The following is a 121988-nucleotide window of genomic DNA, read 5'->3' as shown; positions in this document are numbered from 1 at the left end:
TTTGCAAGTAGAGTATTACCTAAACCTATAATACCATTCATATAATTAATTTGTACAATGACATTCTGAAAACAAAAAAAAAAAAAAACCACATCATCATTTTGTAAGTATGGTATTGAGGCCAAGTAGGGTGATCTCCTTGAAGGATGAAAAATGATCAAAGCTTGGTTAAGGTTGCAAGATGGGTATGCCTTTGGTTGTTTGGGAGTCTCAACAGAGTTAGGTAGTAATGAGAGTGATAATCATGTCCCAAGTTTGTAAGGGTGAATCTTGAGGCCTTAAGAAAAATGATCCATAAAAAAGGTTGGTTCTTATTAGGAAAGAGAATCATTGTATTTATGTCGGCTACCGAGAGAGCACTATTAGAGTTTCGCCATGTGTCTAATGAGATCTTTTAAGGACAAAGTTTCCTTTCATCCAAGGCTTATCTTTTTGGCATGTGTGTGCTACTTCCCATCGTAGGTTTATTGAGATCACGTGTCATGGATCGGGCCTAGGTTTGACCTCCACATGTAGCTATTCATTTTATCATCTTTCAAGAAGCTTCATCATAGTCGTCACGAATATTAGGCGACACTATGTTCTCATCACAGGTTCAAGGTAGTTCTTCAAACACATCACAGATTTGAGATGACTTTTATGCTCATTGCAAGCTTAGAACAACTCTTTAAGCTTATTGCATGCTTGAGGTAACTTTTTGGGCTCAACGCAAGTTTCATATGTTATAGATGTGTATATGATTTTGTTTTGACATCTTTATCATGATTATAGTGATGGGGAACTAAATGTACTTACACATTATATTTCATTAAACCATCTATCAATATATAATAAACAATCTACAAAACCATCCAATACCATAAAAGTTAACGCGAATTAATCCTACACCTGTCAATCATTAGTTTAGTTTAAGAAGTGATAAATCTTAAAAAGGTGTACTCCTAAAATCTAATGATTAAGGATTCCCATCACCCAATTCTTCTTAACATTAGAATGCATGTTCATGAACCACTATCTCACATCTGACTTCTTAAAAAATTAATAAAGTTTCATATAGTCATTGATCCAGTCCTTAATAGAATTCAACTCCTCTAGCACATAAATCATGGAGACATGATTTTTTTGGCTTTCTATTCAATCCATAATTGCACCCACCAACTTATCGAATCTCCTATGTAATGATATATTCTATTTGGCAATTGCCTTCGAAAATTCAGATGGCGTCTTCCTATATGCATTTAGCTTGGTGGTTGTAGTAGAAACCTGATCAACATTTGATATTGGATGAATCATCAATGCCAGGGATGGCTTTTGAATTTCTTCAATGGATGCGATCATTGGAGACATGCCCCTCATTCTTGGTCAAGGACTTTTGCAGTAGCTTGGTGCAATACATAAAAAATAATGCAAAACAAGGTTTTTGCATTCCAAGTATTTGTATTTGTACTCCTTCCAATATACTAAGCCTTAAAATGGAGACAAGGGTATGACTGACTATATATATATCATTGCTAAATGGCCTAAAGAAAGTTTGGAAATTAAGAATCCCCCTCCCGCCATTTTAAATTGTTTCTTCAGTGAGTGGTCAAAGATTTTATTTTTACCGAGACAATTGTTTGAGAAAGGATTGATTTAAGATGGTTTGCTAGTCTTGGAATTTTACCTTTACAAATAATTCTTTTCAGCATATGAAACAATTTTTCATGTTTTTATTCAATGTTGGATTGTGTTCTAGTGATCTAAAAGTTTTTATAATGTTGGATTAAGTTCTAGTGATCAAAATGTTGGATAGATTGTGCCATCGTCTAGGATGCTCTCTTTTGATGTAGTTGGATAGAATTTTAAGTTTGGGTTCAACTTTTGAGTCTCTAAAGGTTGTTTGTTAGCCTTGGAACTTTACTAAAGGGGCTCATGTTGTGGCTTAGAAGACTAAGGGTAGAATTGGTATTTGGAAAATGGTGCATTAGTCTAATTGGGTGGAATTGAAATCTGATACCCATTCCTCGTGGAATGACATTACCCCATTTGAGGGAATGATCATCTCTTGGGAATGTGAATTCCATTCCAACCAATTGTGGTTTCTATCTAAACCAAACTGGTGAGTGAATAAAAACATTCTAATTCAAATTCTTAGGGATTTCAATTATGATTTCTACTGTAAACCTAACTCTTCCAGAGATAAGTTAGTTTGGTGGAATATTCCACTAGGTTGGTTGGAACCTTGTGTTTGTAAAATCTCTTCATTTTAATGTCATTTTTAATTATTAAAAAAAAAAAGTTGATCATTTATTAAAAATTAGGGTAAAATACAAAAAAACCTCCTCTATAGTTTCACTTTAACAAATACCTCCCTTGAACTTTTGAGAAACTTGACAACATTAGACTAATACACCATTTTCCAAATACCAATTCTACCCTTTTATAATTTATTTTACATACAACATTACTAAAATAACCCTGTTTTAACTCAACAAAAACGTTAGAGAACGACCATTAAAGGAGGTTTTTGTTAAATTAAAACATGATTATTTAAGTAATTTTATATGTAAAATAATTTTTAAAATGGTAGAATGGGCATTTGAAAAAAAAAAAAAACGATGCATCAATCTAATGTTTTCTATCTAGGAAGGTGACGGAAGGGAGGTTTTTGTCGAGTTTCTCAAAAGTTCAGGGGAGGTATTTGTTAAAGCAAAACTATAGGGGAGGTTTTTATGATTGTCAGAAAACTTCAGAGGAGGTTTATGTATTTTACCCTATGCACCGTAAAATCTTCAAACCATATCTAAAATTGAAAATTTTTACCCATTTGTCCAAGTATTGGTTAGCCACATGCTTAAACAAGAAACCTTCAAGACTAGGACTATCTAGACTTTATGACTTGAGTAGTCTTGAGTTGTGAGGCCCAATCTAGGCCATGCTTTGACCAAACTTATGGTTGGGCTGGCATGTAAATTTAGGCCCAACCAGTAGTGTTAGGATCCAATTTTGAGCCCACTGAAAAGAGAGAGAGAGAGAGAGAGAGAGAGAGAGAGAGAGAGAGAGGGAGAGAGAGAGAGAGATTTATAAAAGTAATTTTATGAAAGTGTTAGGATCCAATTTTGGCTTCAATCAAAATTGAAGCCAGCATAAAATCACTTTTATGAAAGTACTTTTATGATAACACTTTTATAAAAAACACTTACAAAAGCACTTTTATAAAAGTAATTTTATGAAAAGCATTTTTACAAGAGCACTTTATAAAAATACTTTTACAAAAGCATTTTTACAAAGTACTTTTATGAAGCACTTTTACATAAGTAGTTTTATAAAAGCACCTTTACAAAACCACTTTTACAAAAGTACTTTTACACGAAAGCACTTTTGTGAAATCACTTCTACAGAAGTACTCTTATAAAAGTACTTTTATGAAAGTACTTTTATGAAAGCACTTTTATAAAAGCACCTTTATGAAACAACTTTTACGAAAGCACATTTACAAAAGTAATTTTATGAAAGCACTTTTATAAAAACACTTCTGCGAAAGTACTTTTATAAAAGTATTTTTACGAAAGCATTTTTACAAAAGCACTTTTATGGAAGTACTTTTATAAAAGCACTTTTATAAAAGTACTTTTATAAAAGCACTTTTACAAATCACTTCTACAACAGTACTTTTATAAAAGTATATGGAAGTACTTTTCTAAAAGTGCTTTAACAAAAGCACTTTTACGAAGTACTTTCAATAAAGTGCTTTTGTAAAAGCACTTTTATGAAAAACATTTTTTTCAAAAGTGTTTTTTCATTGCCAAAAGTGATTTTATATAATTTTTTTATATTTAATTTGGTTTGAATTGGATCCAATCCAATCCATTTACATTTTAATGGATTGGATTGGATCTGGTTTGTATTGGATTTGGACCGGTTTGGGTCCAATCCATTTGTAAGTGAACTCACATTGGACTGGATCGGGTTGGGCCAGATCTAGTCCAATTAACACCTCTACTTTCTGAGGATGATAAATACATCATTAAAGTAACTAGTAATTTTAATTACAATCCATTATTAATTAAAAGAGAGATAAATACATCCAACTAAACACTCCATGAAATTTCATATACAATTTATTTAACTCATTCAAAACAATCAACAAAATATCAAATTTGTCCTCAAAATTCAAATCTGAAAACATTACTACAAAGGGACAGAATTTGTCCAACTAAAATTCCTGAAATTTTTAGGGGTTATTGGTACTTTTTAAAGTAACTAGTAATTAAGCACATGTGTTGCATGTGAGAAAATTTTTTTCATATTAGTTACTTGAATTTTAGATATATCATAATTAAGATAGAAATTGAAAATTAACAAAATTAACAATATGATTAAAATTAAACTTAAATATTTGTTATTCAATTATGACATCATGGGTTTCTTAGAAAAGTCAGATCATTGATCCACCATTTAGATAAGAAAATAGCATTGCTTTGTTTTAAATTAGGGAAAATTGTAGTCAAAGCCAGTTGTACATTTAAAATCAAGCTACAAGTTGGTCCATAAACCAACATAACTTTGACAACTAGCTCTGCATTTCAAATTATAAAAACCCTCACCATGTCACCAGAGGCTTATGTGGTTGTTGCCAACATGGGACTCTTAATCCATGTTGGACACAACAAAAATCTTATACTGAAATTTCCCTTTAATGTTGGGTGATTGGAAAAAAAAAAAAAAAAAAAGGTTTTTAGTCTCTCTCTCTCTCTCTCTCTCTCTCTCTCTCTCTCTCTCTCCTTCACACCATCTCACTCATAGTCATCTTTATCTACTCAATGACTATGTGATTTGAAAATAAATAAAAATGGTTTTTGATTTCTGTGTTTACATTTTTTATATCAATTTCTCTCATTCTCCCTCAATCTCTTTCATTCTCTTTCTTAGTCAATCTCTCGTTCTCCCTTAATTTCTATCATTCTCCTTCATTTTTTTTTTGCTCCCTCTCTCATTTGTTTTAATTTCTTACACACTTTTATGGTATTAATCAGATTGTATAAAAGAATATGAAATCAATTTAGTATGGTTCAAAAACTATTACACCAATTTGATAAAATTCACAAGAAACTCTTAGATATGAAATTTATGCTAACTGAGAACGATAGAGATTGGAGAATGATAGGCAAAATGGAGGGGTGCATTTGGACTTTTATGTGATAGGCAAATACTAGACCTGGCAAAAAGTTGGCCCAACCTGTGAACCCAACCCAACCTAACCCAAAAAAACAGGTTAAGGTCTCATATTTAACTACCTAAATTTGAGAATGACCCGACCTGACCCATCCCAGAAAAAACTGGGTTGGATTGGGTCATGGGTCAACTGGCTAACCCGATTGTTAGGTCTAATTGGGACTATTTATGTATTGTTAGAAATTTTCCCTCTTTGATCGTTATTATTTAGTGTTTACTCTTTATTGTTTACAGTTTGAATTGTTAAATGTTCAAGTTTTTATTTTATTTTTGGAATTTTAAGGTTAATTCCTTTAATTTTAGCATTTTTCTTGTATTTTTTCTTTATTTTTTAAAATTTCAGTTATTTTTTTGGGTGACTTGAATTGACTCCTGGATAAACCCTAACCTAAACATTTAGGATTAGGGTCTAGCATTTGATGACCCAACCCAATTGCTAGGTCTAGCGAATACCACTTATTAAAAGGAAAATTCTACAAAACAATTGTAAGGCCAGCTATGGTTTATGGAGAATGCTGTGTAGTCAAGAAACATATATCTAGATATATCTATCAACACTTTGTATGGTAATACAAACAGCTAAAACATTTGGTATGGTATATGGGCACCTTTTTTGGTGAACTAGGGCAGACAGACTTTCCCCTGAAAAACATTAATGGGTGTGATGCATCCAACTTGACTGCAACGCATTCATTGCATCACCTCTAGGTCAGAACACCACATTCATCTTAAAAGCACAAGTCAAAATCCACTTATGCAAAACACATAGAAGGCCTACGCATTCAATATGTAGAAACAAAAAGTAGTACATTGCATCAAACTACTGACCACCTGCACCTACAAAGAAAAAGGTATACAGACACAGGTTGTACCCCTATTAGCAGAAATTAAGAATTACCTTGTTATTGAAGGCTTACCTGTTTTTGAACCTGGTGTAGAAGATCTCTCTCTGTCTGAATTTGAATGTCCCCTCCACCCGCCTTCAGTGCTGTTTGCTGAAGAAGCACCCCAACCACTTCCCACAGAGGTCCCTCCAGAGGAACCCCCAGTAGCAGGGCTCTTCATTGGGACCATGGCAGCAACTGATCTTATAGATGGGGCCATGTCATGCTGCAGATCATCAATATGTCTTTGAAAATATGCCACAAGCCGGTCAATATCCTCAAATATTCGCTTCCGAAATTTGAATCCCTTGGGATACAGACCGATATACTCATGGTGAGGATTTGTGCTCTGTATATAAGACAAAATAAAAGTCCCAGGATGTTCATGAGAAATGCCAAAACAGCATACTATCCTCATTGGGTGCTCTGATTTCTCAACTCGCAACAGGTCATCAATTTCCGCCTTAGTACCCTTCCTGAATTTGCGGTAACTTAACATAGCCTTCAAGTGTGTTACTAAAGGGTCAACATATCGATCCATAACCTACAGTTATGTACACAGAGTTGGAAGATGTCAAACCAAAACTGTGAGAAATTTCTAATAATTGAAATGATGCACTCAAATAGTCATGTCTACCAGAAAATTAACAACCAAAAGCTATCATATAGAAAATGGTTATAGATAAAAAAATGCAACAAGCTTAAATTTCTATTTTAAGAATATAATTCCTCAATCAAGTAGTAGCCAACATCTTATATATGGTAACTGATATGCAACAGCCAACGGCATAAGAGCCCAATATAGGATGGATAATCAACAGAAGAAATGGAATACAAAGGACTACATAAAACACACATGCAAATTTGGTTGCAGGTCAGATTGTTTAACCAAGGCTGAAAAAAACCAAAAATCTTTCATGTGTCAAATTAATTTGAGGCCCACACATTCCTCTCAATTGACTCGTATCTGAGATTAACAGGACCAAATTGAGCCCAAAAAATCTTGCTACATGATCGGTATAAAGCTCTTTTGTTTGGCAAGTTTATTATTAAAAAGTTTTAACCTGCAAAAGCTAACATTGCATGTGAAACTGAACTAAAAGGGTAGACTATAGGAAACGAAGCTTTAATTTTTCCCAAAGATCTGACCGTTCAACAGTTATCCTTTGTCTTAAGGTGTGATTAAGGGTCAAGTTTGTAAAAGTTATTGATAAAAAGCAAACATATTTTAGAATAAAAGGGGGTATTGACTTATCCAGAGTTAGAAAGTTGTAAACAATGCCAAAACAGAAGCCTCATCCTCCAATTGACATCCTAGTTTTTCCCGAACAAAAAGAAACAAAAAAAAACATTTATAGATGTTAGTGTAAAAGCAAGGTTGTTGTCTTTGAGTCATAATAGAAAGCAACTGCTGTACACAGCACCATAGTGCTGCTCCCGAGTTGTCTAATCTATAAAAACAGTGATGCTCCTAATCTCTCTCTTATGGAAATAAAAATAGTAAACCCTAGCATTACTATGGAAATAAAAATATAAAAACAGTTATATTGTTCAGTTTGTTCCAGATATTTTTCAACAAAGATATAACTATACTATGCTAATTTTGAATTATACTATCAATTGATACTTTTGAAAAACTTCACAGATCCATAATTGCATTGGATGCCAGGTAACAATGGAAGAACAATGAGAAATTGAAGACCAAGTCAATCCCAATAGAATTAACTCTGTGGAACTAGCATGGTTAGATACATCACAAAGGCTTTCTAGAATATATACCTCATATATATCATCCTTCAACTTTGAGCAAGAGTAATTCACGGCTCCAAGAATGATCAGAGTGATGAGTTGGAGCAAACTGCAAAATAGTGATCAGAGTGACCAGGGTGGGTGACCTGGGGAGGTCGTTCCAATGCTTAAGTCAGTGTTATAATGTGGTTGTGAGTTAGAATTTGAGTGCTAGAGAGCTTGGATGCAAGTAATTGTGCACGTACCTAGACCATGGAAGGATTGATGCCTTTATATGGTTGATCTATCGCGGGTTTCTCGAAACAGTCCTGCGATCTATGACCTAAATGGACAAGGTCCCTTTCCGCTTCAACTGGGGAGTAACGTATCAATCAATGAACCTTATTGTCGTCGCCTGATCAGGGCGGGGAGAAGATAAGCCTTGTCGTGATGCGGTATGATCCCGTAATATGCGAAGTCTACAAGGAAGCTACTGGAATTGATTACATGTCACTTTGATTCCTGGGCCCCAAACTCGATTAGGCGCCGAGGTGGCTAAACGTCAAAGCTCCACATACTACTAAATAGGCTCCCCTTGATGAGTTGTCATCCTACAGGTAGATTGCGTCTACGTGATATTTATTTACTAGGTTGTGCCAAATTACCCATCATCAATTCCCCCCCCCCTCCTCGTGGCAAGGGTTTTGACCCGGCACGAGGAGTTCATGACGAGCTTAGGTGGATTTGGCACGAATTCTAGGTGATGTCGAGGGGGAGTCGTTGGTCGGACCTATTTAACTGTTCGGCTCAACCAGAAAGTGACCCAGATCACATGCCCGGTACGTGTGGACATTAAGCCGGTTATAGACTCCGCAGGCGTCAAAGCATGCGCTAAATCGATTTTCAACATCGAGAAGTGTGCAACCAATTTTCCTAGGAGTCGTCAGATCGTGTTGATCTTGACCGTTGATTCCCAGATATACTGGTTATAAAATAGGGGTCAAAGGGCCCATTTTCTTCATCACAAATGCGCAAGTCCACAATTTTTGAAGTTGTGCTCGAGTATTCCAGTTCGGTGTCGGCTATTTCTGTCTCCATGATCGTCTATTTTTCTTCGGTCTTCCTTTTGGTGAGTCCACCTTTCTCTACTCTTTTGATTCTGTTGTCCTTCCCTTTAATATGTGATAAGCATATATTTGTATACCTCTAACTTGATGATTTTGGGTAATAATATTTTTGGAATTAGCATGATATTGCACTAATTATGATGAAATTGCCTTGCAAAATGATTTGGAGCTTAATTGTGCAATTTTAAGGAGGAGTTAAATTTAATTAATCAAGATAATCATAAAGGAAGGACCATGCAACAATGATGCTCCAGGATGTAGCCATGAAGGAAAGAATCCACTGAAATCGGATTTGATTTGTATGCACAAAAATCGGGGAATTTCCTATTTTGATATAGTTTCCGTATTTTGGGCATAACTCTATATCTACAACTCGGATTGAGGTGATTCAAATGGCTAATTAAAGCTAAGAGATAGGGCTACAACTCTTGTGTTTATTACTCAACCTAATTCCACCGTGAACCAAATTAAAGTCGAGCTACAAGTTTTAGATCTGGCAGTTGATAGTGCAAAAGAGATGAAAATTCAATTGAGATAAAGACTAGGAGACCTAATTTGTGTTGAATTAGGAGTCTGCATTGAGAAGAAATTGAGGGGAAACTGTACTATAAAAAGGACCATAGGCTCAAAGCAAAGGGGCACATCCTTAGAGAGAATTCAATAGAGAAGAGAAGATGAAGCAATCTCAGCACATCAGAAGAAAAGAGGAAGCAATTTCAGCACGTCAGAGAAGGAAAGGAATAATCTAAATTCAAGAGGGGGAAATGCTTAGCTGCTGCACTTGTCTTCTACCTTCAAAGGCTAAAGTTTTCTTGTTATTCTATTCATTCTTAGATGTGTTCTTGTTGTGTTTCCCCTTTAATTTCCTTTAGTATGTTGAATTGAATGATGTCTAGCTAAATTCTCTTAGATATGGTCCAGATGGATTTTGATCTTACGATTATATAGTTATTTGTTTAATTCAATTCAAGACCTTTATTATTTGCATGAAGAATTTTTATTGCTATGCTCAATGTTTTAAAAGAATTGGCCAATCTTTTAATGATTTGATGATTCATGCATGACTGACCAAAGGATTGTTATGAATTAGATCCTAGGCAATAAAAATCGCATGATAGACTATGATATCGAAAGATGATTAGCTCATGTGTGGAAATCAAGGAAGCTTAGTGAGTCAAATCCCATTCTACGATTAGAGGTTTTCCAAAGAAAATTTTCCTTTTGACAAGCACTTAGAAATTTGATGGTAGAATTGGATTAAAAAATGATTGATATGACTTGAGAAAGCTTATTAATTAATTTAGGAAAATCCACTATCACATGCAAATAAGTTTAATATACCTTAGGGTAATTTCGGTATTGAGTTGGATTAAATAGGTAACTATGTAACATTGATTCAATGAGATCTAAACCCTAGTTGCATTCATCCATCAATTCAGTTTTTATTAAGTTCTTGGATTTGCATTAATTCTTTTAGTTTTTATTCATTCAATTGATTTACGAGTTCAACTTAGGTTAGTTTAAAATTGATTTGGTATTGTGATCTAGTCTTTGCGAGATCGACACTTTTCTCATCATTATACGCACATTTGACTAAGGTACACTTGCCTGAATTAATTGTGCATAAATCACACAACAATATGTCTTCTAGCCTTAGCTTAGAAAGTCTTCTAGATGGGAGTGGCGAGTCCATTAGGGCCGAGGTGGGCACCTTGGCTAAGATCGTGGAGCCTCATCCTGCTGAGGTGGTCACTTTAGGATAGGATGTGGGCCTTAGTCTACCCGAGGCAGACTCACCTCGATAGGAGCAAGAAGCTTCTGGCAAATCAGCTTCAACCTCACACCGAGGTCGGCTGCCAGACAACTTCGGCCTGTCGACAGTGACGGCAGACAGGCTCCTAGCCTTAGTATCTCGGTATAGACTCCCTAACGACTTTGTGTATGGCATCCCCTTAGGCAACTTTTCTTGGGATCATGATCACAACGAGATTGTGGTCTTCAAGGAGCAGCTCGTAACCGGTCTGCGTCTTCCACTTCATCCTCTTATAATCAAAATTATTAAATTCTTTAACATCACCATAGATCAGCTACACCCGAACTCCATCCGTAATATTGTAGGGAGCATTTTTCTTTTCCATGATTACAATTGTCCCATTGACCTTGACATCTTTCTCTTCGATCCTGGGTACAAACTATTGCATTAGCTCCATAACAAGGTCTTGGCCTAGAAGAGGCGCTACTTCATGGTCTGCAACTTCGATGGATGGCCTTTTCCAATTCACTAGAGGGCAGCCATCCAAGACCCAACGTTAGACTGGACCTGAAGACAAGGGAGGAGGTCCGATCTTGGGCGAAGCTCAACTTGAAGTTCAAAAACTTCATGATCGAGGAGAAACTCGTGCAAGCCAGCCTAAGTCCTCCTAGTAGTTTGCTACTTACTGTACTTTTTCCAATCATTTTACTTTGGTATAGTATCTGACTTAGCTCATTTTTTATCACAGTTGCCATGGATGACATCCCCATCGATGAACTCTTCGGAAGCATGAAAAAAGGAAAGAAGAAGAAGATAGCCTCCAAGAAGGCTCGCGTAGAAGCTGAAGCTACCACCACTGAGGTCGCTGAGCCCAAACACCCACCTGTCACCGAGCAGCCTCCCATAATCGATCTGGTTTAGGAAGACCTGATCAAGGCCACCCCACCCCGCATACCCGAGGAGACTACATCTTTGGAGCCTGTTCCAACGATCGCCACCTCTATAGGCAGCGATGCTCCAGTCCAGAGTATTTTGACTCCAAATTTTGGCCTTCTTAAGAGCAAGGACATGGTGTTTACTAAGGAGGTTGCTCGTTTGGCTGACTTGTCAGTTGCTCAGCTCGGAGCCCAAGCGGCCACATATTGTATGGTGGTAAGTTCTTTAACTTATCTTTCAAGTTGCCTTGTACTTAGAATTTTTGTATACTGATGCTTGTTTTCTTCTCTTGGCAGGTGAACTCCTCTATCCACGCCTTGGCCTACCAGTCCGAGGTGAACCTAAAGCGGGCTCTCAAAATTGAGGAGCCTTCCCATAATGCCCACACTGAACTTAACTTAGCTTACAGTGAAATCAACCAACTAAAGAACGATACGCTAGCTAAGAAGGAGCTGCTAACTCTGCTGATGACAGAGAAGAAGGAGCTCGAAGAGAATGAAGCGGTATTAAAGAGGGAGATCGAGAACCTTAAGGCCCACGTGAACATATTGAAATCCTGCTTCAGGCGATGAAGGAGGCCAAGGTGAAGGCAGTTGAAGAGTACAAGTCTTCGGTGGAGCTTCTGGAAAGGTTGGTCGAGGCTAGGACAGTGGGCTACTGCAAGGGGTTCAAGCTCAGTAGGTGGTTGACTCGGCTTGAATTTCCCTACCTCGACCTCAGCACCATCACCACGTCGAAGATCACCAAGGAAGTGGCAGTTGAAGCCGCCAAGGATCCGGACTCTGAGGCGTAGAGCGATGACGACCTTCTTGATGACGAGGGAGAGGAGATTGGTGCCGTCGATGACCATATGGAGATAGATCCTTCTGCTGAAGTCTTCGTTAAGGATGTAGAGCCTCAAACATACTGATGCCTCTTTTCTTGGACCCCCCTTTTTGTGAGGATAGTCTTTTTAATGCATTATATAGTTGTCTTAGGACTTGAACAGTATGTAAACTTTCATCTATGCCCGGGATATAAAAGTATAGTCATACATCACCATCAATATCAAATACCCCGTGCATTTCGCACGGGTCATTCCACTAGTTTACATAAAATATGGGAATAATAAAGAGGCAACAATGTGATAGCCCAACCATTTGAAACAATGAAGAAAAAAAAGAATAGAGGCAAAAATGCATAGGCTAAAGTAGGTAATGTCAACAATTTCTTAGACCAACAAAAAAGAAAAAATAAAAAGGGAAGAATATATATGTAGGAAAATGTGATAATGCAATTAACTTGAACCTTAGCCTTATTGCTTACTCGGAACATCTTTCTCAACCAGATATGAAGAGAAGAACGCAAAAAAAATAAAATAAATAAATAAAGAGAATAACATATTTCTTAACTGAGTATTTGGACCTATTTTTAATGATCAATGCAAGATTGAAACTTACTCATATCAATGTAAAGGCATAGGAAAAAATACAAAAAAAACAACAAAATGAGACTAATGTGGAGGCAAAAAGAAGTAATACAGCATTCAAAGAAAAAAAAAAATGAAGGCAAGCAAAGAGGAAACACACTCAAGACCTTCAAGGAAAAATACATAAGGTGACCATGGAAAAATGAACTTATCTTCTTCCATACTCATCCTAGCAAAATAAATAAATAAATACTATTTTTTAAATAATGAAGGTAAAAGAGAAGTAAACAAACAACAATAAGAAGGTTCCTTCTTCGAAACCAGCAATGGTACAGTTCTCTTATCGACCTCTGGCATCTGAATGCGGTGCATGTAAGTTCCAACAAATGATGTTTGTTTCAATAGGGTTCATTTTTTCATTTGATTTGCAAATTGGTTTTGTGCATTGTCATGCAACGTATGAATTCAAAACCTCGTCATGTAAAATCCACGTCTTGTCACTATTTTTAGCAATAAAATGTGGAATTTATGTTTTCTCATTTCGCACCTTCTCAAGTTAAGATGGGTGGGTTTTTTGCTACATTTTTTTCGAAAAAAAGGCAACCAAACAGACTGTAATATTGCATCATTTTCAAAGAAAATAGCACTCGTATCTTTCTTTTGATGTTTCCCCCACTGCAAGCATTTTTGTCAATTCACGGGTGGGGTATGTGTGTTGTAGGTGGAGCTATTTATATTTTTGAATTGTTGTAGGTCTGCAGTTTAAATCAGAATCTGAGGTGGAGTGTAGTATAAAAATCCCTTCTTTTATTGCTTGGCTATGTGGTGCCCAATGACACCTGGATGTCCTAAAATAACACACACGCATTTGTCCCAATTTTCAAAAGAAAATGAATACAAAAAATGTTTTCTGATAAATAGTAATAGGACTAAACAATCCTTAAAACAAATAAATGATAGTAAAGATATAAACACAAACAAGACAAAATAATAAAAATAATACCAAAAACAATTAATCTTAGCAACTTTGGATGGGGGCGTGCATTGTTCGGTTAAAATAAAAATTTTCAATTTTGGTTGCAATTTCTATATTATTTATATATTGAAAATACATTTAATATGTGTAATATATATTATATTGTATTGTATTTATATTAAAATATGCAATTTATTATCTTATTATATTGTATAATATATATTTTGGTTTAGCCGATTTGGTTTCTAATCAAATAAACCATTTGGTCACCCTAACTCTATAGATACAAGTAAAATAAACAGAGTAAGGAAAAGTATAAGAAAACATGTGAGATTTGAAAGCCTTTTCTCTAAAAAAGCCAACACATCTTACCAAAAAAAAACACAAAACTAAAAGGAGGAAAACTTATGTTGTTGGGGTTAAAAGTACATTAAATCACAATAATACCATGTTTAATGTTAAGATGTTTTGATCAAAGGATTTGACTAATAAAAAATCGATATCGAACCAACTCAAATCAGGTTGGCTTTTCAATCCAATTGAGGCAGCTCAATTTGGTTTCATCACCAATTGACATCCATTATAATGGTTTAGTGTAACCCAATGGTGGTATTCTTGTTATCTCTCAAACTCCCAATGCCTTCACAACTCCATTCTGACCACAGTGATTACAATTCAGGTTGCCCAATTTAAAAGTATCATTAGGGTTTTTAACATAATAATAAAATGCTTATTGATTTATAAAACCTACTTAAAGTAGTTGAGGTTTTGAAGTTTCATATTTGTGCAAGTAATATTATTACATAATCGTTTTTATCTCTAACTATTATTCAAAATTTCAAAATATGGCACTATGACAACTAAAGCAACAAATTAAACCTAAGTCTTCCAGAGATATGTTAGTTTGGTGGAATATTCCAGTAGGTTGGTTGGAATTTTGTGTTTGTAAAATCTTTTCATCTTAATGTCATTTTAAATTATTAAAAAAAAGTTGATCATTTATTAAAAATTAGGGTAAAATACATAAACCTCCTTTGAAGTTTCTAACAATCATAAAACCCTCCTCTATAGTTTCACTTTAATAAATACCTCCCTTGAACTTTTAAGAAACTTGACAAAAACCTCCCTTTTGTTACCTTCCCAAAAAAAAAAAACATTAGACTAATGCACCATTTTCCAAATACCAATTCTATCCTTTTTATAAATTATTTTACATACAACATTATTAAAATAACCCTATTTTAACTCGACAAAAATGTTAGAGGACGACCATTATAGGAGGTTTTTGTTAAATTAAAACATGATTATTTAAGTAATTTTGTATGTAATATAATTTATAAAATGGTAGAATGGGCATTTGAAAAAAAAAACGATGCATCAATCTAATGTTTTTTATCTAGGAAGGTGACGGAAGGGAGGTTTTTGTCGAGTTTCTCAAAAGTTCAGGGGAGGTATTTGTTAAAGCAAAACAATAGGGGAGGTTTTTATGATTGTTAGAAAACTTCAGAGGAGGTTTATGTATTTTACCCTATGCATTGTAAAATCTTCAAACCATATTTTGAATTGAAATTTTTTACCCATTTGTCTAAGTATTGGTTAACCACATGCTTAAACAAGAAACCTTCAAGACTAGGACTATCTAGACTTTATGACTTGAGTAGTCTTGAGTTGAGTCCCAATCTAGGCCATGCTTTGACCAAACTTATAGTTGGGCTGGCATGTAAATTTAGGCCCAACCAATAGTGTTAGGATCCAATTTTGAGCCCACTGAAGAGAGAGAGAGAGAGAGAGAGAGAGAGAGATTTAACATAAGCAAGTACTCCACAAAGATGACTAATAAGAAAAGAGTTATAGAATAATCAATTTCAACCGTGTGAGATCCAATAACAAGTTTAATAATAACCCCCGGTCTAACCCGTGATCCCACCTGGTTCACTTGATTGATAGCAACAAATCAATGACATTTTTACGAGCACTTTATAAAAATACTTTTACAAAAGCATTTTTACAAAGTACTTTTATGAAGCACTTTTACATAAGTAGTTTTATAAAAGCACCTTTACAAAACCACTTTTACACGAAAACATTTTTGTGAAATCACTTTTACAGAAGTACTCTTAAAAAAATACTTTTATGAAAGCACTTTTATAAAAGCTCTTTTACGAAAGCACCTTTATGAAACAACTTTTACGAAAGCACATTTATAAAAGTACTTTTATGAAAGCACTTTTATAAAAACACTTCTGCAAAAGTACTTTTATAAAAGTATTTTTACAAAAGCATTCTTACAAAGCACTTTTACGAAAGTACTTTTATAAAAGCACTTTTACAAATCACTTCTACAACAGTACTTTTCTAAAAGTACTTTAACAAAAGCACTTTTACGAAGTACTTTCAATAAAGTGCTTTTGTAAAAGCACTTTTATGAAAAACATTTTTTCAAATGTGTTTTTTCATTGCCAAAAGTGATTTTATATAATTTTTTATATTTAATTTGGTTTAAATTGGATCCAATCCAATCCATTTACATTTTAATGGATTGGATTGGATTTGGTTTGTATTGGATTTGGACCAGTTTGGGTCCAATCCATTTGTAAGTGAACTCACATTGGACTGGATCGGGTTGGACCAACTCCGGTCCAATTAACACCTCTACTTTTTGAGGATGATCAAATAATGATGATTTTGTTCAATATTAATTAAACGAGCGAAATACATCTAGGTAAATATTCCACAAAATTTTAGTTACAATTCATTATTAATTAAAAGAGAGATAAATACATCCAAATAAATACTCCATGAAATTTCAAATACAATTTATTTAACTCATTCAAAACAATCAACAAAATATGAAATTTGTCCTCAAAATTCAAATATGGAAACATTAATACAAAGGGACAAAATTTGTCCAACTAAAATTCTTGAAATTTTTAGGGGTTATTGGTACTTTTTAAAGTAACTAGTAATTAAGCACATGTGTTGCACGTGAGAAATTTTTTTTCATATTAGTTACTTGAATTTTAGATATATCATAATTAAGATAGAAATTAAAAATTAGCAAAAGTAGCAATATGATTAAAATTAAACTTAAATATTTGTTATTCAATTATGACATCATGGGTTTCTTAGAAAAGTTGGATAATTGACCCACCATTTAGATAAGAAAATAGCATTGCTTTGTTTTAAATTAGGGAAAATTATAGTCAAAGCCGGTTGTACTTTTAAAATCAGGCTACAAGTTGGTCCATAAACCTACATAACTTTGACAACCAGCTCTACATTTTCAAATTATAAAAACCCTCACCATGTCACCAGAGGCTTATGTGGCTGTTGTCAACATGGGACTCTTAATCCATGTTGGACACAACAAAAAGCTTATATTGAAATTGCCATTTAATGTTGGGTGATTGGAAAAAAAAAGGTTTTTAGTCTCTCTCTCTCTCTCCCCCTCATACCACCTCACTCACAGTCATCTTTATCTACTCAATGACCATGTGATTTGAAAATAAATATAAATGGTTTTTGATTTCTTTGTTTATATTTTTTATATCAATTTCTCTCATTCTCTGTCTCTACCTATCATTCTCCCTCAATCTCTTTCATTCTCTTTCTTAGTCAATCTCTCCATATCTCTTAATTTCTATCATTCTCCTTCATTTTCTTTCTTGTTTCCTCTCTCATTTGTTTTAATTTCTTACACACTTTTATGGTATTAATCAGATCGTATAAAAGAATATGAGACCAACTTAGTATGGTTCAAAATTTATTACACCAATTTGATAAAAATTCACAATAAACTCTTGGATATGAAATTTATGTCAACTGTAGAATGATAGAGATTGAGAGAGAAAGAGATATTGATTGAGAGGGTGGGTGGGGAAGAAGAATGATAAAGATTGAGGGAGAACAATAGAGAGAGAGAGAGAGAGAGAGGTTTGATTTTGCTATAGACCAAATATGAGAGAGTGGGAGAGACAGAGAGAGCAAGAGGTCGAGAGATGACTGTGAGAGTGAGAGAAAAGGGAGGGAGATCAAGAGACAAAAGGATTGGGAGAGAAACTGAAAACCTGTTTTCGGTATAGGTTTTTTTTTATGTGTCCAACATGAACTAAAAGTCCCATGTTGGAAACAACATAAGTCTTTGATGACATGGCAGAGGTTTTTATAATTTGAAATGTTGAGCGAGTTGTCAGAGTTATGTTGGTTTATGAACCATCTAATTTTAAATGTACAACCGATTTTGACTATAATTTTCCCTTTAAATTATATATTTCATTTATATTATATAAAATATTTTTTTTACTTTTCACATTTAATTTTTGTTTGTCTATGGTACCGTTTAACTAAAACCACTAATCCATCATCTAAGAATGAAAAAAAAAATGTTTGATTTCTAGGTTGACATTAAATTTTGTATTACATTTCCATAATTGATAAAATTATATATTATGTATAAAACTTACTTTTTTTAATATAATGAATGCACAATATTACAGATGTACCCAATATTTTATTTTTTATAAATATATAACATTAATATGTGCCCAATATTTTCAAAATATTTATTTTTATACTATTAAAATTAATATCGTTGGTTTAATTACAAGAATTTAGTGATGAGAAAAATATATCTTAAATATAGGATTTAATGAGAGAGAATAGGAAAGTATTTTTATTTCCAATTGGTTTTAAATTTTAAATCTATTTCTATTGTTAATAAAAACATTTCTTATTTATCATAGTTATTGTTGTTTAGTCATGGCAACATGGAATAACCCATTTAACCTAAAATGAGTTAATTTCTTACCACCACCTAGATGAAAACACTATTTTTGCTAGGTAGATTTTAAAAGTATAAAAGTATAAGCTTTTATGTTATTAGAGTTATTAATTTATTAAGTATGGATTAAAAGTAGAACTTAATGACGAGAAGAAACAAAAATGACTTAAATATATGATTCAATGAACATGAATGCAGGTCTTCCAAAAATAAAAATAAACATGAATGCAAGTGAATAACTTAAATGTTGGATTTAATGAGAGATAATTGAATGAATTGAATATCTTTAAATTTCCTTTTTCCAACTCATTTAATATTAAGAACCAATTATCCTATTTGTTCTCATATTTTATCAATAAATTTAAATATAGAAGGGTAAATTTTGTCATTGGAAAATTCTAGGAATTTAAAGTATATATATATGGAGAGAGAGATATAAATTAGTTGTCAGGTGGCCGAATAGTTAATCCACGTCTGCAAGTTTCATGTGGATAAAGCTAAACACTCTAATAAGATAAGCTCCACGTGGCATATTTTCAGGCCCCAAAGCCTACATTACTTAAGTCACATTTGCTAAGATATGATACAATGTTTTAGGATCACCGGTTTCCAGTGGTACTATCAACAACCAGTCAAACAGTGAGTGGGATCAAAGTGGTTTACTTGGTAGAAAGCCTACAATGTCATTTGACCCGATCCGACCCGAATTCTATGCTACAAGACCCTGATTAGTTTATTCGAACCCGATGTAGCAAGGGTTTAAATGAAGATTCGGATTTGTCGGTGCGTACGAAGCCAACAAATTCTCACTCAAGCAATAGTTAATACTTTAATAATGCTTTAATGAGCCAGGGGTGCGCAGTTTAATAAACGTGTGCACAGAGCACAGTACCTTCCTTCCTCCTCACTCACATAAATCGCTTTCTCGTTTTTATTTAATTTATTTTATTTAAAAAACAAATAGAATTAATAAAAGGTAAAACGGATAAAGAATGCGAAATGGCTTCTCACTTGATAGCGGTATTTTAGATCTGAAAACCAGTTACGGTTCAGTCAGTCTTACTCCAGTGCTTCATTCTTTCTCCTTTTAATTCCCCATTAATCATAAAATTAATCAAATTCATTAATTTAATTTAATCAAAAACCTCACAAACAAAGCTCACAGTCTCTCTCTCTCTCTCTCTTGTCTGTTTTTCTCTGGCTCGTTGGTTCTGTGTTGAACAGATGGCAATGGAGGTACCTGATTCAAATTTAGGGGAGCGAAAGGGAAATGGAGATTAAAAGGGACACAGAGGAGTACATATGGGGAAAGTGGAAGAAGAGCAAGCGCTGCATTCGACAGTTGTCGAGGGAATTCCGGAGGAAAATGTGGGGAGTCGTTGCGAGATCAAGAAATACGTTGGATTAAGATGTGTTATCGTGGTGCTGTTCGGTATTGCAGTGTTGTTATCGGGGGTGTTTTGGTTGCCGCCGTTTTTCCGGTACGGGAAACATGGGGATCTGGATCTGGACGCGCAAATTAGAGGTGAAGTTTGAATCTACTCCTCTGGTCTAGTGGGTTGCGCGTTTTGGGTTGGTTTGGGACTCGTGTGGCTAGCGGCATTGTTTGGAACCTGCGGATCTTCTGTTGGTTTTGTGGGGTTTTGTTGGTTTGATTGATTTTAGGGCCTGTGGATGTTAATGGTTTATATGTTGTGTTGCTTGCTAGAATTTTGGTTTAAATGTTTATGAAAGGGAAATTAGGGTTGCTGGGATAGTTATTGTTGGTGGATAGCTGGATTTTGTTTGGCTGTTGTTTGTGCATTTCTAATTTTAGGTGGTTTTGACTGTATATTTGAGGGGTATTGACCTGCATTTTGAGAATGTTTGATAGATCCTATTTTTGGAATGCTTTGTTTGAAATTTGGAATGGTACTTGGTTTAGGCTCAGATTTTTAGTTTTATTTGGGTTATACAATGTATCTGATAGAATGCATATTGTTGGATAGGTCGGGGTAGAATCTTTTAGTAGCATCATTTGGGGGTTACGCATTGTTTATCATATATATTTTTTATCTTAATTTTTCATAAATGTTGCTCTAAGCATATTAAAGGGATGACCTAAAAAAAGCACATTTGAGGGGGATTTGAGGCTGGGCGCGTGGGCTGGATTCTTGAATTTTCCATCTCGGTTACATTCTTATAGATATTATACTTCAACTCTTTGTTTCCATCTTCATGTCTGCGAAATACTTACCTTGCGGTCCTAAATAATCTTTGGTTGCATTGACTAAACTACCTGGTCCACTATTAGTGTCCTTTGTTTTGATCGAATAAAGTAACTTTAAAAGTGTACGTTGTTGGACGTGATATTTGGAAACTGAAGCTTGCTAACCTTGTGGCTTGAACAATATTAAGACTAAGGAACTATTTTATTTTGGCCCAGCATTTAGGTCAAAGGATGATTTTATATTTTAATTTTATTTTCACTTTTACCGGAATGGGTCTTTATTTCAAGATGCACTTTTGCTTTAAATATGTGTGAATTCTATAGTTGTCATCCTTAAGAAATATCTTGTATTCTTCAATACGTTTCTCTTGCATCCCATATGATGAGGTAAATGATGTAATCATGGTAAAGAAAGCTTAGGATTGTTTTCTGATGAGACAAGGAATTTTCTGGATTGACAAATTAAAAGTTCTCCAGGTGAATTAAGAATTTAATGTCGTAGTGATACATGGGTTTTCTTTTAGCATAATAGTAGATCTTCTTATCTATTGTTCAATATGTTGTTAAGTAGCCAACAGAAAAAAGAAGAGGAAAGTGCTTAATTTGCGATTCCTTATTACTTTGATTCACAAGTTTGGATCTTCTTCATCTTCATTGTAGATCACATTGATTAATATACCTTTTCACTGCAAAGTATTTTTACAATTGATTAAAAGAACACTCCTTTCCACTGCAGAAACGTTTCCATTTCTTTGTTTTGGTCTTTTTTTTTTTCATCAGAAACGATAACTTTCATTAGAGATAAATTAAAACTGAAATACAGAATTCAACCCTTATTAGAAAAGGTTGATCCAATAAACATCAAACATTATAGCACTGCCCAGTAAAGTCTCTCCCTTACAGTCCCTTGTTTTGTTAGGGCATCCGCAAAACCATTTGCTGATCTCCTTACCCACTTGAAACAAACACCCACCTCCCTTGTGAATCAAAACCATTTGTTTTGGTCAACTTTCCGGTATAATATTCGCCCGTGGTAATCTGGTGTCTAGGATTAGAGTTGGATTTTGGGAAGATTCATGGTGGGGAGATTCTAATCTCCAATGTGGTTAATGGTGTAATCAAATATAACTTTAATGGATGCTCTGTAGGTAACCCTTAATCATCTCTGATGGGAGGACTCTTTAGAAACCATGCAGGCAGCATACTTTTGAGTTTTTTCAGGCCCATTAAGTGAGGGAATTCTCTTAGAGCTTGTACTTTTGAGTTCATGGGAACCCCTCAATCTTGTTACACAAGAAGGCAAAAGATACTATGGCAATGTACATATGTAGCGATGTTGTGGGACTTATTGGAGGAAAGGAATTCAAGAATCTTTGAAGAAAAATAAACTGGGGTTTGCCTTTTTGTTGAACTCACTACTGTAAGAATTTCTCATTGGGCCCTACTGTGATGAATTTAAAGGGGTAAGTATGAACAGTATGCTGAGGGAATGGAAAATAATAGCTAGACAGTAGACACCAAAGCACAAAACAGCAAAGGAATGACGAAGGGAAGGCATCGGGAAGAGGGAGTCTGAAGCTCAATTTTAATGAAATTTACTGTTATTGATAAAAATCATAACTATTTATCAAAAAAAAGTTCTCTTAGAGCTGGGAGAGTTGGGACTTGGGAGTAGTATTATTGTGGACACATAGGGCCGCAAGCAGTGTGGCTGAATCTTTGGCTAGCTAAGTATACAGGGAAAATATCTATTGGGGGGGTTATATGTATGCAATGATTTAGAGTCCTTAGATATTTAGATTAGAGAAATAATAACTCCATGTTTGGTCCTTATTGTTTGTGTAAAAATAAGGAGTATAACAACCTTGGGGGTTTCTCAAGGTTGCACTAAAAAATTGCATTAATCACCTTTTTAGGAGTAACATTAGAGTTAAAGAAGTTATTTTTCTTTCCAGAGGGTCTATTGTGAAAGATGATATTATATGCCAAAAGGGTTGTAGCCCTATTTAGAATCTCAGAAGTAAGGAGATCCTAAGAAAACTGGAATGTCATGCTTTTAATTTTAGAATGATCCCTGGCTTTGTTTCCATTCTTGTTAAGATGGGAGATGATTCTGTTGATATTCCTTCTGACATCCATTGACAGTCCGAAATATGTAAATGGTATGCTCTAACAAATCAAACTCAAAAAATCTGTACACTTAAATGTTTTACTAAACTTGGCAAGGAATAAATATCGAGAACTAGTTTCAAAAACTAGATATAAAATCATGATATAATCATATTAATTGTGATTCTATACCCATATTCATGCAGTTGCATCTCTGTTTCCCATGCCTCGCATGTCCATGTCTGCATTGGTATCTGCATCTAGAGTCTATATGTCACAATTTAGGTGCCATGACTTTCAGATGCATAAGATCTATATCTTAAGGTGCTTTCAGAAAGGATATTTTTGTTTGGTAACAATATGCTTGGGGATTACTTATTGGACGAACTCATCCCCAGTTCCCTACAAAACACAAATGAGAAAGTACAAGAAACAACTTAGAGCTAACCTATATTTTATATGCATAATTTCACTTTTGTTACGATTCTATCCTATGACATGGAGCCCCACAAACCAGATTTATTATTCAAATTCATGCCTTTGTGAAGGAGTCTCTGCAAGGCTATCGGCAGATCTTGGGATCTAATTAAATGAGCAATTTATATTGGTTGCTAAAACTTTCACTTCTCTAATCATGTGTCATTTGCAACTTGCAGATGACACAATCTTGTTCTGCGAGGGAGGAAACAGAAGGTGGGTCAGGAACCTCAAGTTAGCAGTACAACTTTTTGAACAGATCTCAAATCTAAAAGTGAATTTTGATAAAGTTGTATTGTGGGTATTAATTTGGATGAAAAGGAGCTGTCAAAGTGTGCAAACATTTTGGGATATGAGGCATCTCAATGGCCATTGAAATTCTTGTGTTTACCTTTGGGGGATAATCCAAAGAGGAGTGTTTTTGGGGATCCTATCATAGAAAGGTTTGCTAAAAGACTTGCGGGCTTGCCTTGTAAGAAAGGTTATTTGTCATTAGGAGGAAGGATTACTTTAAGATCCACTTGAGCTAATCTGCTTGTTTATTACATGTTTGTATTTAAGATGCCAGAGAGATTGGGAAGAAACTTGAAAAAGTTGATGAGTTATTTTTTGTGGGAACCAACGGAGGAGAAAAAGGACCATAGGGTTAGATGGGAAGTGGTTACTGGTTAGTAGGAGTTTGGTGGTCTAGGCGTAGGTAATTTACAAAAAGGAATGTGGCATTATTGGGGAAGTGGCTCTAAAGACTACCTATGGGTAAAGATAAACTTTGGGCTAAGGTAGTGTTAAGCATTTATGGGCTTGCGGTGGATGGATGGGATGATGGTGTACGACTAGGGCTACAAGAGATTCCCCTTGGAATGATCCATGCTATTTTGCCTTCTTTCCTACCTTTTGTTAGGTATAATCTGTGTTTTGGAAACCTTAAAAAATTCTAGGAACATGTTTTGGTGGGGAACCTCCCTTTAAAAGACAAATTTCCCTCCTTGTTTGCCCTTTCAAGGTACAAAGATGAGCCTGTCTCTACTTTCCTTGTTCCATCTAGTTCAAGAAATGGTTTTGATTGGGACTTGGGTTTGAGAAGGCCTGTAAGGGATTCAGAACTAAATTGAGTTTTGGCTTTGCTTCATATCTTTGAAGGGATTTTCTTGGACCCCTCCAAAACTAACACCGGATTTGGACCCTGTTCTCCACTGGTACCTCTTCCTGTGCATCATTCTTTAAGGCTTTAATTCAACCCTTTGATTGTCTGGGGCATCCTTTCCTTGTAAGTGAGGTATGGAGTAAACCTATCCCTCCAAGGTTTGGAGGTTTTTGTTGGGAAGTCTTCCTAGAAAGAATCAATACTTGTGATCTCCTCCAAAGAAAAAAGACCTAATTGGTGCTTTTCCCCACATCGGTGTGTTCTGTACAAGGCTAATGGAGAAAATTGCTTTCACTTATTAATCTGATGTCCCTTTGTAACTTATATTTGGGAATGGTTTTTCTCGTTGTTTGGGTGTAGGTGCCCTCCCCAACCTAATTTGCAAAGCTTATTTGCCTCTAATTTCTTTAGTCGGCCAAAGTAATGTGGAAATACTTAAGAGCTGCTTTGATCTGGACCATATGGGAAGAAAGGAATTCAGGAATTTTTTCAGATAAGGAATGAAGTAGTGAGGCAATCATAGAAACCATCATGATTAGAGTGGTTCAATGGGTGAAATATTTGGATCTCTTTGTTGAATTCTCAACAGGTAACTTTATGAGAAACTGGAAGGAAGTGGCTGGTTCAGATTGTCATACATCTACTACAAGCCCTTATGGTCTCCGCTAGCTAATGGCTACATTAAGGATAACTTTGATGGGAGTAGTGCAGGTATCCAAGGCCCTTCCGGAATTGGAGGTGTTTTTAGAAATGGAGGCAGAATTATTGGTTTATTCTCAGGCCCAATTGGTGTAGGGGACTCTTTAAGGGCTGAGAATATGGTTGTTATGGAGGGAGTGCAAAAGGAAAAGGATATGAGGTGATTATAGAAGGTGATTGAAAGCTGGTAGTGGAATGGCTGCAATAAGAAGAAGCTGGACTCTGGAATTACAATAGTGAAAGAAAGAAATTCAAGTGGCTGACATGAGATATGGATGTTAGACTTAATTGGGTTAAAAGAACTGCTAATGCCTTTGCTGATTTTCTAGCAAAACAAAGGGCGAGAAGAAGTCAACTGTTTTGGGCTCAATTGTAATCTCTTAAGTTTTTGAGGAAAGTTAAGAAAGCTTATCTCTCCTCTTTTTTGTATTCATTGTACTTGATAAAAAAAAAAAGAAAATTGATTTAAAATGAGAAAAAACCTATAGATTTAATCCGAAAAAGCAAAGAACAAATAAAGCCATATATTTCTTATGGATAATTTTCTTATCCTTTGATACTGTGTTTGGTTGCAAAGGAAATGGAAGAAAAGAAATTATCAAAAAAAAAAAAAAAACAAAAACGAATGGAAGAAAAGAAAATATAATTAATTTTGTATAGATTTGTTGATGAGGTAACCAAAATGGAAAAGAAAGCCAAGAGAAAATAGAATGTTCAAATTTCTTTCTGATCTGCTATCCATAAAAGGTAAATGAAACTAAGGAAAACAAAGGAAACATGCGAGATAGAAAATGGGGTCCATTCTCTCTCTCTCTCTCTCTCTGTCTCTGTGTATATATATATATATATATATCCATCTGTGTGTGTTACCTTTGTTTTTCTTGTATCAGAAATAGAACAAAATCCTTAGGCTTTGAGGAGAAACACAGAAAAAAAGAAGAAAATGATAAAAAATTAGGACTTATTTTTTCTTTTTTCCCACTCTCTCTCTTAAGTATTTTATTAATAAAAGAATTATAGGGTAATTGGAATATTGTGTTTGAGTTATTGATGACCCCGTCAGTCGTCTCAACATTAATAAATTTAAAACATTGTTTCTTTTCATGGATATGATGATTCATCATGTTTTTTATGGAATTCATTGTTATTTAGTAAACACTTATGCTATTCAATTTATATGCTTGTTGGTTGGTCTACAAAACTAGGAAACGAATCTAGAGTCTAGGGTTTTTTTTTTTTAGGTCAAAACAACTATGTAGTACCTTGTTATAAAATGAAAGTGATGGCTATTTTGAGTAAAATGTTGAAATGTAATGACCATGAGGGACATTGGGAGTAATTGTGGTTCATTGTGATCATTATTGACTAGCTTTAGTGGTTTTCCTCCTTTTGCATTTTCCTCTTGATTGGTTGAATATCCATTGTGTTTTTTTGTGTAGCTAAAAGCTAAGATGCGATTGGAACTCTTGCATTTGCTTTATGAAATACTTCATATGTAAGTCAGTTATCTATTAAGAGAAAAAAAAAGCTTTATATGTAACTATCTTATTTTTATTGGAAGAAAGTTAGCTGTTGTTGTGTTTAATTCTACATTCTTGACACCTTTTGATTCAGAGATAAAATTATTAGGGATCAAATATGTTTATGCTTTCATATTTGCAATCAACATTTTGTAATTTCTAAATCCAATCATACTTTGACTGACAAGGTTTGGTTTTCCAGACCATGATGTAGTTGCATCGTTTAAGTTGGAAAAACCGGTGTCTCTGCTAAATGCTAATATTCTGGAGCTTGAGCATAACATTATCGACGAAATAGGTGTTGCCGACTCTAAGGTAGACAAGTTCCTACTTTCTTCCTTCGTAGTCCAGTTTCCATGTTTCCTACTCTGATCTAACATGTTGACCAAAACCAGGTGGTTGTTATATCTTTAAAATCTTTGGCTGGGTCAAACTCAACAGATGTGGTATTTGCAGTGGTGCCCTACTTGGAAAATTTGAATATATCTTCACCTGCTCTCAGTTTACTCAGATCTGTTTTTGAAGAATTGGTCATTGATCAAACGCCTCTCCATTTGAATTCATCATTGTTTGGTGATCCATTTTCCTTTGAGGTGCTAAAATTTCAAGGAGGAATTACAGTTACCCCACAGCAGAATGCGTTTCTATTGCAGAGAGTTCAGATATTTTTCAATTTCACATTAAACTTCTCTATTGATCAAATACAGGAATATTTCATTGAGTTAAAGGAACAGCTGAAGTCAGGGTTGCATCTTACTTCACATGAGGTTTGCCATTTTATCAATTTCATGTGATTCTATTTGTGCTTATGTTTGCCTCCCTCTCTCCCTGGTAGTTGAACGAGGGTGGGGGGAGAGTATTTCTGTTTTAATCCATGTTTTTTCTGTTTACCAAAAGCAATCTCCCTTATAGCTAGAAAAATATGATCTCCCATTCTTGTTCAGTGAATTCTGGCCACAGTTATAGAAGCAGCAAAAGAAAAATGCAGATGCCAAACTAAGAGAAGCCTAGTGAAGACTTTTAGTTGAACAGTTAACAGTGGACCATGAAGACCCAAATAGAGGTTTATTTTATTCTCTAATTAACTGGATTTCAGTGCAAAGGCCTGATCATACAGTCGTCAAAAAAAAAAAAGCAATCATGCCTTGAATCTCTATAGCTGGCTGTTTCTGATTTAGTGGTGTTGATTCAAAGTAGAGATTTAATGTGAACTGATGGGCCCCTTTCTTTTTAATACCTTCTTCACCTGGTGTAACTTTTTGACAGCCCTACCTGCTGCAAATTATACATATTTCCTTGGACAGTGGACTGGGAGGATCACATTTTGGGTTCAGCCCATACAGCAGCTCTTCCTAAGCCCACTTCTGATCATTACCACTTTTTGGTTTCTCAGTTAGTTGGTGATAGACCTCCCTTTTGTTTTGAGAATATGTGGTTGTCTTATCTCAGATTTGTGGATAATTGTAGGTTTTGGTGTCAACAACTGGTTGTTGAAGGAAAATGTTTAGATTATGGTTAAGATGGAGGAAAGGATGTTAGGAAGATGGGAAAGATGGACGAAATGATGAAGCCTTCAAGCAGGCAATGTCAAGTTGAATCAAGGAAAGTCCCACCAACAAGATGAAGCCTGCGGTGGTTGAAGCTTGGGCTGTCCAGGTGGAAGACTAGTAGGAAGGGAGATGGATGCATAGAAGGTTGAAGCTTGGGCAATCATGGAATGGGGAACAAAAAAGGTTATGGGTGCGCTTCTTCTGTTCATGTTTCACAGTAAGGAGTAAGGACATGGCGGACTGGGCTCTGGTTTCAGAGAAAATCTAAATCTAGACAGTTTGATCTTTGGTTGGGGAGATGGTATCTGGCAGAAAGGACAATCAGCGGTGGAAAAAGAAGTGCAGTTTGGATTGGAGTGGTTGGCATTCCTCTGCACACATGGAGTGTGCTTTCCTTCCAAGAGATTACCAAGTGCTGTGATAGATTTCTTGCATTTGATAACAGGAATCAGACTTGGGATAAGTTGGACTTGGGAAAGATCTTGGTGGAAGTGGAGGATGTATCCTGCATTTCAAGAACAATGAGGCTTCAGTTTGCAGGGGAATGGTACAGCCTCAGGGTTCTTCTGGAAGGGGAGGATAGGACAGCTTTATACTCCTGCAAGGTCGAAGCTTTGGCGCAGGAAGTGGAGGTCAATAGGGAGGCTGGGATTGCTAAGGAGTCCAAGAGTTCAACATTTGAGGAAGTTCGGTGAACAGTTATGGAGATATCGAAGTTGAAGGAGAGCAAGTAGAGCTGGGCAAAAAGGAAAATTCGAAGGGGTGGGGGCAAAAATGTCCAAATGAAGACATGTGGGGGAGGTTAGGCGCTGAGTGGAGAAGCACAAGAGTCAGTCATTGCATTAGATAGCACAACAGTAAATATGACTTAAGCATTACAACTGAGCCCCAAAACACAGTTCCCTGTTAACCCCTTGCTTTGCTAGTTGATCTGCAATATTGTTAACCAACCTTGGGACCCACTGAAATTCCACCTGCATATTACTTAACAATGTTCTGACATTTTTTATCTCATTCTGAGAACACCATGGGGCTTTTTCGGACTGTTACAGGCAACTGATGATTACTTTTGAATCTCCTTCTACCATCAATTTATTGACTCCTATTTTAACAGTTCTTTGTATCCCAAATGCCATAGCATTTCACTCTGCTGTTACCCCTGGGCTGAGAGGGCAGGAATATAATCCCAAAATTGCTCCACTACCATCTCTTATCACCTCTCCTATTCTAGAGGGCCCTGGATTACCCAAATTGCTTTCATCAAAATTTAGTTTAAGGAAGCCATTCACCGGTGGATCCCACATATTTATCAGTTTCCTCTTTGAATGAGATGAAGCTGCTATTATCTTCCAGTTTTCTGGTTACATCATCATGACTAAAGTCTGAAAACAGACTTAAGGTCTTAACCCAGTGTGCAACCCTTATCATAACCCCCTCTATCACAGCTTACTTCTTTTCTTTTCCTCAAAAATTCTCAGGTTTCTTTCCTCCCAAATGGGGAACAGGTTGTTGGTGGTTCAGACTAATGAAAAGGTTTCAATTGCTCAAGGAGGAGCTAAAATGATGGAATAAGGAGGTATTTGGGGAGGTGGTTTCTAGGGCAACTAGCTTTTGTGAGGACCTTTGGTGGGGGATTCTTTGAGCTCAAAATTCCAAAACTTTTACTCTTCTCTCTACAAAACGAATTTGTTTCCCTTGTGTTTCAGTTTTTGAGTCTAGTTTTAGCTTGTGGTTTTTTTTTTTTTTTGATCAATAACGTTTTAGCTTGTGGTCTTGATTGTAGGAGAATCAAAATTGTTCCCATATAATGCCTCATTCAATTTACATACCATCCCTACATATTCCCCTTGAGCAACAAACCTAGGTTGTTTCTCCATACATGCTGTTGTACATATTGCATCAAATCTTGTGTTCCATGGGAGAACTAAACATATCGAAATTGATTGTCGTTTTATCTATGTGAAGGTTCAGAGTGGAGATGCGGATACCCCATTTGTGAGAATTGAAGGACAATTAGTAGACTTCTGTACAAAGGCATTATATCAACCTTAGATTGACCATTTGTAGGCCAATTGGCCCCCAGAGGGGCTGCATTGCGTATCTTCTAGCGAGGGATCAGGTCGTTGTAGTTCTCTATAAGTTGGTAATCTGAAAGAAAATCTTAGGGAGGGAGAGAGAGAAATGGATAAAGAGACTTCAAAGTTAGTGGCAGGAGCTATATATATTGAAGCCGGATACTAGTAAAAGCCTTTTATACACTTAACTAAGAACACAGAAAACCTATGACTTTGTTCTTGACGGAAGCTACACCATTATATTTATTGTAAAAAATCCAACTGTTCCTTTCCTTCCTAAGAGCCCATAGTGTAGCAACTGGAAAAATCCTCCAAAGCAGTTTGCCCCTTGTATTCAAACCCTTGTAAAAGCTGAAGGATTGAAACAAGCGGACAAGAACAAACACCAAAGCAAGACCGAACCATTTCCTAAGCTGATGAGAATTACTGCAGTGGATGAAGATATGATTAGATGATTCGGAGACCTCATTGCAAAAAGGGCACAAAATAGCAGGAAGATGTGTCCCCCTTCTGAGCAGTCAATCTGAAATTAGGCATTTATCAAGAAGACAGATGCTTCACTCAGTTCTCATTGCTAATGAGCTTATTGACTCAAGAAGAAGAGAGGGAGTTCCCGGATTGGTTTGTAAATTAGATATTGAAAAAGCTTATGACCATTGTCAACTGGAGATGTCTTGATTTTGTGTTGCAACTGATCAACTTTGGGCAGAAATTGAGGAATAAAGTCTGCATAACCTCTCCTAAGTTCTCAGTCTTGATAAATGGACAATCTGTGGGATTTTTTGACAGTTCAAGGGGTTTTAGACAGGGTGACCCCCTCTCACCCTTGTTATTTGTTTGTGTCATGGAAATCCTTTCCCTTTCTTGCAAGAAGGAGCAGATTCTGGTTGTTGGGAAGGCTTTGCAATTTCTCCTGAGAGGGGAAAGGTCAATACTCTCCAATTTGTAGATGATACATTATGCTTTCTTGATGCCTCTCCTGTTCAGTTGGAACTTGTACTTGGAATCTTAACATGGTTTGAGGTGGTTTCTAGGCTTGAAGTTAATTTGAACAAAAGTCAGATTATTCCTGTAGGTCAAGTTTCAAATTTAGAAGACTGCTGAGGTGATGGCTTGTCAGATAGGGTTTCTCCTTATGAAGTATTTGGGACTGCCCCTGGGGGAAAAATGGTCTTCTTCTTTGGTCTGGGATCCAGTCATTGAAAGAATGGAGAAAAAATTGGTTTCCTGGAAGGCAAAATACCTTTCTTTTGGGGGCAGGGTAACTCTGTTAAAAAGTACCCTTTCTAATCTCCCCACTTTTTTCCTTTCTCTATTCCCTATCCCAAATAAAACAGCAAAAGGTTTGGAGCAGTTGCAGAGAAATTTTTTTTGGAGGGGTTGGGAAGATGAAAAGAAAATACACCTGGTCAAGTGGGACCAAGTGTGCCTCCCTAAGGAAGAAGGTGGGCTGGGAATAAGGAAGCTGAAGAGCTTTAATTCAGCCCTTCTCAGTAAGTGGATTTGGAGATTTTCTTCTGAAAGGAATGCTTGGTGGAGAACCCTTTTAGCTGCAAAATATGGGGTGGAGTGGGGTAATTGGAGATCTAGGGATCCCCCTACAAACTGGGGCAGCTCCCTTTGGAAAGGCATCATGAAAAATCTCCGTCTTTTTGGAAGGTATTTCATTCAAGGCAGGCAAAGGGGATACAATTAAATTCTGGAAGAACCCTTGGTGCTTGGAGGGCCCACTGGCTGATGCTTTTCCTCTTCTATTCCAGTGTGCTAACCAAGACTCTTCAGTGGCTGAGAGCTATAGCTTTTCTGGAGATTCTATTACTTGGACCCTCTTTTGGGAGGAATTTATTTGACTGGGAGCTGGAAGAGATTATGGAGCTGTTGGAGACTCTACAGAATCAGAAGATAGACTTAACTTTGGAAGTCAAATGGTGCTGGAAATGGAATTCTGATGGTTGCTTTTCTGCCAAGACATTAGCTTCCAAGATGTGTAGCTCAGGTTCTACAGATTTCCCTGCCATTTAGATTTGGAATCCAATAAGCCCCGCTAAATCCAACTTTCTGGTGTGGACAATGGCCCTAGACAAATGTCTCACCAGATCTAATCTTGAGAGGAGTGGCATCCAAATTTTGGACTCCTCTTGTGGACCGTGCAGTTCCCTCTTAGAAGGTTGTTGTAGGACTGAGAAGAAAACTTACCATAGGTCTCCCAAGACCAGATTCTTTCATCATCAAACTGAGGGTTGGGCTTGAAACCATGAATGTGACTTAGTAGCTCAGTTAGTGGACCAATTTCCCAATCATTGAGATTTCTTCTGAAAGTAGGGCCCCAAATTATCTCACCATTCACTGATTCAAAGCAGTCTTCAACCACATCTTTATCCTGCACGACAACAAAGGGAGAGAGGGAAACCTCTCATTCAAAGCAAGGTCCCCACACCATTTGTCAAGCTAGAACTTGATGTGATTACCCTTGCCAACCTTGCATCTAATCCCCTTCAAGAACTCAGGAAGATTAGAGACAATATTACTCCATGCGGCACATCCCCTTGAGAGCAGACCAGGATCTAAGTCCCATCCCAGATTTGTGAGCCCATCAACGATGATTCTTCTCCAGAGGCTGCTTCTCTCATTGCTGAATCCCCAACACCATTTGCGAAGAAGGGCCTTATTCTTATTGACAGTTAAATTTTAATATTTATATTTTCTTATTTGTTAAGTGGAAAGGTCTCTATAATCTTTCATGCCACATCAACCAAGGGTGGTCAGTTGTCACCAACTAATATATTCTTATAATTTGCTCTGAATTACTGCTTGGTGACCTGGATTGGCCATTTGGACTGGGTTGACTTGGCTTTGGCTCGAGATGGATTAAACTGGATCTCTGGTGATTCGAATATCTATGCTCTTACACTCCAATTGAGGGGGAGTGTTGAGAGTAGTCTCTTGTTCTTATTTATATGATGTTCATTCTATGATTTGAAGAAATCTATGTAAAGAGGCATGGCTGGATGGTATATTAAATATTTCTCCTCAATCAGTAGAGTAGTTCTCCTTCCCTCTTCTCGTCTTTCTTCTTTATCTCTTGTTTTCTGTTTCTTTTCTTGGATTTCCCAAGTCTTGGGTACTCAAGATTAGAGATTGAAGGGGATTTTCAGACAGTAGTGAGCTAGTTAAGAAATGGGGGAAAATGGCCCTTGGGCTCATTGGTACTGAGAGGCTAGACCTCTAGCTGTAGGAGGGAATACTTTGCTTCATTTGGTTAAGAATGCATAACTAACGTTTTTGCTAGAGGTGGTTTGGATAGAAGTTAGTTGTATTTTGGAACTGTATTACCTGATTCACATCTTATTAGGTGCATGGGGAAGCTGTAGCGCAACAACCTTGGAGTATATTCTTTGTGATGGTTTCTTTTCATACCTTCATCTTTCTCCTTTGTAATCATTAATAAATTCTATTAGCCTGCTTCTGAGTATGGCATTTCTGTTAACAATGTGAACCTCTAACCTGTTGAGCTAATGGGATTTTATTTCTTTCAGAATTTAGATTTGCATATCATTGTTTGTTAAGTTTGTTAATTATTTTAGTAGGTGGTCCTCACTTCATTTAGGAGCAGACTTCATACTGTGTATGCCTCAGGCTTTAGGAACTATTTTCTCTTAAGTCATACTTACTTTTAAAACACTGGATTTACTTATTATCAGTGGGTCAACTGGTTCAACTGCTAACTAGACTGGCATGTTCCCTTTTCTGGTTTGACCTCCAGGCTATTTCTTAAACTGTGCATTGGAGACCCTTTTCTACTTATTAATTTACATTTGATTATTGCTACGCTTATAATTTGACTTATTACACTTCATAAAATGCAGAATTTGTATGTGAGTTTGACAAACATGAATGGCTCAACAGTTAAGCCCCCAACTATTGTCAAGGCATCTGTCTTGCCAGCAATTGGGAAACTTCCACTGCCAAGGTTGAAGCAGCTGGCACAAACCATCACAGGTTCTCCTGCAAGAAATCTTGGCCTCAATAACACTGTATTTGGTAGGGTCAAGCAGGTTCGTCTTTCCTCTGTTTTGGAGCACTCCCTCAATGGTAGTGGTGGCAGCAACAGTGTGGCTTCATCACCCAGTCCTGCTCCTCTGCCTCATATCCACCATCACCACCATCATCATCACCATCACCATTATCCTCAGAATCACCACCAAAATGTCCATCTGGCTCCTGCACCTGCACGTGTACCTGCAACTGATAATAATCACTGGGCAAAGCCCCCATCTGGTTGCCAAAATAGGTCTATCATAAAGGCCAAAAGGCAGCCGCATTTGGCTCCAACTAATGCACCACTGGTTCCTCCACACCATTCTGCTTCATCACCAGTTTTTCATGTAGATCCACCTGCACCAGCCCTGCATCAGCTTCCAGGATCTGCTCCTTTACCAGCTGTGGTTTTTGCTCATGTTCATCCTCCGAGCAAGAGCATAGTAGATGTGGAACCACCTGATATAATGCCATCTATTTCACTATTGCCACCTTCATGTAAGTCTTTTTCATGATCCCAACTTGTTGCCTTTTTTACATTTGAACTGGTAATATTGGCTGTGTTTGCTAGTTTGATCTTTCTAGTAGTGCCATTTATTTGGTTCCTGTATGCCACTTTGTGCACCTTCCACTTATATTTTATGCTTCGAGGTTGAGGTCTTTTTTGGTAGAAGTGCTTTGAGGTGCAGACTGTGTTTTTCATTTTCTTTCTTTTGATATCTTTCTTCTATTTATATGCGGTTTGTAATCAACTGTTTAAAAAACTTGCTGCATAACAATTGTTTAACATGTTTTCTTTTGGTCTAATTACTTGACCACAGAAACTAGTGAGGATGGTGCTTAGTTGTCTTGCAACAAATTTTAGGGTGCTAAAACATTTTTTACTTGATTTTTAATGTCAATTGTCATGTCACGGTTTGGCTTGACCAAAGACACTAGTGAGCCGTATAACAGGCATCAATTTTGTTTGCAGCTTCTATTGCTTTAAAATGGTTGTATACTCGTATTCTCATCCCGTCAACACTATATGAAGATTAAATACCTGTTTTTTTTCCTTTTTTTTTGTTTTTTCCCTAATGAATAAATCCCAAGACCTGCAATCGTTACTTACAGTGCTCTATTTTTTTTGTTTTTTCAGCTACTACAGCTCTTCCTCCAGTTCAATCAGCAATTGCACTGGTTCTATCATTGGTGATGCATTTTCTATGACAGAGAATTAAGTTTTTCTTTTCTAGATAAAATCGTCTCCAGTTTCAGAGGAGAAAAGGCTCGTCGATTTTGATTGAGCAGTTCAAGTGAAAAACAAACTGGAGCTCCTCAAGTGGGAGCAGTGCGAAAAGTATTCCTCACATTTGAGTGGATATATTTTGTTTTTTGCATGTAAATATTGATTATAATTCAGTGGGAGGATGTGTTTTCAGGTCAAAGCCACAGAGATGGCAGGCCCTTGGTAACATGTCTCGATTCTGTGCTGTGTATGACTTCAGAAATGTAAGGAAAAAAGAATGATCTTTTGCCAGGTCAAATAGGTCATACTATTGTATTTCATTTTCCTGATGAAACCATGTACCTGAGCCATCTGCTTCTTCACACTGCCCTATTAAATAGTTGAAGATTGTTATATGCCACGTTGGTTATTCTGGTTCCGATCTCTTTCTTTCCTATCCTGTTTGTCAGAAAACTTCAAATTCTAGTTGTTGGCCTTCAGGTAATGGCATATGCATAAGACTGATAAACATGCTGAAGAGAACACCCATTTAGAAAGGAGAGTAAGAGGCAGCCAATTGATATATGATTTATCTGGACCATAAGATTATACATCTCCAATGTGAATTGTTTTTGTTGTTTCCAGTTTCAAATACAAGTATACAAAACCAAACTAGCTGGTTTGAAAACATATTGGTTCTGAAAAAAAACATGTAACATATTTTCTTGGTTGTGTATTCTTCAACATTTTCTTGAATTTCTGATTAAAGTGCACTTTTATTTTTTCATCTAAGCATCAATTTTTACACTACAAAATTTGTTTTTTGTTCTAGAAACCACTATTTTGACATGTCTTTAAAATAAAACCTTTTTTTTTTTGTCTATTGAAAAAAGGTATTTGTGTTTTTTTCTGTAGCAATTTCAAAGAAAAAAAAATGAAAACAAAAGCCTTCATGTTGTAAAATTTCCCTCGGGCTTAGATGCTCAGTTTGGAAAGAGTACAAATACGTACAAAATATTTTGTACTCTAGATATTTGATTTGTATTCTTGCCAAACTAAGCCTTGTAAACTGTTTATAATGCTTCATGTTTTCTCTCGCTTCTAGATGAAAAGAGGGTTTACTGGCTACTTCAAGGACAATTCAAAGCCAAATAAATTGAAACTACTTATGGTGAGGCACCGAACAAATTGGTAAATTCTCCGGCTAGATATAGTGAAGACCTGGGATCGAATCCCGCCACTTAGGATTGGTAAATTGATATTTTTTGATACACAATTTGTGTCTCGAGAGTTTCCAACTTTCCATACCATGTCTTATCCACATCCTTTCGTTTTTGTTTTTACTTTTTGATTTAATAGATTGACAAAAAATGTCATATTAGCTATTAATAATCAAAATATTTGAAAACACGTAGCTCTATTTAATTAGAGTTTCGTTGACCCTGAAAATCGACATGTATTTACACACCAATATATTGCAATATTTTAAATCCTCGTACAGGAAGAAAACTTGTGAAACTGTTACATTTGCTATTCAACACCAATAACCTGGTTGCACAAACTATAGGGTTTCAACTTCCGAGTTAAATCTTTGTAGTAGATTATAGATAAGGATGGCCCCGATTGGCTACAAGACCTTTGGGTGGGGAATGTGCCGTCTGACAAGGAGGTTCTTATAATCAAAATACAAGGAGATTAAAGCATTTACTAAAAAACACCAAAGGTTCAAGGAGTTTTCCCTACTGGGTCATCAGCATGACAACCTGATGATTCTTTTTTCTTTTACATTTTGGTGATATGCCTGAATCCCCCTTTGGGGCCATTTGAATATCACACCACAACCCAGCTAAGTACCAACTAAGCCACCCCTCAGTTTAGCCTCATGTTGACAAATGTATTCCTTTTAATGGAGACATTGAAATTGTGATCATGCCCTTATAATGAATATACCCAATAAACACAGTTTACTATTCAAGCGGAGGAGGTTTAAATTTGTGAACAACCCTATTCAGTTCTAAGTCAAAGAAGAAGAAGAAGAAGAAGAAGAAGGGTTTGGCCAGTTGAGGAAAATCAACCCTCACTAGTCGATCCACTTGTATGTATATCAAATAAACTTAGTTACAAGAAAGACAATTTTGTCCCTTATAAGTGATGGGACACAGCTTAAATATAAATAAAACAGACTTTTCACTCTCAAATAGATAATCCTAAAAGACCAAAATACTCGTCCAGTGAACTCTAACAAAATTCACCCCAAGGTTCAAAAGTATCAACATGACTTTTACTAAATACGGAGGGTGAACACAGTACATATTTCTTTTGACTCTTGATATTATAATTTTCAATTTTTTGGAGTTATTAATTACATGATTATAAGTATTTAAAGTCATTGATTTAACTCTTAATATGCAATTTATAGGTGACCTAACAATCTATATATACATATAATAGAAAGAGGAAAGAGGGTAGGTGAGGGTCCTCTCACCACATAGTTCACACATACTTACTCCTCTCCTTTCTCACACATTTGCATGTTTATATTTATTTTCGATCATTAAAAACCTCATGGGTCTTTATTGTCTCTCATAAAATCCATATTTACTTCTAATCTCTTTCTCTCTCTCTCTCTCTCACACACCCCCCCTTAATAGTCAATATTTTTAACATCTTCCCTCTCCATTAAATCATTATTTTTCTTTAAGATATCTCTTAACCCCTTTTGGTGCTCTCTCTGTCTCAGACACACCTCAATAGTCAATGTTTTTAACATCTCCCCTCCCTATTAAATCCTTATTTTCCTCTTAAATATCTCTTAATCCCTTCTCTCTCTCTCTCTCTCTCTCTCTCTAATAAAGTAGGGTGTAAATTAGATGGATTGGGTTAGGTTAAGGGTCAACCTAAATTAATGTCTAAAAATCTAGATTTGGTTGCCAGTACATGGGGCAAACCAATCTAAACAAAATCATTGACCATTTCCTTGGATTTTTAGGTTTTTTCACTCTATTTATAACAATTTATTTTAAAGTAGGTTTGTTTAATGGATTATTTTGGTTCAATAATAAGATGTAGTAAGAAAAAAGTTAATGTGAGTTTTTGGTTATTTTCATCAGCTCAATTTTGAAATTGTTTTTTTTTTTTACTTGGTTATTAATCTCATGCTAAGTACATTTTTTTTTTTTGCTTTATAGGAATACATAATGGGAGGTAACCCATTGCCCCAACCTAGGTCTCTATTACAATTAACTAGACAAGGTATCAACTAAGCCACCATCACTCAGTTTATGTGCTTCTCATAATATATAAGCTATATAAAAAGGGAAGTTTAAAGCTCAATAACTAAAAAAGGAAAAGAATTTTTTTCTATTATTCTATACATAAAAAAAAATAGAAATACGTATCATATAATTGTTGTTATATTTTGAACCTTGGTTCAACCCCAACTTAGCCTCTGTTGTTCACACGATGAAGTGAACAATGAAACCCACTTAAATAGAGTAAATTACCTTTTGGGGGTAATTTGGAAAATCTTCATCTCAATAAAGCTTTTTTATGGGTAAAAATGGGATTTTAAGAAAGCCAAAGCATTATGTCAGCGTTTTTTGTTAGGACAATTAGGTTGTGTTTGGTTTGAAAGAAAAAGGTAGGAAAAGGACCTTTCTAACACATCCTTTGTGGTTTACATTAGAAATTTGAAATATAAAGGGAGGTTTTTTCAAAAATCAAAGTGTAGGGAGTTTATGTAAACTTCCAAAGTAAATAAAGAACGTGAGAACACCATTTAAGTGTATGATAAGTGTCCCATCACTTGTCCATTCTCATATGTCATTATATAAAGCCATATAAATAATGTTGATTTTTTCTTGAGAATACTTGAGAAATTCTAGATACCTCTATCTCTCTCTGCATCACAACTAGGGGTTCAAATTCAGTTGATAAATTGAAAACCAAACCAAATCGAACCAAATAAGTTAATTTGGTTCGGTTAATTTGGGTATCAGTTGGCTTTTATTTAAAAAAAAAAAAATTGGTTTTTGATTTTGATTTGATTTGACTGAGATTTTCAGTAGAATAGAATCGAAAACCAAATTAATGGTTGTATTTAATTAAGTATATTAAATATATAATATTATATTCAATACTTTATACTCATTAATTAATAATTATTATCTTTTCTAATGAACAATAGTCAATTCACAATTCTTCATTGTGCTTTACCCTTTAATTAATAATAGTTAATTAAATAGCCTAAAGACTCTAAACAACTATAGTGTTAAAATCCAGACTAATGATTAATTATTTATTAATCATTTATAAAGAATAAGTGCAATTACTTTAATAATTAGTTATTCAACTATTCTTTAAATGACTGTATTGTATTAATTAAGAGCTAATTGTTCATTAATTATTAAACCAAATAAAACTGAATTCCATCAATTAATTAGGTCTTCGGACTAAAGAACCGAAATGACCGATTATACATCCCTAATCACAACATCACAACCCCAATTTTGTTTTATCATTCACTTTGCTGTGGAGCCGATATTTACAATCTCAATTGCTTAGATCTGGACGGCCAAAAAATGCCCATGAGATTTTAGACCAAACTCACTTGGACTGCCTCCTTCAAAAAAATTAAATTCCCGGCCCCATAGAGATGCCAAAGCTTTGTTTTAGACTCCCATTCATTCAATTAAAGAGATCACGAGCATTTAAATCAAGTACAGTCACATTCAACTAAAGAGATCACGAGCATTCAAATCAAGTACAGTCACATTTGCGGGTAAAGGGGTTTGGAATTGGAATGGCCCAACTGTTTCGTTGGGTGGAATAAGAATTTAATTCTCATTCCCGGTGAAAAAACATCCACCCCATTTTGACCTCACCTTGGGAATGGGGATTTCATTTTCTAGCAAGAAAGAAAAACAACTTAAAAACCCTTCAAATCCTATTTCCCTTTACTTGATGCCAACCCTTCTTGTGAGTCATGGATATTTTATTGAATCCGATTTTGATTGCCATCTAAACTAAACCAAACAGACAGCGAAATATGAGATTCCATTCCAATTCTATATACAAGCCAAGGAGACCCTTATATTTCTGTAATGTATTGTTGGGCCCTAAACTTGTCTCATGAAGCATATACCCAAGATCAACTTGGATCTATGCACAGTTAGACCTATTAATGGGTCAAGTTGGATTGGGTTCGGGCCCGACTTTGTATATGTATCAATAGAATACACTCAGGCCTAGCTCGGACTGACCATCGGGTCTAAGTTTTCAAGCCTGACTCTCATATAAAGCTCGAAGCCCGGGGTAAAATTTTTTTTTTTTTATTCAATAAAAAAATATTTTATTTACATTAAAACCTTCAAAATAATAAAAAATAATAAGCATCTCACTATTACTTGGAAAAAAAGAGAAGAATAAAGAAAAAATATTATATATATTATTAAATAATATATTTTTATTATTTAATATATAGTATCTCCAGTCTAAAAAAAATTGGGCCCGGTGCTTTAGGCCCAAGTCTGAACCCGCAAGCCTAAAATTATAACCAAACCTAACTTAATAATGGACCGGATTGGAACAACCCATTGAACTACCCGACGCATTAACAAGTCTATGCATAATTGGATTGGATGGTAGAATATAATTCTACGGTAACTCCACTATGTTCGGTTTAATAAAAAAATAAGAGAAATAGAAAGTTGAAGGAAAAGTTCTTCAAGAATTTCACAAAAATCATTGCAACTTTCCATCAAATTTCTATTTCTTTTTTATAGAAACACAACCGAAAAACTTGAAAGAAAAGGTGTAAAGGCCACTTGATACATTCTAAGCAAGCTTATAAAAGTTGCTTTTGACGACGTTATATTCGTGACGCTTAGGAAAAATGTCACTTGAAGTTATGTATTTGTGACGTTAATGTCATGAAACAATCGCCACCATGAGTGCTTTTAGTGACATTTATCTATAAACGTCATGAAAATGGAGCCTCCCGCCACCACTGGCCCTTGCCACTGAATCGCGCGAAGCGCTTTCAGATAAACGTCACTGATAAAGCTTTTTACCACATTTTGGCGTCGTTTGGAAACGTAACCAACAAGGCAACAAGTTTTTTTATTGTAATAAAATTAGGCTACGTTTGTTTGGGGTGAAATTACATTTTTATCGACGTATATTACATTTTAATTTTAATTTACATCGATAATCTCTCTCTCTTCTTCTTCCTCTTCTCTTTCCTCCTTTTCTCTCCTTGTTCTTCTTCCTCCCGATTTCACTCTCGTCTGTTCGTACCTACCATCGGTCTTCAACTTTCCCCTTCTCCGATCAGTCTTCAACCTGGGTGCTCTGCTCAGCCTTCATGCCGCAAGCTTCTTTACCGGCGTAAGAACCGGTGTTGCAGAGCACAGAGGAATCAACGACGGAGGACGAGATAATCACAGCCGTGACGAAGACGCCGATTATCAAAAGAAACCCATGAGAAATCACCATTATCGTCGTCATGAATCAGAGATCAAGTTCTTTTTCTTCCCTTCTTTCCTGTAACGCCTCCATTGATTCACGCACAGTTCACTGGACATAAATTGACATATTAGAAAGGATTATCCTAGTCTATAAATAGGTAGCTTTGTACATTTACTTTTACGGAGACGTGGGCATGAAAATTTCGAGCCCTGAGCCATTTGAGCGTGGTTTCCAGGAATGGCCGATGAAACCACGCTGTGTCATTTACAGAGAATCATTGATAGTTACATCTGAAGGACAAATAGCTAGCCTACCCTCGTCCCATTGCCTAATCTTCTCTCTCGAGCTGTGCCATTCTTTTCGTTCCTTGAGAGTTTCATGAGGTTGCCGCTTGGTGAATCTCTCTCCTCTTTCCGAAGGCCGGAGACAGAGTTATAAAGGTTGCCTGACCACAAAAATCTTCTTGCAGAATTCTATGGGTGGTAGCTGACGGGAGCTCACTGTAAAAGTAAATCCAATCTCTTGGTTGACTGCGGCCTAAGCTAGACTGCTGGCTAGATAGCCGTAGGCCATAGCCTGCCGCCCCGTTGCTTCCCCCAGTGCAAGTTTAACGGCTACGAGACATCCTGCAAATTAAATTGCAATGCTGCAGGGGTCTGAGACCCTGCTTCCAGGTTCCAATATAATCTTTAGCGACTCGCACAACTGATTGAAGCTTGTTCGGTCATCGGTGACGAAGAGGCTCAACCGGATGCAAGACTGGAAGTTGAGCCTGGTAAAGGGCGGAATCACCTTGAACTTGGAGGGGACCAATGCACCAGCTTCATTCATCTTGTGGTTGTCATGAGCCATCCGTTGAGTATCGATCTTAGCGAATTCATCTAAAGAGTCATACTACGAGGGTGTTCGCTCCAGTGGTTTTTTGTTTTTCCTTGCATTGGAGAGAGATGTTCGCTCCAGTGAACTGTGCATAAATCAATGGAGGAGTTACAGGAGAGATGCAGGGAGGCAGTGACAATATGCAGTGACAAGATGCAGGAGTAGGGGGTAAGCAGTGAAAGTGTAAAACGTTTAAATTACTTCCAAACATGACGACTGTAAATGGGGCCAACAACCGGTTCCCATTTTACACTCTCATCAAACCGGTTCTTGTTTTACATTCAGTGTAAATTTGTTTTTATACCTCAAACAAACACAGCCTCAGCAATTTATTATCGTGTCAATTGACTTTTTACATTCCTACAAATTAGTTTTAACATTGTTAAACTATGTTATATTTTATTCCTAATTATCAATTAATTAGGTAGGTAGGGATGCCACCAAAATTCTTTTTTTATTGTGAAAATTTTAGCAAATTCATTACTGTTGCTAATTAACTTTTACATTTCTTTATAATTTTATATTTTATTAATAATTATAAATTAACTTTTATATAAGTATATATATATAACATATATATGTTATTTATTTATTTATAAATGTATTATTTATATTGCATTTATGTAGATATTTTATATTATTTATTTTTTATAAAATACATGTATATATATGATCAAAATATTTGAATAGATACTTGTGTTTTTTTGTGTTTCTTTATTTAAATTGTTATATTCTATTTGACTTTTAATAATTTATTTATTTTTTTAAATCAGATCGGATTGGATCATTTTCAAATATTCAATGATCTCATCGGATTCAAATTCAAATCTATGTATATTTATCTTTTGGCCTACCTCATAAAAAAATTGCTGGCATACCCCGTTCTTCCTATGTAAAAGCATGAGTCTTACTAAAAAAAGTTATGTAAGCATGATAAATCATTAGGCTTATGTGTCATGCATCTAAAAGGTCTTTGTAGGCAAGCTTGTATTACTATTACTATTATTATTATTATTATTATTATTATTATTATTAAACTTTAAAACTTTTACCAATTTGCTATGAAATGGATTAGTTATAAATTTAATATATAGCTAATTTGAAAATAATTATATTTGAAAAAATATTTGAATTAATGAATATTTTAAATGATTAAATATTTATATTGGCTTGGAAAATTCCTTCAAGAACTTTCCCTGGACTTTCTATTTCTCCTTTTTACAACCAAACCAAACATAGTGTTAAATTAAAGAAGAGTCCTATATCAAGCCTTTCAAGGTGGTGCGTGACATTTAGGCTGTTTTTGGTTTGAAAGAAAAGGTAGGGAAAGGTAGGGAGACATGTCCCTTCCCTTCCCTACCTTTTCTTTCAAACCAAACACAGCATTAGGTTATTTATAAGTATTTTATTTCTTGGTCAAGAAAAAATATTTTCATATTAAGTTTAAAACTAATACATGAGAAGTGAGAGCCACAGAGATTATAAAATGTTTATCTTACCTTTTTCTAGAGCTGTCAATGGATCAGGTTTGGTTCAGGATATGGTGGATCCTGAATCTTTTATTAATCAGTTTTATGAAATAGACCCACAATTAAACCAATTATTAATCGAGATAATTGGTTCTGGCCCAAATAATATGCTTGACATTCATAACTATTTGGATAATAACAACTTGGAACTTGATATTTGATAATATGACCTTAAAAAATGATGGTAAATAGTATTATATGTTGTTATTTATTAAAGCAAGTTTTTAATCGAAATTATCTTCTATGAAATTGGTTGTTACTGGGTTGGGTCTTAATTGGTTCAGAGAGAAGTAAAACCAATCCCAAACCAATTATTAATCAGGACACAAACCACAAAACCAATTAATTGATGGACCTGACCTGTTGGCATCTCTACCTCTTTCAGGGTTTTGGCAATGAGTTTAAGTGTGAAAGAAGAAAAATGCAAATCTCAACCCAGATGAAGAAGAAGACAAAAATGTAATACAGATTTTACTTGAGAAAGAAAACAAGTGGCTGAAATAAAATAAATGATGAAAAGTAAGGATATATAATTGATATTGATGATGCCAAGAAGAAAGACATTCTTAATTTAGAATTGATCAATGATTCATGAATTTAGAGATTCCCCCCATCAAGCGGGTGCATATAATTGACCAGGTGATCATTCATTCTTGTAGTTCAAGTCAGTGGCTAGCTTAATTTAGAGAAGATTCCAGATTAATCCATTAGGCCATCTTTCTCTAATAGATATTAAGGATTGTTCTACTGCAGAATGCATTTTTTTTCTCTGCACATGCTATATTGAATGACCAGATAGATGGGATTTGATTTGTTTGTTGTGTAGATCATTTATTTCTTTCTTTATTTTTCGGGAGAAGCTTTTTTTATAACTCATTTTGATGTTAATTTAGGGTCCACTTGATAATGGTTCAAGTAAATGGCCTCTTTCTTTGTTTTAATGGATAAAATTATGAATAAAAACATATTAGAATATATTGTTATCAACCCAATTTCAGCTTCAGCCATAAAAAAACTTGGGCTACATTCCGCATTCCTTATTTTAAGGATTTATCTTCTTTTTGTAGTTAAAATGTTCCCATTAACAATGGTTTTTTAACAGCAAAAATGAGACAAATCCTTAAAATAAGGAATGCCAAATGCAGCCTTAACGTAGTTTCCTTGGCTCAGTTGGAAAAGAGTACAAATACAAATGTATAGAGTTCAAAACCTTATATATTATATTTATAAACTTGTATTTGTATTGTACTTATGAATTTATATTCTTCCATAACCTTGTATCTACACTGTATACTCTTTCCAAACTTAGCCGTATAGATTTTAAACACTAGGAAGTTATTCATAACCAAGGGGGTATATATTCGACAATACGACTGATTTATGTTTTTGAAAACAAAAATAATTGCCACATTAGCAAAAATGAAGGGGGTGTTTGTTTTTACTGATGTGCAGGTTTTTTTTTTTTTCAAAAATAAAACCAACCATGTTGTCGAGCACACCCTAAGGCTGTGTTTAGTTTGAAGGAAAAAGTAGGGAAAGGAAGGGAATGGTAGGAAAACCTTTACAAACCTTGTATAAATTTCCCTACCTTTTCCTTCAAACCAAACATAGCCTAAATGGTTGGACTTGGAATATGTGAAGCAGAGTTGTTAATGGGTTGGGTCTGGTTACAGATAGGGTGAACTAAATCAATTCTACAAATAGACCCAAAATTGAACCAATTAATCAGGATAATCAGGTTTGACCCAATTAGACCAAATTGTACTTAACACCTATCTATAATTACATATGAAAATATCAACTTTGAACTTCATTTTCTGATAACATGACAAAAGACCAAAAAAAAAAGTAAACTATTTATATGTTGATAAAACAAGTATTTTTTATGATGTTTTGTTCTTTTACTCATAAAATATAACAAAAAAAAAAAAAGGAAACCTTGTATATATATTATTACTTACATAATTGTTTTTTTATCAGTTCGGTTCATGTACACGATTCTCCTCTAAAACGAATCTATATGCATGGACAAAAAGGTAGGCATCAACAATAACAGCTATCATCAGTTCTGTCTCCATCCTAAGAAATCAAAATCAATATTCTTCTTTTGCACTCTCTTTATTGTTTGTCTGTTTTCTTAGAGGCTCGAATAAAGCATTATTCTGGAAATTTTAACTTTTTCCTTGTATATAGTCTTAATAAATAAAAAATTATTAAAGTAAAAAACAGAAATTACAAGAAAGATGACTAGTACTCACCCGAGAGAAGAGAGGTGACTGTGTGGATGATGACACTCGGGATCTGCTACTCATGAATTGTTCCCACATCCTTACCCACAAACCACCACCACCATGTATTGGGAATATCTCCATAATAATGGCAAGGGAAATATTCTCAATACGCAGCTGTAATGTCTCATGGGTAGAGATGTGGGAACAGCTTGTGGATAGCATATCCGAGCCTGGATGATGAGCCTGCCCTGGACTGATCTCTTAGTGATGCAGGATGAGCCTCAAACCATGGTCTTAGGAGGGATTTATTATGTTCAAACATAGAGGTGCCCCGTAAGTCTATGTAAACAACAATTTGGTGGATTCAAAATCGATACATATTGTATGATACACTTATATGTTACAAAATTTTGAACCTTGCTCAAGTCAAGTCGTTCAGCTAAAAGTAAAGTTGGTTATTTGGGAGAATACAATTTTAATGCAACCTTGGCCACTTTGGCTGGTTCAAGCTGTTTTGCTGGATGCATGAATCCCTCTAAAAAAATTTCTTATGCTAAGGGGTTGCTCCTATATATTCATTGAAAGAGCATTTCCTCCTTTATAAAGGGAGAGAAATACTCAAACTCCTTCATCTCAGCTTAGTTATCTTAAACTACACTCTGTAATATGGATGATGTGGCTTTGTTATTCACCATCAAAAGGAGCATTTTTCTTCTTCCCTTTTAAAAAGGAGAGAAAGTGAACTCACACCCCTTCGTCTAAAGGTGTAAAGTGGGTCGTGCCGCCCTCCCCAGTGAAAATTTTGGGGGTCGGCCCAGCACGGCCTAGGCCCGGGGCCATAGGGCAGGCCTTGGGCTTGGGTCGAATCTAGTTAGACTGATTTTTTTTGTTTTTTTGAAAATTTTGATTTCTTTTCTAAGTGTAAAACTAAAATATTTAACTTTCCTTTGAGCTTTGGCCTTTGAGAACTATTTGAAAAATTAAGAAATGAGAAATCTAACACATAAATGAAAAAAAAAAACTTAACCAAATAAGAATCAAGAATGATGGAATAAAAAATTGGAAGAAAAATAAGAATTTTATCTCATTTAAATTTGAATGATATAAATTACAAAGCATACAATGGTTAGATACTTCATACTTGGATGAATGAAATATGAAAATGGAATAACTTAATAAAATATAAAAATACAGTGTAGTTATAAATTAAAAATAGAAAATTACATTAATAGCAAATAAATGAAATAAAATTAAAACAAAATGTATAATAATTGAAAAAAATAAAAAAAAATCTATAAAACTAGTAAACTATTGTTCATGAATCATGACTTTCGTCATCTGCTTTAGGTGAAATATTCGATGTATATAGTAGTATCACGCCCTCGTTTTGTCTGGTAAAGTTGGAATCTATCTTCTGCATGACTACATCTAGCCAATCCTTAAAGCATATGCACATATCTATAGTTTCATCATTCATGCATCTTCTCTTGTCGTCTAACACCCTAGAACAGTGGTACCTATACTAAAACAAGACTCCCGTGGAACTGTAGACATTAGAGGGGATAGTAGATCATGTGCCATGTTAGTAAGAACTGGATAAATTTTTGAATGTTCACTCCACCAAGTTAAAATATCAAAATTATTTATTTCCTCACCTATACTAGAAAAATTTTCTTGTAAATAAATTGAGTTCAGTAAAAGAACTTATTGTAGAAGTAGCAGATTTCTTCCTTCTACTTACTAAATAAAAAAGTTTTTCTTTTTTACTTATTAAATAAAATTTGCTTGTAGAAGTAGAAGATCTGAAGATGTTGTACATTTCAAATAATAAATTATTAATTTATTCTTTTTTATTTCCAATTTCAATATTCACATTTTCACAATATCTTTCGAGTAAAATATCAAAACCATTTTTCCTAATCTTAGGATCTAAAATTGTAGCTAAGCAATAAAGGGAAGAAATGTTCTTCCAAAATTTTTAAAATTTATTTTCCACTATTTCAACAATTCATTTAAATTGTGGGTTATTTTTTCTTCCTTCTCGTGTGAGGAAGTGTCTGCTCAAATGGCCAGTACCACCCTTGCAACAATAGCTAAAGTCTTTTCTACATTTTTGGCAAACTTCTCTTTTCCCCTTCCCCTCAACATCCTCTATTTTAAATATTTTCTAAATTGGGCTACTAAACTTGGGGAATTGGTTTTGGGAAGAATCGGCCTTTTTTTTAGTTCTAAAAAATAAAATTAATTTAATTAGACTTACCCCGATTATTGATTCAAAATCCTAACTTAATTTCAACGGTTAAAGCCTTTTAATTAATGTCCAAGCCTCCCAAATTGCTAACTTGAGATGCTTGAGCTAGTTGAATAAGGCATCAAACCTTTTTTCTTGTTGAAACTTCAATAAAATTAAGACTTGAGAATTGTAGAATCAAACAATCAGCCAATCAAACTATCAGAGTTCACTCAGATTGCAAAGAATGTATAAGAGAGAAAGAGGTTAAGAGAATTGTTGAATGTTGAATTAGTGCGGTGAGAAGAACGGTGGAGGATAGAGCTATTTATAGGAATTGAAAATAATCCAATTGCCCAAAATACCCTAAAATTTAACTATTTTTTAGTTGTTGAGAGGGGTATTTTGGTCATTGTAAAGTTATTTATAACTTTACCCAAAAAGCCCCCAAACTAGTTGTTATATAGCTAATGGGAGGCATTTGTGTCATTTTTCTCCCCTCCATAAGCAAAATACATAAATACCCCTTATATAGCTGTTAGGGGAGTATTTATGTAAAAAAAAAGCTCCAAAAAACTGAAACTAGCCGTTGGGGGGAGGGGGCCACAGGCTAGATGGCTAGTTTTCGGATGGGCCGAGCACTGCCCGCTACGGACCTTGCAGGTCGTGTCATGTCGACTTTTGACGGATCGTGCCACGGGCGGTATGGCACACACAATCATGCCATGCCGTGCCAGTTTGTGGACTACAAACCCTTGACCCAGCACGCCACTAACTATCGTGTCAGGCCTGACATGACTCGTGGGCTATCATGCCATACTGAGTGGAGATGATCCAAATTTGTAACGGGCCACAGGCGACACAGCCCGATTTACACCTCTCAACCATATGGCGAAATGATGTAGATAATATATGCTTTCCATTAAATAAAGTATCTTGACCTCACATTTAATGCCCCTGATCTCTCTCCCTCTATTTCATTTTTGGATTGAATTTTATGCGGCGAATGCATATGTTTAGTATTTTTCAACCCCCCACCCACCACACCACACCCCCTCCAGCTTCAAATCAAGAATATATCCCATACGTATATGTTAAATTTATTTGGAGATGCTTAGCACGGAGAAGCCACAAAAAGAAGCTTTTGTAGAAAGCCATGTTTTTCTGTTTAAGGCTACATTTCAGAAATAAGTTCTTATTATAAATGCTTATCTAATAGTGCATATTAGTGTTTGGGAGGTGTATTTTCAAAATGTTTATTTTTAAAATAAGTAGTGTTTGGTTTGATGCTTATCCCATAAGTGTTTATTTAGCAAAAATGACAATTATATCCCTCACTTAACATAGCCATATATTAGAATTACGAACAATCACCCTGGTTGATCGTCGTTGTTGCAAGTGCACAGGTGAATGGGAAAGAAACTCGATGAAATGATAAGGTTTCTTTTGTTTTTGAAGATAAGGGCAATACTTGGAAATTTTTCAAAACATTGGGGGCAATTTTGTCCAACAAAATGAAATAAACAATTGAAAATAGCTTGATAATTCTAGTTTCATTTTAAGCACTTATTTCACATGTAAGTGTTTATTATGGGCTATTGAAGGCTTTTTTTAATTCAAATAATATTTAAATAATTTATAACCCAAATAAGTGGGTTGGCTAGTCTGCTACTAATCATCAAAATTAAGAAAAAAAAAGGTGCCCTGTATGGATTCCCTATCTTTTAGGGTGAGGGACAGGTGTCCTTCACCTAGGGGGAGGGGTAGTTGCATCCTATTTAAGCTCCTTAAGGGAAATTTAGAGGCTCTTTCCTCATTTTGAGAGAAATTGTGTCTCAAGAGATTCTTAAGAAAAACCAAGAAAGGGAAAAAAAAAAAAGAGTTCTCAAGGGAAGACATGGAGGGAAAAGAAATTTCACTAATACAAGTGGAAAAGGAAAGCGCTCTTACTGATTACTTCCTATATATGCCTTGTATCCTTTTTCTATCTTTTATTTTTTACTTTTAAGAATGAGAATAGATGGAAATAAACCATGTAAGATCATGTGATTTTACTTCGTTGATTATGGTCCCTCTGTCAAGACAAGTTAGGGATTAAACCATCTACAATTTAATTCCTAATAGCTGATGATGACTCCTTTCAAATGAAAATGAAGGATAAAGGGATAAAAATTGTCTACAATCAAATATTCAACTTGATTGACTATGATTCCCTTATTGTATATGAAATCCAAAGGATTAAGATTGTCTAAAATAAGAATTTCATTGATTGACTACAACTTATTGTGAAAGAAGTTAGAATTAATAAAATATTCTTTGTATCAAAAATAAAAGAAAGAGATAAATGTATTGTTGTAGAGTTTCTCGATTGTATTTTCTCTTTTTTTTTTCTTCATTGTAAAGTTAATGTAAAAGAAATGCAAATGAAAAGTTCTTTTTTTTTTAAGTATTCTATTGTTGTTTTCTTTTGTTCTATGCATTCACTTCTCTAAGTTAGAATTAAAAGGTGTTTTCTACATTTTTGTGAAGATGTAATTAAGGGGAACAATCTATATGATTCCCCGAATGGGCCTTACCTAAAATAGTAAAAACTCGATCACTTGAATGAATGAATTATGTTGCATGAAAATTTATTAAAAGTTTTACACCAACATGGGCTTATTTATAAAACACATATAAGTGATTATTCTAGGCTTTTTATGTGATCCAGCACTTAAAAATAAGTACTTATGAACTTCTCACAGATAGGAGCTAAGACAATTATTTTGGGCTATCTAGGGTTTTCACCAAACATGGGTTATAAGCTGTCTCGGGAGGCCCACTTTGCAAAGCTAGAAGCTGTTGCATGAATATTGGAAGCCCTCCCATAGTAAAAGCCAACTTATTTGGGTAAATTGGCTAAGCACCAACTTGTGTTAAAGTTTGTTGGGTCATTGTCTCTTTTTAGCGCTAACTTCATTGGAAAGAATACGTGAGAATTAGGAAGTTTGGATGGACTCTCTCATTAGAGCAATACTAGAAGAGACCTATGCTATGCATATAAGGGTGCAAGTTGAACCGGATTAGGTTAGGTTTAGGTCAACCCAAGTCCAACATGAGTTGTTAAACCCTTAACCCTAACTCTAAAACTTTAGATTGGATTTGTGTTGGTCTTATTTCTCTACTTCCTTTTACAAAATAAATTTATTTCTTAGATTATAAGGGTTCATGTCAATTCAATATTAGCATTAATATGTGTAAAAAAAATATAATTGTCATGTTTTAGAAAAATATTGCCTTTTAAACATATTTATATAATTTTTATACATGCAAATATGAAGTTAACTTGGGTTTGAGTTCGATAAATCCTCAACCCTAACCCAACCTAAAGTTAAGTCAGGTTGTAGTTTTCAACCCTAACCCTAACCCAAACTTCAAGTCAACCCAATCCAACCCTAATTTATTGGGCTGGGGTAGGACGAAAGGTTGCAGCCTTAGATATATGGGCTAGTTTTAAAAAAGATGGCATGTTACATTCACTTAAATTAATTGACTTTGTGGGTAAACTTAAATAGTAGGGCTGTTCATAAGAATGCCCAACCCGACCAAACCGACAAACCCGGATCGACCCAACCCAAGTCGGCTGGGTTTTCATTAGTATTGGTCGGTTTCGGGTTGGGCAAATATATAAATCGATATATCAGGTCGGTTTCGGTTTTCTTGTATGAAAACCAAAACCAATCCGACCCGAACTAGTCTTCTATTAGTTCGGTAGTTCCTAGTTTGAGTAGTTTACTACTTAACTATAACTAGTCTTCTACTAGAACTAGAAGGCCCATTAGGCAATTACAATTAGAATTCAATTAGGTGTCTTTTTGTACAGGAGCAAAACTGAAACTGATCCAAACTGACTCAAACTGGCCTGATCGGTTTGGCCTATCAACGGATCGGTTTTAGTTTCCACCTCAGGTAATCCGACCAGGTCAGATCGATTGGGAAAACCCCAATAAACTGACCCAACTCGACCCGTGAACACCCTTATTTAATAACCCCATATTTAATTTTTATTTTTAAAATTCAAAAACAATAAAATAAATTCTAGAAGGATTAGGAAGTATATAGTATTAGAGTTTTGATGTGGACAACTCCATTTTAAAAAAACATAGTATAGATTATTTAGTTTGGAAGGCAAATATATCACATCATAGGGTGGGGGTTGTTCCGATAAGCTGTTTTAGGGTAAATTACTTATACATCCCTTGGAAAGAAACTGTCGAACAGTTCGGCTTGTTAGAGACTCTCGATCAGCTTGGGAGATACTCTCGAACAGTCGAGCAATGGAGACAGAGGCTAAGAGGGACACGAACATATGTGATTTTCTCTCTCCTCTTCGCCTTTTGATTCGGTGTGGTGCGACTGCACCATATGCTTGGTTGAACCTAGCTTAAATAGCGCCTTCATCTCACTTTTTATTCTTTTGTCTCCCCTGTCCCAAGCTATACAACTTATGGGAGAAGGTCAGACACCACGATCTAATGATAAAATATATGGAGTACAAATGCAAATAGATGCAAATACATATAAAATATAAGGTTTTGCACTCTATATATTTGTATTTGTACTCTTTCAAAATGGAGACATTATTTTTGGGGCTTAAAAGCACTGCCAATACAGTGATTAGCAACGAAGGCCACAAAAGGTGTCTCATGCAAAGATGGAGATGGAAAAACAATCTCATTCACATCTTCTTGGAAGTTTCTATCAATTGTGTTTTATTTTGAAAATTTGAAGAATTGTAGAAGACAGATTTGACATTTCATTTTTTTGTTAATACTCAACGACAATGTGAATTATTAAAAATAGTAGGGATAGTTTAAGACAATAGTTAAATGGTAAGGGCAGAGTTAGTCAACTAACTAAACCATAAGAGTAATTTAAGAAATTTGCCCATATTTTAATTATCACATATATAAAATATATATTGCATTTTATATAATAAAGGAATATGACCTAAGACAGAATCGCATGGCCATGTCGACCTTCTTTATGAATCATGCGATTGTATTAAAAACTCTATCTTCTATGGTGTTCAGAAAATAAGGATTTTGCTAATTCTAAAACTATGGTTTGGTGGAACGAGCTGTTGTTGATTATTTTTAGTTTAAGTCCTATATAGTTCAATATTTGATTGCAATCAAAGTGTCATCAGCTTGGGAACCGTTTAGGCAACTGGGTTCATTTCATTCTTAACCCATTCCTTGACAAAAACCGTTAACTTGGTCAGTGACATGTTGATCAACGGTTGGAACGGGCCATCCATTTGAATTGGATGGTCAAACTACTCATTTAGAAATCGGTGTGCAAAGTGGTTTCGGTTCCGAATAGGGTTTTAAAGGGAAATTGTTAAAAACTCACCTTGAGTTTTCAGCATTTATCTTAAACTCACCACAACTTTTCAAAATGTCTAAAACTCACCATGTCACTAACTTGACGTTAAAGAGACTAACGATTGTTAATATATTACCATTTTAACCTTCATAGAAAAATATTAAATATCTACATATGTTTTAGTACTTAGATATGAAAAAAAGGAAAAGTTCATAAAAAAAAATTCAAATATAAAAACACAGAAATTATAAAAATATAAAAATTATAGAAATTGCACAGAAAATAGAAAAAAATATTTTTAAATTATAGAAACTATAGAAGTTGAAAAACAAAATCAGAAAATAAAAATTGTAGAAAATACAAAAAATTATAGAAAAACACAGAAATTGAAAATAAATAACACAAAATACAGGAAATTTTATAGATGGTAGAAAATAGAAAAATGTAAAAAACAGAAATTATAACAAAACAACTAAAATGTAAAGAAAAGAAAATTAAAAAGATGAAGGTCAAAATGGTATTATATTTTATATTTTTCTATGAAGATTAAAATGGTAATATATTAATAACCATTAGTCTCTTTAACGTCAAGTTAGTGGTATAGTGAATTTTAGACATTTTAAAAAGTTATGGTAAGTTTAAGAAAAATGCTGAAAACTCATGACAATTTCCCGTTTTTAAAACATTGGTTCAAATAGACAAATACAAACGTATCAAATATGGGTCTACGCATTCTACGAATATTCGGTTCCAATCGATACGTTAAGGCTAAAAAGCTTGCGCCAGATCAAACTAGCATGAGAAAAGGTCGAATCCGGAACAAAATCGTGCGGTTGATCCGACAACTATTGACCGAATGAGCTTGGTGAGCCCATTCCATTCTCACAAGCTGCTGCCTTGGATTAGAAAATTGAACGCTCGGTTCGGGTCTGGATTTTAAATGTCCCGAATCGACCATACCCGGTTTTCAGGTGGCAAAACGGAGAGAACCCTAGTAGAGATAGAAAGAGCACGGTTGATGTATTTTCTGTCTTTTCTGCTTTTCTTTCCGATAAGATTGGATGTTGATGCTTACTTGATTCCAATCGGACAACGACAAGGGCATTGTTTATATGTGGTCCCCACATTGAGTCAGGATTTGCCGACGAACTCAAGAAAGAAATCGGTCCCAGACCCAAGTGACTCGTGATATTGCTGCTCAATATCTCCGGAAAACGACACTGAAGATCTTCTTCTCGAATGTGATCACCATTTCTCTGATCGATAAAACCTGTGTTTTTCTCTTCCACTCAATCCCAATTAGAATGTATACCGTTCGTCGGCCCAGACTCTAGCGACCTGCCTTCCCGTTTTTTGGATGGTTTGTTTCTTTTAGAACGAATCTCCATTTCTGCAGAAGCTAAAATATCTTTCAGTTCAATAAATGCGATAAATTCAGTCTATTCCAGCTGGGTTTGTGGAATTTGCCTCTGGGTCTCCTTCATTTTTAGAGGAAGTGGATATTCTTACCTGTTGCTGGTAAAAGTTCGGTCCGTTCAGTCCGGGTATACTGTTAAACGGCCAAGTGTTTTTGATTATAAACTGTGTTAATAAATCCAATCGGTTAGTTTGATATAATGTTCCCGTTGAATCTGGACATTTTATTGAGAATTTTGACTGAACACAGACGTTTAATTTCAGCTGGACACTGATTCATTTCGATTTGTTTTGATTTTCTAGACACTGCTTGAAATTTTGATATATTTGAGTTGGATTTTGCTAGGTTTGATTGAGTTCATCGGTTCTGGTTGATATCCGGAAGACATGGTGACTCTGGGGTTGGCTTCTGGGAAGAAATCCTTTAAAACGGTGAATTTGGTCTTCAGATTACCGTATTATACTCAGTGGGGGCAGAGCCTTCTCGTCTGCGGTTCAGAACCTGTGCTTGGTTTGTGGAATGTGAAGAAGGGTATCCTTTTAAGCCCTTTTCATCAAGGTGAGGAACTTATTTGGTCCGGAAGAATCGCGGTTCCATGTGGGTTCCAGTGTGAATACAGTTATTATTTGGTGGACGATAATAGAAACATTCTGAGATGGGAGGCTGGAAACAAACGCAAATTTGTACTGCCCGAAGGGATTCAGGATGGTTCGATGGTGGAGCTTCATGACCTATGGCAGGTCCTGCTCTTGTTCGTGGTCTTTTTTGATCCTTTTTCTGTTCTTTCCTTATTCCTCTGTTACACTACATAGAATATTCTGTAAAGTGGGAAAGTTATGTGGTCATATTTGGAGACTCATGCTTGCTTCTGCCCTCTTAGCTGGAGAAGGGATCCACTAAGCAAAGCTAATAAGACTTTATTTCAAAGTAGTCAAACATGCAATGAAATTTGCTAATCAGCTATGTCTAGGCTGAGAATTAAATCTTTTCAATCACCATGTTGATGGACAAGGTGCAACTTGGTGGACAAGTAGGCTAGTTCTATAGGATGAAGTGTGGATGGACATTCAAAACCTAAAGCATGTAAAATCAAAAAGAGGGCCATTATCCTTTGTTGGTCCCAGCTATTTGGGGTCTTGATAGAGGTTGACTGGATACAGACCTAACCTTTGACATCTTTTTGCATAAAATGACTGCTCTCAAGCTGCATTCTCACAGTTGTAGACTGTAGAGGTAATATAGAGAAAAATACTCATGGATTTTGCTAGTTCAAAATTAATGAATTTATGTTCTAACTAGTTCTTTTAAGTAGAAGTTTTAAACTTTTAATCAATAAGTTGAATGATATACTTGGTATCTTCAGTTGCAGGGAGATTTTTCTGTATGTTACATTGTATGAGCACAATAACTAGGATTTCTAGTTACAGGGAAGCTCTGGTTTTGTGTTCATTTTGTTAGAGGCAGTACATGCTTTCTGCAGTCAACCAGGTTGTTGAAGAGACAAATAAATCCCAATTGGTGTTGGAATATGGCAGGAAGGATGGATCTTGAGGAGCCTGCATAGCATAAATGTTCATTATGTACTATAATGGACCGCCATCTTTTGAAAATGTTATTTTTGGCAGTATATCTAGTGCAGTTTTAACATGTAAAAACTAAAAAATGAGTGGATTTTTGGGATTAACCATCCTTGCCCTTGAGGCATGCTTCTAATGGGTATGAAGCTCTGTGATGGCTTAATTGTAGATACAAGTCTTTCCTCATTTACTGCCCATCAAGAGGGAAAATGACATAAATACATAATATTGCTTTCAGAGGCCAACCATAGGTTGCTTTTAATAAAGGAGCTAAGTTTGGTTGTAGGTATGCATTGTAGCTGCTGCCAAAAGTGGGTATCATGAAAAATAGTTTCCTGCAACTGGCCAAGTCCTAGGTCTAGGCATTTCTGAAGGTACTTGTCTCTGCTAAAGACACATGGTATGTTTGGAATTATACCCTAGTGTCATGCTTTTATGTTATTATTCTATGGGTGTAAACCTTTGATTGATTTCCAAATTTTGACATAGGGGATACTTTCACAGCACTTTAATATGATGTCATGTATGCATGTGGTACCTGTTAAAGGAAAACATTGCTTATTTCTCATAGGCTTGCTTAACAAGTTGTAACCTCTGGATTTTGTTGCTTGACTTGTTCCATAGATGCCTTCTCTTGGTTGTTCTTATTCAAAGATGCTTATTTGATTGTAATTTTCATATGTTCACGATTTAACATGATATATTTCCTCACAATATGTGAAATTAGAATATTCAATCACTTTTTCTGTTTTACTTCAACCTGTTCTTGATTTCATAATGATAACCTTTCTGCTTATCATTAACTCCTGTTTCATTCCCTTGCTTCAAAAGGTAGAACCAACTCTGGTATTTGCTCTTTAAATTTTTATATTATTTAACTGAAGGTATGTAACAGCTTCACCTTAATGATTTTTCTGTCCATATTTTGTGGGTTCAGACAGGTGCAGACACTCTCTTTTTTAGAAGTGCCTTCAAAAAAGTCATCTTTAAGGAAAGCTGGTGTTTGGATTCAGAAAAACCTTTAGGAGCCTTTCAGACTAACCAGGAAGGTATCTGCTGCAGTTTAAGATTTTTGCTTGTACCTTAATGAGTGCCTTTTATTTCTTTTGTTTGAGATGTGGGGTTCCATTGTTCCTTACAGTGGATAATATCATAATATTTTCATTGTAACTGTGATTTTTGTAACAGATTCTGTCATGGTTCATTTTAAAATTAGCTGCCCAAGGATAGAAAAAGATGCATCAGTAAGTTTCTCTTGACTTGTCAATTTTATCTTTGCGTACTAAAATTTTTTTGAACATGCATCAGATAGTAAAATTCCCAGGTATTTACATTTCAGTACTTTCTGTGGCATGTATTAGCAGGTATATGTGATTGGTAGCTCAACCAAATTAGGAATGTGGAAAGTTGAAGATGGACTTAAACTTAACTATGCTGGTGAATCATTTTGGCAAGCAGATTGTGTGATGAAAAAAGATGAGTTCCCAATAAAATATCCTTCTTTCGATCTTTTATCACATGATGTGAATAGTTTTCTGAATATTTCCTTTGTTCTATTTCTCTCTATGTTCAATCCACAACCAAGGGCAACTCCTTTCCTTGACATTATTTCCACATACAGGTACTGTCAGAGTGGTAAGACAGGAAATGTCTCAGTGGAAGTTGGTTCAAACCGGGAGCTCTCTGTTGACTCAACATTACAAAGTCCACCAAGATATATTTGCCTATCTGATGGCATCTTTCGAGTAAATTAAAGAGTGTGAACCAGATTCTATCTATGTTACATGGGCACTGGTATTATGTCAGAATCTGGCACTGATATGGTGTGTTGACCTTGGCAAACCCAAAAAGTAGAGGATTTGGGGACTCTCATCTTTTGTACTTTAGTCTTAAGTTACATTTTTTAATGATATTTTTTATATCTTATTTGAACTATGAGATAGTTGAAAAAAAGATCAAATGAAAATGCATAAATCAGTTGAAATATGATATACTACGTTATTAAGTATTAAAATTTTACCATTCATGTCCAAATTTTATAGATGCAACAAAGAGAAGGATCCTATGAATGTGGTGTCAATTTCAGTGTCCACACATGTCACCAAAATTACAGTGCCCATTCTGAAGTGTCCATGTAATATAGAATTTTATAAGTAGCAATTGTTCTCTTTTGCAGGCATCAACAAGCAATCCTAATCTATTAGTTTTTATTATTTATTATTATTTTTTATTTTTTTTCAGGACATGCCATGGAGGGGTGCTGGTGTTGCAATTCCCATGTTCTCAGTCAGATCAGAAGATGGCCTTGGAGTTGGGGAGTTCCTTGACCTAAAGTTACTTGTAGACTGGGCAGTTGGTTCTGGATTCCATCTGGTTCAACTTTTACCGGTTAATGATACTTCTGTGCATATGATGTGGTGGGATTCATACCCCTACAGGTATAAAAGCCATGCCACCTTCAAAGTCCTATAACATGAAAGTTTATGTCAGTAAAATAACTGAAGTACATAATTCAGTGTTTTCCTTTCAAATGTACATCTCTGCATGATGTAGTCACATTCAAGGTTCAAAATATCGATAGCTTTTTCTTATTTTTTAGTTTTTTTTTCAATCTGGTTCAGAGGGACTGGTTTAAGGTCTGTCCACCCCCTGAACCGATCGAAATCCCGAAACACCCCCTGGAGGGGTGTATCGGGAAGCCTTCGATATAATACATATCGGGCCGTATCGCCTGATACGTATTGAAATTTCGAACCTTGGTCACATTCATATCCCTGAAGGTAGAACAAAATGTGGCCTGAAGTCTTATAATATGAAAATAAAAAAAATCACTTGAATCATTTGTGTTCGGCTTGAATGCTACTCTAGTAATTAGAAAAAATGATAAGTCCATAGATATAGTCATGCCGAAACACCATAAAAAAATTTCATTTTGCTAATAGTTTGTATGGTTATAGTAGAAGTTCAGGACTGTTATCAGTCTTGAACCCTAATGGATTTCAGGTTCGAAAATAAGAAGAAAGGTAAAGAGAAAAGAGGAGGAAGAGGGAGGAGAAGCAGTAGAACACAAGAGTTGAAAAGGAGGAGCAGAAGCTTAATGTTCTGCCGCCGCCACTTTAATTAATATTTATAGGTTATGCTCATTACATGGAAAGGACAAATCTGCCCTTAGTGTTTACATAACAAATGGAGCAAAAATAAGACTGAAATAAATAACAACTGAAACAACTAAATGACCAATAGCTAACCCTAGGAAGACTAGAACACCTTCTACCCTATGAACACAGTGGGACCGTAGGTGTGGGGCCCACATCAATGTTCTCTACACTCCCCCTCAAGTTGGAAATAAATGTTCATCATTCCCAACTTGGATAGATCCGCCTCTAGCTTCTTCCGTGGTACAGCTTTGGTGAGGATATCTGCCAGCTGCATGTTGGAGGTGATATATGGGAGACACACTTATTGTGATGAGACCCTCTCTCCTACAAAGTGTCGATCAACTTCAATATGTTTAGTTCTGTCATGCTGCACCGGGTTGTGTGCTATATTAATAGCCGCTTGATTATCACAATACAACATCAGGGGCTTCTCATACTCAATACCCAACTCCTCAAGTAGTGATCTCAGCCAAAGAATTTCAGCCACTTCGTTAGCCATTGACCTGTACTCAGCTTCAACACTAGATCGGGAGACAACACTCTGTTTCTTACTCCTCCAAGAGACTAGGTTACCTCCCACAAGAGCACAATATCCAGAGGTAGACTTTCTATCATCAACACTCCCAGCCCAATCGACATCCGTATAGACTTCCACCTTCATGTGGTCATTGTTCTTGAACAGTATACCTGTACCCGGGCATCTCTTCAAGTATGCTAGTATTATTTTTGCTGCTAGAAGGTGCGTGGTTCCAGGAGAATGCATGTACTGATTGACAACACTAACTGCATAGCTGATATCTGGTCGAGTGAGGCATAGATATAGGAGCTTTCCCACTAACTGCAGGAACATAACTTTGTCTTCAAGCAGCTCCCCACTCTCTGCACTAATCCTGTGGTTTTGTTCAATGGGTGTATCTGTAGGTTTGACACCCAGCTTTCCAATTTCAGCCAATAGATCTAGAACATATTTCCTCTGAGAGACAAAGATCCCTTGTTTAGATCTAGCAACCTCAATACCCAAAAAATACCGTAGTGTACCCAGATCTTTCACCTCAAACTCTTGATGAAAGAGCTGTATAAGGGACTCAATCTCATGGCTGTCATTTCCTATCACCACAATATCATCAACATATACTGCAAGTAGTGTCAGTGAGGACTCCACCCTCTTGATGAACAGTGTATGATCTGACTGGGCCTGTACATAACCGAACTTCCCAAGGGCTAGTCTGAATCTATCGAACCAAGCTCTAGGTGACTGCTTCAAACCATACAATGCCTTATTGAGCCGACAGACCTTCTTACCTGCCTCTGTATCATAGAATCCAGGAGGCAACTGCATGTAAACCTCTTCCTGCAAGTCCCCATTCAGGAAGGCATTTTTAACATCCATTTGGTACAAAGGTCAAGTGTAGCTTGCTGCAAGAGATAATAGAACCCGAATGGTGGTCATCTTGGCTACCAGGGCAAATGTCTCCAAGTAATCTATACCATAAGTCTGAGTGAACCCTTTTGCAACTAGCCGAGCTTTGTACCTCTCAATGGAACCATCCACATTGTGCTTCACAGTAAATACCCATCTGCATCCAATTGGTTTCTTTCCTTTGGGCAAGTCAACTAGCTCCCAGGTATTATTTTTCAATAGGGCATCCATTTCAACTTGCATTGCACCTCTCCACTCCAGGACCGATAGGGCTTCTTGCACTGTTCTTGAAATAGGGACATTAGCAACGGAAGTGAGATAGGACCTGTAGGAGGGAGATAGGCGATCATAGGACAAAAATTGGGAGATGCAGTGGGTTGTAGATGTGGTGCAATGCCGTTTTCCTTTACGGATGGCAATGGGAAGGTCAAGGTCATCTGTAGGCAGTGAGGTAGCAATAATGGAAGGAGTCTTTGTGAGCCCTGGGACTGTAATATCTGGACTTGGAGCCGCAAAAGAGGTTGGAGTTGGCCGGGACTGCTAATGACCGGGATCAACCTGCCTGCATCGCCTGTGATAGACTCTCAACTCCCGATCCCCCTGACCACTTTCGCTACTGTAGCCCTCATCACCCACTGGAATAGGCAAGGGAACAACTCCAAAAGTATTAACCCTGCCCTCACTGCACTCCCCCTGAAGAAAAGGACCCAAATTTCCACGCTCACTACTCTCCCCCTAAGGAGAGACCCGAGAATAGTAGGGGATCTCCTTAAAGAAAGTGACATCCATGAATACAAACCTCTTCCTTGAGGCAGGATCATAGCAGTAATAACCCTTTTGATTTTGTGCATAACTAAGAAAGATGCATTTGGAGGCCTTGGGTTCAAACTTGGAGTGATGGGGACCGAGAAGCTAAACAAAACAGGTACAACCAAATGTTTTGAGGGGAACAGTGAACAACTCCTCATCTGGGTATAGAAGGGAAAAAGGAGATGACATATCAAGAACCCGGGAAGGAACTCGATTAATAAGATATACCGCCGTGAGGATAGCATCACCCCAGAAGCGAATAGGGACATTGGAGGTAAACATAATGCTTCTAGCCACCTCCAAGATGTGCCTATTCTTCCTTTCTGCAACCCCATTCTGCTAAGGTGTATGAGGGCAAGTGCTCTGGTGAATAATCCCATGAGTAAGAAGGTAAGATGCCAACGGCTTAGCAAAGTATTCTTTTGCATTATCAGATCTAAGAACTTTGATCTTGGCATCAAACAGGGTGGGAACCTCATCTCGTGAATGCATAAGATAAACCCAAGAAAACCGGGTATGGTCATCAACAAATAACAGAAAATATCTGTACCCACCCATGGAAGGAATGTGATGTGGCCCCCAAACATCTGTATGCACAAGATCAAAAGGACGATTGCTCCTTTTATTGCTCAACGAATAAGAGTGTCTACAATGTTTAGCAAACTCACAACTTTCACATTGCAACTGGAACAACTCAACAGGCTTAAACAAATTAGGAAACAGACTCCTTAAGGACCGAAAAGACAAATGACCCAATCGGTTATGCCAAAGCATAACCGAACTCACACTCTGGGAAACAAGTGACTTCTTATCCCTTGGCTCTTTTCGACGAGAACTCTCCCCGAGCAGATTGATCCCATTCGTCTCACGACCAGTCCCAATCACCTTCTTCGTCTTCAGGTCTTGAAAAACACACCGGTCAGGGAAGAAGGTTACTGAGCAGTTCATGTGTTTGGTAATACTACTGACTGAAAGAAGGTTAGTATCAAACTTAGGGACATGTAAGACAGAAGACAAGGAAGATGGTATCCGATAGCTTGGTGTCACCCTTGCCAGAAATGGGGACAAGAGAGCCATCAGCAATAGATACTTTATCCCTACCAGAAGATAAATGATAAGTGGTAAACAATGAAGGCAAGTTAGTCATATGGTCGGATGCACCTGAATCTATTACCCAACAGGGTTTAGTGGTACCTGGAGCTGAGGCATGGCAGGCTGAGGCTTGAGTACCTGAATTTGCGGAAGCAAATGTGGCGGGGGCTAATGGTGATTGCGGTTGCTGAGCTGAGTTCCCAACTTCCCCTTCCAACTGTATAAGAGTAGCCTGAATTGCGGCTAAGGTCTCTAAGAATGTGCCTCTTGTGCCAGACGGGGATGCTGAATTAGTATGCATTGCCACATGAACGTTACCCTTCTTGCTTCTTAATTTTGCCGGGACCAAATAAGGATGTAGCTTCCAACATGTTTCTTTTGTGTGTTTGGGTTTCTTACAATGCCCACATACCACATAATTGCTGTTCCCAATACTGCCTTTTGCTTGATTCTTAAACTCCATTTCGGTCAAGAACCAAAAGTCTCAAAATTAGGGTTACTATAGTCAAAACCAGCACTTGGACTATGAACCACAATCACAAAATCAGTATAGAACCAATTTGTACTCACAGTAGATGTACATGAAACAGGTATAAAACTGATCTGAAATCAGTAACCACACACAACAGCAACAGTCCGAACTGTTTTCACCCACTTAGAAGAGTTCGAAACCCCAAAAGAAAACTGAAAAATAGTTTGAAGAACAATCTGATATGTTGAAGCCGAATTGGGGTTTTAATCAGTCCTAAAAGCAAATTCTCAGCCGTACACTCCAGACAGTACCGTACGGATAAGGATTGTAGTAGGGTTAATATGAAACCCTAAAACTGATCAATGTTGAGGAGAGAACTATTAGGGTTTTCCGTAGTATTAGATCACAAGGTTCAGTCCAGTACTAGGGTTTGCCACAGGATTAAGACAAAACCCTAGAGAATAGAAAGATAAACCCTAGAGTGGTTCGGCCGCCCTTGCTAGATAGGTCCAACCTATCTTCTCTGATAGTACTTATCTTAGAAAATAAAAAACTTACAATAGGATGTTGTTAGCTGCCTTCCAAGGTTACTCGAACCCTATCTTTCTCTGATTCTTCCTGATCACCAACTCGCTGCAATTGTGGCAATTCTTCAAACAACTGCTAATCCTCTGGAGATCTTCAAGAATCAGTCAACGAACTCTACTTTCTCAGCTTCCAGCCTTAGATGGTTCTCATGTGGTTGGCTGGACTGGACTCACATGAGAAACCCTAGCTCTGATACCAAGTAGAAGTTCAGGACTGTTATCAGTCTTGAACCCTAATGGATTTCAGGTTCAAAAATAAGAAGAAAGGTAAAGAGAAAAGAGGAGGAAGAGGGAGGAGAAGCAGTAGAACACAAGAGTTGAAAAGGAGGAGCAAAAGCTTAATGTTCTGCCGCCGCCACTTTAATTAATATTTATAGGTTATGCTCATTACATGGAAAGGACAGATCTGCCCTTAGTCTTTACATAATAAATAGAGCAAAATTAAGACTGAAATAAATAACAACTGAAACAACTAAATGACCAATAGCTAACCCTAGGAAGACTAGAACACCTTCTACCCTACGAACACAGTGGGACCGTAGGTGTGGGGCCCACATCAGTGTTCTCTACAGTTTTTATTTATCAAAAAAAAGTTTGTATGGTTATGATTTATGCCCATTTTATCAAGAAGTATATATTCATATATTTATTTTTTATTTAAACATTTCCCTCAAAATTTCTATCAATATTATTATATTAATATGCTAACATATATATTGACATGACACATGACTGGATTTTGTTTTTAATTTCTTTGGTTGTTGTGTTGCTTTTTATGAAGTTTTGTGTTGGAGAATGCCAAGGATCCATCTAACTATTTTGGAATAATATTCTTGAGAGGAATGGGATGTGCAATGGTCCATTTCTTATTATCATCCATGTATTGAGGCTGAGGAGCTAGCTTGTTAAGATCATGTAACCAGCCATTTAAACGAGTGCTTAAAAATAACATTTCCTCCTCTAATTTTTTCTGTTTATTTCATCACCATTTCTTGAACAATAGAGATATTTTCACCAATGAAATGACCCTCACCAAAAGCTCCTTGCTCAGTTGAAATGGTATGGGGAAGAAGACTAGGCTTAAGATGCTTGGTAAGAATTTTTGCAAAAACTTTGTAGAAAAAGCTGCAAAGGCTTATAAGCTGAAACTCCGTAAAATTTTTTAGGATTTGCCACTATTAGAATGCTCGAGTCAGGGGTATTTTGGTCATTTTGGTGTATCTTATTGAAAGTGAAATGTCTATTGTATCTGAGTTTAAGTTGTGTCCCATCTTCTATGAGGGACAAAATTGTCTTTCTTGTAACTCAAGTTTTTTCATGAATAAAAGTCAAGTGGGTTGGCTAGGAGAGTGACTTTTGAACATCCTCTCTTCTAGTCTGGCCGAACACTCTTCTCCTCTCCTTCTTCTTCTTTGTCTTTTCTTTCTTCTTCTCTACTTTGACTGAGAAACAACTAGGGTTTATTCACAGCTACTTAAGGAATTAGAAGAATAAAGGTGGAAGTGTAATACCGTGGGAGAGATTTGGTGATGCATATCTCTCTAATAGCATTGCACACATCTTCACCAATTATGCTCCAATAAAAAGTAAATATAAAGTCATCAAAACCATCTAAGCCTGGTTTCATGTTTATGTTTGGAGAAGGTCATTACACAATGTTGGTCCCAGCTATCTGGGGTCTTGGGAGAGGTGGACTGGATACAAACCTAACCTTTGGCCTTTTTTTTTTTTTTGTATGAAGCAGCTGCTTTCAGACTTAAGCTTGCATTATCACAATTGTCAGCTTGAGATTTTTACCATTACACCATATAAGTCAGTATTTTTTATCTACATAAATAATAGTTATCATCTTACATGCATTTTGATGCCGGTGAAAATTTAAACTACAGCATTATATAACTTTCTCTCCCCCCTTTCTTTGTCTTGGTCTTGCAGCTCTCTCTCTGTATTCGCACTTCATCCACTATATCTCCGAGTCCAAGCACTTTCAGAAAATATACCAGAAGATATTAAGGTGCTCTTGTTTTATCATATGAAGGACAATAACCATGCCCTTTTTTGTTATTATTGCGTAATTCTTATTTAAATTTAATGTGAACAAAGATATACACTTTTTTGTCTATCTTGATAAACTACTTTTAAATTTTCCCCTGCAGCGAGAGATTTTAAAGGCAAAAGAACAACTGGATGGAAAGGTAATGCCTTCTTGCCCAGGTTGTCATGAGAAGAGCTCAGTTGTTTATGGATTCTAATTTTACACCATATATTTAAGACTTGTTCCAAGTATATGGGAGTGGCTATATTAATCTTGTTTCACTGTTTTGTTCGGTTAATTTACACCATATGTGATAATGATTATCAGATTGAAATTATTTTGTTTTCTTCCAAAACTATGTCTCAATCATTTTATAAAAAAATGTAGTAATCTTTGGAACTTCATCACATCTTTTTATAAGATAAATACATGTGCATTTTGAGTAGTGGTCAATAAAACTGATAGCCGAGCAATTATAATCCACAGAAACAATAGGGGAGGGACCCCACACATGAAGGTGGACTATATCTAATGAAGCAGTGATTTTATTCATTAAATTTGGATAAACAGTTCTACAATGTTTGGATAACTGATGGCTTCACAAGCAAGACTATCAATGGAAATTCCCTTAAATAACTCTAAAAGCAAAGCTTTAGCAAAAGAAATGACAGGTGACCTAGTCTAGCTTGCCAAAGATACACCTTTAGTTTGACTCTTTCTTTTTACTACAACTACCACTAGATGGATGAAGAGCTATCTTCTTTTTTGTTTGATAAATGAAGAATTTATTAATATCAAAAGATTCAAACAATAGAAGCAGCCATTGGAGAGACGTGGGATGCAACCTCTCCCAATAATGTGATTAAAACATGACTGATTACTGATAATATAATTTACAACTAAGCCCAATACAATTGATCTTTATTCACCCCTTCTTGGTTAAAGAATCAGCCAGTGCATTAGCCGATCTCCCCACCTTTTGTATTCTCAAATTCATATTCCTTGTTAACCACATAAATTTTTTAAACTCATTTCTTGGTACCAGAGCATCCCTTTTCTTTTTTCTTATTCTTCAGCAACTCTATACACATCTTGATTAGCTATGTACATTGAAGGATAGAGTGCTGACCATTGTTCTACTGTTATCGCCTAGTTGGAAGGTGGTTTTGGAGACCTTTTGTCGCTATTGACATTGGAAGAAAGTCTCTTGTAGTTTTGTATTCCTTACTCAAACCCTAAACTGACTAGAGTAAAGAGGAGATAGTCAAGATGAGGATCAAAGAGGCTGATTGAGCTTGGTGCTTGGCATTTATCAGGTTTCTTTTCAACCCTATTTGAGATCGATTCAGGTAGGAGAGGTTTCTAGGAAGCCTGTTTGGAGCAGCTGCTTTTTCTCTCTTTCTCTTGGGATTGCAAGGTTGTGAAAACCTCTAGAATTGGTGTTCCCCTTGCTTGTCGTATTTTGTGTTCAGGTTGTTTTTATTTGCTTCCAAATTATTGTGTATTGAAGTTTTGTATTGATGGAACAATCTGGACTCTGGATTAAAGATCAAGAAAAACACAGAATTTGGACTTGGTTCAGCAGGGTCTGTAGACACCCTACGAGGTGCTATGACCCCAGTAAAGCTAGATGGAACCAACTATTTGGCTTGGTGACAATCTATGAATATCCGTACAGTTGGGGAAAGTTGGGATATCTCACTAGAGATGTAAATCCCACCTATAATAATCTGAAATAAAGTAGAAGAGAAGAAGAAGATGGAAGAAAAGGAAGAAAGGAAGAGAAACAATTGAATACCCTTAGTAGGGTGGCCAGCACTAAAAACAATAATAAAAGAAATAAAACAGGCCCATAACTGAGGCCCTCTAATCACAAATATAAAGCATAACCAGAAAATAGTAAACAATAATAAACTATGGCTCATTTGGCCATCATTTCTACACTCCCCTCAAGTTGAGCATAGATATCAATCATGCCCAACTTGCTTACATAGTGCTGTAACTTTGCCTTAGGGACACCCTTGATCAAAACATTTGCTTACTATTGCAGGGAAGACAAACTTCTCCAGAAGCCACTCTTTTTCTTATAAGATGCTGGTTTACTTCAATGTGTTTTGCCCTATCATGTTGATTGTGAACTATGTTAATTGCAGCTTGGTTATCACAATACAACATTAAGGGCTTATCATATGCTATACTCATCTCCTCTAGAAGTGACTTGAGCCATAACAACTTTGAAACTTTATGGGTCGTGAACTTATACTTTGCCTCGGCTGAAGATCTAGCTACTACAAACTACTTCTTACTTCTCCAAAAGACAGTGTTCCCTACTTACCAGAGCACAGTAATGCATATCTTTTATCATCAATACTGTTAGCCCAATTCGTATATATTATAAGCCTCTAGCTTCATGTGTACATGCCTAGAGAAGATAATACCCTTTCCCAGAGTTCCCTTCAAGTAACATAAAACCCGTTATGTAGCAACCATATGTGTGTCTTTGGGGGCATGCATAAACTGACTAATCACACAAATAACATATGAAATATCTAGCTGTGTCATACAAAGATGTAGTAACTTTTCCAAAAGTCTTTGGAACATTCCCCTGCCCACCAAGATCTCACTATCATTAGCTGAGAGCTTATGGTTGGCATCAATAGGAGTAGAGATAGGTTTGGCACCAAGTTTTCTAGTATCAGTAAGAAGATCTAACACATAGTATTGTTGGGAGATGAAGATACCATCTTTAGACCTTACAACTTCAATTCCCAAGAAATATCTCAACTCCCCCAAATCCTTAATTTCAAATTCTGAATTAAGGAAGTTCTTGAGTGCCTGAACTTCCTTTGTATCATTGCCTGTAACCATCAATATCATCAATTAAGGAAGTTGATTGTCACTTCGTGAGAGAAAAAATGACAAGAGGTGATTTTTTTACTCTTTATCTAAAATCAATAGACCAACTGGCTGACATGTTCACTAAAATCTTAAGCCATACCAAGATGTATTACATTTGTAACAAGCTGGAAGCCTGGAACCCTTTGGGGGAGTGTTAAAGTTTATTATGTAAGGGTAGAATAGTCTTTATCTTCTTCAATATCTTGCACCTTACTCTTTCTTGCAAGTGTCACTTAAATAGGGGCATAATTACAATATCCTCTTTAGTTAAGAAGGAAAATAGAAGTTAGGTCAACAACTAGTGAGAAATGATTTGAATCTCTTACCTGAAAGCCCTTTTCTCTTCTCTTTTCATTTCTATTACTCTTCCCTTTAGTAGCCTCTAATGTTGTAGTTGTCAACCTTGATTTTCTCTAGTTTTCAAAGTTAACTTTTCTTTCAGGTTTCTAAAATCTATTTTCCATACGATGGAGCTTGTAGCCAGTGTTTTCATTTCACTATGCTTTTTTTTTGTTGGTAATTGTAACTTTATTAATATGGAAGTCCACTGTGCATTCATGGTTCAAAGTATCGATATGCCTCTGTATATTGGCAAAGGCATATTGGTACTTAGATACACGTGGAAATACTTTTTTGTTTTAGTTTCTTTTTCAAAATTTGGTTTTTGAGAAGATACTTAAGCATATTTTTTATTAAAAAAGAGTGGAGTCCTGAAACACCTGTAAACAGGTGTATCGGACTCCTAAAGATACAATAAGATATGCCCGACGAGGTGTATCGTATCGAAATTTTGAACCTCGCATCCAATTGAATAGCAACATGAGGAGCATTGGTACTTGGTAATGTGGTAGTTCTCTCATAGGCGTTGCACTTATTTCTCTTTTCCTTTTATTAACAATTAAGCTAGTTTCAGGAAGTGTTTGAAGGATTAATGGTCAAGTTTCCTAATTTCTATTTAAATTTTAGAAAAGAAAAGAATATGGAAAGGAGTAGGCCTTACTTGGCATTAAAAAGGTATATTTCTATATTTATCATAGTAAGATATGTGAATCCTCTAACTTTATTTCCATATTATTTCTGTTGTGTTTTTTCCTAATATTTAGGGGATTTGGGGCAATCTAATTCCCCAAGGAGGCTTTTCGTACCCAAAGTTCAAGGTGCAAATTAAAAAAAAAAAGAGCAAAAGAAAAAAAATCAGAAAATGCATGCAAAAAGCCTATTGGAAAGATATAATATAATTCCCAAAGGAGGCTTTTGGAAAACTCAAGGTCATAAAGGAGGAACTAGCCAGGAAAATAGAGGAATTGGACCAAAAGGAAGCCTGTAAAGAGTGCGGGCCGGAGGATAAATTAGAAAGGTGGAACTTAAAAGTGCAACTAGAGGAGATCTTGAGGAAGGAAGAAATTTCTTGGAGACAAAAATCAAGGTGTAAATGACTTTTGGAGGGGGACGGAAACACCAAAATTTTCAACTCACTAGAAAATGGGAGAAGAAGAAAAAAAATCATCTCTAGCATTGAGGTGGAGGGAAGAGTAATAAATTCAAAGGAGGAAATTAAAAGGTGCTTTGTGGATCATTTCAAGTCAATCCTTGCCTCCTTAGTTGAAAGCAATTTGGAATTGCTAGAATTACATTGGGATAGAGTGCCGGAATCCAAAGCTGCACTCTTAGAAATAGTTTTTAGTGTAGAGGAGGTCCATGAAGCAATTTTCTCGATGGATAGATCTAAAGCTCCGGGGCCATATGGTTTCTTAATGGCTTTCTATCAAGATTGTTGGAAAATCTTAAAAGATGATTTAATGGATGTCTTTGTTGTGTTCCATCAAAAAGGGGAAATATATCTAGGAGCAAATGCAACTTTTCTTGCTCTAGTGCCTAAAAAGAAAGAGGCCAAAACCCCTAAGGACTACATACATATAAGTCTTGTGGGTAGTATGTATAAGATCATTGCAAAAGTTATGGCTGGCTGGCTGAAGGTTGTCTTGTCCTTTGTCATTTCTCAGAACCAAGGAGCTCTTGTGGAAGGGAGACAAATATTGGATCAAATCTTAGTGGCAAATGAATGTATGGTAGCAAAGAAAAAACAAAGTGGCAAAGGCTTGATTTGTAAATTGGACCTAGAGAAAGCCTACGATATGGTGGATTGGTCTTTATTGTTGAATCTCATGGAAAAGATGGGTCTAGGTGAAAAGTGGAGACTGGATAAAAGGATGTGTTAGATCGGCACATTTTTCTATTCTTTTAAATGGGGTAGCAAAGAACTTCTTCTCGACGAAAAGAGGAGAGACAAGGTGACCCCTTATCGCCCTTCTTGTTTACCTTTGTTGCTGAGGTTTTGAGTAGATGAATCATCAAGGCTGACCAAGAAAATCGGTTTAAAGGTTGGAGAATTGGTAGATCAGAGGTAGTGGTGTCTCACTTGCAATTTGCTGATGATACTATCATTTTCTGTGAGAGTTGTGATGAACCTAGTTTGAGGAATCTAAAAATTTTGGTGGATAAGTTTTAGTAGGCCTCAAAACTAAAAATGAATTGGGGAAAAACTTGTGTAGTTGGAATAAACTTAGAAGAGGGTGACATCCAAGCCATGGCAAATTTACTAGGCCGTGAAGTGAAAAGCTGGCCTCTAGGATACCTAGGTATGCCCTTGGGGGGGGGGAATCTGAAAGCTGAAAGCTTCTGGAAACCAGTTCTGGAGAGATTCACTAAGAAATTGGCAAGGTAGAAGAGAAGCTATATTTCCTTGGGGGGAAGAATAACCTTGATAGAATCCACCCTAGCAAATCTGCCCACTTATTTCCTCTCCACCTTTAGGATCCCGATAAGAATAGCTAGGAAGTTAGAAAGATAATGAGGGATTTTTTGTGGGAACCCGGTGATGAAAAGAGGGATCACTTAGTGAAGTGGGAACAAGTCTGCAAACCTAAGGAGTAAGGTTGCCTAGGTATAGGGAACATTTTAAAGAAGAATATGACCCTCCTAGGGAAATGGCTATGGAGAATTCCCTTGTGAAGAAGGATGTGGCACAAGCTCATTAAAAACATTCATGGTGAAGCAGAAAACGGCTGGGATGCAAAACTAGCTTCCAACACAGCTCCAAACTCCCCCTGAAAAGCAATCTTTGAGGTACTACCAACCTTTCTTAATCTACTTTGGTGTTGGGTGTGGCAATAAAGTGTTATTTTAGGAAGACCTATGGGTAGGGGATTTGCCCTTTAGTGTTAAATTCCCTGACCTCTACTCCTTGTCAAACCTCAAAAATGAACCTGTTGCTAGGGTTGGTGTGCTTTCAAACTTGGGTCTGTCTTGGGACTTTGGCTTCAAAAGGGATCTGAGGGATAATTAATGTGCTTCCTTATTGCTCTTGATCTCAAACCTTAGAGAAGGTCCACTTATACCAAAATACAGTTGTTAGTAGAATCTGGTCCCCAACCTTTGATGGCTTATTCTCTTGTGCCTCTTTCTTTAGTCTGCTCAATCATTCTGAAATTTTGGGGTAAACTTCCCAGAGAAGTCTGGTGCAAACTGATCCGTTCTAAAGTACAAGCCTTTTGTTGGGAAGTGTTCCTAGGGAAGGTAAACACTTGTGATGTGCTATGGAAAAGAAGGGTAAACAAATGCCTCTCTCCTCATTTGCGTGTCCTTTGTAAGGCTTCTGGTGAAACCCTACCCCATTTACTCTTATCCTTCTCTTTTGTTTCTTGTATTTGGGAAATTGTTTGTTCTCTCTTTGGATGCAGATGGGCTCCCCCACAGGATGTAGTAAGTCTCTTCAGCCCCTCTTTCCTGAGGCAACAGAAGAAAAGAAGAAAGTGTTTCTGGAAGGCAGCACGAGCTGCTGTGGTATGGACTATATGGGAGGAAAGAAACCAAAGAATTTTCTTTGAAAAAAGCAAATCAAAGAAGGAAGTCATTGAAGCCATAAAAATCAGAACTGCACATTGGGTGATGACCATGAAACTATTCAAAAACTTCTCCATGAATGACATTCCAAGGAACTGGACTGAAGTGGCACAAACAGATGTGCCCAAAGAAATTGTGAGAGTGGAGTGGAAGCCACCTGCACTAAATAAACTAAAACTAAACTTTGATGAGAGTTCCTTTGGCAACCCGTGAAGGGCAGGTATAGGGAGTGTGCTTAGAAATCATCAAGGAGAAGTTGTGGCGCTTTTCTCAGGACCAATAGATATTGGTGACTGAATTTAGGGTGATACTCTGGCTCTCCTACAAGGATTAAAGCTGGCTGAGCAGATTGGAGCAACAGATTTAGAAATTGAAGGAGACTCACTACTGGTCATTTTTTGGGCTAAACAAATCACATCAGCACCTTGGAAGCTCAAATTTATCTATAGGGAAACTGACATACTTGCAAAGAGGTTCAACTCTCAGTTTGGCTGGGTTTAAAGGACTGCAAATGGTTTGGCGGATACCCTAGCAAAACAGGGGGCAAATAGATTACCTTGTTCTGGGCAGAACTATAATTGTTTGTATGTGTTTGTATGTGTTTGCAGCTTGGGTCAGTGCAGTGCTGAAACCTAACTCTTGTAATTCAATATTTCTCTGATCTTAATAAAAGTCTTATTTGTTGATAAAAAAGCCTATTGGCTCAAAGTAAAATACATGAAAATAACATATAGAATATATTCAATGTGAAAATGTAAAAATAAACGCGAACATAACATATAAAACACATTCAAGCACTCAACAATTCAAGCATATGAAGCTTTCAATCTGTTTATTTTTTTTCCAGTTGCATTACTTCAGGTAGCTAATGTGATGTTAAATATCTTGCATTCCTAATTCTATGAGATTAGTCCTTTGCCTCTGTAAAGGCCCCGTGAGGCAGCCAAAACAAGTCCATGTGAGGGTCCTAAGTTTGGGCCCATGTATAAAGAGACGTTATATGATCCTAATAATTTGGAATCTGCACTTTTATTGGCTATTTTCTTGATTCGAATAATTTGGTAATTGGGTTGGTTTTCTAAATGCCCATAATTACCATGTTTGGTAAAAGCTGTTATACTCTGTGAATCCATGATATACTACATGCTTTCAGTATTTTATAGTTTGAGTTTTACAGGATGTTGATTACGAGACCACTATGTCCACTAAGCTCTCAATTTCCAAAAGAATTTTCTACCTAGAGAAAGATTCTATACTTAATTCCAGTTCCTTTCAGAAATTTTTCTCTGAGAACGAGGTATTTCTATGGTTATTTCATTATCAGATTCTTTTGTTTGTAACCCATTTGTTCAGTTTAGACCTCTCGATTATTTTTAGCTTCTGTTTCATAAGATTGGATTCTACAAATTTATTCAGTTCATTTTCATTATGATTCAACTATAGCTTTTTTAGTCATGTCCTCTTTGCAACAGGATTGGTTAAAACCCTATGCAGCATTTTGTTTCTTGCGTGACTTTTTTGAAACATCAGACTTCAGCCAATGGGGCCGCTTCTCCCATTATTCAAAAGAGAAGGTTGATCCTGTTTCTCCTTTTAAATGAGTTCTGAATTGCATACTGTTGGATTTTTTTTTTCAGGATGCTAGAAATCCTTGTCTAGTAATTCTGGTATTGTTTAATGACTCTATGGATCCTCTCTCTGTAAGCTTGAAAACTCTAATGGCATTTTTCTTGTGGTTTCAGCTTGAGAAGATTGTTTCAAAGGATAGTGTGCACTATGACATCATTTGCTTCCATTATTATATTCAGTTCCATTTACATCTACAAGTAAGACAATCTTAATCCTTTATGTATGTTTATCATCGGTTGCCATGCTTGAAATCCAGAATTTGTGTTTTAATGCTTAAATTTATGAATGCAGTTGTCAGAAGCTGCAGCATATGCAAGAGAGAAAAGAGTGATCTTGAAAGGAGATCTTCCCATTGGTGTGGACAGGAACAGCGTTGATACCTGGGTGTACCCAAATTTGTTTCGCATGAACACATCTACTGGAGCACCTCCAGACTATTTTGATAAAAATGGACAGAATTGGGGTTTTCCCACTTATAATTGGGAGGAAATGTCAAAAGACAATTATGGTTGGTGGCGTGCTCGTTTATCACAGGTATCTTGTGTATTTTGTTCCCATTTATCCTGTTTACAGTGTGGATTTGATTGAAATTTCTGCTACCCAATCAGAATTATTTTTTCATCAATTGATACTTATCTTTTGTAACCACAGATGGCAAAGTATTTCACAGCATACAGAATAGATCATATTTTGGGTTTCTTTAGAATCTGGGAGCTTCCTGAGCATGCTATCACTGGTTTAGTTGGAAAATTTCGACCTTCTATCCCTCTAAGTCAGGTATATTGATGCTTTCTTGGTTCAAAAACATGAATTAATTAATAGGCTAGGTAAAAATATGTGATAGGTTCAATACAGTTTGACAGAAATGGATATCTCAGAGTTCAACTATTTTTGTTTTCTTCTGAATAATTTATGGTCATAGTGTTGGCTCCTTTGTAGGAAGAACTCGAGAGGGAGGGTATATGGGACTTTGATCGTCTAAGCCGTCCATATATTCAGCAAGAAATCTTGCAGGTTCATTCATGTCAGATAATTCTTTATTTGTTGTCATTGTCTCATCTCCTATTCTTTCACCCCCTAAATTTTGTGATTTGCAATACATTATTATTATTATTATTATTATTTTCTTTTGGTGTTTCAGGATAAATTTGGATCTTCTTGGTCTGCCATTGCTTTAACCTTTCTGAATGAATACCAGAAGAACTGCTATGAGGTGAAACTTGTAGTTCCTAAAGATTTTTCTTCAATTTTTATAGTGTTCAGTGTATTTATCTTTAAATACTTAAGAAAATTCCTCTTAAGGGTTTGTAAGGAGAAGTTCGAGTAAGTTCTTAAACTCATTTTAAGTTAAAGCAAGTTAAATCTTTGGAAAAACTTCAAAGTTGTTTGGAGTTAAGACTCTAGTTGGTTCCTCTTTTTTTGTAGTCTAAGCTTTTTGTTGTCAATTCTGCACTTCCAAACAGATTATTGATAAATGTAAATTTATTGAATAAGTATGAGAGGTGTAAATACAAAGCATCAAGTCTCTATTAGGAATTTGTATCCTGGTCTGTCTGGTCTGTCAATCAGTTCCCTTGTGTAAAAATAAACCTCAATTTGACATGATCATGTAAGATCTTACTCCTTAATACTTCCTTTATCACAAGGTTGACAGCTATTAAATTGGCTGATCTAGGAATATAAGGGAACAAGGGATTCACTCTGGATTAAAGAAGAGGATGCCTTGAATGACCAGGCTAGAGCAATGTCAAGGAGATAGATATATGCATGCAAAATTATGCCTTTCTGGCACCTGGTTCACAAAGCAATAAGTAGCCATTCTTAAGGATATATCCATAGATGTTCAGAAGAGTGGATGAAGTGGAGACCGGTTGAATAAAACTCAATTTATGTGTTGTGTATCAACTGCAAGTCACATTTTCATGTCCATATTACCTATAAAGTGGCTCTATTTTGTTTTGTTACCACCAATCTGAAGGTCAAAAGGAAAGGAACTTCGTTTTGGAGCAAAGATAATTACTGTATAATGTATATGACATGGGTAAGGAGAATAAGTTGGTGAGGCAGATGCATAAATGAGGGAGCATTAAATGAAGCTGTGGATGACATTGAGGCTCATAGGGTCTTAGCTTGAGTTTGACTCCTTTGACTAAATGACCCTGACCATGATTCGTAAACGCAATTTGTTTTAAGTTTTGCTTGCTTAGATACTATATATACATGATTTATATATAATGTATTAGATAAAATATAGATAGTTATAAGTTGTAGTTATTTTTCTGTTTTTTAAATGTATATTAGTTATGAGGCTCAAAACATGGGCTCTGAATTTGATCTTCAATGGTCCTACTATCAAAACTTGGCTTAGCTTTCCTGTAGTTAACTAAATATCTTGATCTTTTAGGTCTATTGATGCAGACAACAAAATCAAAATTGGATTTTCCTGTTTCCAAATCTTGGAAACAGCCTCTTTGTGCAAGGGTAAGGCTACGTACATCTGTCCCTCCCCAGACCCTGCATTGGTAGGAGCCTCTTGTACTAGGCTGCCCTTTTTTTTGTAAATTTTAGACAGTAGGGGTATTATGGTCATTTACATCTAGTATGTGAAGCCTAGCCTCGTAGTTTAATTTGTCTAATTATTGTTTAATTGTGTCTAAAGTTTCATAGATATTGGTTAAATAGTTTAGGAGTGATGAAGAAGAGATGCTAACCTCTATTTGTGAAGAAGGGTTGGCATGTGGCAGGCCCTCTTTTGAAGCATCGACCAATATGGGGGAAGCCCCATTAATTGCTCCTCTGTCAAGTTCAAAAGCGGGAACTTGAAAAGCCAAGGGGGAATGGTTGATTTGGATTTTGAAAAGGCAAGGATACTTAAAGGGATTTTTAGAAGCAAAAAGTGGTCAAGTGACGAATAACTTGAGCCCTTACTCTTGTTGTGGGCTGGTTAGGTTTGGTTCAGGCTTGAGGTGTAAAGTTAGTGGGCCTAGAGCATGGCCCCTTGTGAGGAGTGTTAGACAGTGTATACTCTTAGCTCCAATTAGAATGATGTACATAAACATTTATATGTATATGAATAAAGTACATTGTTGTTTCATGTTGATATTGGTACTTTTCTGTGTATTACCCCTTAAACTGGACACTTAAGAGACTTGTGTTTAGAATGTTCTCAGCTATTGGATAGATTTGGGGAGTTTATCCTGACAAGACTGACATTGGTATGCTGCCAAGGGGTTGGAGTAGCTTGTCTTAGTTAGGGTTAGAATAACCACTGGGTGTTTATTATAAGCATTGAACTCAGACCAATTTCCCGTTATGCTCTGGACCTTGGAGATAGATGGGCAAAATTGGAAAGTTACACATAACCCTAGACTTGATTATGGTACTACACTAGGTGTTGGACTAGACTGTCTTTGATATGCCAACCAATGAGATCCATTAAGGGTCAAATACCTGAGTGTGTTGATGCAGTCTAAGAATTCACCTAAGTGGGTGATCATAGTGATAAGATTGGCCCCTTTGTCGAACAAAGTTAGGGGTGGCAACGAGCCGAGTTTTTCATGAGCTATTTGAGCTTGGCTCGATTTCAACCGAGCTTCGAGCCACGCTCGAGCCCAATTCACTGGCTCGATTATGAAATGAGCCAAGATCGAGCCTACTAGAGCTCGGCTCGTGAGTCTCGTGAGCCGACTTGAATATATATAATAAAATTATAGAAAATAATATATATGTAATAAAAATATTATAGTTCTTAATTTTTTAAATATCAAAGAAAAAAAATTTTATAAGACATTTTTTCTTAACCGAGCTCGAGCCTTGTAGAATAGTCTTGAGTCGAGCTCGAGCCTCGTACTATTCAGCTCGGCTCGGCTCGAATTCACCCCTAGACAAAGTGAATATCAGGGTTTACACTCTCTCTGATGGAAACCTAAACTGCTGACAGTGGATTTCACTTGTGTTTGAAATTTGGTTTTGCAAAAGTATTTATATGTTATATATACTACTATTTTATGAAAAAGTTTTGTAAAAGGTTTTAATCGTGGGATCCATCTTAGTAGAGAGTGTGGCACTACACCTTACATCCAGGGGAGAGGTCATTCCCTGTCGGGCAGTGTTTGATCATTATGAGCTGAGAGGTTGATGTAAGAAACCATTACAGGGCTGATTATCTGATGGGCTTTGTCTTACATGAGTCCATTATCCTTGGGTCTTCATAGGGTGGATGAATCCATAGATCATTTAGGTGTAAATGTTGGGCCCAAACTGGACCAATGTTGATTGTGTTAGGGGTTCATTGCCCTGAGCAATGAATTCGGCATAGCCTATTTCAGAGGTTGGGCCGAACCCATGTGGGCTTATGTGAAATCATTGTGGGGTCCCATGCCATACAATATTAGGCCTAAAGTGACCATGCAACATCTTGGGTTGTGAGCCTTTGAAGTAAATGGGCCTAAGGCCCATGAAGAATAAGATTTGTCACATGACAACTTAAGTTGTCAAGTTGTCATGTGCTCTGGGTCGAATCTGGATTTGAAAATGGGTATGGAGCACCCATCCTCTTAAGAGGATAAGGCTTATCTCTTAATAGAGTCCAGATCCAAATTAGATTTGGATAATCTCCTAATTTGATTAGGAAAGTGTTCCATAAGGAGATAAAATAAGAAGAGGGCGAACTAGACTAGAACACCACTCTCTCTTGTTCTCTCTTTTTCTCTCTTGTTCTTTTTTGTCTTCCAAGAAACCCTATGATGACTTAGGCTTTCAAGAAATGATTTAGATCAGTTTTCTTCCTTGTTTTTGCTAGAAAAACTCAGAAAAATTTCAAGTTCACTCACCTCATTCGATTCAAGAAAGTTGGATCATAGCTTTGCTGAAAACAATGTCGTTGAACTGGATTCACCTATACATTGCGCCATCTTCAGTGGAGGCTGATTTTTAGGACTGATTTGTGCGTGAACTTCTACTTTGGGATCTGCGTTTGTGGTATCTGTATCAGGTATAATTCTCTCATCTTGATTTGGTTTCAAATCTGGTCTGGTTCAGTGTAAGATCGACTCAGAAAATTCAGTTTTCAAATTCACAGGAAAATTGGTTCCCGCAAGGGTTAGAAAAATTTTTGAAATTTCGCCCAGCCATCTAGTATGGTTCGGCCATCCATATGTTGGATTCTAAACCCTTCCAACAAGGAGAAGCTTCATATCAGGAAAGGTAAATCGATGTTGTAGCTGAGTTTCAGTAATCTAGTTAGGCACAAACAATTGATCCCTAAAGAGGAGCTTCAAAAGCAATCACACAAAAAATGGGAAAGTTGATGGTATTTGGGAATGGGTGGTAACGAAGTTCCCTCAAGAAAATAGGTCGATTATTTTGAATCTTGGACCTCCTCAAGAGGACAAAGTGATGGAAAGTTTGTCTTTTCTACTGGTTCGGAGTGTTTTGGTGTTAACTTTGGCAAGAAAAAAATCTGGAGATTGTAACAGCTTTGGGAGGGGTGGAGCAAGAGCATATTCAGGTTGATTGCAGTGGAGAGGTAATGTCTTCTTTTCCCCTATCTATGGGTGAGGTAGAGACAGTGATGGAAGATCAAGTTAGTTTGGAGCTTAGTGAGGTTTCTCTTTCAGATGTTTCATTTGATGCCAGTGTTGAGGTCAAATACCTTTGAGAGGGATAATGCAAGTGATCGAGTTGGTAAGAGTTCTGAGGGGAAAGAGGTAATTTTCTTAGAAGTAATAGTGGGGAAATTGGGAAAAGATCTTGGTAGGAAGAAGTAGGGAATAGGAAATCCTCAGTGAAGTCTAAAAAGACAAGGAGCACCAACAACGGGCATCTAATTCACATTTACCAAAGTTTTCTCTAGGTTGAAAGATGGGCTCATAAATGCAGGTTTAAGTAGCAAATTCAAGAGAGTGTACAGAAGGGAAAAATTGAAAGACAACTTGCTTGCTTAGAGATACTATTGTTTTGAATCTTCCAACCCTTTTTCCAGTTTGTGGTGACAAAAGAGATAAGTTGGCAGATATTATTGAAGAAACTTTGGCAAAAGAAGGGGCATTGTTGGGAGGAAGAGGATGATTTAGAAGAAGTTGAAGAGGAAGAACTAGTGGGAACTGGAGTCCAAATTGGCAAGAAGTTGGGTTTATTGGTTCTAGGAGGGGAAGACTACACTAGAAGATTGTTTTGGGAATTAGAACTAGAGTTCCTGATGAATGCTGAAAGTCCTATCTCAGATTGGTGATAGCTTGAGATTTTTGTTTAGGGATATGTTTCATTGGTTGAGCACTATTGTTTTTGGATTGGTGAGGGATGCAGGCTTTGGAAGCAAGTTGTGGGTTAGTGTCTAAGGGTTAAAAGTTAAAAGTTGTTTGGGATGCAAAAGTCGCCCCTCCCCCCGCCCCCCATGTTTCTTCAGCTTCTCCTTGGAAAGCAATTTATGAAATTTACCCGCATTCCTTAATTCCATTCGATTTGATGTGGGCCAGGGTAATACAATTCGTTTCTGGGAAGACCTTTGGGTGGGAGATAGTCCACTTAAGGACCTTTTTCCTGACCTCTACACTTTGTCAAATTTCAAAGGGGAAACAGTAAGAAAATTGGGAAATCCTAGTCCAAATGGGGTTAATTGGAATCTGGTTTTCAGAAGGGGCCTCAGGGAAAATGAATGTGACTCTTTAATTCAATTGCTGGACCTAATAGGACAAGTTCATTTGGACCCATCCTTGGAAGATTCCAGAATATGGAAAGGCTCCTCAGGTGGCCTCTTCTCTTGTTTGTCCTTCTTTAGTGTTCTTGCTTCACCTTAGTATCCCAGTGGGGGATTTCCCTACGAAGGAAATCTGGAGTAAGCCTATTCCCCCAAAAATTCAAGCTTTCTGTTGGGAAATCTTCCATGGCAAGGTTAATACTTGTGATATGCTGTAGAGAAGAAGGCCTTTTGTATGCCTTTCTCCTCACATGTGCTCCCTTTGTATGGTAAGTGGTGAGACCTTGGCACACCTATTATTGTCTTGCTCCTTTGTGCATAACATTTGAGAATTTTTTCATACTCTCTTTGGTTGCAGGTGGGTTTCCCCTTAAGATGTGGTAGGGCTCTTCAACCGGGATTTTTTGAGTCAACCAAAGAAAATAGAGAAGGTTATGTGGAAAACTACAAAGGAAGCTATCCGTTGGGTGATTTGGGAAGAAAGGAACAACTGAATATTCTTGGACAGGAGTAGAACAATGAAGGAGGTAATCAACACCATTAGAGTTAAAGTAGCTCACTGGGTAAGATCTATGCATATCTTTCAAGATTTCTCAGTCATAGACATTATAATATCTTGGACAGAAGTAGCACAATCCTCAAGGGTGAAAGAGAAAGTAATGATGGAATTGAAACCTCCAGATGGTAACAGTTTTAAACTTAATTTTGATGGAAGCTCATTTGGGAATCCGGGACTATCAAGTATTGGGGGAGTAATCAGAAATTCTGAAAGGAGAATATTAGCTTTGTTCTCTGGACTGATTGGCATGGGCAACTCTCTAAAAGCTGAGTTAATGGCATTGCTACAAGGACTGAAGATAGCTAAGCAACTTGAGATGAGGCATATTGAGGTTGAAGGGGACTCCAAGGTGATCATTTCTTGGGCTAAAAACAATAGAAGTATTCCATGGAGACCTTCAAACAAGTGATAAGGGAAGTGGAAAAGGTTGCAAGGGAGGTAGTGGCTGAATTCAAATGGGTTAGGAGTGCAAATGGGCTAGCTGATTATCTTGCTAAACAAGGGGCTTTAAGGCAACAATTGTTTTGGGCTGCAATGTGAAGTGGGGCAGAAATTTACAATAGTTTGGGAGATTTAATCCCACACACAAAGCTGTAAAACCTTATTTTAACCTAATTTCAAATAAAATTCACTTTTTGCTGATAAAAAAAAGTTAAAAAGTTCTCTCTTTTCGGCTTTGGGAGCTTGTGCTTCTCTTGGGTACTTTTTTTTTTCTTAGTGGGTGATAGCTTATTGCCTCTGTTGTACCTTTTTCTTTTTCTTAATAAAATTTCTTTTTTATTTATTACCAAAAAATTTTTATGATAGTAGAAATTCTGTCATTTCAGTTTTTCCTAGTTCTAGTAGGATTGGCCACCCCAATGGTGTCTATGTAAACGCATATGCATGTGCATGTGTAAAGTGAAAAAAAAAAGTGATGTATAGTGAGTATTTCCCATTACAACTTATGCTATGTATAGTGAGTATTTCCCATTAGAACCATCAAAATCCATAAGTTATTTATCAAAGGATGTCCGTTTAAAGTGGGGAACCGTATAAGATGGAGTTTGTGCAGCAAACAACTAGGAGAAGATTTTTGAAAGCTGAAGCAAAGGACCTGATTTTTAACAGGGTTAAAGTGAAAGGAAAACTTACTCTGAAGATCAGAGAGATGAGAAGGCTTGAAAGCAACACAGGTATATTGAATGGTTCAAACTCTTCATAGAAGGTGCACTTCAAAACAACAGAGGTAGATTGGAAAAGCTTGAAAGAAGCGACAGAGAGAAGGAACGACAAGGGTAATTTCTTATCTGTGTTTGAGTTTCTTGGAGAAAGGACGAAACAACTGGTGTATTTGCCTGAAGGGAGGAATGGTTCAAGCTGGTTGGAGATCAAAGATATTTTGCAGGAGATTTTGAATCAGACAAAGGGAGGAAAAGATCTAAAAAAGATGGATGAGGAGATGGAGGGATTAGTTAAGGAGAAGGATTTGGGGCAACTCTTCTGGTGAATGGTTTGAGCGTCGGTAAAATCTACCACAGAAACGGGAAGGAAGATTAGAGAAAGAAACTAGTGGCAATAGTGAAGAAGAAACCAGAGGACTGGCAAGAGATAACAGCAAATTTAATTAAAACTTTGAAACTGAAGAGCTCAGTTTTAATCATGCCGTTTGAGATTGAAAAGCTGTGATTGACTTGTTGGAGCTTGAGTTGGAAGTTAATGTAATAAACTTTCAGTTAGAAAATGGAGCTTTTTTTTATTAGTAAAACTTTGATTATATTAATTGAATGAGAAAAAGAAAGTGCATTTTTGATTTAATGATTATGATATCATCCCCACAATCAACACTATGTTACAAAGATGCCCAGATCAACTTCTCCCTTGCTACCCCTTGTTTAGCAAGGAAGTTTGGCTAACCCATTTGAATTCAGCACCCAGATCTCGTGCAATCCTTTCTACTTCCCTATAAACATTCTTGAGGATCCAATGAATATTTCTATTATATCTTGCCCAAGAAATGATTACTTTTGAGTCCCCTTCCACCTCTAGTTGTTGAAGCCCAATTGCTTAGCTATCCTACAGTTATGAGATGGTCTAATGTCTCAAATTCGAAGGATTTCAAGGTGCTGGATGGAGTTACGGTTCAAATTGCTGAGCTGCCATTCCACCTGTGGAGGAGAGAGGTCTTTGAGTCTATTGCTTCTATATGCAAAGCTCAACGTGCAGGTGTTTTCCTTTAGACCTCTGGTTAGCAGCCATAAGTTTGAATGGAGTAAACATGGAGAAATACCAAGGAAGGTTGAAATCTATGTTGATAATTGTTTTCTATTCAGCTTGGCTCTTGACCTCCAATTGAAGCTACCTTGTGGAGGGATTCTAGAAGGACTGAGGAAGATAAGATGGAGGAAGAATACTTATGTTGAAGCCAAGGATTAGCTGATTTCAAATTGGCTGAAATTTACATAGAAAAGGTATAGTATAGAAGAATTAAGAAGAAATACTTACAGGGGAAACACTTGGGCGTGCAAGAAAAGACAAAGAAGTAGGTTGGTGCAGAACCTATGCCTAAGCTCTGGCAGGTGGAGTTATTACAAGGCCAGCTGTTCAGCAGCCATGTGATGGATTGAAAATCTTAAACAATCCTGGGCCTAATGCTAAGCTGAATGGGTCAGAACTGGGTATGCTAGATGGACGTGGGACAGAAGATCCACTGGTCTTGAAGGCATTATCGAATGGGCCTGCCAATGGGCCCAAATCTGTAGAAACTAAGGCCGGCACAATTTGAAATAGGGTGGACTGATTGAAGTTGAGAGAACACATGACCATTTAAGTGAACATGTGAATAGGGGTAGGGTGAGAGAGATGACTATTTCTCAGGTCTATCATCTTCCCAAATGAAACCATATTCGAAATTGGCCTGGTCAAAGGAACTTGCAGTGGAGAAAATTGTCTAGAAACCAAGGTTAGTCTCTTGTTCCACAACTCCAGATCATACAAATCCTAAATATGACTGAAAGGAAAGCAGATGTTTATGATTCAGATTTGGTAAACTGTGAGGAATAAAAGAAGAAGCTTATTATGCAGAGTCTAGCATTAGTAGTGTAGAGAGCAATTTGAAGAAGAGCTTCCTAGCGGTAGAAGAATTTGGAGCACATTTATTGTTTGGAGATGAGTCACCGATCCAAACTGAGAAATCTTTGGAACCTCGGAAAGCTTGGGATTGGAAGGTGAGCCCCAGGGCAAGGTGAACACTTTGACTAAAGGAAGAGGAGAACCTATACTGATTTTAGAACAAGGCCAAGGTGTCTGTAGTATGAGTAGATCTTCTCCCCTCTCTGATAGCAAAGCTACAGATAACCCCATTCCACTAAATAGTGCAATGCAGGTTGATTTGGAGGAGAATGTTCCCAGTCGACACCCTCTCCTTTGCAACCTAGGAGTTTCTAGAGATTAGTCAGGTCCTATTGCTTTTAATTTGGTATGTCTGAAGGGATGAGAGATCCATCACATGGACGCCCAAAGATTGCAGAATAAGGGGCGAATTTCAAAAAAATTTCTTCTCCCTTCAACTGGGAATCACATTCCCTATTTAGAAAATCATATTTTCAAGGATAAATCTTGAACCTTAAACTGAACCAGATCTGAACCAAAAGGAATGGGAGAGAATAATACATGATACGGAGAAGTAATATCTCCCAACGAAGGTGTTCACGCCCAAGGAAGGATCCAAAGACTGCTCCCACTGAAGATGGCGCAGTGCAGGATGGAGCAGAATCAACAGTGTTCTTCCCCAAGAACTCTGTCCTTCGCAAGAAACAGTAGAATGGAACGTGAGCACAGCTTCCTTTTCAATCCTTTCTCAAAGAACTGATGTCAAGATCCAATCTTGACTTCTCCCACAGCTGGAGATCGAACTGGCAAACAGGGCGACAAGAGCAGGGAGGCGGCAAGAGAGTATTCGCAGGCTGCAGAATTCTCTCTTCTTCATTTCAGCACTAAAGAGGATCTGATGTATTTCTTGTTGGTCTCTCTCAAGGCTGCCGCCCCCTCCTTCTTTTTGTTAACTTAAAAGATCAGCTCCTAATCCCATTAGGAGGTGCTTATCCAAATCATATTTGGATCAGCCTTCTCTTCTAGTGATAAGGATAAACCCTTATCTTATCTGCATATTAGATTAGCTTTATCCTAATTCCATTAGGAGGTTTCTAGATCTGAATCACATTCAGATCTGGACTCTCTGAGTGGATAGGATTAAGACCCTATCCTATCTGCTAATCCATCTCAGAATTCACCCCTTTAATTAACTAAATAAATATCCCAGTTCGAAATGGGCTTTGGGCCCATTAAGCTTATGTGCTCACTCAACCTTCCTAACTGCTGCCCAGTTGGGCTTCCTTGTATGGCGTGGGACCCAAGCATTGATCTACACATCAGCCACATGGGTTCGGCCCAGCCTTTGTTACAAGGCCTGGTTGAATACACTGTTAAAGACAGTGCACCCCCTGAAACCCATCAAATGGGCTCTATGGGCCCAACACTTACCCTAAGTGGTTCCTGGGCCAAGCCACCTTGTAACACCCAGGGACTGTGGGCAGATGCAAGATTAGCCCATCAGGTATTATCCTCAATGGTCTTACACTTAACCTCTCATCCCTTAATGATCATACACTGCTCGACAAGAGAGGACCTCTCACTCAGCTGCAAGGAACAATGTTGCACTCTCCAATTATATGGATCCCGGGAATTAAAACCTTTTGCAAACATTTTAGAAACCATAATATATATACTTTTATATCTCATATAAAATATACTTTGCAAAACAAATCTCAACGGTTGAAATCGGCTGCCGGCAGTCTTGGTTTCCAACAGTGAGAGCGCATCCCCGATCATTACCTTTGTCCGACAAAGGGGCTGATCCTGTCACTATGACCACCCACTCAGATGAATTCTCGGATTGTCCCAACATACCCAGGTTTTGACCCCTGCTAAGGATCTCACTGATTGGTACATCAAAGACACCCCGATCCGACACCTAGTGCAGTATCATAATCGAGTCTAGGGGTCGGGTGTAACTTTCCAGTTTTGCCCATCAATCTCCAAGGTCCAGGGCAATACTGGAAATCTGGTCCAGTTCAAAGATTCAATTAATCCCACACTGTATGTGCTTGGGGTCTCACCCCGGTAGCTGAGACAAGCCACCTCAACTGATTTGATGGCACCACAGTGTCAGCCTTGTCAGGATAGGTCTCCCTAGACCGACCCACTGGCTGTGAACATTCTAAACTAACACGAGTCTCAATAAGTGTCCAGTTTAAGGGTATTACACAGAAACATACCAAGGGAACATGAATCAAATATGCACTTTTATTCATTTACAATAAACACATAAAGTACATCAATTTTGATTGAAGTTAAGGGCATACAAAACTGTCTAACAATGTCAAGTCCCTGTTCTTTCTAAATTTATTTGCACTAACAATTACCCTTCCCCAGTTTCTGTTTTCCAACTTGTAGGTGCTAACATCTCTCATCCAGAAGCTGTCATTCCAAATGAATCAGTAGAAGTAATAGAAGTTTTGGGAGACGTGGAGGTCTTGAAAGGATCTGAGAAGGAAGGGGAAAGGATTTGGGGTTTAATAATACAAACCTTTAAACTTCTAGTAGAGGTGGAATTAGGAAATAACCTTAATAAGGATGAGGAGGGTGATACTTCAATTCCTACAAAACAAGAAAGGAAGGAGGTGGAAAGGGAAATTGCTGGTCCAAAAAATCAACAAGGAAGAATAGGAGGAAGAGCTAGAAAAAAAGAGACATTTTGGGAGGGGGGAATTAAGAAAAGGATTGAAGCCGAAACACCTAAAATGAGGAAGAAGAAATTAAGTGAGGTGGAGAGAATGAGGTGAAAAGTGGATTATGATAAAGGATGCTTTGGAGGAAGGAAGATGCGACAGTGAGGGGTATTTTTTTTTTATCAGTAATAGAAAGATTTATTAAATAATATAAGAGTAAACAGTTACAACAACAAGAGTAGCCTCGGTTACCCCTGTACAAAGCTTGTAATCCCTTTAACTGAGCCCAGAAACAGTTTTCCCTATGGACCCAGGTCCCCCTGTTTTTCTAGTTGATCTGCTAAGCTGTTAGCCCAATCTTAGGATCCACTAACCCCTTGTGAGAGGCTGCAGCTCATGCCTCTGTTTGGGATAATTAGATTGTATTCTCTTGTTGTTGATATTTGATTAATAAAATTTTACAATTAATTATTAAAAAAAATCATGATTCATAAGTTCTATAGGATGAAAACCTACCTTGGAATGAATTTTGATTTTACCAGAATTTATGGGAGATACTAAATAGGTTGGGTTTTTGGTCCACCTTAGAGTTGGGAAATGGAAGTTTTGGTTGTTAAGATGTTTGTATTACTTTTTCCTTTCTTGTGTATCGGGTGATGCCTCATCACCTTGAGCTCTCATAATATATATCTTTTATTTTAATCCAAAATTTTCTTTTTATTTACCATAAAAAAATAACCTTGTGCCAAACATTGAATTGGAGAAAGAGGGGGCACTCTCTCTGGAAGCTTCATAACTCCATGAACTAAAAGTGCCCATTATAGAATTCCAAAAGAATTGTTTTTTCCCTAAGTGCCACTTGAAAACCACCTTCTAGGGTTTTAACAACTTGGAACAACTAGAACTATGATTTTTCCTTGATTTTTGGACAAAATCTCTGAGAACAATCCTAGGCACCAGAAACAACACAAACATATCTCCCAAAATTCTTTGAGAGTCAAGCGATCAATGTAAAACAATTAGCTTATCTAAGCCCACATACATTTTGCTGACCCCAGATTTTCATGCCCTAGCAATGTAAAACAATAGCAAAATTCCCCTTCTTTACTATTTATATAAATCTCCAAAAATAAAATTTACAACAATACACCTGGCCTCCAATGATAAAACATAGCAATGAATGAGAACAGAAAATAGCATAAAAACACTAGAAGGATTACTAGTTCTCTCTGATCAATACATTCTATCATTGATGTTAGACAGTGTATGCCCTTAGCTCCAATCAGAATGATGTACATTATGACATTTAAAGTAAATGTATAAAGTACATATTTGATTCATGTTATTATGGTGTGTTTCTGTGTAATACCCTTAAACTGGACACTTATGAGTCTCGTGTTAGTTTAGAATCTTCACAGCCGTTGGATAGATTTGGGGAGATTTATCTTGCCAAGGCTGACACTGATGTGTTGCCAAGTTGGTTGGGGTGACTTGTCTCAGCTGCCAGGGTGAGACCTGAGGTATATGCAGTGTGGATTTTCTTGAAACCCTAAACCGGACCAGAATTCCAGTATTGCCCTAGACCTGGGAGATAGATGGGCAAAATTGGAATGTTACACCTGACCCCTAGACTCGATTATGATACTGCACTAGGTGTCAAATTGGGTTATCTTTGATATGCCAATCAGTGAGATCCTTAGAGGGGGTCAAAACCCGGAAATGTTGGGACAGTCCAGAAATTCATTTGAGTGGGTGATCATAGTGATAGGATCAGCCCCTTTGTCAGACAAAGTGAATGATCGGGGATGCACTCTCTCTGATGAAAACCAAAACTGCCGGCAGTCGATTTCAACCGTTGAAATTTGTTTTGCAAAAGATATTTATATAGAGATATACATATATATTATGGTTTCAAAATGTTTGCAAAAGATTTTAATTACCAGGATCCATGTGAGTAGATAGTGCAACACTGTACCTTGCAACCAAGGGAGATGTCCTCTCTTGTCGGGCAGTGATTGATCATTATGGGCTGAGAAGTTAAGTGTAAGACCATTGAGGGTAATACCTGATGGGCTAATCTTGCATCTGCCCACAGTCCTTGGGTTTTTATAAGGTGGCTTGACCCAAGGACCATTTAATGTAAATGTTGGGCCCATTAAGAGCTCATGGTGATGAACTCATGGGTTCACTATTTCCTACAGTGAATTCGGCTAAGTCTTGTAACAGATGCTGGATTGAACCCATGTGGCTGATGTGTAGATCAATGTTTGAGTCCCACGCCATACAAGGATATCCAACTGGGCAGCAGTTAGGAGGTAAGTGAGCAGATAGACTTAATGGGCCTAATTCCCAAATCGAACTAGCTTAATAAGATTAATTAAAGGGGGCGGTTCTGGGATTTAGATCAGCAGATAGGATAAGGGATTGTCCCTATCCACTCAGAGAGTCCATATCCAAATAAAGATTTGGATCAAGAAACTCCTAATTAGATTAGGAGGGCTGATATTTATTTACAGATAAGATAAGGGATTATCCTTATCTCTTAAAGAGAGTCCAGATCCAAATACAAGATTTGGATTACGAAATTCTTAATCGGATTAGGAGAACCTCTCTTTAAGGATATAAATAGGAGAGCAGGGCGAGCCCTTAGAATATATCAGAAATCATCTGACTGACTACTGATTTCCAGAGAGAGACAACACGGTTTGACTACACTGTCTTCTTCTCTCCTGCTCTTGCTGCCATACCAGTTCGATCTCCACCTGTGGGAGCGATCAAGAAGGGTTCTTGATATTACCTTTTGGCAGAAAAGGCAATCTGAAGTCTTGCTCACTTGCCCTCCATTAGATTCTTGTTGAAGAATCAGGTTCTTGCTGAAGAGCCATCCTGTTGATTCTGCTTCATCCTACATCGTGTCATTTTCGGTGGAAGTAGTCTTTGGATTCTTCCTTGGGCATGAACACCTTCATTGGAAGTTATTACTACTTCGTATCAGGTATATCCCTCCACTTCTTTTTGGTTTTAGATTTGGTCTGGTTTGGGTTCAAGATTGATCATTGAAAATGCAGTTTTCTAAAATAGGGAATGTGATTCCCACATGGGAGTGAGAAATCTTTGAAATTTCGCCCAACCTTCCTGCAAGGTTCGGCCGTCCATATGATGGATCTCTCATCCCTTCAATCCAAGCCCACATACAGTCTGCTGACCCCAGATTTTCATGCCCTAGCAATGTAAAACAATAGCAAAATTCCCTTTCTTTACTATTTATATAAATCTCCAAAAATAAAATTTACAACAATTCACCTGGCCTCCAATGATAAAACATATCAATGAATGAGAATAGAAAATAGCATAAAAACACTAGAAGGATTACTAGTTTCTCTCTGATCAATACATTCTATCATTGATTTTAGTTGATCTTGAGTATATATTAGATCGCACATATAAAAATTCCCTTATCTTCTACTGTGACTTCAAATGTAAAGGTAATTTGCAAGATTTCTAAGCAAGCAAAAGTATGATATGCCAATGAAATCCTCCATGTTGCCAATAGTGATTCTATTTTTTCTTCAGTATCATTTGCCAACTTGTATGCTTTTAATTTAGACCTAGTGGTAGGTAGGTATTAAATCTTACATTATTTTAGTATTTCCTGTTAAAGATTTTGCAAACGATTTTTTGTTGAAGTTTAAACAGTTGGTAATATTTTGGAATTTTATTATAGTTCAAGGAGGATTGCAACACAGAAAAGAAAATTGCTTCCAAACTTAAATCATGTGCTGAAAGAGCCATATGGTTGGAGAATGAAGATAAAATACAGCGTGGACTCTTTGATCTTCTGCAGGTAGGATGTAATGCCAAGAAGCATTTTTTTCTTTGTTGTAATTAATTCCCTTCCTGATGGCATTTTTAGTTAACCTTGTTTGTTCTGGTTATCTCTTGAAAGTATTGTCCAGAAGACAGGATCTTACATGTTATTATATATTGAAAGAGAACAAAATTTTTCAATGTTTCATTGCAGAATATTGTTCTTATCAGAGATCCAGAAGATGCACGGAAATTTTATCCTCGTTTTAATCTTGAGGATACATCAAGTTTCAAAAATTTAGATGATCACAGGTATTCAAAAGATAGTAGATTTTGTTCCTATTCAGAGTACTGGTGACTGCATTTTGACTTCATATTTAACATTTTCATTATTTATATTGAGATGAGGCACATGCCCCATGATCTCCTACCTATATGATGTTTCTCACTGGCTGTTACTTTTTGCAGTAAAAATGTACTGAAAAGATTATATCATGATTACTATTTCCGTCGACAAGAAACTCTTTGGCGCCAAAATTCACTGAAAACTCTGCCTGTCCTACTAAACTCATCAGACATGTTGGCCTGTGGAGAAGATCTAGGGTTAATTCCTTCCTGTGTTCATCCTGTATGTTGGTCAAGTCTTTCTTTTTTTTTTCCCTTTATTTTCCATTATTATCAGTTTATGCTCGTATGAACTTCCAAAAAGTTTGTGAATTATGATTTGGGGAATTTTTCAGGTTATGCAAGAGTTAGGGCTGATAGGTCTACGCATCCAACGAATGCCAAGTGAACCGGATCTGGTGTTCGGCATTCCTTCTCAGTACAGCTATATGACAGTATGCCTTAATGAGATTTCTCCTGTTTATTGTGCATTTACTTTTTTTCTTTTTCTCTGTCTCTTTAGTAGAGTTTCATACTTCAATGGTCACTGTAAATAATGGTGGATGACAGTTCAACTATACTTTGCATCAACAAAATAGGTTATGGTTTAAAGCTGTTTGTCTTCATTTTCTTAGACTGAAAGCACCATTTTTTAGGATGAGTAGTTTCATCCTAGATGTATGTATATTCTTGACTTATTGGAGATTGCAACACACACACAGTTTGGCCTAATATTAGTAAAATATAGAATTACTGACAATATTTCTCCAATATAGCAAAGGTTACTAATATTTTTCCTAAATTCTTTTTTAAAATTTGAAATGTCTGAAATTTTGCGATGTTTTATTGATACCTATATTTCCAAAGGGTACCTGTCACCCTGGAATGAAAATTTCCTTGGATCCTTATGTTTTTAGTTTGTCGTTTGGTCACTCCTGAACAAGAGTCAACAACTCTGTTGTAAGACTTGTTATTTACCATTGGGCTGGGCTGTTTCTTGTACTGTTTTATTATGCTTCTTATTGGTCTGGATGGGCCTGGGCTTTATGTTTTAAATCTTTTATGTTCTGCCCACCTAATGAAGGGAATTTTTGTACTTTTATATCTTTTTAAACACTTTTAAATACAATTATGGCTTGATAGAAGATAAGCTGTTGCACCATTCTCTGAACTCTTCTCTTCTTGTTTTCTTCTTCCTCTTGCTCAAAACCTTTTTGGTATCAGAGAAAAAGAAGGTGCTCTAAGGTTCAGCTGAAGCTCTTTTCTCCCCCTTGCACTTTTTTCCCTCTTCTCAAATCTCAACCTCTTCTACCACTGACTGGTTGAAACCCTATTCTGGCTGTTGTCTACTAGAGAGGATTTTCTCTTCTTTCTAGGGTTCTGCTTTGGGTAAGAGGCCAAGGAGACCCTTTGCAATGTAGGTTATGCCCTACTAGGGTAAGGCAAAAAGGAGCAGACCAGCAGTCTACAGACTGCTAGAGAGACCTGAGTTTTCCCAGGTCTAGCTGTTGACAGAGAAGAAAGAACCCATAAATCTTCTGGACAATGGAGAAAAGTGACCAGAACCCCAGGCTATAGTCATTATCATAGGTATTAAGCCCAATTCAAGTGAAGCCTGTCCTTGCCCATGATCACCTCATTGTTTTAGAGAAATTTTATGTTTATTTATTATGGTATATGTTACATACTTATTTGCTTATTTATTCAATTATTACGTGAACTATATTGCACATGCAAAGCACATGCCACTCAGCTAGCGAGGAAAAAAAACACCAATTCGTAGGGATTACAGTCCCCACTATCTTTTATATTCAAGTATAATGAAATTACATGTATACCCTTAATAGGATGCATCAATTAAGAAATCAAAAATAAAGAAGCCCATGGGCTGAAAAATGACATAATAAAAGCCCATACTTATTTTTTGGACATGTTTCTTGATTTCCCAACAATTTGCACCATAAAACATAGCTGTCCATACAACTGTTTTATAGAATTTTCCCTTTAATCTATGTGGTATTTTCCTATCACATAAAACTCTGGTTGCAACCTTCCATTTTGCCCATCCTACCCTAATTTTATGCGTGGCATCCTCCTCAATCACTCCCTTATTATGAATTATTGAACTAAGGTACTAAAAAAGGTCACATTGAGTTATCTCTTGGTCTTAAATACTTAGTGCACTCTGATTTGCACTCCTATTATTATTAAATTTACATATCATATATTCTGTTTTAGTCCTACTTATTTTAGAACCTCTTGTTTGTAAGGTACTTGTCCATAAGCTTAATTCACATTTAATCCTTTATTAATTTCATCAATTAAAACAATGTCATAGATGTAAGTCAAACCAATAAAATTAGCAACATATTTTAGATTAAAGCAAAAGAAAGTAGGGAAGAAAGAAGACGACAAGAAGAAGGAAGATTGGAGAAGAAAGGAGAAAGAAAAGAGGAGTTCGATAATCTACTCTTTTCCCCCACTAATCTTTTAATAAACTTACTTAAGTTACATAATTTACAAGATGGCCCTTAAGTAGGCGTCCACATCAGCACTATACTTAGAAAGCATAAACAAGAGCTAAAGGCCCATAAAGAAAAGGCCCAATGAGAAAAAATAACAAGAAAGAACTTATAAAAAAGACACTAATGGGCTAGCGCCCATTCGGCCCAGTCTCTCTACACTCCCCCTCAAGCTGAGCATAGATATCCATCATGCTCAGATTGCTTATATAGTAAACCAGCTTTCCGTTAGGAACATCTTTTGTCAAAACATCAGCCAACTGCTCTTCAGAAGCAACAAATGGTAGACAGACTTCTCCTGAGGCAATTTTTTCGTATAAAATGCCTGTCAACTTCAATGTGCTTAGTTTTGTCATGTTGAATAGGATTATGTGCAATTTTGATAGCAGCCTGGTTGTCACAATATAACATCATTGGCTTCTCACAGTCTATACCCAATTCATCTAATAGTGCCACAAAAATTTAGAAACTTCATGTGCATTCCCTGTACTCTGCTCCAGTTGAGGATCTTGCCACTATAGACTGCTTTTTACTCCTCCATGGTACACTGTTCCCTGTTACCATATCACAGTAACCTGAAGTAGACCTCCTATCATCAATACATTTGGCCTAGTCAACATCAGTGTATCCTTCCAGCTTCATGTGTCCATGCTTAGAAAACAAGATACCTTTCCTTGGAGTCCCTTTTAGATAGCACAGAACTCTCTCAATAGCTGCTAAATGTGTATCTCTAGGAGAATGCATAAACTGGATGATTACACTAATTGCATAAGAAATATTTGGCCGAGTCATGCAAAGGTATAATAACTTCCCGACCAGTCTCTAGAACATTCCTTTATCAGGCAACAGTTCACCTTCAGTAGCTGACAACTTATGATTTAGGTCTATAGGAGTAGAAGCAAGTCAAGCACCCAGTTTGCCAGTCTCTACAAGGATATCAAGAACATACTTATATTGAGAAATGAAGATACCATCCTTAGATCTGGCAACTTCAATTCCCAAGAAATATCTAAGTTCTCCCAAGTCTTTAATTTCAAACTCGGTGTTAATAAAACTTTTGAGATGAACAACTTCTTGAGTATCATTACCAGTAACCACAATATCATCAACATAGACAATCAGAAGGGTAACTAAGGAATCTCTCCTCTTAACAAACAAAGTATGATTTGACCGAGTCTGTGTGTACCCAAAACCAACAAGAGCAGCCCGAAATCTACCAAACTAGGCTCTAGGAGATTGCTTAAGGCCATAAAGAGACTTCTTCAGTTTATAGACATTTCCTTGCATCTCCTTCCCATACACCCTTGGAGGCAAAGACATATAGACCTCTTCATGTAGGTCTACATTCAAAAAAGCATTCTTTACATCAAACTGATGAAGATGCCAATCAAAAGAAGTAGCTAAATATAGCAAAACTCAAACTGAAGTCATCTTGGCTACTGGGGCAAAAGTTTCCAAGTAGTCAATACCATACATCCGAGTATATCCTTTAGCAACCAAACGAGCCTTATATCTCTCAATAGTACCATCAGAATGATACTTAATAGTGAACACCCACTTATAGCCAACCGGTTCCTTTCCCTCAGGAAAATCCACAATTTTCCAGGTATTGTTCTTATGCGAAGCATCTCATTCAGTCATCATAGCATCCCTCCATTTTGGTTTGGACAAGGCATTTGGGACAGATCTGGGAGTCACATGTGTGGAAATAAAGGCAATGAAGGAATAGTAGGAAGGGGAAAGAAGGTTATAGGACAAGTGTTTGGAAATGCAATGAGTTGTACATTTTTGTTTGGATAATAGGATGGGAAGGAAAAGTAGGGGCCGAGCAGGAGGAGGAGGGGGAGCAAGAATAGACGGCTCAACTGGAGGAGAAGCTATAGAAGATTCAATGGGGATTGGAAGCGGGATAGATGGTGACAATGAAAACAACTCCTCTGAATGCTTCCCCTCAAGAGAAGTACCAAAGAAAGGAACAGACTCTGCAAATGTGATATCTCTAGAAATAAAGCGAGTGCTAGAAACCGGATCAAAACAACAGTACCCCTTCTGTGTGGAGGCATATCCCAAAAAGACACTTGTGTGCTTTAGGCTCAAACTTTAATGTCTTTGATGACTGTGAACATGAACATAGCAAGTGCATCCAAACACCCTGAAAGGAAGAGAGAAGAGATCCTCATTTGGGAAAAGCAAGCTAAAGGGAGTTTTAAACCCCAGAACCTGAGAAGGCATTCGGTTTATCAAGTATGTAGCTGTAAGGACAGCATCACCCCAAAACTTAACAGGAACATGGGAAGCAAAAAGAAGGCTCCTCGCAACTTTAACCACATGTCTATTCTTCCTTTTCGCTACTCCATTTTGTTGAGGAGTGTAGGAGCAGGAACTCAGATGAATAACTCCAAAGGTATCAAAGTAGGAGGAAAGACTCTTCTCAAAATATTCCTTTGCATTATCAGATCGGAATATTTTGATATGAGTGTTAAACTGGGTAAATATAAGCTCATGAAGTTTTTGTACAATATTTGATACTTTATCTCGGGATTTCATAAGGTAAATCCAGGTGTAACGAGAGAAATCATCAATGAAAAGAATGAAATATTTGTAACCCCCCATAGCAAGTAAATGATATGGCCCCCACACATCAAAGTGCACAATATGGAAAGGAGAATCAAATCTTTTATTACTCATTGAAAAAGATTGTCTACAATGTTTTGCAAGTTCACATGAATCACAATGAAGACTTGATAAGGATATTCCCTTAAACATTTCTGGAAACAAATGATTCAAAGTTGAAAAAGATAATTGACCAAATCTGAAATGACATATCTTGACTCTATTAACTAACTCTGATAAAAAAGACTCCAAAGATACTCCACTAGGTAATCCTGGACTTTGATCAGAGACATCTAGCAAGTATATCTCATTCGCCTCATGGCCATTCCCAATCGTCCTCTGAGACTTTAGGTCCTGAAAAACAATAAGTAGGAAAGAATGTTATGCTGCAATTCATTGATTTTGTTAAACTACTAACAGATAAAAGGTTAGTGCTAAGTTTGGGAACATGAAGGACAAAGGATAATACAAGTGAGCAAGAGGCTTTAATATTCCCCTTGCCAAAGATGGGAGAAAGAGACCCATCGGCAAGAGAAATTTTCTCTCTACCCAAGAGGAACTGGTATGAACAAAAAAGGTTGGGTATGCTAGTCATATAGTCTAATGCACCAAAATCTATGATCCAAGGAATTCTACAATTACCTGAGGCTGTAGCATGGTTTGTAGAAGCACGAATACCTGAATGGGCAAAAGTGGGTGTAGAGGGGGTGCTTGAGGAGGAAGATGCAACTGTAGACTCCAAGTGGTTTATCAATTTCCCATCTCTCTCAAATTCTACCTTCACTGCTGCCAGCTGCTCCACAACAGATTTTTCTTCACATTCAGATACTGTAGCAACATTTGCATTCTTGGGATTTCCAGACTGACCACCCTTCTTAAAGTTGTTGTTGTTCTAAAACCTCTCAGGAAGATCTGGATGAAGCTTCCAACAAGAATCCTTAGTATGTTGGGGATTCTTGCAGTATTCACATATCACCTCCTTTTTTTCACTTAGCCCCTTTGGTTTTATTCCAGCATGTGCAGAATGTTCTGGAGGAGGTGGGGTTTGTAGCTGTACCTGTCGCCTACTCTCTTCACTGCTCACCATAGAGTATGCTTGAGCAAGTGACACTTCATCCTTGGCCAGGATATTCTGCTTTGTTATATCAAATTCAGGATTGAATCCTATAAGGAATTCAAACACCTTGTTTCTTTCCACAAATTTCTTGAAAGTTTCTACATCTTTGGTGCTTTCCCATATAAAGACCAGCCAGCAGTAATAGGATTGAACAGCACCTTCTAAGCCCCATGTACATGGCTGATCATAAGCGTTCATGGGTTTTAATTGATGGGAATAACTAAAACTTGGCTTTGGTACCCGATAGACTGATTTCAGCAGAATTAATCTGACAAAAGTAAAAGGAGGAGAGAGCAGCAGCAAGGAAGAAGAAGAAGGAGAGAGTGGAGAGTAACACACCAGATTGTAGGGATTATAAGTGTCCCCAATATATTTTATATTTAAGTATAATATGAGATGAAATTATATCCATACCCTTAATAGGGAAGCAACAATTAGGAAATAGAAATAAAGACAAATAACATAATAAAAGCCCACTAACAAACATAGGAATGGGAAACATAAAAAGGCCCAATAAATAAAACAGTATAGCCAACCTGCCAACATAGTGTAGATGGACAGAAATGTCCTTTCCCCAACTCTAATTTGTATATGTATATATCTAGCAAAAATAAAAGAGATTTCTTCTGCATATCTTTGGAAATGTCCTCACCCAACCAAGTTAAACAGCTTGTCTTCCATGGGGTATGGAGAACCTTCTAGTAGTAAGCTCACGAAAAAATTCAACTCCAATATGACATCCGACTACTAGAGTACCCTAATTACCAAAGTGATTTACTTCCAGAGTTGAATCACATTTTTGGCTTCCAAGCTTTCTTACACCATAATGGATTAATGACATCATCTTGTTCTTTGTCATTATTGTACTGCTGCTATGGCTCTTTGTTATTAGACTTCTTTAATCGGAGCAGGAGTTTTCTATTATAGGTTTCTTTATTACCAGGATCTTCTATATGAAGAAAGCTACTTTGGTCTTTGTTATTGATAAAATAATTTTTTTATTACCAGGGTTTATTTTACTAAGTCCTTTCACTGTTGAAACTTGGATTGATTGGGGCAGGTCCCAAAAAAAATTTTAAGAAAGTTTATAAGAGAAAAGGCATAAAGACAAAGGTTTTCATTGTCAGATTGCGTAGGTATGGGAGAGTCTTCTGCTTCTATCAAATCGAATGTGCATTTGGATAATTTCCATCAGAAAAGGAGGAAGAATGTGGGTGGCATTGAAGATGAGTTGAGAATGGTTGATTGGATCTCAGAAGAAAAGGTAGAGAAGGAAGGACGTTTGGCTATTGAAAAAGTAGAAATCATGATTGTAGATTTAGTTGAATTTCTTGTGAAAGGAAAGGGGAGGAAGATAAAGATTTCAGTAGTAGAGAAGAAAAGAGAGGGAGAAAAGAGTAGGAAGTCAACCAGGATTCTTGAATTAACCCTAGCCGCCAACCCCTCATTATATTTATACTTAACTTAAAGGATGAGATATTGCAAGGATGCCCTTAGTAGGGTGACTACTAATGTGGCTGAACAGTCACAACTTAAAAACATAAACTAATGGGCCTAAAACCCAACAACTTCCTAACTAAATAGCTTAAAATAAGAATAAAAAACAATTAGGCCCAACTCAACACTCCCCCTCAAGTTGGGAGTAAATGTCACACATTCTCAACTTGCGTAGATCATGCTCCAACTTGTTCTTTGCAACACCTTTTGTGAGAACATCCGCGAGCTGCAGATTAGAAGCAATGTATGGAAGACAAACTTCTCCAGAAGTTACTCTTTCTCTGATAAAATGTCTATCCACTTCAATGTGCTTAGTTCAGTCATGTTGGACTAGGTTATGGGCAATGTTAATTGCTGCCTGGTTATCACAGTATAACATCATAGGTTCTTCTGCCTGTACACCAATTTCTTCTAATAGGGAATGGATCCAGAGAAGTTCTGAAACTCCATGTGCCATGGCCCTGTATTAAGCTTTAGAACTTGATCTTGCCACCACTGTTTGTTTCTTACTCTTCCACAAGACAAGGTTATCCCCAACAAGGGTACACACTCCTAAAGTTGATCTCCTGTCATCAAGGCATCCTGCCCAATCTGCATTTGTATAAGCCTCTAGTTTCAACTATCCATGATCAAACAATATGCCTCTGCCCGGGTGTCCTTTCAGATAAGCAAGAATCTTGTCAATTGCCTCCCAATGCTGGACTCGTGGAGCATGCATGTATTGACTTACCACACTTATTGCATAGGAAATGTTTGGTCTTGTCATACACAAGTATAGCATCCAACCCACAAGTCTATGATATCTCCCAATGTCCTTTACTGGTTCACCTTTTGATGCATTGATTCTATGGTTCTGATCAATAGGGGTACAGATTGCCTTCGTTCCAAGCTTCCCTGTCTCTTGAAGAAGATCCAAGACATACTTCCTTTGAGAGATAAAAATTCCATGTTTTGATCTTGCAACTTCAATGCGTAGGAAGTATCTTAGTTCTCCAAGATCCTTAATTTCAAATTCTTTATGTAGATTCATTTTCAGACAATCAATCTCACTTAGGTCATTCCCCGTGACAACAATATCATCCACATAAACAATTAGGACTGACACCAAAGATCTCCTTCGCTTCACAAACAAGGTATGACCGGATTGAGTCTGAGTGTATCCAAAAACAATCAAGGCCTTTTGAATCTGTCAAACCATGCTCTAGGAGATTGTTTCAAGACATAAATTGACTTCTTGAGCCTGCATACCTTTCCCTTTTCAGTATCACTATAAAAGCCAGTAGGGAGATTTATATACACTTCATCTTGCAGATCCCCATTTAGGAAAGCATTCTTCACATCAAGTTGAAACAAGGGCCAAGAGTATGAGGCAACAAGAGAAGCAAGAGAAAGAAGTATCTGAACAGAGGTAATCTTTGCAACTGGTGCAAAGGTCTCTAAGTAATCAATATCATAGGTTTGTGTGTACCCTTTTGCAACAAGTATTGCCTTGTACCTTTCTATACTTCCATTTGCCTTATATTTTACTGTGTAAACCCATATGCATCCAACTGTCTCTTTGCCTTTTGGTAGATCCACAATGTCCCATGTCTGATTCTTAATCAAAGCCCCTACATAGCTGTCTTCCACTCAGGTTTTGAGAGAGCCTCACTAACACCCTTGGGTATAGACACTGAGTCAAGGGAGGAAAGAAAAACACGGTAGGAAGGAGAAAGTCCACTGTAGGATAAGTACTGTGAAATACAATGGGAACTAAAACAGTAGCGGGACCAAGAGGAATACCTGAATCCATGTAAGCCGAATCTGGAGTCTCCAAGGAATTGACGGGAAGTGATGTGAATTTTGCTGCAGTGGAATCAACTTATTTGTGAAGTCTCGGTCGTAAGTAATGCTAAGAAGTAGTACGCAAAGGAGGGGGTAAGGTAGGTGACACAAGATGGTCAAGCACATGATTAGACACAGGGACCGGAACTGGGAGAGGAATAGATTGCTGACTCACTTCACCAAAACACTCCCCCTGAGAAGGATTCTTTGAAAAGAAGCATGTGGATTCAAAAAAAGTGACATCCATGGTAACATACCGGCTCCTAGAGACTGGATCATAGCAGAAGTACCCTTTCTGATTTTCTGCATATCCAAGGAAGACACTTCTTTGCCTTGGGATCAAGCTTCGAGCAGTGATGACCAAGGATATGTGCAAAGCAGACACACCCAAACACCCTGGGAGGAATATAAAACATCTCCCCCTCAGGAAAAAGGAGACTGAATGGGGTGTTGAATCCAAGTATACGAGAGGGCACCCTTTTAATCAGATATACTGTTGTGAGAACTGCATCACCCCAAAACCGAACTGCAACTATAGATGTGCTCATCATGCTTCTTGCAATCTCAACAACGTGTCTGTTCTTCCTTTTTGCAACACCATTCTGTTGTGGATTGTAGGGACAATTGCTCTGATGGACAACACCATATTCTAACAGATATGAGGCAATGTGTTTTTTAAAATATTCCCTAGCATTGTCTGATTTAAACACCTTTGTTCTTGCTCCAAACTGTGTTAACACCATTTGATGAAATTGCCTCACGAAGGATGATACTTCATCGCGGGATCTCATCAGGTAAATCCAAGAGTATTGTGAGAAATCATCCACAAATAAGAGAAAATATCAATAGCCTCCCATAGAAGGAACATGGTAAGGTCCCCACACATCGGAATGAATAACATCAAAAGTAGAAAAACACCTTTTATTATTAGGTTTAAATGAATGTCTACAATGCTTTCCAAGTTGACAACCTTTACACTCCAAACTTGAAAAACTAACAGACTCAAAAAGTTTTGGAAACAAAAGGCTCAAAGAAGAAAAAGGTAAATGGCACAAACGGTTGTGCCAAAGCATAATTTGACTCGTAGACCCTGACTCACTATCCCTGCTGACATGATGACTCTGATGAGGAAGAAGAACATCCAGGAGGTAGATGCCATTCACTTCACGACCACTCCCAATCGTCCTCTTTGAATCCAGATCCTGCAAAATACAATGACCAGGAGAAAAAATTACTGAGCAGTTCAGGTTCTTAATCAAACTACTAACAGATAACAAATTAGTGCTCAATCTAGGAACATGAAGGACTGAGGTTAGAGAAATAGAATCACTAATCTTGATGGATCTCTTCCCAGCAATAGGAACATGGGATCCATCATGTGCTCTGAGGTTCTAGAATCTATAATCCAAGGAGGTCCCTCCTTACCTGAAATAGAAACGTAATTTGCAGTGACGCGTGAACTACCTGTGTGAGCAAAGGCAGTAGAGTGGACTCCACCAGTGCCACCTGTACCTTGTTGTCTGCTTGCTGCTGAATTGGAACTGGCTGTATCCCGCTGGTTCAAAAGTTGCCCATATCTCTCAAGTTCGGCCCTTACTGCAGTAGCTGCAACAGACTCCAGAGCAGCTATAGTTTGAGGGGCCGGAATGTCACCAATAACTGCCATGTATGCATTTCCCTTCTTATTTTTCATTCTAATCGGCACAAGATGTGGGGGAAGCTTCCAATAAGTATCTCTTGTGTGTGTAGGCTTCTTACAGTAGTCATAGATCAAATCTCTTTTATCTTCCTTCTTGATTTCACTGCCACCCCGATCTCCACTTTGTTTAGGTTTCACAGTACTCACCATGGCAGACTAATCAGAAACAGGACTTTTCATCATCACATCTCTCCTGCTCTCCTCCCCTGATAGGCTGACACAGTGGCATTTGCCTGGGAGAGGGTAACACTGTCCCTGGAAAGAAGATGCTGTCTTGGAATATCATACTTAGGATTAAGGCCAGCAAGAAATTCAAACACCCTATACTTCTCTAGATGTTTCTGATAGGTAGTTGCATCCTTAGTGGTTTCCCAAGCAAATGCCTCTAAATGGTAAATCTCCTGCTACAAGGTTTTAAGGGCTGAAAAATAGGCTGCAATAGGTCTATCTCCCTGCCTTGTAAAAATAATATGATTTCTCAACTGATAAGCCCTAGCAACATTCTTCCTCTGTGAATAGGTTTCTGCAACCCCATCCCATATTTCCTTAGTTGTATTTGCCCATAAAAAAATTTTACTTATATGGGGCAACATGGAATTACACAACCAAGTCATCACCATATAATTCTCCTGTACCCACCGGGAGTTGCTAGTTACGGGTTTCACTTCCTCACCATTGATATACCCTAATTTCCCACGAGCACCAATGGCCATCTTTGCAGATTGTGACCATTCTAAGTAATTTGCACCATCCAACCTAACTGTAGTAATGGTCCTAGTCCCGAAAAGGTCTCCAACACCTCCTCTCACTAGTCCCATTTCATTCCCGGGCTTATTTTCAACTCCGTGACCTCCATGCTTCTCAAAAAATGTAAAGAAATTAACTAAAATATGTAACAAGATCAAATGAAACACTTCTGGAACCAACAACACCTTTTTGGTGTCCTAGACTGTCTTCACACAAAAGATTCATTTTCTGTGGGACGGGAGAAGAGAGAGAAGAGGCAGCCGCTCTCTCTAGAAGCCTCCAAATCAGGCAGGACTTGAACTACCCCTTACAGAAAATTCAAAGGAACCCTAAAAAATTATGGCGCCACTTCTTAGGTCAAAATTGAAGAGTCCAAAAGAAACAAGACTATTTCCCTTTCTCCAGTTTTTTCTTGATTTTGATTAGAAACCCTAGACCAGCTACAAGGGACACAGATCCACCAAAAAATCCAAAAATTGGGCTTACCTGAGAACTTCAATCAGCCTCTTAAATCACCATGCAGTCGGCCGATCTAGGGCTGCATGAGGAAACAACTCAAGGAACCTTCAGCCTGCTCTGATACCAAGTAGAAATCACTGATTGTAGATTTAGTTGAATTCAACCAGGATTCTTGAATTAACCCTAGCTGCCAACCCCTCATTATATTTATTCTTAACTTAAAGGATGAGATATTACAAGATGCCCTTAGTAGGGCGGCTACTAATGTGGCTGAACAATCACAACTTAAAAACATAAACTAATGGGCCTAAAGCCCGACAACTTCCTAAGTAAATAGCTTAAAATAAGAATAAAAACAACTAGGCCCAACTCAACAGAAAAAAATGTTGAGATTGACAAAAATATTGGTTTTATTTTTGTGTGGTGAGGCTTCCACTAGAAGGGCCTTCAAGGAGTTAGAGAGGAGGGGAGAGAGTTTGAAAATAGTTATAGTGGGGGAAGGTGGAGAGGTGTGGAATGAAGCTGATGTTGGACAGGAGAAAATGCTTGAGCGGGAGGAATAGAGGTGGCTCGTGCAGTTTGTTATCTTTGTTTTGTCCTGTTGATAGTTGGTGATTGAGGGAGGTCTTCGTTAGTTTGTTTTGTCAGATTTCTTTCCTTTTGTTGTTTTTGAGGTGTATTCCTTCTCCCTTGTCGGTGATAGCTTGTCACTTTGTCTTTTATATTCTCTTTTTCTTTTAATAAATTTCTTTTTATTATAAAAAAATTATTTTACTAACTTATCTACTTGTTTTTTATTGTGGAAAGCCTGATTGCAATATTCTGTAATTGTAGAAATTACTTCATCGGGAGATAATAAAGTTTGGATTGTGTCCTTGATCTTATTAGGTTTGTGCTCCATCATGTCACGATTGCTCCACAATGCGTGCTTGGTGGGAAGAAGATGAGGAAAGAAGATATCAATTTTTTAGGACAGTGGTGGGATCTAGTGATGTGCCACCCGATCAATGTGTTCCAGATATTGCATATTTCATCTTACAGCAGCATGTTGAAGCTCCATCAATGTGGGCAATTTTCCCCCTCCAGGTAGAGTGACAAATGTCAAGATTAGGCTTTTGATTACATTTTACCAGAATAACATTAATGAACAAGCCTATGTAGCTTGTGGTGGACCAAACTATACCTTATGTGCATATAAACCATGGATTTTGTTACATGAGCAGGACTTATTAACATTGAAAGAAGAGTATACAACACGACCTGCAAGGGAGGAGACAATAAATGACCCCACCAATCCAAAGCATTACTGGAGATATCGTATGTACAAGACTTGGTTTGGCTGATGTTAGCATTTCTCTACATACATGGGCATGTAAAAATTTTGTAACTATTTCCTAAAGTTTTCTATGTGCAATCCCTTAGTAGGATGTCTAAGCTATTTTTTCACAGAATCTTTTAGAAGTTTGGTTCACCTTTGGGCTATTTACTATAAAAAATCTGGATTATATATCAAATAAAAGCACATATAAACCTCTACAAAATTTAATGGTGGCTGCCCCTCCACCGGGGATATTTAGGGTAAAAAAAAGAACTCTACATGATAATCCATAACCATATTTCATAAAAAACGTGGGCGACTCAATATCTATAACAAGCCAAAATTCAAATCTATACTCTATAGAAGACTTCAAATCCATAGAAGATATAAATTATCAAGCATATTCAACAGCTTAGTAATTTCAGCAGTTCAAATAGAGCAGATTACAAAGGTGTAGAGCCATGGTGTGTACATGTGCAAGAAAAGGGAAGAGAGGTTAATGCACTAAAACCAGCAACAAGGAAGAATAAAAGGTCTTTTGAAAATCGTTACTGATAAAAAAAGGTCTTTTTGAAAGTTATTAGGCCATTACAAAATGTATAAAATATGTAAACAGTATAAAAGTGGCTAAAGAATAAAAGTATAAAAGGCGCATTGGGTTGCCTTGCACCTAAGCCCAGGCATGTGCCTAGGTGCACCAAGCAAGGACCCTTTGAAATTTTCATCAGCACAAATATAAAAATGCACCAAGGCATGTTTTTTTTTGTTTTAAATAGTTGACCATCTTCATTTGTAATTGTTGAGTTGGTCCGAGTTGTTTTTTATTTAGTTAGGAAGTTGTTGGGCTTTAGGTCCATTAGTTTATGTTTTTTTAAGTTGTGACTGTTCAGCTATATTAGTAGCCGTCCTACTAAGGGCATCCTCGTAACATCTCATCCTTTAAGTATAAATATAATGAGAGGTAGGCGGTTATGGTTAATTTTACAATCCTGGTTGACTTCCTACTCTTTTCTTCTTCTCCTTTCTTCTCTACTGCTGAAATCTTCATCTTCCCCCTCTTTCCTTTCACAAGAAACTCGACTAATTCTGCAATTAGTGATTTCTACTGTAATTTATGGCCAAACGGAAATTTATTAGCATGTTTTCCAGAGACGAGAACAGAAATTAAGTTTGTCTGGGTGTAGATAAATCAGATTGAATTTTTTATTTAAAAAATGTGTGGTTCTAAATCATTAAACTAGAAGTGAAATAATCTGTTATCACCTCAGAAACAATGGAAATAGTTAATTAACTAAAGCTGTAAAATTAACAAAATTTCCTAATGATAATTTAGTTTTCAGTCCATCTAAAAGGCATGCATATGAGTTGTGAATAATGTATTTATCATTAAGACCTGATTTATCATAATGTGGATTTTAACATCATTATTATGAATAATTCCAAGGTCAAAAGCAATAGCTACTAAAAAGGTCAAGTCCCAAGCTACTAGTAAATAATAGGCCTTGACACTCACAAACTCATCATATGTTCAAATATAATATGATCAAATTCAATACAAAGATTAATCTCAACACAGCCTTAGTCTAATACTGTAAAGGCTAATGGTTAGTATCACTCATTTACTAGGATTTTGCTGCTTTTATCATCTCTAAAGGCAGTCAAGCCTTGTCTGAGGGAAATTGATGATGAATATTAGGATTCTAGGGTCTAAATCCAGATTCTTATAATTATTCATATTCTACTGAACTACAGGGGTGAAGTGTGATACTCAGAACTTGGAAGTTGTAATGGAGTATTTATGTTTGAAATGAACAAGAATTCAAGGAAGAAAGAAAACTTATATTATACAAGCTATCAGTTAATGCATGGTTTTGGGGTTTGTGTTTGTCTTGTTTATACTTTATCCAACCCTTTACATGTCAAAAGATATTGTTGCCTGGATTCCTGTTTTGAATTTAGACCAAGAGATTCATTTCTCTTTTTGTGTTTACTTATTTAGGTATTCACGTGACATTGGAACACTTGCTGGAAGATAAGGATATTAAACTTACCATTAGGAATCTTGTGCATGGTAGCAGGAGATCGTGCCCTCCTCTGGAGGGAGATGACATTCAAGGGAAGAACAATGAAGCAGCTGTTAATCTAAAGAAATAGCAGCTTGCCTATAGTTATATGGAATTCAAGGAAGAAGACTTCAGAGTGTTGTGTCATAAATCATAAATGCTTCTCAATTAGATTCAGGATATGATAAAGAAAGAAAAATATGCTTTCAAATTCAGTATCTTGAGATAAAAGATATAATCTGTCACCTCTAGGGAGAGATGTTTATATTAGTGGTTTAAACTTTAAATGTATCACAGACTCATCCTTACAGATTCAATCTAAGGATTGAAATAATTTCTTTTTATTTTGTAAAAGTATGTTTGTTGATACTAATTTGTCTTCAGATGCCAACAGGATCATTGGAGGCAAGGCTCTTTGCTTGTGGTCCATTTGGAAGGATTAGAATGCATTGGAAATAGCAGAAACTAAAAGAAAGGACCTAACCATCTCCCCAGATGTTAGATGTAATTATTTTACCTAAGAGTTACAAGATTAAGAACGATCCCGATGGGCAAGTAAATGAATGGATGATGAGTCAATAGATCAGATCTCACTGATTTAACTGTTTCGATGTGATCAAATATGATCCATGGCGCTTGGTTTTCTTTTTCACCCCTGCTTTGTAGATTGAGGAATTACTATTATATATCTATTAATCTATACTATAGTTAATCTTTCACAGCAATGCTTTTCATACTTCTTCAGTAAATGGTTACTCTGTTTTGCAGGGGCCATATTTGTCCATTTTTATTAATTATGATGTTATCAGATGAGTAACTTGATGTGTTTTTGTTAGCCTGTCCCCTAAAGTCGTCATAACTCTAAACTTTGTGGGTTTTTTAAAGTCATTAGCAATTGATTCAGTTTCCTTTTTGTTATCAGAAAACCAGGTCTAATCACTCCTTACAGAATATGGTTATCTTGAAACACCAATCCGTTCATCAAAAGAGTCTCTTTCTAGTACACCTTAAACTCAAAGATGCTCTTTACGGATCCAAATTTTTTTCTTCTTCAAAAAGTTTGAATGTGTGCCATTGAACTGTAAAACTTTTTTTTATCAAAATATGCCCCTATTTGTTAATTTTCCCCCATTTTATTAGGAGGGAAAAATCTCAAGGCTCAGTTTGGAAAGAGTACAAATGCAAATATATATACAGCATAAATACATACCAAATAATACAAAATATAAGGTTTTGCACTCTACATATTTGCATTTGTACTCCTTCCAAACTCAGCCTAAGGAGTTTTGGATAGTGTATTTATTTTGTATTATAACTAAAGTCAATATCAAATTGTATCGCTTGACATTTCTGATTGTTTTTGTGAACCTTATTTGGTAATCTTTCGCATTGTATTAATTGGCTTAGGTAGCATTGAAGGAAGTTGTCTGTCTTTCATGATAGATCTCTGGTAGTTATGTTTTCATTTTGGCTGAAAATTATTCAATTTTGTTAATTTAAAATGTACTTTTATAACAAATAAAATGTCATTCTTCAAAAAGTTACATTTGTCCAATCTCAACATCATCATGATCTGTTGAGTGTCATATCCATGCTCAAATTAAGGGCACTCGAATCCTTTCTTACTACTTCCACCCAAATCCTTTTCAATTTCCCCTTATGGTGTGTTTGGTTTGAAGGAAAAGGTAGGGAAAGGTAGAAACATAGCCTTAATTCTTCTAGCCCCTTGAACTTATAATAGATCACTTCTAATGAATATGGATGTTCTAGATGGTCTTCAAAAAATATGACCAAACCACCTAGGTTTACTTTCTTCATTTTATCACCTACCGGAAGCTACTGTTAGATTCTTTTGTATGACTTCATTTCTGACTCATCCTTTCTAGTCTTTCCATTCATCCATCTAAGCATTTGAATTTCTATCATGCTCATATATGGAAATGTTTTTTTTTTTTTTAACTATGTAACACTATTCCACATGACATATTGACCTAATAACTATTTTGTAAAATTTCCCTTTCCTTCTAGCAAAAGTGGTATTTGCTTATCACATAAGACTCTGGGTGCACCTCTTCCTTTTGCTCATGCATCTTGCTCTAATTCTATGAGCTACATTCTCCTCAATCTCCCATTTGTTATGAATTGTTGAGCCAAGGTAATAGAAGAGGTAGCACTGAATTATAATTGTAGGTGTATCTTGGTTTGCACTCCTATTATTATTAGCTTTACATTACACATATTATGTTGTAGATGCACTTATTCCATAACCTCTTGTCTGTAATGTATTTGTCCATAAACCTAAGTTCACATTTAATCCTTTGTTAGTTTTATCAATTAATATCATGCCATTGGCAAACATCAAACAAATATGAATCAAGTACTAACCCTTGTTTAAGATCCATGGTAATAGCAAGATCTAATGTCTCCCATAGATGTTATAATGTTGGTTTTTGCACTTTCATACACATCCCTAGCTCATTTTTTCTCGGTCTGTCACTTAAACCTCCAAGGTACCCCAAACACCTGATTAGACCCTTCTGATCCCTGTGAAACACCCAAAAATCCAAAAAACCCAAATTTCACCCTGAGAGCCCTCAGATCCACTGTTAATCCCGCTTGATACATATCTGATGGCCCCTAATTGACTCTCACTTACACCTCAACCATTAGATCAAATCCCACTATTAGACTCTAGACATACTAGAACAATGAATTTTCAACCCCAATTTCCCCTCAATCATACCAAGATTTTATTTTAAAGCTCCAGATTGATTGGATTCCAAATCCGCCTTATTTGGGCCTAGTTGGCCCAATTTAACCTTACCAATCACATCAAATTACTCAAAAACCCTACCTTATGAAATTTCACCCAAAATTACCTTTGTTTTTCCCTTCACCAAACATAGATCCCATTCTGAGATGTTAGATTAGTCGAATCAAGCCCTTTCCAGATCTGCCTGAATTAGGCCTAATTGGGCCAATTTGACTTCACTAATCAACCCAAAATCCTTGAAACCCCATCGTGCCAAATTTTAGCCAAAAGCACCTATATTTACCCTTCTTTCTAAAAAGATTCCATTTTGGTCAATCTTGTTAACCCATGAACACAAAACCCCTTTATAGTCAGACCCATCTCAACTCAACCCAAAAATCCTCGCCATTGAACTAGAAACTTGGCTTGACGAAACCTAGATTGTCCAATTTTCCCAAAATTACAAAAACACACCTCCCACCAAATTACCCTCAACCTAATTCCCAAATTACCTTCACCAAAATTACTAAAATGCCCCCATTCCCCAAATTACCCAAATACCTCTCTAAACATGCCCCAAATACTCTTTGCTATATTACCCAAATTACCCCGATCTAATTCTCGAGAAATTACCAAAATACCCTTGACCATAATTACCTAAACCACCCCTTTGACTAATTCCCAAGTTACCCTTGACCTGATTCCCAAAAATGCCCTTCCTACCAAAATTCCCCTAAATTCCCAAAATACCCTCAACCAAAATTACCTAAACTACCCCTTTTGACCAATTCCCAAATTACCTCTGACCTAATTCTCAAGAAATTACCAAAGTGCCCTTAACCAAAATTACCCCCATTGACTAAAATTACCAAAGTACCCCTCCAAAACCCCCAAATTCTCCTTGACCATAATTACCCAAATTACCCCTTTAATCTTATCTCCAAAATACCCTCTAACTTAATACCCCTCCTACCAAATTTACAAAAATACCCTCCTTCCAAAATCACCAAAATTACCTGAACTACCCTTTTGACCAAAATTACCAAATTACGCCTTTTCCGAATTCCCAAAATACACCCTCACACCAAATTACCGATTTATCCTAAAAAAATTATGAAATTACCCTTTCAACCCCAAACCCCCTTTAAACCCTAACTTATCTTGGTTTTCAAGTGGTACAGAAGAAGAGTTTGATTTGGATTTCTTAATATTTTGTGTTGTCACATTTAGGACGTGGGTTTTGGTTAAATAATCTGTTCTTGGGAAAGCCATCCCATCCTGGATTTCGGCATAAGTTTGTTTTAGATATCATTAAAAAGTAAACTTCGGTGGCCTTTTGTGCAGTTTGATTTGAACATGTGAGCATTGAATAGGACTAGCCTGGCTGAGCTTGACAATCTTCCCCTGATGTGGTAGCACTAGCCTGCTTATTGTTGGATTCCCTTGACTCTGTTAATTGCCCAGATTTTCTTGTATCATGTAAATAAGTATTGTAGGATTTGAGTCCTTCAAAACTTTTTAGTGCTGCCCTTCATGTTAGGTTGCTTAAATTTTGGTCTACGGCTTAAGGGTTGCTTCCCAATATTGAAGTTTCAGCATTCAAGGTGAATGGTAAGATGATGTAGATTCGGCCCTGCCACCCATGCCTGAATTTTCTCTTCCTTTGTCCAAATATGTGATAGCGCAGACAAGGACCCAGATCATGCTCTGAATCTGTTGATTGAACTGAATGCAAGAATATCTTTTGTGTGTCCTTTTCCTTGGGAAGATTTGACAGGTGTTTTCTTTGGAACTACATGTTTATTTTTAAGCCTTGGCCTTGCCTTTAAAAAACCAATAAATAAAATAAAATAAAACAGAGAAAGGATGAGACTGGTTTGCTACATGATTTCTAGATTCCAGCCTTGTCTTATCTTTTCCCCTGTTAGTGTAAATGCAGTCATGGATGGAGTGTCTTTTAAGAGCTAGAATTGTATTGGATTTATTTCCTGAAATTGTTGAATGATAATTTCCCACCTGCATCTCAAGAGGAGGGTGACCAAAGGTTGCTCTCAAGGATCTTAAACCTTTGCGTAAACAATGGGTAGATTCGATTGCAATTGGGTAAATGGCTGGAATCAATTTTGACTTGACCATTGATCTGAAAGTATGGCCTTTATCAGGTTTGAAACTTCTCACAAGCATCTTTTAGTGGCTAGAATAGAGGATGCAGAACCACACCCTTGGCATGATTTGGGTTTCTATAGGCTATGATCCATGGCGCTATCAGCCAAAGGAATAATTCTTATCTGTATCTTACAGATGTAAATAAACCGGCTTACTTGGGGAATGAATTGGTTCTTTTAGGTCTGATGTACGGGGTTTCATTTAGACCTAGACGGTTGTATTGCTGCACAGCATTACTAGTGTGTCATTTCTGGGTTACTTACATAAGACCCTGGAGCATGGATCTCGTGTTGGGTAATGAATTCATATTCTGAATCCACAGGTTTGGAATAGTCTTATATTGATTCCGACCTCCCATCTGGTTTCAGGTTATATCATCTATGGGTATGGGTTATCCTTGATTGAGACTAGAAATTTGGTTTGCCACATCAGTAGATGAATAATGCTATATGCAGAATTGTTACGTATGCCTTTTTTGTGGTAGATCTTGCCTGTATATATCTTGTTCATACATGTATGCTTTTAGTGTTTAACTTTTGTTTTCTCTTTCTAATTTTTCGGTTTTTTTTTTTTTCTTTTAATCTCCCCACTCCCTTTGTTGAAGATGTTGGAATAAACTGTAACCTTTAAGCGTCCACCGCTCTCCGGACTAAACACCTATTCAAAATAATTGTTTTTAACTCGTGTCTAGATTCAAGTGTTTGTTTTAGCAGCATCACCGGTTGTCTTGGGTGGGTCTTAGAACACCACTTAGGAGTTCTAAGTCAAAAGCAAGCGGAAATTTCAACAGGTGTCTGTAGGTCTCGGTTGGACTTCCCATTTTGCAGCTGAACCTGTATTCGAAGGCATTTACTGTCAAGGGATGCAACTAGTTAATAAGAAAGAGTACCCGAGGGTAGTCGGTGTAAAACATATTTTTGGTCAAGCCCATCTTTGCTTAGGCATAGATAGATAAGTGTTTTAACAGTCTAGTTCACGTTGCCTTAGGAAGGGTGAAAGCTTGAAGCTGGGAATTTAATCCAGTACAGGATTCGTACCATAAGGAGGCCAGGACTGACCGTCGTGTAACGTAGCAGGGGCAAGGGATAGCTCCTAGGGTGCCTTAGAAGATAAAAGAGTTATATTTCTTTCTCAGCACAGTGTAGGCCAGACCTTGAAGCATAGTGGTTAGTCCATGTATTTCTGTGGGATTCAACCCACTTGGGGATAAGCGAATCACTTAAGAGCATGTCTTCGTGAGTTTAACAAGTTAGTGATGGTTGATGCAGGTTTGGGGATCTTTGAGGGGGGTAGATTTGTCAATTTGTTGGAGTCTCATAAATAAACAAATGAAAGAATGTAATAATGAAGAAAAGTAGTAGTTAACGAGGGTCCTTGTTTAAGAATAAGTAGGCTCTTGTTGAAGTTAGAGGGAAAAAGCTTAAAATTTCTGTTTTGATTAGTACATGCATTATATCTAGATTGGCTTTTATATTTCTTAGTTGATTTGAGATGAGATTGTCACTATCATGTATGTATTGAAGCTTGTCGTGTTATAGCTTATTTCGTTTTTATCTTCTATTGAAGCATGAGCATTTGCATATTTCATACCATCTCTAGGTATCTAGGAACCCCATTGTCCTATTAGGAGAGAGTCCGGTACACTTGGGCCATCGGGACTAGGAACCTGGTGAGACGGGTGGAAAGCTCTCAGCCAGTCACCAACCTGAGAAACCCCTATGGGTGAAGGTTTGAAGACTGGTGGCCGTTAACCATGATTTAGATATCACACCCCGAACCTATGTGCATCAGTCGTGTGATACCTTTGCATTTTTAATCTTAGAGGGCCCTATCAAGAAAAAATAAAAAAATGTATATAAAAATATAAATCCAAAAAATATATAAAAAATAATAAAAATATAAAAATCCAAAATTCAAAAAGAAGAAAGAATACAAAATACAAAAAAAGAGAATACAAAAATTAAAAAAAACCCGAGAGAAAAGAGAAAAGTCAAAAAAAGAGAAAACTACAAAAATTTAAAAAAAATGAGAAAAAACCAAGAAAGAAAAAGATAAAAAATCCAATGTAAAAAAAAACAAAATACAAAAAGAGGAAATTCAAAAATAATCAAAAAGGGAAAATCCAAAATACAAAGACGAAGAGAAAAAACAAAATACCAAAACAAAAAGAAAATCAAATAAAAAAGAGTAAATTCCAAAATCAATAAAAAAGTACAAAAACAAGGGTAAATGCAAAAATGGCAATACATAAAGTAACAAATGGGAAAACACAAAATCAAAAAGAAAGAAAAGGAAGAAAAATCCAAAATAAAGAAAAAAAGAGAAACCAAAATTCAAAAAAAAAGATAGATGAAAATCCCTGTAAAAAAAAGAAAAAACCAAAAAAAAAGGAAAAGAAAAAATAAATCCAAAATACAAAAAAAGTAGAAAAAATCAAATAAAAAAGAGAAAACTTCAAGATCAATAAAAAAAGAGAGAAAATCCAAAATCAATAAAAAAGAAAACGGAAAGAAAATACAAAATACAAAAAAAACACCAAAAATGGAAGGTTTGAGATAAAAATGGATGAAAATTCCAAAGGATTAGAAAATTCAAAAAGAAAAAAAAGAAGCAAAGAAAAAAGAAAAAGGAGAAGGAAAGGAAAATCCAAACCAAAAATTAAAAAAAAAAAAGAAAAAAATCAAAGGGAGGTAAAAAAAGGAGAGAGAATAAAAAATCCAAGATACAAAAGGAAAAAAAAGAGAAAAGAAAAGAAAAATAATACAAAAAAATGATGATAAAGAGAAAATTACCAATTAAGTTTGGATGGCTAGGAAAGAACATCATTGGGAATCCTACGTTCATGACTCGGCTTATAATCACCAGATCAGTTACGCGAGCAATGGCGCAAGAGTCACATCAGAATGAAAGCGTTATTCCCCCTTCTTCCACGGGTTCATTTGCCTTGTCGGACTCAAGGATACCGGCCTTAGTTCCATACACTAGTCAACACCGATTCCTCCCCCTTCCACCAATCCAAGTGCCGAACCGCCAATGTCAAGAACCTCCCAACATATCACCCACATTCCCACCCTTTACATCTACCTCATTCCATGCATCTGACATACCTAATGTTACTTTTACATCTCCTCCTTTCATGTTCATTGCATCATCACACCAACCCCCACCCAAACCAACTTTCAACTTTGCGAAACACCCCTACTGCTAGTCTCCACCTCAACCAACCTCCACCTTTGTTGGACAATCCTACTGCCAACCCCCGCGTCAACCAACCTTCAGCTTCCCCAAACGGGCCTATTCCCAACCCTCTCCAACTTTTTTGGAGAGGATGATCCCAAATTTATTGCACCACCTCCCCTGTTCCAGGCCCCCCTCAAGGATGATGTGAAAAGACTGAAGGAAGAAATGAGGCAAGTGAAAGCGATGCACCATTTAGGGATCACAGATTTTAAAGAGTTGTGTTTTTACCCCGATGCTAAGCTACTGGGGAAGTTCAAGATGTCGGATTTTGAAAAATATGATGGGAAGAGCTGCCCTCAAACTCACTTGAAAATCTTCTATGGGGATATGCTCCAATACGGGTCCGATGAGAAGTTATTGATCCAGATGTTCCAAAAGATTTTGACTGGCAGCACGAGAACATGGTTCGCTAATCTGGAGGAAGGCAAGAAGAAATCATGGAAGAATGTCTCGGGAGCATTCCTTGACCATTTTTTCTTACAATATAGAATTGGTACCTAACCGAGCCGATCTGAAACTGATGAGTCAGAAGTCAGGGGAATCATTTTTAGACTATGCTTATCATTAGCGTGAGGTGGCAGCCAAGCTCTGCCATCCCCTACCTAAAGAGGAAATGGTTAGGACCTTCATCAGGACATTGAATGATCCCTACCATACACTGTTAGTGGCCCAACCATTGAAGGACTTCAGCGATGTTGTTAAGGGTGTTGTGAGGATACAAGAGTCGATGCGTCACGGGCGCAGGAAGCCCGACCAGTTCTACTCCTGGACCAAGGAGACCCCCACCTAGATTGAAGGCTAAAGTTGAGATCCATGCAATCTCCACCTATCCCCTTTCGCAAGTTGGCTTTGTACCCATTGTTTAGCCTTATTCCCTGCCTGTTAGACCACCTTTGGTAATGAGCCCACCACCTCGACCACAACCACCTAACATGGTGATGCCCTACTGACTAGAACCACCAGTAAACTCCCAATTTCCTCCTTCCAAATATAACAATGTGCCTCCCATTGCCTATCCACCAACTTTCCCTCCTCGCAGAGAACTTACTCAAATTCCTACCCACACTCTCAGTTGTTGCCCACTTTGGTCCAAAAGGGGTACTTGAAACTATTGAAGTGGAAGCCGCCTCAAGAGTCCAAACCCAAGCATTATGACGAAAATGCATATTGTGAATTCCACCAGGGGCTCGACCACACCACAGATCCTTGCATAACATTGAAGTTTGCTATCCAGAATTTGATTGACAAGAACCTAATTACCTTCAATCTAGTGTTAGGCCCTTCACCACAACCAGGTATAGGCATAACACAAAACCCTCTTCCTAATCACGGAGTCGGTCCTAGTTCATCCATCAACTTCATAGAATGAATGTGGAATGAAGATCTTTTCAAAAGAGGGAGAAGAAGAATCACATCCCCATCTTGACTCAGAGCTTTATAATGGTATGATCGTGTTGATCCAGCGCATATGATCCACCCAGGAGAGGTTACCGGTTGAAGCACCTATCCCATAGTGTTAGGAGCCGACGTCGAGATTAAATCATTTTCTCAGTTTTGAATGTAATGCCAGAGTGGAGAATCAATGATCTCTACCCCACTTACTTTTCATAATCGAGAGCTTCTAATGTAAATAGTCAAAGTACAATACTTTTTTATGTCATTCCATGACACCAGTGGAATTACATCAAGCATGATCCCTTTCGCAAGGGTATGTAGCACAGCCCATATCACGGGCCCAACCCCTATCATGAGTTTTTAATATTTCCCCTCATTACTTATTGCTCTACATTTCTTATTCCCAAGAATTCGCATTCAAACCATATGTTTTCGATATTGAGTTAGGCTTCGCCTCCATGAGCATTCAACAAGAGGATCCTAGTGAGGAAATTCCAAAGGGGCTTCTTGATCAAATGGAGCGATTTGGAGAGAATGAACTTGCATGGTCTCATAGAGATATGCGTTGATTGAGTGGTTTACGAGATTCCTACTTATTCTTATGCAAAAAAAAAAAACAAACAAAAAAACAAAATCCAAAATACCAAAACAAAAAAAGTCCAAAATCTAAAAAAAAAGAAGAAAAATCGATCACTTCTCAACTAGCGAATCTGATTGTTTCCTCCTTAATGAAACCTAGGGTGTCGGTCATAGTTCCATTTTTGAATTGCGCCCGGCCTAATCCCTTTCAAAGGGTATGCAGAGCAGCCCACCTCATGGATTCAACCACTTCCATAAATAAAATATTGTTTTCCCCCATTTCTCTTTCCCTTGCCCAAGATGCTTGCCCATAAGAGAGTGATTAGTCCATTCAAGGTTGTCTATCCACAGAAGGAAGAATCTACCTCCTCTCAGAGCCTCAAAAGTTGCCTGAAGAAAAGTCAATTGTTGGTCAAGAGATTTTCAGTTGAACTTCCTGATAACCTCCCTACCCGTAATAAAGCCATCTTCTTTGTCCAAATTAGGGCAGAATTGTGGTTGCCAAGGCATGGTATGTTCCCCTTGAATAACACCTGGGCTGACACAGAACAAAGGCACCATCCTAAACCCAGTACCTGTCGATTAATCAAAGAAAGGACGGGAGGGCATCCTCAACCATTCCTCTTTCCTCATTGATCCCTTGAATTCTCAAAAGTCGCTAGTTAACTAGTTGAGCTTATACATTAGACCTTTTTTCCAGCGCACTAGTCAAACACACAAAATGCACTTTAGGGATCATCAAAAAATGGGGGAGGGGCTTTGCTTGACATATACTATGCTCGACATATGATTCTTCAATATGCAATGAAGGGAGGCCACCCTTGGCCATTTATTTGACCTTATGCATTCAATCCTATTAATATGTAGTAAAATCCCCTACTTGGTCCTTTGAGGCTTCCTATCAACCTTTATTCCAGTTTTTTTGCAGATTTACTTTAATCTAGTTTTTTACAGATTTTCCCAGATTTAATTTAATCTTATTTTTTGTAGTTTTTTCCTAGATTTAGAATTCCCATATTTACTTTAATTCAGTTTTTCACAGACTTTCCCAAATTTACTTTAATCCTGCTTTGTGTAGATTTCCCATATCCAGATTTCGCGGATTTACTTTATCTAGTTTTTCACAGTTTTATCCCATATCTAGATTTCACATATTTACTTTAATCTAGATTTCCCCATATTTACTTTAATCCAGTTTTTCGCAAATTATCCCAAATCCAAATTTCCTAGATTTACTTTAATCTAGATTTCGCAAATTTACTTTGTACAACATTTTACAATTTTATCCTAGATCCAGATTTCACAGATGTACTTTAATCTAAATTTTCTCATATCTAGATTTCCCAGATTTACTTTAAACCAGTTCTTTCTAGATCTAGATTTCACAGATGTACTTTAATCCAGATTTTTCCCAGGTCTAGATTTCCCAGATTTACTTTAATCCAGTTTTTCCCAGATCTAGATTTCGTAGATTTACTTTATCCAGTTTTTCACATTTTTTTCCCAGATCCAGATTTCACAAATGTATCTTAATCCAGATTTCCTAGATTTACTCTAATCCAGCTTTTTCCAAATCCAGATTTTCTAGATTTACACTAATCCAGTTTTTCGCAGATTTACTTTATTCCAATTTTTTACAGAATTTCCTAGATCTAGATTTCCCAGATTTACTTTAATCTATTCTTTTTGTAGATTCCCCAAACTTAGATTTCTTAGATTTACTTTTAGTTTAGTTTTCACAGTTTTATCCCAAGTCCAGATTTCACAGATGTAATTTAATATGGTTTTTCCCAGATCCAGATTTTTCATTTTTACTTTAATCCAGTTTTTCATAGATTTTTCCCATATCTAGATTTCCTAGATTTACTTTAATCCAGTTTTTACAGTTTTATCCTAGATCCAGATCACCCAGATTTACTTTAATCTAGTTTTTCATAGATTTTCCCAGATATAGTTTCATAGATTTATTTTAGTCCTATTTTTCCCATATCTACTTTAATCCATCTTTTTGTAGATTTTCACAGATCTAGATTTCGTAGATGTACTTTAATTAAGTTTTCATAGATCCAAGTGTACTTTAATCCATATCTAGATTTCCCATATTTATTGTAATCTAGTTTTTCGCAAATTTTCTCAGATCTAGATTTCCCAGATTTATTTTTAGTTCAGTTTTCACAGTTTTATCCCAGATCCAGTTTTCACAGTTTTCCCATATTAGCCGAATCAAGCCCTTTCCAGATCTGCTTGATTTGGGTCTAGTTGGGCCAATCTGATCTCACTAATCAACCCAGAATCCCCGAAAACCCCACTGTTCCAAATTTTAGCCAAAAGTACCCATATTTACCCTTCCATCTAAAAAGATTTTATTTCGGTCAATCTTATAGCCCATGGACACAAAACCCCTCTATAGTTAGACCCATCTCAACCCTTAATTTTCCAACCCAAAAATCCCCGCCATTGAATTGGCATGACAAAATCTAGTTTGACCAACTTTCCCAAAATTACAAAAGTACCCCTCACACCAAATTACGCCTGACCTAATTCCCAAATTGCCCTACCAAAGTTACCAAAATGCCCCGTATTCCCCAAATTACCCAAATACCTCTCTAAACCTCCCCCGAATACTCTTTGCCATATTACCCAAATTACCTCCGACCTAATTCCCAAGAAATTACCAAATTACCCTCAGCCAAAATTACCTAAACTTCCCCTTTGACTAATTCCCAAGTTACCCTTAACCTGATTCCCAAAAATGCCCCTCCTTCCAAAATTCTCCTAAATTCCCAAAATACCCTCGACCAAAATTACCTAAACTACCCCTTTTGATCAATTCCCAAATTACCTCTGACCTAATTCCCAAGAAATTACCAAATGCCCTTAACCAAAATTACCCAAATTACCCCCTTTGCCTAAATTACCAAAGTACCCCTCCAAAACCACCAAAATCCCCTTGACCATAATTACCCGAATTACCCCTTCAACCTTATCCCAAAATACACTCACTTAATACCCCTCTTACCAAAATTTCCAAAATACCCTTCTTGCCAAAATTCCCTCCTTCCAAAATCACCAAAATTACCTAAACTACCTTTTGACCAAAATTATCAAAATACCCCCTCACACCAAATTACCGATTTATCCTAAAAAAATATGAAATTACCCTTTGGACCCCGAAACCCCCTTTAAACCCTAACTTACTGAAACTCCCCTCCTCCATCTTGAGAGTTAGCACAACCTTCCCCTCCC

At 36.8% G+C, this 121988-nt stretch overlaps 2 protein-coding genes across 13 annotated transcripts; both read left to right on the top strand.

The window, feature by feature from the left end:
• Nucleotides 1-19800: 19800 nt before the first annotated feature.
• LOC148845513 (uncharacterized) lies at nucleotides 19801-36255 on the top strand. Of its 2 annotated transcripts, XM_088955283.1 has the most exons (6): nucleotides 19982-20331; nucleotides 26884-26939; nucleotides 27167-27279; nucleotides 27360-27731; nucleotides 34456-35125; nucleotides 35766-36255. In XM_088955283.1, exons 2-6 carry the CDS (start codon nucleotides 26924-26926, stop codon nucleotides 35834-35836), a joined length of 1242 nt encoding a protein of 413 aa, XP_088811409.1. In that variant the 5' UTR covers nucleotides 19982-20331; nucleotides 26884-26923; the 3' UTR covers nucleotides 35837-36255. The 2 variants fall into 2 exon arrangements, with proteins under 2 accessions (XP_088811408.1, XP_088811409.1); XM_088955282.1 differs by lacking the exon at nucleotides 26884-26939 and having other exon boundaries at nucleotides 19801-20331.
• A 19423-nt stretch (nucleotides 36256-55678) lies between these two features.
• On the top strand, nucleotides 55679-109335 carry DPE2 (disproportionating enzyme 2). Of its 11 annotated transcripts, none has more exons than XM_088953583.1 (23): nucleotides 55679-56056; nucleotides 56301-56695; nucleotides 58470-58581; nucleotides 58721-58776; nucleotides 58897-59027; nucleotides 59151-59277; nucleotides 59774-59970; nucleotides 67007-67085; nucleotides 67228-67266; nucleotides 75085-75204; nucleotides 75380-75481; nucleotides 75650-75733; nucleotides 75828-76070; nucleotides 76188-76313; nucleotides 76476-76550; nucleotides 76678-76749; nucleotides 92285-92404; nucleotides 92582-92679; nucleotides 92836-92995; nucleotides 93108-93206; nucleotides 106118-106315; nucleotides 106453-106546; nucleotides 108547-108964. In XM_088953583.1, the coding sequence occupies exons 2-23, from the start codon at nucleotides 56342-56344 to the stop codon at nucleotides 108699-108701; spliced, it is 2841 nt and encodes a 946-aa protein (XP_088809709.1). In that variant the 5' UTR covers nucleotides 55679-56056; nucleotides 56301-56341; the 3' UTR covers nucleotides 108702-108964. The 11 variants fall into 11 exon arrangements, with proteins under 11 accessions (XP_088809709.1, XP_088809708.1, XP_088809710.1 ...); XM_088953582.1 differs by having other exon boundaries at nucleotides 55679-56082; XM_088953584.1 differs by lacking the exon at nucleotides 108547-108964 and adding an exon at nucleotides 109005-109335 and having other exon boundaries at nucleotides 55703-56082; nucleotides 58894-59027.
• Nucleotides 109336-121988: the final 12653 nt, after the last annotated feature.

Source organism: Nelumbo lutea, chromosome 7 (genome assembly GCF_056320005.1).
Source record: "Nelumbo lutea isolate HS-2025 chromosome 7, American lotus-T2T, whole genome shotgun sequence".
Taxonomy (NCBI): domain Eukaryota; kingdom Viridiplantae; phylum Streptophyta; class Magnoliopsida; order Proteales; family Nelumbonaceae; genus Nelumbo; species Nelumbo lutea.
The sequence above is the reverse complement of the archived record's forward strand: the minus strand, read 5'-3'. Positions and strand labels throughout refer to the sequence as shown.

Bases quoted from the DNA above. Each gene is read 5' to 3' on its own strand.
- LOC148845513 (XM_088955282.1), top strand. From the start codon at position 20,109: ATGGGGAAAGTGGAAGAAGAGCAAGCGCTGCATTCGACAGTTGTCGAG. The intron at 27,280-27,359 runs GTAGACAAGTTC...GACCAAAACCAG, and splicing joins TAGGTGTTGCCGACTCTAAG to GTGGTTGTTATATCTTTAAA. The intron at 27,732-34,455 runs GTTTGCCATTTT...CATAAAATGCAG, and splicing joins TGCATCTTACTTCACATGAG to AATTTGTATGTGAGTTTGAC.
- DPE2 (XM_088953580.1), top strand. From the start codon at position 56,342: ATGGTGACTCTGGGGTTGGCTTCTGGGAAGAAATCCTTTAAAACGGTG. The intron at 58,582-58,720 runs GTATCTGCTGCA...TTTTTGTAACAG, and splicing joins CTTTCAGACTAACCAGGAAG to ATTCTGTCATGGTTCATTTT. The intron at 59,971-67,006 runs GTATAAAAGCCA...TTGGTCTTGCAG, and splicing joins TGGGATTCATACCCCTACAG to CTCTCTCTCTGTATTCGCAC.